Below are 128,221 nucleotides of genomic sequence, written 5' to 3' on the forward strand. Positions count from 1 at the left end.
TATGAAGGCTGCTTTTCTGCTCGCCATTACCTCCGCAAAGAGGGTCGGGGAGTTGCATGCCCTGTCCGTGGCTGATACCTGCCTGCGATGGAACCCTGATGGCTGGGGTGTGGTCCTGTGGCCGAATGTGGCGCTCCTGTCCAAGGTGCTTTCACGTACGCATCTCAACCAGCCTATTCAGCTCGCACGCTTTGGCTCCCTGTCTGAGGAGGGTAGGTCGTAGCTGCTATGCCCAGTCCGGGCGCTAGAAGCTAATGTTGCTGCTACTGCCGGTATACGGCGGTCGGAGCAGCTGTTTGTGTGTCATAGTGGCCCTAACAGAGGTTGTGCACTTTCCAAACAGCGGCTGTCCCACTGGGTTGTCGATGCCATCATGCAAGCCTATAAGGCCAGTGGCTGCCCCCCGCCATCTGGGGTGAGGTGCCACTCCACCAGAAGTGTCTCTACATCATGGGCGGCGCTGAGAGGGGTGCCCTTGGAGTCAATCTGTGCTGCGGCATCATGGACGTCGCCTGGCACATTTGCACGGTTTTATCGTGTCAACGTCGCTGCTCCCCATCCGATGGATGTGATGCTACGTCCGAGCTCTGCTGTCTCTGATGAGTGAGGTGGGTGTTGGATTCTTTGTGACCTTGTTGGTATGAGTCATCCAGTGCTTTAGGCACCGCCTCTGGCGGTCAGTAAGGATGAAATAGAACGAAAGTTACGAATGTAACTACGGTTCTATGAATCCTGGATGACCGCCAGAGCGTCTAGTCACTCAGAATCCTTGTGTTTTCGCAAGAAGATTCTGGGAACTGATCCTCTAACGACACCGGAAGTTATAGCCTTCCCGGTGTTACGGGGAGGGTCACAGGTGACTATGTTGGTATTAGGTACTCGAAATGCACCTGCGCGAGGTGGAGATATCCAGTGCTTTAGGCACCGCCTCTGGCGGTCATCCAGGATTCATAGAACCGTAGTTACATTCGTAACTTTCGTTCTCTGTCTCTGACGCTGTCTCAGTGCTCTCTCTCTCCCTCTCCCTGCACACTCTTTGCACCACCACCCCTGCGCTAGCTGGCATCTATGGCAAAAGGAGGTAAATGACATTGTGAATATTGAACCAGGAATAAAACAGAGAAAACGGTGACAGTGATATGACACGGAGAACAGCGGCAGGACAGCTTGAATGTTAGCGCCGGCGTTTGGCTGACTGCACGCTGCGTGAGCACGTCACGGCTCAGTCCGTGACAACCCATATTATCGTAAAACACAATTCTTTCTTTCTTTATTTCTTTCTTTCTTGGGGTTACATTCAGAACTTAGGCATCTGGTTAAGATGTGTCCCGAGATCCTCCTAGGTGAGGTATGTCCCACGGATAGGAGACCCAGGGGAAGACCCAGGACTCAATGGAGAGATTATGTCTCTAGGCTGGATGGTAAAAAAGGAAAGAAAGTTGATGCAGGAATGCGACAGTGTTTTCAGTTTGGATTCATTTCCTCTGGACAGGGAAGTAACACAGGGAACTTTAGCCACAGTTAGTTAGGACCATTATCACTGCCTTGTTGTCTTCTTTCATCATGTGATAATTCTCCACTGCTGCTCTAAAGCCAAAACACTTTCACTTTCAATCACTCTCTGCTGCTGACTCACCAAAACCAACCAAATAACTCGGTTTTCTCACTTCAACCTCATTTCAAACACTATGACAAATAAGTCACCCTACATGAACACAGACTGACAACTTAGTAAGAGATGCTCAATAAAACAGCTCAACAAATGGAGAATGAGTGAATGAGAGAGTGATAAGGGAAGAGTGTGGGCAAGCTCCATGCTTTGGGCCCAGTGGAAGCTGCTGACTGCTCTAATTATCCTTGATTTTCTTCAAACATGGCTGAGGCATTGTGACTCGGTCGCCCGGGACACAACCCACTCCTCATTTTCTCTGAGATTCAATTCCACTCCACTCTCACGCCCAGTCCTCCCCACCCCGTCTTTTACATATAAAGCACTTTCTTCAATTATTTCTCAGACATTCATATCTGTATTATTTGACGCCTTTGCCTATCCAGAGTAACTACTCATTTCGCCCCACTCTATTGCGACTAGATCAATCCCAGGATCATTCTGTGATAGGCACTGTGTGTGTGTGTGTGTGTGTGTGTGTGTGTGTGTGTGTGTGTGTGTGTGTGTGTGTGTGTGTGTGTGTGTGTGTGTGTGTGTGTGTGTGTACTTGTTTGTCGAGTATGATTGAAGACAAGACACAAAGTGAGATTGGAGAAAAAGGCATTATAATTTAAAAGGAGTGTGCAAATGAGTGTGTGTGCGTAAGTGCAAGAGTAAAGCCAGGGAAGACACGGGGCGGTGTTTGTTGTAATGAAGGTGTCTCCGAGCTTATATTCCACCCTTCTCCCCCTGTGTAGGACAGCACGGTTTATTTGAGATCAAATGAGGCTACAATTACACAGTGGATGCCTTTTTTTCTCTCTCGATCGATTACAAACAAAAGGAGCATTCCATCAGAGGCTTTTAACTAGAAGTGCTGCCACATGCGGCGTCATCAACAGCTCACAGTTGCATTGTTTCTGGGCTTTGGAACTCACGAGGAATGAGCGTTAGATTTAAGCCGTAGTGTGACAGAGAAGATTTTCAAATCCACCCAATCCGATAATTGAGCACTAAAGCATAACTAAACCCTTAAACCACTTTTTTTCAGGTGTAAACCAGTGTATATTATTGTCTAGTAATGTTATCTGCTGATCCAGGTAAAAATTTTGACAGTTCAGTGTTAAGTATTGAAATTATACATGTTATGTTAAGTTAAAATTAATTGAAGTATCTTGCCATGCATTTTTCTTTGATACAGTTCCAGCAATACTCAACTTTTTTTTTAGTACCTGGTGCTTTTTTTGGTACCTACTCTAAGGGCTGGGCGGTATACCGGTTCATACCGAATACCATTTTTTTTCCCGTCACGATATGAATTTTTAATATACCGCCATACCGGTATATTTGATTACACAGCATCCGCGCAGCCGCATCGCTGTGGCGGTGTGGCGGACTTCCGCTACAAGTAAAGAGACGCTTGATTTGTTCTCTCGCGTTTGTCCTTACAGGCTCCGGTAGAAACATGGCGTCTCGCTGCTAACAGTGGCTATGCAACAGCGGCCCGCGACCATGTTACTTTACATGACTTTTTGAAACACTACGAAAATGAAACAAAAACTATTATACAGCGACTAGACAATGCAGGAGCACATAATATGTATAAAAAAGTGGATTTTGGGTTATATAAACCCATAAATACTACATATTGTCCCTTTAAATAATCTATTACAGGTAGTTATGTGTCGTTATATTAGTTTGTCCTGTTATTGACGTCATGCTGTCATCACCTGACAGTCTGGCTGATTGAAAGCCTCCAGATGCAGCGGATGCAACTCACACCAGATTTGCGATGCAAATACTATGAGAATATATTAGAATATCTGTGTTTTTAGAGGGAATATTCGAATATCATTTTTGAGCAATATTGACAGCCCTAGTAAGCATGTCAATGTCTTGGAATATCAAGAATGCATGAAGTTAAGGTCAGCACCCTTCACATCAGCAGGTAACACGGGGATTTTTTATAAAAGATGTTGATTTACACAGTCAAAGTTCTGTAAATTGTCTTTGCATTCTGATTCCTCACTTCATTAGAATCATAGCTCTTCTTTGTAAACAGCATCATTTTCTGGGGCCATGTGAACCTGTACTAGTGTGGAGTTATTCTACAGTATTCATGACTCTCTTGGCACCTCACGATTCGATTCTAAACCGATTATCGATGCATCTCCATGCAACAATTTTTTACTTTAATACTTTGCTACTCATTTAAAAGTAAGATAAAGCAACATAAATATAAAAGTGGTAGTGCCCCCTCATCTGTCATTTTTAATGACTATTTATGTGCATGCACTAACGTGCTTGCATCATATGTAAATTGAGCAAAGAGAGGAAGGGATAACTTCTCTTCACTTCACCTCTCTCGATAAGTTGTTCACCTCTCTGCTCGCGCCGCTCTGAGCGAAGCGAAGCTCACTGTTTTAAAAATACTCAGAGGATTGTGCTCGTTTAATCAGTCCCAGCACTAACTGATAAGTACACGTAGTTTGACCAGTTAGCTTTAGCTGTTTATGGCTCGTAGCAGCGGACAGCAGTCATTTGAAGCTACGTTCGTTAGCTTGTTTGCTATCGCTCAGGGTTTAACTGCAGATTAAACTTCACGCAAATCAGAAAATCGGACTGTTTTGTGTAAGAGAGTATTGTAAGATGGATTTAGCAACACATCTAAAGATCAAATTCTGCACTTTCCTTTACACTTAATGAATAATTTGACTGCACTATCTTGTCATATGTTTGTTGTATGTATCTGGTAAAAGTTGTGAAAGCTCCTGATTCTTGGTCAGTTAATAAATACTTGACTTAATATGCTGCCCCTGTCTTTATGTGGTTGCTGGACACATCTTGTGTCCTGTTTAGCTGTTTTACATCATCCATTAGATTCATGTAAATAATATTTGTTTATCAAGTTGCCATCTAGTGGACACAAGGAGGACTGTTAATCACCCAACAACACATTGATACTGTCTTGCTTTATGCACTTGGGTCACCTTAATCATTATCAGAAAAAAATGCCCCCCTGAAATTTTCTTCAGGAGTCGCCACTGCATTTGATTACATGCCAAATGCACATTCTCAACATATACATACATACATATTCTCAACAAGGAGGACGCCTCCGGGTGAACCCACATGCCCGGATGGGACCAGCTACAACATGGATGGATGGGCAAAGTGGAGAGTCGTGTGCCTTGCTGCACTAGAGGATGTTGAGGATGTATACATGTTCATGTTCACGACAATTGGAATGCTCTCCTTGGGATGTGGAATGTTCATGCAACATCGGAAACTGAGAATGATCGCCGCTGATCAGATCAGTGTGAGGGCGGTCAACAACACAGCTCGGAGTGCTGTGGTTGCGATGCGCTCTGACATCTCCGCAATTCACGAGTATGAGGCAAGAATGCGTGCGGAACTAATCGAGATGACATGGCAAAGCTGAGTGTGGCGAAAGCTGCAGAAGAGATGGATAGTTAAAAAAAGGGCAGAAACGGGCTTTCACACCATCCAAGTTAATAATCAAACTACTGAAATGATCTCTGTTGATTGGACCACTTTGTGACGTTGTGACATCCCAGGAAACTACACAATAAATTGACTTAAATTGCCAGATAATCTGATATAACTTTGTGCCTGTGTGACCTGCAGCTTATCTGTTAATTCCCGCTCTCCTGACTCAGCTCCTCCAGCTTGTTAACTCTACCTAACTGCCTGCTGACTTTACAAAAGATGTATCACTCTAAATATTTACCTCCCCTTTAACTGCTGTCCTTTGTTGAGCTACTCAAAAAAACAGGCATTAAAGGGCAACCTGGATAGGCCATTGAAATACATCCATTTTCTACTGCTTTATCCTCCACTGGAGGGTCACGGGAGGTGCTGTGCCCATCTCAGCTGACATAGGGCGACAGGCAGGGTAAACCCTGGACAGTTTGCCAATCCATCGCAAGGCCACTGATAGAGACAAGCAACCATTCACTCACACTCTCACACCTACAGTCAATTTAGAGTGACCTAATCCCCAAATCATGTATTTGGACTTTTGGAGGAAGCCCAGACATACACAGGGGAGATCATGCAAACTCCATGCAGAAAGGCCCTTGTTCCAACCGGGACTTGAACCTGGGTATTCTGACTGCAAAGGCAAGAGCATTAACCACTACGCCAACCATTTAACAACATATTTCAGTTTGAGTTTCTGCTCATGATCGCCGGCTTTTGGCACTTTGACACTAAATACGCCAGACTCCATTGTTAAATATTGAGATTGTAGACATTTCCATTGTTAAATGTTGGAGATTGGAGATGTCAGAGCTCTTTTTAACCAGTTTGGCATTGTCCATTTTGATTTGGATGTCGCGCTCATGACTTCCAGGTGACTCTTTCTGACCAATCAGTGGCAGGCAATCAGGCAGTCAGTTGTCATCACATTTTAGTATCACCTCAGAACGCAGGTCGCGAGGTACCGAAAAAAGTACCAGGTACTACCACGAAAAGAAAGTAGCGCTAGAACTGTATCATGAAAAAGCGTCATAACTGTGAAGAATCTGGCCCTGAATTGTGCCAAAGATGAGTGATATTACTGGCTGTTAAATCACAAGCAACTAAACATTTAATTTTCATTTTGTGAGGCAAAATTGAGATTTTTGAGTCACTTACTCGCTCAACAAAGACATTAAAGTAAGTTCAAGATGGAACGAGCACAGTGACTCAACACATTTTACACCATATTTGTACTTTCACACATCAAGCAGCTTAGTCATGCTTCTAACATAAGCCTTACATCACACAATGGAGGAGTTAAGTAAACAACACACTTTCAAAAACTATGTGAGCATCATTGTATACTCCTTATAAACTGGAAGAAGCTACAAATTTTAGCTTTAGATTTCATGACTGTGTGTGTGTGTGCTTTTCCAATAATGAGTGGTCTCAGGGATGTTTAATTGTAGGCAGGAATTTTAGATGCATGAAGCAAAGATAAATTATCATTATTCAGATGCTATGACTGGGTAAATCCCTTCTGACAGTAATACAATTTACATTCATACAACTGTGAGAATTGTGTTCTTCACTTCACTCCTCTATGTCTCTTTTTTGTTTTGTACTACCAGGCAAGGAGCTTAATATTAATATTAATTAGGCAGGGCCATTAACACAAGACTCTTATTGCGCGATAAGAAAATTATTGCACGTTAATCTATTCACTATATTGTGCCCGGAAGTTGGGTCTACACAGTAAGCAAGCTATGATTTTCACTTTGTTAATTTAACACGGATGTATACCTGGCCGAATTAGGCGGTGGGGGCGTGCCAGGCAGTTTCTCGATGTCTCAAATCAGTGGGGATAGCAGACAAAACCACCTCTATTGGAACAGACAGCACTCCCAATATGATAGCTGCAGGGAGGATACTGCCCTTTGAGCATTTGCCCTGTATTGCGCATCTTCTACAGAGCGGCGGTGATATTGTTGATGTATTGGCTAACCCTGGATTTCCACCGGACGCGTCACAGATTGCAAATCGCTTCCATTCTAATCAATGAGAGCATTTCCACTGGGCGCACTGCGGAACGTCTCAGCAGCGTCCCAGGAGCGACTCGCAGCGCCGAAGCACTTTCGATAGGTAGCAGTTCTATTTTTGCCGCTGCTGCTGCTGAACCACGTAAATTTCAACATAGCAGAAGTGCGACACAGACGCAAAGTGAAACATTTCCGCCCCCCTTTCAAAAAAAAACACAATACGCAGGTCATACAGCGTGTCACAACTTCACATCAACAATACAAAGAAGCTGTGTTGTTGTTTCCTTTATACACACAGTCTCGCTAACTCGTGTCCGTTCGAGATTATTGCGCGATTTTCCGTGAATACCGCTGCCTCCCAAGGCATCGCGCCGCTGCTGAAACGCGCCCGGTGGGGATTGCCGCTGAGCAGAGGTCGAAGCAGAACCGCGCCGCTGACGTGCCGCGGCTGTAACATGTCCAGTGGAAATGCGGGGTAAGTGTCGCAAAGTGGTGGGACATTTCAAGCACTATCCGGCCAACACAGACGAGCTGAATGCCCAGCAAGCCTCCCTTGGACAAGACCCGGAGTCACTCGTGCAAGACGTACCAACACGCTGGAATTCCACCTCGAGAAGTTTAAGTGTGAGAGACGCAACAGAGACCTACTGCACGCAATGCTGACTCAGTAGAAACACAATGTGACCTTGCCTCAGCACTGTCCCTACTGTCCATGTAAGTATTGCACCTCACAGAGATTCTGGCAATAATGTGTACAAGTATGCGAATAGTTAACAGGAAGTACACAGCATCTCCTCTTTAAACTGTGGGCAAAAGTCAGAGTCATATTGCTGTTGCTATGGAGTCCTCGTCAAGATGTTCAAGTTTATTCTCTTTAAAATGGGTACACCACCTGAACAGCAGGTGGCACTATATACACGGATAATGAGGGAAGTGCTACTCACCTACTTCAGAATATATAAAGTATGTTCCTTTCTTCATTGTTGGCCTACAACAGGTATGCAAATATGTTAAAAACACATCTACTTATCATTCAGCTATGTTATGTCGAGAGTTATGCTAAGAGTTAGCTGGGACAGTTAGCCAAACTAATGCTAATGGCCGAAGCTACATGTTTACTTTGTGCAGCTTTGATATCCAGCTTCTGTAAAGCAACCAGCAGAAGTTTCAAGAAGTACTAAGATTTAAATCTGTTTTCATGATTTATAACACTGTGTTTTAGAGGTGTATATATTTCCATTTGTCCATGTAATGGCGGCCTCTGTTAACAGTCTACCCTGTCGCACATGTTGAATACAGAGTTAAATGCATTTCCATGTAAAGGGTCAGTTTGTATCCTTTTACTGGTTGTAACTGAGTTATAACTGTATCATTGATTTATTACAGTTCATTTATTTTGTGTTAAATTCATTGTAATCATTTGTCATGGTATAAATATTTCTTGTGCCAAGGAAAGTAAAAGGTTTTCTTTATCAATATATGTATTAAAGGTTAAAGTAGTGAAATTTTATGTCCTTCAGAAAAAATCTGTGTACGGAGCTGACAACAGTATTTTTCTGTTCCTTTCTTCAATGTACAACAGTACCACAGCTTGTTTGCTGTTTGCCCAGGCTCCCCTAGGCCTGAGGCCAGTAACACAGACATTTCCCGAACACAGTGGACTTTTAATTTTTTTTTTATCCGCCTCAGCCTTTAGAATCTCAGACATTGGCAGGTGTTTCCATATCCACAGAGGATCCTGCTCTAGTCACACCGGCACGGTCTCACTGCACTCATGCTTTCAGGGGGAGAGGTGGAATGGGTCTCTGCACAGGGGAGATGAATTCTGTATGTGTGTTTGTGGGCACATCTGCATGATCCTGTGCACATGTGTACGTGTTTTCTTGTGTTTATGTGTGAAGGGGCAGGGTCGCAGTTCCCATCTGCCGGCTGATCGACAGTCTCTTGGTTAATGAGCAGCTGTCGGCCATCACTATTCATGAGTCCCGTCACTCACCTTCTCTCTCAAAGCACCAACACCTGAAACCCCAAGTCTCTCATTAGCTCTGCAGCGGCGTCGGCAGACCCACACACACACACACACACACACACACACACAGACACACTGGTTTCCATGACTTCAGAGGGCATTGCATTGACTCACATTAATTTCCTGGAGACTTACTCTATCCATAACCATAATTACTAGTGCCCTAACCCTAACCAAGTTGCACAACAAAGCCATGGTTATTACAATAATTTCACTCGCACCGTTACAGGAAGCCAACAAATCAGCATCTTTGATGTCAGAAAGGGAAAAAGTTGGAAAATAAATATGTTTGGTACTGTTCAAATTTCAAATTTAAAGCTCCCATAGACCGGAAGTTCAAATTAACGCTGTTTTTGGTGTGTATCTGCGCCATTACCTCGTTTTTGAAGCCCTACAGTTTCAAAACAAACAGCCACTACATTGAACCGCAGAAGAAGAAGAACGTCCATTGTGGAGGTGTTTCACTTGCGACAGTGTCTTCTGGCCAGGGGTTAAAACTAACTTTTTTCACCACCGTCCCGGGAACATCCCAAAAACATTTTTGAACCGTCCCGAATCGCCCAGAATCTTCCCGAAAATCTTTTTTACATTTTGAGTTGTTACTTACTGATAATATAATAAAAACACAATACATTATGTTGATAACAAATAATATTATTTCCAGACTGGATTTGTTGTGTTGTTGAAGTTGTACTCTCAGACTCTTTAGCAGGCTTTTTACTAAGATTTTTTTTCAACCCCTCATGAGGAAAATTGCAGGGCATGCAGAGCCTTTTAAAATTTGAGGTAATAATGGGGCAACTAGAATGAACAGGACACATCTTTATTGGCAAGATCAATATAACTAGGGATGCACCAAAATGAAAATTATCGGCTGAAACTGAAAATCAGGAACTTCATTTTTTTCCTATGCACCGCCCCTGTGCTGTTACTGCGCTGTGCACTCCTCCATCTCCAAGTGGGCTCTCCATATCCAACACAGTCTGGTTCAGTTCTCTTAGGCCTGGGTGATATATCGATTTTATCGATTAATTCAAGTTTTTTGTTCTGGATGATAATAAAAACATTGATTATTTTCTCCTCTTACTACGGCGTACCTTTTGCCCTCTGGAGCTTCCGTACGGAACCCCCTACTTGTTTCCCCTCTGGACATGCACACGAATGCACACATACCGACAACATTGCTACTGCAAACGAGTGCAAGAATGTTGTTACCAGTGGTGGAATGTATCGTAGTACACATACTTTGTTACTTTACTTAAGTACATTTTTCACATATCTGTACTTTACTTAAGTTGAATAAATAGTGCATATTTTATACTTTTAGATTTTGCAGCAATTATATATACTCTACTCCACTACATTTTCTACAATACTTTTTGTTACATTTTCTGATAAGTTCTGGACCCCGGATCTGTTCTTTGTTTTTGCTTTTTAAATACTTTTATTGAATTGCAAACAACAACAACATCAGGATACACCACATCACGTGGAAAACAACACGAGCGGAGATGCAAAAACAGTAAACAAAAACAAAACAGTGTATAAAGTGCAAAGACAATTCTTCCACCCACCTCCGCATTTGTATGAATCTTCTGTCCGAGAGCACCGACACAGTCACATAGCTTTATATTCATGGAAGGAGAGTGTTACCACGTTACAAAAAGACGATGGTTTTTGCCATAGGACGCAAAAAAATCAAATTAAAACTCATGCACTGAATCAAATTCAGTTTACAGCCTTATGGCTATATGGTATGATTAACAGTGTTGTTGTTACAATGTTAAAATGGTTAAAGGCGGCATTAGGTAAGATTAGAAAGAGACTAAAAGACGCATCTCTGTGTCAACTGAACTGCCGCCGCAGCCCGCGCCGAGCAGAACCAGCTGCAGCCGCTGACAGAACAGAACTGCCGGTAGTCGGTGCGGCGGGGTTGTGGCTCCGGGTAGCCGCGGACAGAACAACCGGTCGCTGCGATTGGTGGTTCTGCCCGGAGCCACAACCCCCGCTGCATCAAAGCTTCCCCCTTCGGTGCGTCAGTACGGCAGCCTCCAAAACCGAGGGAACGGTTCAAAACTCTCGAGAGTCGAGCTATGATGCTAACGTAGTTAGCCAAGCTGAACTTACCTGTCTAGGAGAAGAGCCCATTCTGCATCCTTTTTGAAATTCCTCTCAGCTTTAAACTCTCTCCACCGTTCAAAAGCATGTCTTACAGTATATAGACCCTTGCTTTGCCGCAAACTTTATCTTGGCGTTTTTGACATTCATACCGAGATCTTTTAGGTTTCGTTTCGTTTCATTTCAATTGTAGCTACGTAACTGGCAACCCATGGCTGCTTAATCGCTGAGACTCTACTGACTGCAATGATTGGTAGACGGTGGTAGATTGCGCCTCATGCCAAAACATAATTTCAAAACATAAACAAACTTTGCGGTGCGAAAAATATTTTTTTTAATGCAAATATTTTTGTTGTACTATTTTTGTTGGTGAGTTCAGTATGTTGTATGAACATTATTCCTCGTCCTCTGTGACATATTAGGAGGATTTTGTGGCCAGTTGCTTTAGATTTATTACATAATGCACCTTTAAGAGAATTAATCATTATGCAAGTACTTTTATTTTAAATGTGCACTTGTTTCCTGGTTTGGAAAAAAAACAGCAGCTAATTTTGATCACATTTAGAGAAATTACCGGGGGAAACGGGGGAGGAAAAAATAGGGCGTCTTCAGGGAGTCCTATTTCTTATTATTTTCTTATTATTTTTCCAGGACGCCCAGACACCCTGCTGGCTAAAAGCCTGCTCTTTAGGCTTCAGCCAATGCAACATCGTATCAAGAGTAAAGCAACACAGCACAGTGACAGCAGGGCTTTGGTGACAGTATCCTCTTCTCGCCTCAGCTGAGCTCAAGCGTCAACAGTATCTCAGCTCGAGCGGCAAGCAGTGCGAGAGCAGCAGGCTGCAACATTGTTGCAGTCTCTACGTCTCACTGAACAACACAAACGCGAGGCAGCCAGCCATTTACCTTTTCACATTCGTATTTTCCACCGACCGTGAAACCGCTCTGGTGTTGAAAACTTTAACAGAAAAATTTAATCAGTCAAAATTCTCTTTCATCCCGAGGTTGACCCGAGAGAGAATATCGATCCTCCCAATGACAATTAATTATGTCCCCGTTAATTTTAATCCCTGCTTCTGACTCTGTGTCCGACTCCGGGTCAAAGTCGTAAAAGGGACTCTGGCGGGGAGTCGTGACAAAGTCATTTTTAAACATTGTTAAAACAATATTGTGATAATGAGTAGCAGTGCATCCACCGTTCCAGAGGGGGGAGCTGCACTTCTGGGAGCTGATGTGCTAATTACATCACTTCCAGGTACCTGGCCAATCACAAGACAGCTGGGAAAGCTCTCGCTGGCTGGCCAATCACAACACAGTCCGTCTTCTGGGGGTGAGCTTCAGTCTGAAACAGCACGACTGACGAGAGCTTCAGTGAGGAGAGATTTCTATCGGCTGATTTGCAGCAACTAGGTGGTTTTTGAGCATAAAAACAAGTTAATGTATGTAAGTAGATCTCCACAACTCACATATACAGTCTGTGCAATAGGACCACTCCATGGGAGCTTTAATGGAAAATCTGGCGTTCATGTACAACCGCAGTGTTTTTTTAACAAAACGTTTCGTTTGTCTTCATTTTAAATTGTTAATACATCATTTTAACATACACAGGGTAACCGCGGGGTCTTAAAATGTCTTAAAAAGTCTTAAATCCAATCATTTGAATTTAAGGCCTTAAATTCTCCAAAAATCTCATAAAAGGTCTTAAATACAATTTTGAAAGGTCTTAATAGTTAATCTATCAACGTTACTCTTATTTAAAACATGCATATACTTCAGTCTCGCTTTGAAATGTGTTCTGAATCTGAATCTGTGTTCCCCGGTGAGAATTTATCGAGTGTGCTAGCATCGGAGAAAACTTAATGAAAGCCCACAGCTAAGCAGAATTTCAACGATTTGTGGCTCCAATTCTCTTTCGTGTCTTTTGTACTTTTTTGCCAGTATGGATTTGAAATGGGTCTTAAACTGTATTAATTATGGTCTTAGAAAAGTCTTAAAAAGTCTTAAATTTGACTTGTTGAAACCTGCAGAGACCCTGCATACAGCAAATTATAAATCACTGCCAGATATTGAAAGTTATTCTGGAAAAATTGGCAAAAGCACTTCTTTACGGGACATTTTCCAGCCCTTTCATGGATAAAATAAGTAACATTTTGAGCTTAGGTGTTTAGGGTTTATCAAACCTAAACTTAACCAGTTCCTCAGTAATGAGGTTTTGCCTGATTAGGACCAGGTTTTGGTGTCCATGAGGACAACTGGTCATGACAATGTCAGTGTTTATGCCAGAAAAGGTCCCAAAAAGGTAACAAATACAAGACACAAACACACAGTCTCTGTAACCTAAGCATACATTCATTCTTCAACATGAACGTGATGATACAGATACACACACAAAATAACGTAATAACAAATAACAGATCATCAGTGGAGCCTGCATTTTCAATCGAATTCACACCGAGTCGTTGTTGTTTTCAGTGGCGAGTGTTAGGATTTATTGAGGCAGTAAAGCAGTCAGTACATCGCTCCACTTTCATCTGACGCTGAAACAGGCATGCAAATGAGACTTGACGAGAAATGGCTGTTTGATGGACCCGAGAGGAAATGGAATGAAGAAGTGGGGGCGTTTGAACTAAAAGACCGTGTGCTGCACAATGTGGGATGGTCAAAGGAAATGGAACAAAGGCACGTTTACTAATCACTGTGGTTTTACGTTAACCTCTGTACTGGCCTAATTGTTCTGTCTCCACAGATTCAAAGAGCCTCTCTGTTGGAGCAATTTTCCATATCATATCAGATAAATATTAATTCCACTAAGTTGAAGTAGTTGAAGATTTTAGTTTTAGAAGTTGGAACAATTAAGCAACTCAGCATTACACCCACTCTCACTGTCCTATAGGAAATCTACCTGTTTGGATCACTTTATGTACGCGTTATTCTGATTTCTTAAGCCTTTTTATGATTTTTGTTGTAATAATGTTTAATGTTTTTTTTTTATGATGTCTTGCAACAGGAGAGCCACACAACAAGCCCTTATGTGTTGTTTTGGTGCCTCCTACTCATTTCCTTTTCCCTCAAATATCTGTAATATGCACATATATTTTGTGTTACTTTTCCAAGTGCGGATACATGAGAAAAAAATGATGCAAACATGCACCTATTGGACATTACTAGCAGTCAATTATACCTTAGCCACGCCCAAAAGAAGCTCTGCTTTATCTACTTGTGCAGTGCGTGTGTGTTTTTTTAACCACTAGCTCTTGCAATTCTCATCCAAACAATTTCAAATTTGGCACAGCACGCACTGGTGCCCTTGGTAAGTCACCTGCCACTTCTGAAGCCTGTGGATTGAATCGTTGGAATTATAACAGATAGATTAATAGAATATTGTTGCTTCTGCATGACACAGATTCGCCGCCCTTAGTAAATGACTTGCCATATACGAAACACCTGAAACTAGTGACTGAGACCATAATATCATCAGGTAATTGTTTACTAAACGTGTCCATAAAAAGTAGGCTTATTTTCTTGCAAACTTAAATACCACTAATAGTGATAGCAGAGAACACATTCGTTAAACTTCCTGAAATCTTCAAACTACATCCATTTTTAATAAAAAAAATTAAAATCAAGCCATTTTGCAAAAGCAGCACAGATTTATTTTCAGAAAGAGTCACAACAACCAATGCACGTTTTATGGAACGAAACTGTGAGTAGTAGTACTGCATTTGTAAGAGATAAAGTGAGTGTTTTCAGCTCCACCGCGTGAACATTATTATATAACGGTATATGAAGAACAACGGGAAACTAGGTCGAAAGAGCAAATCAGTCATTGAAAAAGACGTAGATGCAGGAAAAACTAGTGACTGCAAAAAAAAAGATCCCAATTGCAGATTCAGAATATTGCCTCATGTTTCAGGTTGGTTGTGAATTATTAAAGAGCAGCCGAGCCCAAGCCTGATTGTGCTCATCACTGTGAAACACATGAAAGCGTGTTGCCAGTTTCACTGATAACTGTAGACAGAGGAATGTGCTTTACTCCTCTCAGCAGCCACAGTTATAACAATAGGCCTTATCTAGTTTTGCTGGTGTAAGTACAGAGAGATTTTTTCCGGAATTTGCAATTATGTACAAGTGACAGAAAATGCACGCTTCCTCCAGACTCTTTATGATTTCCAGCACACTCACACTTGAACAAGACCGTTTGCCTGAGCGTCTCCCTTAAAATACCAATTTCTACCTGGTCTGATACACAACAACCTCACAGCTACCGTTGCAGTTCAGCTCTGCCTTGCAAGATTTATGAAAAGCGTCCAGCTGTCCATGAAATGCTGCCACGTCTGATTCTTTGTGATGGAATAACAAGCGTGTCAGGGGCTGATACAGGACAGGGCGCATGGATCATTCAGAGAGTGAGAATTGAGGAAATGGAGAGGGAAGGAGCAGGAGAGTGGAAGGAAGGGAGGAAGGAGAGAGGAGGGGGAGGCGGAGAGAGAGGACGAGGAGTTCTTTGCATTCAGGACACAGACGAGACGAGAGCAGCCAGACTCATCGGGGTGAGTGGAAACGATTAGTTTCCCTTGCTTCTCAACTGAGGTCTGAGCCAGTGAACTACCACGGCTGAATCACTTGCTCTCTGTGTCTAGCACGCTCTCTGCCTCGCTGCCTTGTCTGATTTATGGGGAAAAATCATCTCTATTGAGCGATGGGGTCATACAGCTACCACTATCTCTCCCTCTCACACACTCTCTCCTTCATTTACTCTCACTCGCTTACAAATCAAATCAAATCATACACAACAAACACACACAGACACAGAGCCTGTGCTCTTCTGTGACTGCTTGTCCAGTTTTCCTGACCGGGGTGAAGTTTCTTTATTAACATTGTGGATTTATGAACAGCTGTGCTTGTGATTCATACATTTCAGACGTATCTAATGAATGACTGCCCCCCTCCCACCCACTCTGGTAAGTAAAACACCACTAATGATTTGGACTGCCTCCTTTATTTTTTTTCTTACTGACAATTAAAGTTGCCTTCAGACTTTTGCCAAAGCTTTAGTGTGTAACTTTTAAATATATATAAATACATAAATATATATATAAATATTCATACTGTTGTCGTATCAGTTCACACAATGCTTATTAATACTTATGGAGCAATCCCATCATAAACCAAAATGACGCCATTTTGCCAGGAAGTGGCGCTGTTCACATCTATTGGCATACAGTAATTTCCAGGAAATGATGTCCAGGGTTATTCATAAAAGTGAAGCGATGGATCACTGCCATACAACACATTCAAAGTGAGCATAGAAGACAGCGTGATAGCGACTAGTACAGTGATCATTTCATACCAGGTATTGAATCAGCAGTTAAGGATAAACTTGAGGAAAGTATAACTTACAATGTTTGCCCAGTTTGTACACCTTTTGTGTGAGAGAAATGTGAAATATGAATTTTTTCCACTTGGACAAATAGGAGCAATATCATTAGTAGTTAATTTGTCCATATTTCCCAGTTCACTGCCGGCGCTTTTAACATAAATATCATGTTTATTGTGCATGCTTGTATTGCTTTTATAGTGTAATATTGAAAGATGTTTCCATACTTTGTTTTACTATTGTAAGGATCAAATATATTCAGTCTGTCTGCTTTTCTGATATATTACTAGATCTTTGTGGATTTAAAGTGCAGAATGATCTTTCGTCTTTATCTTCTGTACAAAACACTAGCAAATTGCGATGTTTGCGGTCTTTGGTCCCCACTAACGTGAATAGACCAGTGTGTGTGTGTATGTGTGTGAGTGTGTGTGTGAGAGCGAGTGTTCAGGTCCTTCAGTGGACACACCCCCGTCATCTCAGAGCAGAGAATGATGCTGACATTTGGATAATTTGAAACCTAATTTTTCTTTTTCAATCACTCTCATTTCGTCAGGTGAATAGTAAGACATTTTGCAGTGATGTCAGACGAGCATTTAAATAACCAGCCCCAAAGTTCCATTCTTTGGCACCCTTCATCTGGGGTAGACCAGGTTCACCCAGAAAAATGCCACTCCGTTGCAACCGGTGTTTCTTGAACATCCATTCTCGCACAAAGCTTGATGTCACAAACAGAGCAGGAAAAAAGAGCTGCTGGACGTCCTCTTTGTTGTCTGTTGTGTTGAGTTCTATGTTGTCTAGTATGGTGTGAAGTGTCTGTCTTAGAAGAGCACAATAACACAGCTAATTCTTATTTTTCAATATCCTGTTATGAGGATGGGAAAGACGTGCAGTGCACTGAAAATGCAATCAGGAATCCATCATTCTGACAGGACCAAAAGAGCTTATTTGGAGGGCATGATTTACACATAATAGAATCTAAATAAAACCTAAAAAGTACCAAATGCTGAGATCTGATTCACTGTTTAAAAAAAAAAAAGAAAAAGTTGACTGTTTTCTGCAGAATTTTGACTTGGCACAACTCTAACTTACAAGTTTGTCTAATAAAATAATATTAGTGGATGGAACTTTTTAAAAACTCAAGATCTTTTGTTGGGCTGTAAACTCAAATATAGATTGCAGTAAGTTGCCTTGAAATTTTGAGTTTTCTCAACTTTTTTTGGAGAGAGCCTAGGTGTTTCACGGAGTAACCAACAAATGTGGCGTTGTTGTCAAATGTGTTATCATGCATTGGAAATGGCCGCGTTTCCCAGATTCGATCTTTCTTAAGGACTTAAGAAGGCTCTTAAGAAGGAATGGCTAAGAAGGAGCGCTAAGATATGGGTGTTTCCCAGACGCGTTCTTAACTGCCTTCTTAGGAGAACCGTAAGATCAAGCCAAAGAAGCTTCTTAAAAAGGAACCCCGGCTATAAAACTTGTAGTTCTTAAAAGATAAATGTTAGTATCAGTTATAATAAATTGATATAAAAAACCTTCTTGATGTCTTCGTTTTTATAAAATTTGTAAAAATAGTTTAACTCGTAGGTCGCCATTGTTGTTTACGTCGCAATGCACTCTGGGTAGTGACGTAAAAAGGTTGACTGGGGGCTTCGGGACCCTGTTGTGACTGTTCAGCATAAACATGTCATCTGTTCAGCCTTTTCATTTTGAACCCGAGCGAAACATACAGGAGGAGGAAAGCACTGACAATGTTTCACAAAACGAGCATCAAAATGAAGCGCAAGAAAGACGGGATGCGGCGAGAGTGGGACAAAACCTGTGGTGTACGTGCGGCAACTGCGTCTCCATATATGGATATACAGTGAAGCGGCGACTGCAGACGCGGGTTGTCTGTTCAGGAGAGCATCCAGCGTCTCTCGTCTCTGCCGCTTTTTAACGCGGATTTCACTCGCTTCACGCGGGCGTTTAGGCTCCTTATGTGGGAGAATTGTCGGACAGGCATTTGGTTTACGTCTCCGTTTGTATCCAACCGCTCCAGTGAGGTCTTTTAGCAGCTGTGGGCGACTTTCGATTGGCTTTTATCGAAAGGAAACAAGGGAAGTGCTGCGAGTTTACACAGCTTTCCCACTGACAAGAAGAGGAGAAAGGAGTGGGAAGATGCCTGTGGAAGGACACAACTTCCTAAAGATCCGCGGCTGTGTTCTCGACATTTTTCGCCATAAGCATTTGAGGCTTTTAGTCGACCACAGCTGCTAAAAGACCTCACCGGAGCGGGTGGATACAAACGGAGACGTAAACCAAATGCCTGTCCGACAATTCTCCCACATAAGGAGCCTAAACGCCCGCGTGAAGCGAGTGAAATCCACGTTAAAAAGCGTCAGAGACAAGAGACGCTGGATGCTCTCCTGAGCAGACAACCCGCAGACAACCCTGCAGTCGAGGCTTCACTGTATATCCATATATGGAGACGCAGTTGCCGCACAAACACCACAGGTTTTGTCCCACTCTCGCCTCAGCCCGTCTTTCTTGCGCTTCATTTTGATGCTCGTTTTGTGAAACATTGTCAGTGCTGTATGTTTCGCTCGGGTTCAAAATGAAAAGGCTGAACAGATGACATGTTTATGCTGAACAGTCACAACAGGGTCCCGAAGCCCCCAGTACAACCTTTTTACGTCACTACCCAGAGTGCATTGCGACGTAAACAACAACGGCGACATACGAGTTAAACTATTTTTACAAATTTTATAAAAACGAAGACATCAAGAAGGTTTTTTATATCAATTTATTATAACTGATACTAACATTTATCTTTTAAGAACTACAAGTTTTATAGCTGGGGTTCCTTTTAAGAAGCTCTTAACGAGAGCTGTTCACCACGGTGGTGCTGAAACTGAATCAATCGATGCCAGGCAAATCGATCACCCACCGCTTTATCAGCGCATAAGTCACACACAGCGCCCCGTGGTCCCCCCACACAGGTGCAATTAGGCTCAGGGGCGCCTGCAGGAATTAATGCTATGGTACGACACCCCCATCAACATTACACAGCCCTATAAAGGCTAAGTTACTTTTAGATTTGTTCTAGCGTGCCGTTAACGTATGGTGTTCAGACAAGCACACCAGTTGTCTACCTTGTTATTGCCCATCTGGAATAATTCCTCTGGCTTTACTGCGTCCATCCTCCATCCTTTCTATTGTCGTTGTTTATAATAACTTGCGATATCCATGATGAGTACTGAGTTAGTGGATTAGCTTCACATTATGTGCTGATAACCATATATTTATAAAATAAAAAGAAAAGAAAAGAAAAAATAATAAAAAAGAAAACAACAAGTAGCCTAGTTGCGCGTCTACGCGCGTCTCTCCTGCACAAACAAAGTGTTTGCTCGTGGATATAGCATTAAGTTCATTTTGATAACGTGTGTGTGTGCCATCAGGTGTATCCAAGTAGTAATCAAGCCCATTAGCGCATATATACCCATATAATCGGCAGATGGGTTTTTTTATGTGTAGTACTATAAACTCATAAACGTGTAATTCAATAACAGTTTTTTCTGCTCTACGATTAGTCTATGTTTCTTGCGCCAGTGGTCCACAGCTATGAGCGCATTTCAACATTGAACATTGAACATTCAACATTGTTTTATTATTTAGGATATAAATTTAGGATATAAATTTCCCTGATGCGGCTTGATAACTGTAGCCTAGAAATCTAGACGCCCCTAGCGGCTGTGATCACTGAACATTTGATCGCTAAGAAGGCTGTTAAGAGTGGGTCAGCTCGATCTTACATTTCCTTCTTAGTGAAAGATCTTCTTAAGCTAAGAGCGACTCTGGGAAACACGTTCTTCTTTCACAGCGTTCTTAAGAGCGCTCCAAAGAAGATCTTAATCTGGGAAACACGTTCTTCTTTCACAGCGTTCTTAAGAGCGCTCCAAAGAAGATCTTAGCGTTAAGAGCCTCTTAACGAATCTGGGAAACACAGCCAATGTATGTTCACATGAGAATAAGTATAACTTCATAATAAAGGTATTAAAACGGTGAACTATAATTCTACTCTACTACTGTGTGGAGAAATTTCAAAATAAAAGTCCATATTTTCCAAGTGGCATAATCGGCCACTTTTGAGCTACTGTAAAAATATTTAGCACAAAAAGCCATCATCGTGGTCACCGGGCATAGGCCACAACCCACCGACAAAGTAAAGGTACTGTTCTCAGTCAAAACACAAGCCTGACCCAGGGCTTTACCGTTCCAAACCGAACCGTACCATGATGGAATCACCACAGTTGTGGATGCTGTGGCGTGAGGCGTGAAGTGTGTGAGCCTGTGTGTATGGGTGTTTGAGCGCTTGAATCTTGGCTCTCTTTCTACCAGATTATCATCTGACACTTTCTCAGACACAACGGGGCTTTGAGCTTTGGAACCATCACCAACCTCCACGTCCACCTGCCCGAGGGTTTTCTGTTGCCCTCCCTTGCCTCAAGACATTTCTTCAAACTGCTTTACTAATGTTAGCTTTGTCGATAAGCGCCTCTGATAGAGGAGGCATCTGCGGAAATGACTCCCTCCACCCTTTTCTGAGATAAAGGAGCTGTGGATGGGATTTGGCAGGAGAGGTGCTGGCAAGCACACTAATGTGAGAGATCAACACAACATGCCAACACAACCTGTGTACAGGCCTGTGCATCGTGGAGAATGTACACATGTCGAACCAAATGAGTCCCCACCACCAAACTGTGAGCAAACATCAGTGGTGTAGAAAATAATTTTGTTATCTGCTCCGACACAGCATCCAGATTTGGATAGATGTTACAGAGATCCAGGGACGAAATGTTGATTTTCCTGCTTAATCTCTCTCTCTTTAATCTGAACGTCTGTGTAATTTGTTCATTTCTCACTGTGACTTTGTGATATGCTCGGCTCAGTGTGAGAAGATAGTCCATCTTGCAAAAATGTGCAACTCCGGAATAACGGGACACAGATGTGAGAAGAGTCAGATAAGAGAGGAAAAGAAGGAAAAACCTTTAGCTCAGGATCTTGCTGCCAGTGTCTCATCACTGCCTAACAATCACTGATCTGTTTAAACCTCTGATCAAATAGCAGTAAAAAAGAAATCAATAACATTCTAACTCTGGGCTACATCTGTTCTCTTGGTTTCCCAAAACACTCTGGTGCTGTTGCACCCATATGAATGAATGGGTGAATTTTTATTAAGGTGAATTAATATATAAATAAAAGGCGGTAACAGTCAGATAGAATTGTTCATTTTCGTAAACATGAAATAATGACTTTCGACTAAATATCACGAGTTATCAGTTTTTAAACTGGCCAAGAAATGAACAGTGTCAGTTGAAACAAAGGCAATTTATCATGCTGTCTTTACACTTGTTCTCACGGCAGCAACTGAACTTAAGTTTATAAGTGAATAATCTTTCGAGTTTCTTCAAGTGATGTCTTTAAAGTCAAATGTTGAACAATTAGCGGTACACTTTGGTTGCATTATTCTTAAAAAATATCCTAAAATTAACTAACTAAAGCATGAAGTCTCATTTCAGCGGCTTAATTTAAAAAACATCTAGCAACAGGATGTGATGTGTGGAAACATGCATTACATTTTTCACGTAGTATGAGTGAAATATTCAAAATACTGAAATAAAAAACTGGAATCTTACCAAAAAACTGATAAAGGAATATTTGGATGCATTCTGGGTGAAAATATTTAAACTGTAGCACACGGTTAAAATTTTATTTTTGTCCGTTGTCCCTGTTCACAGCACAACAGCTAAATCGCGTGCCAGTTCTCCCTCCAAACAGGGAAAGTGCTGAATATTGTTTACTATATTTAACTTACTGAATATGCAGAACCACCAACAATATTTTCTCTCCAATAAAACTGTCTTTCTGTTCTCTTAATGATCTCACCTTCAACCTCTTCTGTATCAAATCAAATGGGTTTTTTATCATCATCATAAAATCATAATATATAACAATAAAAGTGAATCTTTGCAGAGAGCAGTTAATGTAAGCCAGGAGTTTCAGCAACATTACAGCAATTTAGGAACACAGCTGACAGCAGCGTGTGTTTTAATTTCTTATCTTGAATTGAATGGAGTTTGATATTCTTCTGTGCTGATTTTTAAACGGGGAAAACAACAACATTTCAAGTCATTTATTTTTTCTCACGGCTTTTTTTCCCACACTCTCTGTCAGCATTGTTGTAGCACAGAATACACAGTTTCCTCTGCTGTTTTGCTGCCATGTCATAGCTCCACAATCACCGTCCGAGTCTGTGACATTATTTCCCTTTTTCTTTTTAATGATTGGCTCGTTTTGGAGACAGAGTGTGTTTTTGTTGTTCTGTGAGACACTGTTTGTCATGTGTCTGTTTAAAGCTCCCCTCTGTAATAGGAGTTTTTTATTGGCAGAATTTTTTCACATTTATATTCATGTGCAATTCTGAAACACTTGGGAAAGGGAATGATGAGCAGAGTCAGCTGTCTCACCATTGGATGTCACTTTAATCCTTAGAACACAGAGCATTTTTCCATTACTATGTCAAAACATAATAACAGAGGCTATAAGAATGACCTTTATCATTTTTTTCAGCACAACCTATAGGCAGTCTGAGAAAATTATTATTGTTTGTTTTTTCGTTTTCATCAAGCAAAAAAGTACTCAGAATTTTTTTTTAATCGGATTGATTGAAATAAAAAATAAAAGTGGTCTCTTTGGTGACTTCCTCACAATCACTACTTTATATCACTTCTAAAAATGCAATAGAAAATTAATCATAGCTGTGACTCAATGCCTTTCCCGCACCTGCAGATTTCTATCTCAGCAATGCAACATATGTTTGATATGAAGAACTTTTCCGGATCATGTAAATCATTGGTTCTCAAAGTGCGGCCCGGGGGCCAATGACGGCCCGCAGAAACATTTCTGACGGCCCGCAATGAACTACAGTTGATAGTTTTAATCCAGGAGCTACTAAGCTTGTTAAATGTTTATTGGACATTACTGGATACAGACCAATAAGTGTAAACAAAAATACTGGGTATTTACCTGGTTTCTATATGGTGAATTTTAGTGTATTATTGTGTTATAAGCTGGTAATAAGCAGGTAGCTACAGCCCCCAATTACTAGCTATTTACCCAGTAAATATATGCAACAGAAATGTGTTACTTGGTATTAAACTGTAATTAGAAGGTAAGAACAATGGCCAAAATACTGGGTAATTACCCAGTAAATTATAAAGTGTTATTATATAAATGCTTAAATTACATTATATTAACGCTTATATTACTTAACGCTAAACTGTAGAACTGCAATCTGGTCATTAAAATTATTACAAATGGGATTTCTTACTGTTTTTTTGTCCTTTTTTTTTTCCTTTGGCAGCCCTCAGTCCAATGTTGGGTTCCTAAATTGGCCCTCAGGTATCAAAACTTTGAGAACCCCTGATGTAAATCAATGAATTTGACCAAGCACTATAGTCTTTAGCACCTCCGTGTCTTGCCTGTGACAGAGATGGTCAATTAAAAGTTCAGTTCAATAGACAGAGAGAGAGGGAGGGAGGGAGGGAGGGAGGGCATCTCCTGTTGTTCTACTTAGCAGCTGCATGTCCACATCCTTTTGGGAAAAAGGTCACTTTTCTATAGCTTTGGGAATGACTGCACTGGTATACTAATGTGCACCGCGCATGCAGACCCAAAACTTGGAGCATCAAAATAATCTTGGAGACATTATTCAAAGGTTGAAATCCTACACTGTGTCACTTTAACAGAGATAATAGTTGTACGTACACAACAGTGCAGACACCATGGCACATTAATGGTGTTCACGAGAGAGTGGAAAAAAGGGTCACAATACTGTGGAAACACCACGTTGACAGTCACACATGGCTTTTCTGCTTTATCATTATCATGAGATAGTGGCGACAGATGACCTTTCCTGGTCAAGAGCTTAGTGTGGTTAAAATTCAAATGGTGGAGGATAGCAGATAGGAAGGGGGTGAAAAAAAACCTAACGTGGTAACCTTCATCTATTGATGCTAACCTTCAACAATCTGGCCCCAGAAGGGATGAGTGCCTTGTACTTCAGTATGTATGAGAGAGTAAGCTTAATAGTGTGTGTGAGTGCGTGTGTGTGGTGAGCGCGCATGACACTGTGAGTAGAGCAGAAAGCAATTACTGTCTGTGTTTGGTAATGACAGAAACGACATAGACACAGAGTGTATATGGGGATATAATGAAATTATCAGACAAAAAGAATTGCCATCGTAGCATTTTGCCATTTCTTTTTGTCCGTCGCGTACAGATGCACCGTGCGGTAAATGAGCACAGCTTGCCAAATGGAGCAGCTGCATCTTCTCTGTCATGCCTCCTCTCTTGTTCTTGCCCTCCATCCATCCTCCCATCCTTCCTTTCCTCCCCACCTTCCCTCTCGAGGACTGAAACGGGACTAATTGAAATAAATGAAGTGTGGAGCAAATCAGGGTTGATAACATCAGCTGCGTGGGGGACGCTGATTGCAGTCTTGTTGAGAGAATGTTACAGGACTAGTTGGTAATGGAAGATCCTTGTTTGCTCATCACACTCTGGACATCGAGGGAAAAGCATGACGGGACAATTCCTTCTTTGTTTTTTTTTTTATTCGCACAAATACATTTGTTTTTTTCATTCTGGCAACAGGTTATTATTATTGCTCGTAAAGTCCTCAGAATAACTGTACACTATATAAAATTAGTACAACAACAACAACAATATACACAGAAGGGCAGCGTAGGACGGGACAGGAGGAGAAAAGCTTGAAATGCTCTGAGACAAATAGAGCGAAGATTGAGAGTGAAGTGCAAAATGCTGGAAACAGAGGAGGTAAACAGAGATTTAAGAACAATTCCATTTGATCAAGAGGAAAATCTGTGATGTTTCACTGCTACACAAAGCTGACTGTGTCCCGGCTGGGCGACAAATCAATGGCAACAATATGTCAAGAGATCAAAGTCATGTCTATGCATCATACAGACATTTAATGCCATCTCTCTGTGTTTTACAACAGCTTTTTCACAGTTTTACTCATTTAAAACCACATTTGAATCTTTGATCTAACTTTCACTTTAGAGCAAAAACGCCCGTCTTTATATCGGACAGTTACTGCGATAATTATCTTTATAAAAAATGTTGTATTTCCCAGCACCAAACCTCATATTTGAGAAATGTTTCACAGTTTGACAGTCGAGTTTGTAATAACGCGTCTCTTTAACTTTCTCTCAGGAGCCACAACATCAATTGTTGTCGGACAATTATTGCAATAAAAATGTTTTGTGTTACCATAATAACCTCTTTTGGGGGTTCATATTGACCAGCACAAGAGTTAAAATTGTATTTAAAATGTTTCAAAGTAATCTTGATATATCAGACATTTATCCTGATAATTATTGATATTAAATGATTGGATAGTTATTATTGTGATAACCCTTTTAACAGCTGTCCTCTTAACTGTCTTTAACCTCTTTTCACAATGAGCCACAGGACACCAAAACACACAGAAGTAAAATGAGGGTCATACTGACATTTTTTTAGGTTTTGATATTTAACTTGTAATATTACAAGAAAAAGGTTAAATAAGTAATACTAGCAGTACAATAAGTAATATTATTTTCAAGCAAAATCTGAGAAGCTGAGCTGCAACATGACACAAGATATGAAATTACACTTTGGCTTAGGTTTCACAAATAAGTAAATATTTAAAGCTCCCATAGAGTGGTCCTGTTGCACATATATGTTAGTTATAGAGGTCTATCTACATACATTAACTTGTTTTTATGGTCAAAAACCTCCTGGTTGCTGTAAATGAGCCGAAAGAAATATCTCCTCACTGAAACTCTCATCAGTCGCGCTGTTTGAGGCTGAAATCTCACCCCCAGAAGACAGACTGTGTTGTGATTGGCCAGCCAGCGTAGAGCTTTCCCAACTGTCTTGTGATTGGACAATACCTGGAAGTGACATAATCAGCACACCAGTTCTCAGAAGCGCAGCTCCCCCCTCTGGAACGGTGGATGCACTGCTCCTCATTATCAAAACATTGTTTTAACAGTGTTTAAAAATAGCTTCTTCAAGACAGTCCCTTTTATGACTTTGACCCGGCGTCAGACGAGAGTCAGAAGACACTGTCGCTCGTGAAACACCTCCACAACGGACATTATTCTTCTTCTGCGGTTCAATGTACGCAACCAGATGTGCCGGACTAGGGCCCGGAGCAGGACGATCTGCTGTTCAGGAGAAACGCTGTTTATTTAACCAGGACGGGTTTTTTCAGAGATCTCGCCGAGCCTGCGATTACAATACAACTCAGCAATCTCAGCAATGGCTGAACTGTTTTTTTTTTCGAACCTTCATGGCTTCATAAACGAGGTAATGGCGCAGATGCACACCAAAAAACAGCGTTAATTGGAACTTCCGTTCTATGGGAGCTTTAATCTTTTGTCACATCAGCATCAACATCACGACTTTGCAAGACTGTAGTAAGCTGTCGCTGGTTACAACGACATCCTGATCAATGAGATTCTATCATTTCTCAAGAAACAATTACGTTAATAATTAACATATTTGAATCAAGAAGGAGTGGAACTAGCTACACAGGGCCTAATGCTTTATAGAATATGGATACTTATGATAAACTGAAGCTGTATGGCATTGCAGTTAAAGGCTGCATCGACAGATTTAGGCCATCGCATCATGTGAACGGAGGCATTTGCCACAAAAAAAGTGGTATTGTTACTTTTTTCCTGATATATTATGACTTAAATATTTTTTTTCTTCAGTATGGCCATAATACTCTTGTCATACAGAAGACTAGTTTGAAGCTCCTGGTTGTTTTTCATGCTGCTGGAGGAGCAATAACCCTTCTCCCTCTCCTCTCCTCTCCTGTCATAATTCTGCCCACAGAGACAAACAAAAACACAGTGACACAAAAATAACACAATCTTCCTTAGCACCACTGAAGAGCAAATCATGTCAACTGAACAGCAACATATTCAACAGAGAGTATGAACAAAACAAAACCAAGACAAAACAGAGACCATTGAGCTGAGCAGGGCAGAAAAGTGAAAAACCAGGATTTGTCAGCAATTATGAAACGCCTATTTTATGTCTCTGTGGAGGAACGACTGCAGTTAAGAAGTAAGTGATGAGCTTGCTGTTAATTCTTGCCCTGAAATGTCCCAAACCTACATGCTGAGGTATGTCACTGCAGGTCCATGCTGCAGTAAAAAAATAATAAACCTGTGAATGTAAAAGTGACACATGGAGAAACTGCAGTGTGTGGAAACACGGAGGGCTCGAAAAAGCTTATTATCAAACCCACGGTGGGAAACTGTCCAATAAAGGAAACAGTCTTATCCATTCAAGTAAGTGTCGGGTTCAGTAACTAGCTACGCCGATTGAATACTAATCAAGCTAATTCAATGAGAAAACTGCAGTTGAAGGGTAAAAAGGACAATTTATCATTCCTGCACACAGGAAATTAATTATGGCGGCTTGTGTGGAATTAATATGCCAGACTAGTGCACAACTACTTATGCGATTGTCATTACGGAGAAATTTGCGCATGCAAATTAGTCGAAGAGGACGTCTCTGATTCATTCAGTCGAAAGTCTTTGTAAAACATTAGGTAGCAACTAGTTCATCCGTGATCTGAGAAGTCCCACTTTTGACCGACTCATACCCGCCAAAAGACGGACCTGTGTTTGGCGATTACACACATCCGTCAACTGTAACGAATACTGAGGTTCAAATGAAGCACATTCAAAAAAAGTGACCAAAAAAAAGAATTAAATATGTTGAACTGGAACTTTTCCCTTTGGTAAATGTGCTTTGTGCCCACTGCTGCATGTCCTCCTTCTCACTACTGTGAAGCCGTTTTCATTGGCTGTTGAAGAGTCTTAAATACCACAAACCCACCACATACATGAACGGAGTGTAATAAATATTGCTTGAGGCGGCAAAAGTGGTCAAAGTCCAGTTTCTTTTTGTTTCTTTTTGCTGAAATCTTGCCGTGCAAGTTTCTTTTGTTTTGGGTTCCCAAAACGTTAACCGTTGAAGCAAACTCGCCCGACCTCGAATCCAAACTTCTGCTGGCTGCTGCCAAAGTCGGCCGCAGCCACATCTATAATGGGGAGCAGTTCTGCCGAGGGAGAGTCGATCTGGAGGACAGTCCTTTCTTGACCTTTGCGGAACTGGAAGGGGGAAAAAAAATGAACGATTCAGTGATAATTTCGTTGAGGAAAACTCTGACGATGTCCGTCATTCCCTTTTTCACTGACGAAGGCGAGACGTTAAGTTAATAAAAATAAAGTTGATGTGACAAAAACTGTGACCAAAATCTACTGACACATTTCATTGGAGGAATAAGAAGACTAATCTCATTGTGAGGTATGGAGGTTAGGTTAATCTACCAGGATGTCAGAACACAAGCGTTAGGAAGAAAGAGAAGAAACAACATACGGTCGAATTACACTTACGATCGTACGGAAGAAAAAAGAAATCACGTGTAGTCAAACTCAAAGTTATTTACTATTTTATCAGCTCAGCTGTCGCTGAATTTAAAATGTAGTTCAAACTGACACAAAAAAAGGTTGTATTTTAAAGACAAATGTTAACAAATTTTGAATACAAATAAAGCTAAAATAACGTTTCATATGAATAATAATGTTTCATATCTGTGTTGTCAATTCTAGTGTAGGGTTAACTAGTCTAACATAACTCTAACCCAGGCCACCATTAGCTGGTTTTAAAAGGGAAACGCAGGAAATGTTCAAAAGTAAATAAATGAATACATTGAAATGTTGCATTAAAAATGTTGAAGTTTGATTGGAAAAGTTAGCAATGGAAGCAGATTAATGAAATAAAGGATGAGGTTTAGAAAATGTGTGATTGAGAAGTCACTTGAGCTTCCACATTTGGAGAAACTATTGTAGTGAGATCTTAGATCTTCTGTTGTCTTTCTGTTGTTTTTAATCTTCGTCCCCGTTCAACATTCATTTTGTAACTTCTTGTCGTTCTGTGGACTTAAGCGCCACCTATTGCTTTTCTTGGTGAACTGACTCCCAAATTTCACTTCACATCAGTAGATTGAAGCATACACGAGTGTACATTTATTTTCTTGGAATTTTCGATTTAGATACAGTTTGCTGTTTTTTTTAATGGAAACCTCGCTAATGACAGACCGAACCTTTATTTTTATTTTTTTAAGTTGAATAACTTAGACCCTTAGACAACAGAATTAACACTATTTAAGTCAATAATTTGATAATCAACCACTACTGAATCAAGTATCACCAAACAAACAAACATGATTTTCAGTATGAAGCTATTTCCTGTGTGACCACCCCTTTTGTCTCCATCCCTGACACTGACCTGACATCCATCATGCACGGCGGTGATGAACGGGCTCTTGGCGTGCGTCAGCTCCTCGTCGTTGCTGCCACGGAAGCGGAGGGCACGCTGATAAGAGCGGGACGTGCTGTCAAACCAACCGGCCGAGTTCTGGCAGGTGTAGGTGAAGCTCTGCGTGGCCGTGGCACTCAGTAGTTTGAGGAAGGTCAGCTGAACTACATGGACAGGGTTTCCATCTCTGTCACTGTAGGAGAACTGGACAGCACACGGAGAATGTTAATGTCCACACAGTGAGGGAGACAATAAACAAATATCTGTCTGTTGAAGAAGAGATGAAACTTGTGATTGAGACATTCACCCTTTAACACCTAAGCCTCAAAATGTCCGTCTGGACTTTTAGAGGCTTTTGTTTATTTTAACCATAAAAGGACCTGAAAATGTCCTGTTTTTGTAGATGAACACCAGATTCATACAGTTAAAGGTGCATTGGGTGAATTCCAATTCCTTGCTTAACCCTCAATCTTAACCCTCAATCTCAAAAATGTGCGCTCCCTCTAGTGCAAGTGCTGTCCCGATTCTCAGAACAATTAAGTTGAGGCCAAGTTTAAGGGCTGTATCGCCCTCAATATTGAGATTTTTTTCGAGACCACCCTTGGGAGCAAGGGCTACCCAGAATGCATTGCGTGTTTTCACATAAGAAAGATGGTGTCGAAAGCAGCGAAGCGAGTGCGATACAAATTAAGTATTTTCTTTGTTAATAGAGATATAAAAATTATGAAAACCATTGTATTATCTTAGTTTAGGCCCATATTATGGATTACTGACGTCATTGTTGCGTAACATTTATTTTTATTTTACGATCTTTTGTCAATAGCCGGCCGGTGCGGACAAGCGATCGTTTGCTATGGTTTACTTTTCAATAAGCCGTGGTGTGTGGTAACTGTCAGCTGAATATGTCTGTGGTATTTGTATGAGTATCATCTTATAACTAACTGACAACCTAATAACTTGACTGAAATTAAATAATAAATAAATAATTGTGACGTAAATTTGTTCTTCTTCTTCTTTTTTGAAGTTGACAGACTGGACGCAGCTTTCGCGTTATTCTGCCCCCTACAGTCTGAAGACGTATCTGCATTTAAGGGGTGTCCCATTTCTAAGTGACAAAATAACTCTCAACACTTGGTTTTGAGGGCCAGTTAAGATTAAGGGTTGAGCTTGAGGGTTAAGATTGAGGGTTAAGATAGGAATTGGAATTGGCCCATTATGTAATAAAGCTAAAGCAACTGGCCATAAAATCCTCCTAATATGTCACAGAGACTCAGGAATAATGTTCATATAACAAACTGAACTCACCAACAACAACAGTACAGACAAAATATTTGCATTAAAAAAATATTTTGCAGACTGCAAATCATGTTTATGTTTTGAAATCATGTTTTGGCATGTGGCGCCACCTACCGTCGTCTACCAATCAGTGCAGTCAGTAGAGTATCAGCTGCTGAGCAACCACGAGTTGCCAGTTATGTCAGAAAACAAAACCTAATAGACCTTGGTATTTTGAATTTGAATGTAATAACCGTTTTTGACCACATTCTTACATATGGCACCATTAAAATAATACAAAAACTAGTTTTTGTCTCAATGTCCAAAAACCCTAACCCAGAAATGGAGATTGTGGAAATGGAAATTATGTACAGGCGTTTTCCCCACTTTTTCCCTTTCGAGTGACACTGCTGATTCACCGGCTTCCTGCAACAGTGTGAGTGAAACTACTGTAATAACCAACTACTCAGCTTTCAGAAACTGTTAGAATGTTTCCGATAGCACAAACGGTTGTGTAATTACGGTAATGCAAAGTGCACTTTAACGCCCAATCCAATGTCCAAAATATCCATCAACTTGTTTTTTTTTGCTTATTTTAACCAAAAAAGGACCAGAAAACTAAACTAAAAAAAACTAAGTGCTTTTGCCCATTTTACCAGAATAACTTTCAATATCTGGCAGTTAATTACAATTCACTGCATGTGAAAATAGTGTATTAAAAATTAAATATTTTGAAAAACAAAAAGGTTTATTTTTAAAAACACGACAGTTGTAAATGAACAACAGATTCTGTGTTAATTTTGAATTTGAACAGTATAACACTTAGTTTAAATAATAATAATAATAATAAAAGAATCAGGCCAAAAAATTTTACTTCCTGCAACAGCCCAAGTGAAATTACCGTAATAACCAAAACGTTGGCAAACTCTCAGCTTAATGCAAAGGTAATGCGCGAACGTGTCGTCTGTGATATGCTCCGTATTAAATGGTTAACTTCTCAGATAAAACATGAAATAATCCAGTTATTCAAACTGAAGTAAGGAAGATAAATGAAACACTGAACAAAATGAATGAACTCACTTACTTAAAGGTGCCATATGTAAGAATTGGTTACTACATTCAAATTCAAAATACAGAGGTCTTTTAGGTTTCGTTTTCTGACGTAACTGACAACCCGTGTTTGCTTGGCAGCTGTCTGCTTTACTGACTGCAATGATTGGTAGATGGCAGTAGGTGGCGCCACATGCCAAAACATGATTTGCAGTCTGCAAAAGATTTGTTATAATGCAAATATTTTGTCTGTACTGTTATTGTTGGTGAGTTCAGTTTGTTATATGAACATTATTCCTGAGTCTCTGTGACATATTAGGAGGATTTTATGGCCAGTTGATTTATTACATAATGCACCTTTAATTGAACAAAATTCATTTAGGTGTTACTGAATGTCAGAATTGTATTCAAACAGTCGCCCCCTAGAGGTTAGATGCTACTTTCGTCCGAGAAGACTCAGTTTGACTTATAGCTGATCATATACTGATATCATTATTTTTGTCTTTGTTTTTATTTTCTATCCAAACCTGAAGAGACATTATATGTTTATTGTTCTAAGCAAACATCCCATCAAAAATCTAGGAAATACACTCATAATAATAATATAATTACTTTTTTAAAGACTTTCAGATCCTTACCTTTCATTATGTCTGAATATTCAGAAATTCAAAAAACTTTTCCAGGATAACATTTATGATTTGGAGCCTTTTTGCCTACTTATTCAAGATCCCTTCTCAGTATAAACATAAGTGTCTGCATCAGCAAGTGTCTAATTTGCCGAGAGGTTAATAACAGCACCTAATAAATCAGCGCATTCTTTGTTTCTAATCATATTTTCCATTAAAATTGCAAATACCAATCTACCAACGAGTGAGTTTATAGGGGAACTATTTTCAGCAGGAATGAAAAAAAAATCAGCAAAATCAGATGGGACAGGGAAAATAAAGTTGAAGGCAAGGATATTAGGGAAAGGAGAAAAGAAAATCGAAAAGATTCTGTGCGAGAAATTCTGTGAATTGTAGTTGTGCTGGCAGCTCTGTGATTATCTGAGAGGGTCGTGAGACCTCTGATCAGGCACAGCGCTCTGAGCATCGCTGCCCTGAATACAAATCGATGCAATGGAGCTGCCAGTGACTTTGTGAGAGTCATTCTGACTCCTGAAAGCAACTGCTGACAATATCAGCTTCTCTAATTGCACAGTGACACATTTTGACGTATTAATGAATTAATACCAAATTACATAGCGAGCAAATCCACATTTAACAATGTTGTCAAGTGCACACACATACACACAGATACACAAATGCCTGCATATTCTTGTCAATCATGCACACAAACAACACACAGGGGCATTTCAAGGGAGTTTGGGGACCCTGGGTGAAAGGGTCCCGGAGAGGGGGCCTGATCCATTAAACAGGACCGAAACCACAATGCATTTAAACATTTAAAACAATAGCTCTTAAAAGTTGATGTCTATCCTTTAATAGTTTATACAGAGGTTGGTTTACCCACACACTGTTAGCATTAATGTAAAGAGGGTAACTCAAAGATTTTTCTTTAAGTGGAATAAAGTGTATATTTTCGACAAGAACTTCAGAAAATGTCACTTTCTGGTGTTGTTGAGAAAAACGCTTTGCAGTTCAAAAAATAAAATTGTCCCTTTAGCTTTTAATCCACATGAAACTGGTGTTTAGGAAGCACTGAAATGCCACATTTCCGGTCCCGGAGTGCTACAAATTCAAATTGTTTTGTATATATAATTATATATATAGAAAAACAATATGCTTGTATTCATAGTCGCTATGTCCGTTTATTTGTTCTTACAAATTTCATTTTCTTTCCTTATTCCTCCTGGATTTGTTTCCTGTTTTTGGTGTATTTCTGTAGCAACATGACAGCACCACCTATAGGCATAGCCAGTGCTTTAAGTGGGCCGGTATGAACCGGTATGGAGTACCGGCACTTCTCAATTTTAGCCACTGAGACTTCTCATGAGCTCATAGTACACTGTCCTGTTCTATTTCTCTTTTTGCGATTCGTGATACTCATACTGGATGGAACTCGTGCAGCAGAATTGTGTGTTCTCCTAGTATTTAGGTTTATGACGAAAAGTTGCTAGATTTGTCACTGTCATTGCACATATCATACTTGGAGTTTATTAAAACCTTATATAAAATCAACAATAATGCTGATAATAATATTAAAGCAAACAGAGCATCAACATCGGAATAGTATCGGTATCAGCAGATATCCAAAATCAGGCATCGGATCAGAAGTGAAAAAAAGTGGATCGGTGCATCCCTAGACGTAAAGGACTTCAAGTGAAGAAGAAGAGATCTCGCAGACGCTTTTTGAAGAAGGCTGAAATATAATCACAATTGTCTTATATACTGATATTCCACTTCTTTTGACACATCTGTACAATATAATGTCATCCAGAACAACAACATTGTCATGAATTCTGCTTCAAAAAAGCTTAGTAGTTTTTACCTTTTTTTTGTCTGGAAATATATATACTGTTAGAAATAGATAGATAGAAATAAATAGATAGAAACACACGGGGGCAGCGTCAGACGCAGCGACAAACGCATCATAAAACCATATCTAACTTTAACAAACACAGACAGAAACTCAGCTAAAAGCTCATATAAACCATTCTTATGTTCACCAAACACTGTTAAAACACAGATGGATCAAACCAGCAGGAGCAAAAAAAAAACGTGACAGCGCACACATTGAAAAGCGGCACCAGAGCGTCAGCGTGATTATGTAAACAAAAAAAACACGTGTCGACTGGACAGCGGAGAATCTACAGATTCCAGTTGTACCATTTTTATCACTCTCCGACCAAGATTCACGGATCCAGCCCCAAAATAAGAGCAAAACAACAACTGACTTTCAAGAAATACAAGCAGAAATGTTGTCTTACCTTTGCTGTTTATCAAAACAAGTTATTTCCACCGGAACAAATCCACTTCTAATGAAGAACTACACTTCCCAGCATGCTTTGGGAACAAATCTGGGTCTGATTGATCATTACAGAGCGACATTAGATCGTTCTGATTAGAGAAAGGCGAATATCCGCACAAATGCATCATACGTATTTATGTCCTTTTGACTCACTAATGAAGTGATTCACACGCATTTGGAGACCAGAGCCCCATTCTATGAGTTTAGAGGTTTATAACGAGCTTTCAATCACCCAAACTGAACTGAAGAAATCTCTCATGTCACAGATGGTGCCAAACTGTGCCAAAAGAGAGAACGCCAAGACATCTCTTTACTAAAACCTCTGTCATTTTACTCTGCTTCACTTCAGCAGCATCAGACCTTGCACAACTAATGTCCACATGTTGTTACATGACCTCCATGTGTTTTTAAGCTCCTACTGCATATTTTAAAGGTGATATTTGCTTTAAAATGCAATGTTTTTTTAGGCGAGAGAAAAAAAAATCCTTCATTTATACTGTGTTCCATGTGCATTTACTCTGACACAGTGGCATCTACAGTGAAACTTAAACCTCTGGTGGAATCTCACAAGTGTTATCTTTATTTTGATACCAAGATAATCCACATAGAGCTTGTGAGACTCCAAAAAGAGGGTCAGACAAGAAGAACAGGTTAAAGCACTGTGCATAGCATTACGTACTCCAGTTGTAGAGTACTTGGGGGGTTTCGTGTGAAGACATTCTTGAAACGATGCACTGTTTGATTTACGGAAAACATTTTAAAAACGACTGATAAAAAGATGGCAAAGGGCCATTTCTGTTTCTGTATGGATAAGGCCGAATGCAACTGGAGAATGTTCAAAATCCAGAAATATGTCTTCTGTGCTGAAAAAGCCCAGAGCAACTTCTTTAAACAATTTTGTGGACATCATATCGTCTTCAGCCCCTCTGGTCAGTTTCAGGGAAAAGTCTAGATTTCAGTGCAGATCAGAAAAGAAACCTAAGGTACTCAGGGGCCCCCGCTTAGTTTGGGGCCCCAGGCATTTGGCAGCTTTGTTTTTGCAATATCTCTGTGAAAATGGACGAGTACTTTAGCTCGAAAAGATTGCCTGGCATAAGGAGACATCTAAAATAATAACAGGAGGTGAGTTGTTTGTTTGTACCTGTTTGCCTTTCCTGTATTCGCTGTACCAGCTTCCTGGCTTCTCTTTGCTCCATGCTGCTAATTTCACCTACAAACACACACACACACACACACACACACACACACACACACACAGAGAGGTGAAATTTTAGGGCTCAAGGGATTAAGGCAGTTCTGAGCTCTGATGTTATATGATGAGGTCGGCTTTGTACAGGTTGACAGTAAGACACCGGAGGACTTACTATCTCAATCCTCTTGTCAGGGTAGAGACAGGTCTCTCCATCAGCGGTGAAGTTACAATAGACCTTGATAGAGTCGCGGTGACAGCCTTGGTTCGGATCTATCCAGTAGTCTCCTACAGAGCATACAAAAGAGAACACCTGTCAATCCAACACTAGATGTTAACGTGGAACAGCCAGAGACTGTTTATAGAGATGGATGACGACAGGACACCTTCTTCTTCAAACGTGAAACCAAAGCATCTCAATGGCCAACTGGTTGGCTGCCTGAAGTGTAGGTCACAAACTCCACCTGCTTTATGTTTGTGGAAGGCGGAATCTACAATTTGAAACACTGAAAATGGAGAGGTTTGAAGATACGTTTGAGTAACTTCAAGCCACTCAAGTCTGAACTGGCAACAAATGAAGACGACAATGCAGTTTGCGATCAAAAGGTTTGATCGCAAACTGTGTCGTCTGCACCTATGTTTCACCAGTGTTGTTTCTTGTGTGAACAACTGCACCAAAAGTGTCACATGACATACGTATAAATGCAAAACGCAAAACAATTGTTTTCCAAAAAATTATTCTGCCATTTTAGCTCATTCTTATATCTCCGATGTATGTTCAAAGGTTTATGTCTATGATAAGCAATTTGTTGCTATATAAACTGGCTAAGACATCATGATTGGCAGCTGGCTTTGACTCCACTGGGAGTGTTGGTAAAACAACTCAACTTTGAAATGGTTTCTCCACAGACACCGATGCACAAAATGGCTGCTGTCATAGCGGGAGTATTTGGGCTTGAAATGTAACGTCTTTCTTTATATACAGTCTGCAGTAACAACACTTTGACCAGACCATGGTTTACATCAGTGATTCCCACAGTCTGCTGGCTCATGATGGTACTGCACATATGCTGAGAGAAATCTTTAATTAAAGTTTTGTAATTAGCTTCAAATAACCATAAAATAAAGTCAGTGGATTTAAATGACGTTATTCTAACTCTAGTCTGATGTTTATAAAGTCTGTGTACCGAATGTAACATCCGTAACTGAAGAGGAATCATTGATTACAGAGCGTGTGTAATAATTATAGTGGTGTATAAAGTTTTTGGAGCAAAGTACGTTTGGGAATGGCTGGTATAAGAATGAGTGACGTTTGACACAGGTCCAGTATTTCCTAGATGAGGATTTTCTTGGACACAGCTTCAATTTCAAGTGAAGTTAGGTGAAGTGTTCACTAACCATCTTTGGAGATGGGCTGAACCATCATGAGCTCCTTGCAGGTGCGAGCGGGGCTCTCAAAGGTCCCCAAAGGCTTCCTCATCAACTCCACTTCATTCTTCATAGAAGAGAGAGAAGCAAAGACTTCTTCCATTCCCTCTGGGTCCTCGAGAGGCTGATCTCCCTGGAGGTACTCTTCCATGTGCGGAACCACCTCCTCTTCCCCAGATGGGGCTGCACCTCCTGCCAGCTCGGAGTGCCGTCTTTTCATTCGCCTGCTGTCCCTGAGAGGCAGAGGCTCAATCATTGTTGCCGGGGGTCCCTGAAAGTAGCACAAAGAGTTGAGTGAGAGGTGATTGAGGAAAGAAGAAGATAAAGTTGGCACTGAGAAGATCACAAGATGTACTCACCGGGAGTCCTGGTGGTCCAGCACGGCCTGGATCTCCTCTAGGACCAACAATACCCTGGAGAACAAAAGAGAACAGAACTTTGTGTCAATCAGCTCTCACCTGGAATCTCCCTCACATCACTTGGTTAAACCCCAGCTTCATCCAGACTGATATGTCTGCTGCTTTATAGGATTATCCAGCTTTGTGCATCAGCACTCTGTGGTCACAGCCTCAAGACAAACTATAGTGACTTTTATTACATCACACACACACACACGCACACCCCCACACACATACACACACACACGCACGCACACACACACTAGAACCACATCCTATTAAAAGGGACAGCATACTTGTAGTTGCAAAGACCAGAGGTGGAAAATGATGATGATGAAATATTACTCAAGTAGAAGTAAAAGTAGTCATCTGAAAATGTACTCAAGTAGAAGTAAAAGTAGTTCATTTGAAATGTACTTTTAGTAAAAGTTACTTAGTTACTTTGCGTGGGGTGTGAGGGTAGTAGAAATACGACAAGGGGTCAGAAATCCAAAACTATTTTGGAGCTCACACTCCCGGCTCGACATAGGATATGACGTCACTATTGGCGCTCGCCCTCTATGTTCACGCGTCAGTGCTCGTGATAATCACATATATCATTTGTCTGGTTCTGCTGTATATTTTCCCCCTGTAGGTCTTCATTGTGCTGAAATGTTATTTTTACTCATTAATGGATAGGATTTATAAAGTTACTAAGTACAATACTTGAGTCAATACGTACTGAAGTAAAATACAAAATCCTGATTTTAAATTGTACTTAAAAAATACAAAATACACAAAAAAATTATTCAATACAGTAACTTGAGTAAATGTATTTCGTTACTTTCCACCTCTGGCAAAGACATGTAGAAAACACAATATAGCATTATATGATTAAGCCAACAAACACACTTTTTTCACTGTTTCATATTATGTGCACCCCCCGCAATCCTTGTGCAGAGGATACAGCGGTAGAAAATGAATGGATGGATATTACTGGACTCACCGTGTCTCCCTTCGATCCTTTCTCACCAACTGCACCCTAAAACAGAAAATACAATATTTAAATTTGTAAAGTTGGGTCATTACACAAGTAAGCAGGTACAAAACGCCACATTAAATGTCCTGTGTCCTCTTAACATTATGTTTTGTTGTAACATCGAATCTTTAATACCAACATTTGCATTCCTGGTATGAGTGACATTCATATCTGCATAAACAAGATGCAGCAGTTAATAAAGTACAATTCAACAAACAAATAATTTTTTTAACAACTCTCTTTCAGTATCTTGTTCCAACCTCACATTGTGAGAAGACGGATGAGTTTCCCTTCCTCTTTTTCCCAGATGGCAATCATTTTTCATAATCCCTTATTGCTCCGAACATCAGTCAGTGAGTATTTCCTCTTGTCAGGTTTATCATAGTACTCATTAAATATTATTGTTTCAATACCACACTGACCCATCATTTACAGTTATGGTAATGAATGAATGTGTCTTTGTACAGGTGCCTTTATAGGACAGCAATGGTATATGAATAGATCAGATCATATATCGTATGTTATGAATGGGCCAATACGATATTTAGTAGCAGTAGCTACATGATACTCACTATCAGAAATAATATAGTTCTCAGAGTCAGTATCGATTTGATACCCATTACTACTATAGATACTATACTCAATATCAGTACTGATACGATACTCAATATCAGAAACTATATTAAATATTGGTATCAGTACAATACTCAGTATCAGAAACGATATTATTGTCAGAATCATCGTTGATACAATACTCAATATTGGTTTACGATACTCAGTATCAGAATCAGAAATGATACTCATTGCTGGTATTGATAAGCTACTCATTATCACATTGTCGATACAATACTCAATTTTGGAATCAGTACAATACTCTGAGTCTGAAATGAAATTCTCAAAACTGATAACAATATGATCATCATCATACATCATCCCATGATCCAGATTGTCCTCTCTCTATCTCTAGTTTGGATATCGCAAAAAGGAAATCATAAAATCCATTTAGGCCAAAAAAAAGCTACTCAGTATCACATTATCATTATTGGTAGACATGAATAAGTACACTCAGCTAATGATTGAAATTGACCATAGAAAGTTGTATTGCTGTGTCACTTACAGACAGTCCAGATGGTCCTGGTGGTCCAGTGGGACCTGCTATTCCTGTCACACCCTACACATGAGAACAAGCAAACCTTATTGGAGAACTATTTTGTTTGTAATTTGATGTATTATATGAACCATGTTGCTACTACAGTGTATATACCACATCTCCTTTGGGTCCATGTCTACCCTCCATCCCTGGCAGGCCTCTGTCTCCCTTCTCTCCATGTTCTCCTGGGGGGCCAATTAGACCAATCAAACCACCATGACCCTGCAGACACAGATGTGATTCATCAGCATTGTTTCCAAAGTTTAAAGTACGGTACAGTATAATTTTTCTCTGGGCTAAAAGCTAACCACTCACTTTATCTCCCTTCACTCCAGAGTCTCCTTTCAGTCCTAGAAGCCCTGGTGGCCCCTGTTACCAAACCCAGATGCGTTAGTAAGATAGTCACAACAACAACAACAACAACAAATCAAATATGGTTTGTTCGTGTATGCGTTTGAAAACAGATTTATCATCAACTCCATTATTATCCAGACATGAGGCTCTTACCATTGGTCCTGGTGGTCCTGATTGTCCTGGTGGCCCATGTAACCCTTGCTCACCCTGAAAATAAACGCAGGAATTGATTAGGTTTGTTTTTCTTGTACTGTAATCACGTTGAGGGTTTCCAGTGTGTACTAACCCCAGGTCCTGGGATGCCTCGTAGCCCTTCTGGACCGTCTCTTCCTGGCTGTCCTTGGGGACCCACTGGGCCTATTTTACCTGGAGGACCCTGGGTTCCCGTTGTCCCCTTTTGACAACAAGGGAGAGTGATAATGATTAGGAAAACTCAGATCAAAATTGTTTTTTTCCTATTCATACACATAACCAATGATTGCCAGTCCTCATTCTTACCTTGGCTCCCTTCATACCTTGCTTCCCTTCTTTTCCCGCAGCACCTACATGACCCTGAGGGTAGGCAAAGACAGTGCTACTATGATGATGATGGACATTTTCATTTATACATGTATAGAGCATACAGGAGCTGCATTTTCCCATTCTCACCAAGCAGTACAAAATGCATTGACTAAAAAAGCTTTGTTTCACTGAATTAGTAAGATCAATTCTAGTAGATTCCAGAGGAGCCAAATGTGTTGTTCTGTTAGAATCTTGTTAATGCAGAAAAACAGACCCAAAACACATTTTCTAAGGAAAAAATATCACATTAATGCAGACAAACTGCTTTATTTTATTTCTTTTAAGTTGAATATGCATGAAATTATGCTTCCAAATAATTCAGATTGCCAGAGTACAGTTTGGAACGCTAATCTCTGACATGTCACGTTTTCACAGTGTTCAGTGACATGAATCGTGTGAAATCATACCAGTGTGACACAGTTGCCCACCAATAAATTCAAACAAACACAATAAATGACACTAAACACGTGTGTGTGCAAAGGAACATAAATGACCTTGAATCCTAACAGACGTTTGTCTGCATCCAACCATTATCTCCAACCTTTAGCTACAACAACAGAAAAGTTCCAAAAAAAGGATGCTGCAGATCGGTTATTTGGTATCCTTCATAAATTCAAACAATTGCACAATATACCAACATGAATGAAATGAATGGTAGAAATGGGGCTCGTAATTCACAAAGCTCACCCTTCGTCCAGGAGGTCCTGAAGGACCTGGCTCTCCAGAGGCTCCGGGGGGTCCCTACGAATAAAAAAAAAATGTCTGAAAGTTAAAACCAAAATACTTCAAATTCAAACTTTCAGAGGATAGCGTTTTCATCTAAACACACAAGAAATAAATATATGCAGTACTGTAAGTGCATTAAAAAAAACACTGCTTACTGCTTTGCCAAGCTCTCCGCTGTCTCCCTTAGGTCCTAGACCACCATCTATCCCCTTAATAAAGAAATGTCATCAGGGAAAAGTTATACAACATAAATGAATAATAATTACTCATAGAATAAACATTACAACAATACTTACATTGATGCCTGGCTCTCCAGAGGGTCCTGGGTCTCCTGGGAATCCAATAGGACCCTACAGGCAAAAACCATCATACAGTATGTGTGACATTAACAAATTCATCTGACAATCAGAGCGAGAAAATGTCAATAAACACAGAGATTGCCTCACGAGATTGCCTTTGGACCCGTCCTCGCCTGGTTCTCCTCTGGATCCCGGAGGGCCACCTGCACCAGGGGGGCCAGAGTCTCCCTTCTCCCCCAAATCACCTTTAGTACCCTGGCATGACAGGAACGGCATTGACAATCATTTATAAAGCAAAGAATGGATGATATTGAGCAGGCTTGGAAAGATGGTTGAAGGTTCTGTGACTCACAAGAGGTCCAGTTACTCCTGCTACTCCAGGATTTCCAGCCTCACCGTCCTCACCCTGTGGTGGAGAGCAGACATTAGCAAAACAAAAACACAGCACGCACACACACACATGCATACACCACCTTTCCACTTTATGTGCGCAAACACACACACACACACGGCATCTGTTAATGATAATACTGACCTTCTCTCCGACAAGTCCAGGCTGACCCACGCCACCAGGTGGCCCGGCTGCACCCTAGGGCAGGGGGAGGGAGAGAGAGCACAGCTTAAATCAAAATCTCATTAAACAAGAGGGAGTTGAAATATTTGATTCTTGAAAACTCAAGTACTCTTTATTTGTTCCTGTGTTTCAGCAGTTCTGCAAAGGCAATATCAAATGGTTTGGGCAGGTGAATGCAATAGAAAATGGTGAATAAAGGATGAGATTTGGAAATCAAGTCACTCCAGCTGAAGCCAGAAGCTGTAACTACTAAAATACATTGCACTTTTTTCACATCCTCAATAAGTGGGTTTCTTCTATTATTATTCCTCTTCTGTGGAACCAGCCACTGCTTGGAAACACATACACATACTACACAACAGAATTTTCACAAATTCTATTAAAATCTTGTCTTGAAATATTGCATATTAATGTTTTTAAGGTTGAAGGAGGTAAAAAACAAATGTTTGAATAAGTGGTTAATGCTATTAAGGGTAATGGAATCAGATTCGTGAACAGCTCTTCCATCACTTTTCAGTCTTGCATGGTGCTCTTTGTTTAGATCATCAAATTGCAGCATCTCATCATTCTGTGGTGACAGAAACTTTCGTGCCAACTACTGATTATGTTGGTGAACTAACCGCTAATATACACTTTACAGCCACAAATGGATTTTTCTTTAATACATTTTAATTGAATCCTAGCTACTACGAGGTATGATATGCCCCTCCTCCACTATTAGTTTTTCTTTGTGCACATGTCCACGGTGTACATTATATGTCAGTATATTGACAAACCCATAAAATATTTTTTTTTTAGTCAAATGCAGAAACACGAGAGCCGAGTACAGTCGCGCACGTCCGCCGAGCCCCAGCTGTCAGCTTCTTTCCTCACATGCCAACCCGTTCCATTTTCACTCTTTTCTTCTCTCCCTCCCCCCCACCCCTACTCGTCTTTTATCAGTCCATTAATGGATCCCACCATCTCTGCACCAATGTATGATGAAGCACTACCGCTTTTGACTCACATGGCTCTCTGCAACACTGCTGAATAATTGACCGGTGTGAGAGGCTGTGGAGAGGCTGCCACTACCAGAGGTAAATATAACTGCAACTCAGGGATGATAGGCTAATACATCTTAATGATTCATGGAGCAGCAAATATAACTCTCTCTCTCTCAGGGATTATATCCTAATACTGTTTAATAATTCAAGTTTCAAACTCAGAGAGAGCAGAGTCTGTGGCAGAGAGCGTTCAAACAAAGACATGGGATTTGTAGAAATGTGGGGCTGTGGTGTCCACAGATAGATATGATATAGATTTGTACGGCTGACACTGCTGTTCGCTCTGAACATCAGGACATTCAATGATTCAATTTCATATTTTCTTCATGTTTCACAAAAAAAAAAAAAAAAAAATGAAGCTCCATTACTGACATTACTGGCAAACAAAGTCATTTTCAAAACATATATATACTATTTTAGTCTCAATAGCACATTTAAAAACTAACAAACTGCAAATCTAGAAAGAAGAATAAGAGCGTAATGAATATGAGGACATGAGGATGAATTCTGGAAGACAGACACTGTGAAAAATGATGCACATTTACTCATTGTGAGTGAGATAATTATAATATTTGGTCATTCTGATTATGCTGATTACTACATGAAATGAACCATGCTGGTGCCGTTATTGTTCAAACTAATTTAACACGTATTATTGCAGCCTGTGTGCCTCATTTAAATGTTTCTACTGGATGTAATATTTCTGTGCAGGTCAGAAAGGAGTATTTACAGCTGCGTAATGAAGACAAATAAATTAAGTGGTGTTTGATGTGAATGAGGAAATTCTCCCCTTTACTCACTAGGCACAAACTGCATCATGTATTTCCTCATCATTCAGGACATTGCTACAGCCATAATATTTCAATGTTATTACAAAATGTTGTTACAAAAACTGGGACATCATGAATATTTAAGATGCAGCAGTTATCCTTAATGTGTACAGTATGTTAGACTGAAAGGACAATAGAAGCACTTTGTAATCTCACGTATTATTACTGCGACAGTTTTGCACGAAATCTGTTTTTCTTTGTCATTCTCAAAAAGGTTTTCCGTGAACATAGCATCATAGCAAGCTCTCTAGAGAGCCCCTAAAGGGACATGGGAAAAAAAAAAAATAAATGTTTCTCTGGACACAAGATACAAGACAATGTATCTCGTGCACACCAGAAAGTATCTTGTGCGCACGAGATACATTCTCTTGTATCTTGTGCGCACCAGAAAGTATTGCATGTGTGCATGATGTCTGGGAGACCATCCACTGCATCTCGGTTTATGTTTCTGTGTGGAAAACTGACTGCGCATGCACAAACAGTCCCATACACGCTGATGAGACAGAAAGGCAGAGGAGGTCTGTGCCTTTGCTCTGTAATAGAACACAATGGCAAACGACTTGTGCAGTCGCTGACTGGCCAGAAAACAGCGCTGTTGAGTCGCTTTTATTAGACTATGAAAATCACCAAATGCGGACACATTCAAAGTTATCTGAAATTCAAAAAATACAACATTTAAAAAAAGAATCAAACCTTACATGAACTCAACCTCAAATTTTCCCTGACAGCCTAGGGTAGGCACTGCCTACCCTGCCCACCCTGACCGCACGTCACTGCAAATATAATTAGCCATTCTCGGGGCCACAGGCGATACCCTACTTTGCAATGACCTTGATTCGTAAAACAAATGTTGCACTGTAGTTTACCTCTGCACCAATGGGCCCTTGAGGGCCTCGTGGACCATGCAGTCCCGGGGGACCCTGTGGAGAAAAAAATGACATGTTTTTATTAGCTTCTCAGCATCACCACAGACAATAAAATCTACTACCTCAATAAAACACACACAGCGAAACAAAGTGAATGTGAGCAAAAGGGTCAGTTGGTGCTTCCTAAATTAAATGAGAGTTAGAAGGCAGTGCACGGTGAATTGCTTATGCAGTGGCCCCAGTATGTATGATCATTATCGCAGGGACATGATGAAGACGTCCAGACAGGTCATTACCCTCGATACGACAGATTCCTCCTCATTTTCCCTCCCGCCCTCCCTCCGTCTCTTGCTCTTTTTTTCCAACTTATTAATAAGAAACCTCTCGCCCGTGATGTACAAGACTATTTTCTCTGAACCACAGTGACGGCATGTGATTTGACTCTTCAGCGCAGCTCAAGAGAGCATTGAGCAATTAATCCTAACTGTGCTCGGCTTGAATTCCAGTTGAGTAGATGTTGAGCTGTGCCCTGAATCACTCTGGAGTCTTTGGAGGAGGCCTCACACTCTAACAACACTGAAAACAGGAAAGACAGACAATCTGCCCAGAGAGAGGGAGAGAAAGAGAGAGAATTTTCTGATCCAAGACGCCCACATATGTATGAAACTTGCCCTCAGAATCCCCTCCTCTCTCTCCCTCCTTCACTCTTCCACCTTTGTTTTGGTTCCATTTTGATGCCTCCCCTCCTCTAATCTAGCTGAGAAGAAGAGGAGCTGTAGAGAATCATGTTGAGCGCGTGTTCATGGTTGACAGCGCGGCGAGATGACTGTCACAAAGGAGGATGCTCATTAGACAGCCATGGCTGAGGCTAATCTGATTAGCAGCTGTCACACTGTCTTCCTGCTCACAATCAGTGCCCCGCCTCTTCCTTCCACACCACTGCTCCACTGCCTCCTTTCTGTCACTCTCTTCTTTTTCTTTTCTCCTCTTCATTCTCGAGCCTCGTCTGTCTCGGGTCTTTTTGTGTTATTGATACTTAGCCTCCAAAGATCTACCACACATTGGAAAGATAATTTAATTTGTTGGCACTTAATGTAGCCGAGGGCAGTCTGTTATCAGGGATAATTGACATTGACTGGCAAAAACAGACATTGCCTTGTGGTCCTAATATTTGGGGCCAATTTGGGAGGGTGTGAAGGTGTATTTTCTTGAATGGCCATTAGGGGCAGCTCTGACAAAGTGCAGCCAACAATGACGTTAAGAATTATCTATCTATCTATCTATCTATCTATCTATCTATCTATCTATCTATCTATCTATCTATCTATCTATCTATCTATCTATCTATCTATCTATCTATCTATCTATCTATCTATCTATCTATCTATCTATAAGCTAGGGTCTCTATCTACAATGCATCACAGAGTCAAAATAAAAAGTATGATGTTGGGCCTCTAAAGTCCCTCAAAATGCCCAAGGCTGTAAACAGAGTCTAAAGCCGTGGTTCTTAAACTGGAATGGCTCAATATATTTTGTCCAAATAAGTCAGGATCTGTGACCATCTCTGTAAATGAACAATAGCTCAGTGGGTTCGATTCCCGACTCTGCTAGTCTACATGCCGATGTGTCCTTGGGCAACATATGTTGCTCCCGACGGCTATGCTGGCAACGTGAGAGTGGGTATGAAAGATGAGTGATAGAAAATGTGCCTCACATAGATGTGATGTGTGAGTGAATGGCAAAACTGTAGTCATTTTACTAAGACTAAACCAGGTCCAGATTAAACTGACCTCACTCAGTGCCACTGCCTGGAGTTTGAAGGTAGTAAGCATTAATGATTATCGGCAGACGGAGAAAAAAGTTTGGCTCATGATTTTGACACAAAGCAGCAGAATCAGCAGACAAACTAAATAGGTGGCACTAATTGAAAATTAATGAGCTGTGCTGGGTCGTCTGTGTACCAGCCCTCGTACATGGGCAGCTGATACTTTGAACCTACACAATAGTGTGATTACAGCAATTTTCGAAAGAACCTTGACAACATCATATGTCCTCCTTGTCACTTTTAATTGCAGTCTTTGGGTCCCATGACAACATATTCAAGGAATTAATGTACTCATCTTAAGAAATTATAATTGTGTCTCTAATAATGACAAAATTATGAGATCTGTTCTAATGGGCTGCATTACCTACACACTAATTATGAAATGACATTATGTTATATATAGTAAGTACACCGGTAGTGACACACGATCTAATCTTTAATGGCATATTTAGTTTAAATTAAAACTCCTTTGACCCTCGCTGTGTTATAATCTAAACCTGTGCTTCCTAAAGTGTGGGCCGTGGCCCACTGGTGGTCCACACAGTTATTACAGGTGGGCCCCATTTACCAAAATGTATCTTCTTTGCTGTAATAAAATAAATTAATCAATCAATTAATTAATTAATGAATTAATTAAACACTGTCTTGTAAAAATTATTAAATTGCAATAATATTCATTGGTGATTGAGCCAAAATAAGTTAAGTTACTTTAAACCAAGATATTTGACATTTGTTATACTTATTTTTGTCTGTTCGCAGATTTAGGGTCATTTTAAAGAATTTGGTGTGGGAGGCTCGTGCTTGAGTTTCTTGAGAGGACACTGTTTAATGACTGATTTGTGTGTGTGTGTGTGCGTTTGTTGAATTGATTTTTTTCATTGTTTTCATAATGGACCTATCAATAACGGGCCATCGCCTAACCTCATCAATCTGACTCTTGATGCTGCTGTCACTGTCAGCAGGCAGTGAGTCACTGCGACTCACCAGTGCAGTAATGGCCGTGATGCAACAAGAACAAACTAATCAGTCACCATTGACGTCCGATTATGATTAATGATCCTGTGCATTGTCTTCTCTTTTCCACATGTTATTTGGGTTTCACTGACACATGGTAATGCATGTTCCTCATCAAACACCAATATCTGAAATGTCTAAATGTAGAATGGAACTATGAAATACTGCCTCAATAGTTTTTATAATATTTGCTTCGGCTCCTTGAACATCTTTTTTAGAATTTATTTTTTTAATCAACTCAACATGCATTTGGTTCAAGGTTACTGAAGCTGCTTTTAAAAATGGGAAGGAATGCCAAAAAGTGAATGAAGCTGAGAAACCTTTTTTTTTTTCAAGTCAATATCCAATATCAGACGAGACAAGACTGTCATAATAATCACAGAGCATAAAGCAGAATGTCAGGAAAATGTCAGACTTGGGACAGTTACCGCGCTACAGCAGTGGATTTGTGTTGAGTGTTGTATGTGCTGAGATTGCTGAACAGTTCTCACCATCGCGCCAACGTGTCCACTCTCTCCTTTCTCCCCCGGCGGTCCTGGCATCCCCTGCATATACAGATGTGGTAAGTAAATTTGAAATCACGAGACGATTCAAAAGGAGAAACATTTTCTCACCTGAAGTCCAGACGGTCCAGATGCCCCCTTGAAGCCTCTCTGTCCTTCATCACCTTTGGGCCCGATCATTCCTTGCTGCCCACGTGGGCCGGGCTCACCGTCTGCACCCTGACACACACAAACAACAGGTCAGCACAGCATAAACCAAATTATCTCGCCATATGATGATATGTTTCAACAACATACTGGCAGTCCTGGCTGGCCCACAGGTCCCAGAAGTCCAACGGGTCCTGGAGGTCCCTGGAAAATTGAAAAGGGCAAGCCAATGTTGGAAAGACATGATTAAAAACAGTTACATTAAAGTGAATGGGGGCCTTGTTTAGAGCTGGCATTAACACCCATCCTGGGTGATCCAATTGGCTCCCAAGTCCTCCAGTTCAGTCACAGAAACACGTGGTGCACAAATGTGACCCGCCGCGGGTAAATCAGAAAGAAGTCAGCCCAGCGCAAACCAAGTAAACAAAAGTAATAGATCTTTTTTTTACAAAATGAGGGACAAGTTGAAGTTTCGAAGAAGCCACTATATGTTTCAAGTCACAGTACTGTGAGTCTTAAAACCATAAACTTTGTATTTGATTTATGGTTGTTTGATCGGTGTGAATCCTAGTTGTAGTGATATCACATTCCAGTGCTTCTGTTGTTTTTTTCGGCCAATCAGCTGCTTGTCATAGAGGAAACATGGCTACTTAATATGCATCCACTGCTGTGGGGGTTCCTCACTGTTACTGCTGCTTCAAGAAGCTGCATGTGTTTTCCCCGTTGAATGAAGATGGAAAAGGTAAAACACATTGCAGAAGAACTAAATTGTGGCTGTTGCAGTGCAAATCTTTGGATGTACTTTTTAATAAAAGACAGAAGCTTCTGGACACTTCTGCTATGCTAGCAGACTTTATCGCTAACGCCTTAGCATTTAACTCGTTACCATTTAAGCTAGCGGACTTCATTGACGCAAACTTTCTCCAGAGCTTATACACAACAAATGGATGGAGTATTTAGCGGCCAAAAGACAGCAGGACATGAGAATAAATGGACACATTGAGGCGAACAGACACATTAGTTACTTCTAAGTTGATGACATGATGCCAGCGAATGAAAAGAAAGCACTCTTATTAACCTTCTATCTTCTTATGGGGTTAGTTTTCATTGGGAGTCACATACAGGGATTAAAAAAAATGTTTCATGCTGGACGCTGTCTTGTAATAAAATGCAAATGATATGCACATTGAAATTTGTGTTCGAGGTGATCGTATTATAAGTTGTAAAGGGAGCATCTGCTATTCATATGACAACAAACCAACCTGATGTGCTTGAATAATGTGTGAATGAAACAGCTTTTTTGAATGAAGTATTGACTGTGATGCAAAAGATTTAGCAACTCTCTGAGCACATTGTCATCATCATTCAGCTCATTCAGTAACAGACTGAACCATCCATACTACAACACAGTGCCACCTAAATGTATTTTATTTTATTTGATATTCAAAATATGTATCTATATTTGATCCTCCTAACTCTTAAATATATTACCTTTCTTGTTTTTCATTTTTATTAAATTTATATTCATATTTAATTTTATTTTTCTCTGGGACCCTTCATAGAACCCTTGGGGTCCCTAGACCTGCTATTGATAACCAGTGTTCAGACTACTACAATAGTTTCTGTCCTGTGGGCTAACAGATATCAGATGTCACTGACAGCTTGACCAGGAGGGTTTGTGCTATGTAAATGTGATGATTCTGTCTCTTGGCTCCCAGAAGGTGTAAATCCTTGAGGCTAAAATTCTCCCTAAAGCTGTTTGAGGAGTGCTTCATTCAAATGACCAAATCTTGTTCAAATATTTTCAGATTTCCATGTGTTACACATTGATGGAAATCTATCTAAGCTGTAATAACTCAAAATGTCCCTCAGCCTACTTGTTCCTGGTTTTTCCATGGTTGGCCACAAATGTAATCTGTCCACAGGATGATATAGAGGACATTTGAAGGAAAAGTATTTTTTTTTTTTTATCTTATTTCAACTCATCTGTGGGCAAAATCTTTAAATAAGTGCAGCCATCTCACTGTACTAGCGCAATATCCATCTTTGACGCGTGAACAAGAGCTAAACCACTATACAAAGGAACACGAAGAGTCATGTGGAGCTAATAAACTTAATGAGCCTTGTGTGAACTTGAATCGGCTTGAACTGCTCGAATCAAATGGACTTTTGTTTTGTTTACATTTAAAAGCTGCACTTTTAAAAGTTACACTTGTAAATGTAAGGTCATGAAGTGTCTTAGATACACACATTAACACAGCAAATATGTTTACGTTGCTTGCATTATAAGTTGGTGTTCGCATATATATTGTAACTAGATACACAATGCCCAATAATTACGTTTACGGAAGTTGTAGGCTTTACCTGAAGCATTGCCTTCTGCATTTTTGGTTGACCATAGTGTATGCATAGGTTAGGCAGTTGTCCTTTGATGTGTTCCCTAAGGGGAAACTAAAGGTCAAATGGCTAAACAAGGACATAAGGTGATGTATAGGAGGAGGAGCATAGCCTTTAAAAAGTGGGGTCTTGCTCAGGGAAAGTTAGAGCTTCTTGGGAATTTGGCTGAAGCTCTTGGAATTGACACTTGACTTGTAACGAAATCGAAAAGATCTCTTTGTTTGGTGAAAAGTCTTGTGTCACGGAGTCTCCTTCTACATCGTCATCTCATCACCTAGTATTCTGAACAAGAAGGAAGCCTGACTAAACGACAGTCACTCAGGAGGGACGTTAATGCCAGGAACTGAACGAGATCATTAAGTCTCCTAGTTGAGCGAAAACAATGATGTTGGGACTCACGCCTTCTCCTTTGTCTCCTTTGCTGCCCTTCTGTCCTGGTCCCCCTATTTCTCCCTTTTGAGACAAATGCACAAGTGAGTCAAAAACCATCAGCACACAGTTAACAGTCACATGCTAGTGGTTCATCTACCTTATCTCCATCCTCTCCTGGAGGCCCAAGAGGTCCTGCAGGTCCTGGTAGTCCTAAAGGTCCAGCATCCCCGTCATGACCAGCTGGTCCAGATGGCCCTTTCTCTCCCTGGGGAACAAATGGGGAAACAGGACTCACACATCTTTGAAACGCTAAATCACTTCAACATGCATGACATGCTGATCACTGTATCGTACCAGGAATGAAAAAATCAAATTTTCTCCCTGTCCCTCCTCTTATTCTTTTTTTTTAACCTCTCCTCTGCTCCCTGTCTCATAATGAAATAATCTGAAGTGAGAGCACATCGTATATCACTCCATGTTGGGAGGTGAAGGTACAGTATGTGTTAGTGGACGTGGATGCCTGGGATATAAAATTAGCAATGTTCCAAATCTTACTGGCTCGCCTTTCTCTCCTGTCGGCCCAGCAGGACCGATGCCACCCGGCCGCCCCGGCTGCCCGATAGCACCGGCTGCCCCAGCGGGGCCCCTCTCTCCAGTGGCACCCTGGGAAACAAGAGCAGACAGCGGAGAAGAAGTGAGGCGAGCATGTCACATGAGTCACTCCTTGATTTAATGTAGTGATCACGATGTTGGTTCACCATGGAAACAGCCTCCCGCTCCTCAGGAACTAGAGTTTCTATATCACACAGAAACGCAGAGGTTGGTACGGGAGGCAGTTTTCATAAAAACAGACTTACAATAATTCCTGCGATACCAGGTAGACCCTCTCCTCCCTTCAGCCCTGCAGGTCCCTGAGGAAGACACAAGCAGTGACAGTGTTCATCCAGAGCCACTGATATTTCAATTTCTTGACAGTTTTCAGACACATCATTAAATAAGGTGGCACTTGCTGATACAAAAACTGATGTTTGTCGAGGTAATGTACTTGAATCAGAGACTTAAATTGATAATGTGTATATGAGTCAAGGTAGTAGTATAGGTTATTTTATTATATTTAAAGCAGATTCAAAGTATAATCAATGCATATTTTTCACAATAATATGCAAAAATATCAGAAATTGCAATCACTGGGAATGAGCAGTTAGCTTAATTTCTTCAGGGTAACTGTCAGGTAGTATTAAAGGTTATTTCATGTATTGGTTAGTCACTTTAAGAGCAGATAGCATAATCAATATATATTTATCAGAAAAATATCAGGAATCACAATAATACCAGTAATTACTATTACATTTCTTTGGTCAGGGTAACCGTCTGTAGTTACTGTCATATCTCTGTACCTGTCAATTTAAGATTGAAGCACATTTGAATTCGACATAAGACCTGATTAGAAACTGCATATTTCAGCCAACACTAACACAGATGGTGAGGAATTGGAGGTGAGAATGCAAAATATATGTGGGATATTGTGTTACCAGGGCACCAGGTGTCCCTCTGCTCCCTCTGAAGCCTTGATGCCCAGCGGGGCCACTTTTCCCAAGGGCTCCTTGTGGACCTGGGTCTCCCTGGAAACCAAACACACACACACACACACTGTGATTAGAAATAAGGCAAGAAGCCACCAGACAGCAGGCCCTCTAAGCAACCATTAATCACATAAACCAGCAAGTCACACCAAAAAGGAACATTTATCTTTTATGAGCCATAATACACTCAACACCGCAAGGTTTCCTGTGTTATTTATTAGCAAATTAGAGGAGAGGATGAGACCCAGGAGATGAGATATCCAGACAGTGCTGAAAGAGTCCTTGGGCTCTATGGAGTATAACAGTAATAAGGTGATGCTGAGAAGTGATTATAATCCTGACATTATGAAAAACAATTGTCACCTTGGTGCCCTCCTTCCCAGCAGGTCCCGGTAAACCGTGCTCACCAGGTGGTCCTGGTGAACCCGGGTGGCCTCTGTCTCCAGTTGGCCCAGTCTCGCCAGATTTGCCCTAAGGTGCACAACAAATCTCACAGTATGTATTGATTTTTAAAACAAACAGACTGTTTGCTTTAGATCCAAAGGAATCTACTGGGGCTGAACTACTTACCTGAGGTCCGACCACTCCTGAGGGGCCGGGGGGCCCGTTCTTGCCTTGGAAACCCTGGAGAACAGGAGGGGAAAATGAGTTGAGGTGAAACAAGGGCATTCGTAGGTAATATCAGAGGAGTGCAGACAGGAGGGGGTGCTTCGCGAGATTTAGTATCAGACTTTACACTTGCACTCTGTCCAGAACTGCTGCAATTCAATGCTGAAGTCAAACATTCTGAAACGGTTGCTATGTTAACAACATTATGCCGAGTTAAGGTTCATGCTGGGATGTGCATCCTAAAGAGTCAAACATGGTGTATGATACAAATGTAGCTGTAAGTAAAGGTGACTCACTGGTTCCCCTCTCTGGCCTGGATGTCCTGGTAATCCATCCTTTCCAGGTGGACCCTATGAAGGACAAAGATGATGAAAACGCTTGAAATTAATGGTATGGTCTGTAACATTTAGAACAGGTTCATTGACAGAAATTAAATACTTAAATAAAAATAATGAATAGTTAGAAAGAAGCCTTTTCTATGTTCTTTAGGTAATGGTCTTGCTTTATGATGGCCGCCATTTTGTGCTGCATTTGTTTCTCCAGCAGCCTGAACTAAGCAGACGCTTAATAATTGAACTAAGAATGGCTCCACCCACATAAACTCAATTCTAATAAACTAATGAAGAAAAGGGAGGAAATGGTACAGAAAGCACCATAGTTCACCATTAGATGTCACTTCCCACACACTGGACCTTTAAATCACAAGGAGCACATTTTTCATTTCAAGCTCAAGACGTTCAAGTTTCCTTTGCTTAATTATGTACTTCCATGCAAAAAGCAGAATTTATTTCCACTGAAATACATGAAAGAAGTCAGATTATAAGATCATCAAAATCTGATATAAGTTGGCCCCAAAACAAAGTCAAAACATTTCAAATCAGGTCATCGTACACTTAATAACACATGAATAACTAATTTTTGACAAATGAAAAGTTCACCTACATTTACACACTGTACCTCTATAATATACACAGTGTGAACAGAATGTTTGCTGACTCACAGTAGGTCCTCGAGGTCCTGGCTCGCCATGTCTTCCCTGTGGTCCTTGAGGACCCTGGTAAACAAACAAACACCAAGTTGTATTTTCTGGTGCCTTACTCACACTGAGCACACAAATTAAGGGCCTTTTCAGGCTTTAAATCTTATATTGGTTTGCTGTAAGGTACCTGTTCTCCAGGGGATCCCGAAGGACCATCTTGCCCAGCAGAACCCTGTTAGGTGGAAAGAAAATATGGTCACTATGTGAAAATATAAAGCTTTTTTCTGCCCCAACAACACATTTTGAGCTGGGAACCAGATGGCCTATCACTGAGAAGTGAACAGCATCGGCTCGGCTGCTGCAGTGGTTAATATTCAATGAGAAATCCAGGTTTGTGAGTGTGTCAGTGTGTGTGTATGTGTGTGTATCAGAGTCTCAGCACACCTTGTCTCCAGGCTTTCCAGTGGGCCCCCTTGCTCCTCTTCCTCCTCGGGATCCCTTATAGTAAAACAAAAATATAACTTTAATGTCCTCACAAAACACCCCTAAAAATATGTCAAATAATTCACAAAAAAATTACAGAATAAAATGATTATTATTATTGATGTCCTGTCCTTTATTACCAGCAAACTAATATGAGAAATGCTGAGCAATCCAAACTCTTGTTTCCCTGTTCCTGCGATTATTTATTTTTTTGACCACTAACTTCCAACAGTTCAAATCAAGAGCAGATGATGGTTCCACTCATTTTAAATGGGGAAAAAATGGCTGGAAAAACCCCCAAAACTTTAAGGTAGACATATTATACCCTTTCTACAAGTTAATCGAGTTCCCTGGTGTCCTAATGAACATGTCTGTGACATGCTTTTGGTCAAAATACCTTAAGGATGAAGCACCACAGCAGTTCAATCAAAAGCCCTGTTCAGAAAGGTCAGTTTTGAGTGCCTGTCTCTTTAAACGCACAAGTCAGTGTCACTAAGGCTCCGGCAGTTAAAGCTATACTTACCTTTCTTGCATGTCTCAGAGCACTTAGTAAAAATTCGAACATGAACAACTCCGCTTCCCTCAAATTCCCCCCCTCCCCGATCGGCAGTGGCTATGCGCATGCACGATTCATTAGCAGCCTGGACACAGAGGTTATCACTGCTCTGACTGGAGGTTTGGACTGCAGAGGTTACTGTGCTTTGGGAGGTGATCCCGACAACACACAATGCTTGTTGAGCACAGTAACTGCAGAGCGATACTTACTTTCATGTGAGAGTCTCCAAATACCACAAAATTCGGCAAATTTAGCGACAAAGTTGCCATGTTGGCAACACTGCTCTTTCAGCGATGCACGCGACTCGCAACAGCGATCAGCCAGGCGTGCAACAGAAGAAAGACTGGTAGCTCTGCCAATTATTTTATTTGGTCCGAATATTTTAATTGGTCATACTCTTATCATAATATTTTGAGAATTAAAGGTGCATTATGTAATAAATCTAAAGCAACTGGCCATAAAATCCTCCTAATATGTCACAGAGACTCAGGAATAATGTTCATATAACAAACTGAACTCACCAACAACAACAGTACAGACAAAATATTTGCATTAAAAATATATATTTTGCAGACTGTAAATCATGTTTATGTTTTGAAATCGTGTGTTGGCATGTGGCGCCACCTAACGCCATCTACCAATCATTGCAGTCAGTAGAGTCTCAGCTGCCGAGCAACCACGGGTTGCCAGTTACGTCAGAAAACTAAACCTAAAAGACCTCGGTATTTTGAATTTGAATGTAGTAACCGTTTTTGGCCACATTCTTACATATGGCACCTTTAAATAATTTTGAGTTTCAAAACCTGATGGGTTTATCTTACGTTCTAGAGCGACAGAATCTGTGTATCATTCGTTCATTCATTTGTCAAAATAAAACCAGAAAAAAACAACGAAAAAACTACTACTCAATATTCGATTTCGTGCAGAAACAAAAAATGGAAAAAACGAATAACAAGCGTGCCCCGTTTAATCCAATTTTGATAAATGCAAGTTGCGTGACCCGGAAGTGACCTGTACTGGAACTCTATGAGAGGGACTACAAAACAAACCAAAGAAGAAGATGTATTAGGGCCAAGTGTTATAAGAGTAGCGTGGCCCTGTTAACGTGGTGGAGCAGTGCGCATATGCGAGCGTGAGGTGTGTGTGTTAGAGAGAGTGAGAGAGTTGTGTGTACGAGTGAGACGGTGAATGAAGCGACAGCGAGAGATTGGTCAGCAGGAGGCGCTATACGAGTTTAGAACACAGTCACAGTGGATGTCACAGCTGTTTTGGGGTGTAATAAAACAGTCGCTTTCTTAAGCACAAAGTGGAGCCTCTGTGTGAGTTGTTGGAGATAAAGTGAAGGGGGTTAGCCCTGAAGTTAGCATCAACTTGCTTCCCGAAACGGGACCGTACCTATGTTCCCCGGGTCCTATGTTCCCCGCTTTGTATGTGACCGGGGAACATAGGACCCTTTCTCTAACCCTAACCCTAACCCTATCCTTTTTCAAAAAAAGGGTCCCATGTTCCCCTGTCACATACAAAGGGGGGAACATAGGACCTTTTTTGGGAAAAACAGGTAACATAGGACCCGGGGAACATAGGTACGACCCCCCCGAAACTCTCCGCTGTGCTTCCCGGTTACAGTCTGAGAGCCGAACAGGAATGGTTAACACAAGTATGAAAAAGAAAGGAATAAAGTAAATGAATCAGTTAAACACTATTCTTTTCTTCCCATGGAGCCCACATTAAAACAATCGTGGTTTAGTAAATTTCTGTCAGTCAGCACTGTGGTTAAGCCAGCTGTCTCTTGATTTCAAGTGCGTCTTTATTGCCAACTTTATATCGAGCTTACTTCTGGTTTTCAAAAATAAAAGTGGGTATTGTGTAAAAAGTTTATTTTAAAAATATGAGTGTTAAGATTTGTTTTGTATTTTTAAAAGAAATAAATAAAGAGGTGTGTCCCATTAAACAAATGTGATCCTGCACTGATTTTGAGCCAGCAGGTGAAATAACCTTGAAGTTATTGAGCTTTAATGATCATATTTACTGTATTTTCAAAATTCATAAAAAAATGTAAAAAAGCGTTAAAATGTGTGTTTCACACAGCAAGTGTAGCTCTACTGTCCTACTGATTTTGACCTACTTGGTAACATGATCTGGAAGCTATTGAGCTTTAAAGCTCATATTTACTGTATTTTGTTTATTAAAAATTCACAGAAAATAAGGAAAACATTAAAATGTGATAAAAAAAAGAGGTGTGTCTCATACAGCAAGTGCAGCTCTACTGTCCTGATTTTTAGACAATAGGAAGCTCATGAGGCAATATTGACATTATAATTTATTAGAAATTAACAAAAGAATTACCTCTAATAAATTATAATGTCAATAGTACACTTGCTTAATGAGACACACCTCTTTATTTCTTTAAAAAAAAACAAAAAACTAATATTTAAATATATTCAATACCCACGTTTTATTTTGAAAACAGGACGTTTCTGTACGTTGCAGTAAGCTAGCCAATGCGCTGACTTTCCCAGTTGTATGGCAAGTATTTGCCATAGTGTTGGCAGTAAGGGCGCAATTGAAATGTTGGAGCGGCTGGCTTGATAACACGAAATCGAGAGACAGCTGTCAAGCTGAGTGACAGCGGCTGAATAACCTGCCTTCACCAGCTGACAGAAATTTACTAAACCAAAATATTTTTAATGTCGGTTCCATGGAAAGAAATAAACAGTGTTTAACGGATTAATTGACTTGATTAATTGAGCGAGTGAGACAGACGGGAGCAGGTGACACAGACTGAACTGATCAGTCAATATACATACGGTTCATATGTTTAAAACACATAAACAGCAGGAGAGTTGATATATTAAATAAAATGGAAATGTTCCTTTAATCTCATAAATCTGCAACTTTATTGTCTTTTTTTCCTGGTACAGGTCACTTCCGGGTCACGCAACTTGCATTTGTCAAAATTGGATTAAAAGGGAAACGTACGTTATCCGTTTTTTCCATGTTTCATCTCTGCACAAAATCGGAAATTGGAAACCCGAGTTGTCCTTTTGATTTTGAAAACAAATATTGAGAAAACAAGTTGTTTTTTCGTCTTTCTGATTTCTGGTTTTATTTTGAAAAACAAATGAAAGAATGTTACCATTTGGAAAAGCCATCATTTGTCGACGCTCGCCGGCACATTGCTGTCATATATAAAATGTATCCACTGGACACCTAAATCCTCTGAAGCTGAAAGTTTGTGTAGAACTCTGTGCTGCACTGTGCAGCCAAGAATAGAACACTTTGCGGACTTCCGCTCTTCCGGATACTATTGCCCTCACCAGCGCTCTCGTGTTTTTTAGGGACAAAGCGGAGCTCCACGAGACAACAATTCCAGGAACAGGAAGTCAACATTGTGTGTCTTATCTCCTGTATTTAGACTGAGGCGGACCACAAAAACATGAATGAGTCATCTTTTTTCACACTTTGCCCAAATATAAATATTTTGCATAATATGTATCCTTTAAATCAGGGGTTCTCAAAGTTTTGATACCTAAGGGCCAATTTAGGAACCCAACATTGGACTGAGGGCCACTAATTTTAATGACCAGATTGCAGTTCTACAGTTTAGCTTTAAGTAATATAAGCGTTAATATAATGTCATTTAAGCATTAATATAATAACGCTTTATAATTTACTGGGTGATTACCCAGTATTTTGGCCATTGTTCTTACCTTCTATTTACAGGTTAATACCAAGTAACACATTTCTGTTACCATATATTTACTGGGTAAATAGCTAGTAATTGGGGGCTGTAGCTACCTGCTTATTACCAGCTTATAACACAATAATACACTAAAATTCACCATATAGAAACCAGGTAAATACCCAGTATTTTTTGTTTACACTTATTGGTCTGTATCCAGTAATGTCCAATAAACATTTAACAAGCTTAGTACCTCCTGGATTAAAACTATCAACTGTTATTCATTGCGGGGCCGTCAGAAATGTTTCTGCGGGCCGCCATTGGCCCCCGGGCCGCACTTTGAGAACCAATGCTTTAAATGAATGCAGGGATGTCCTGAACATGTCCTGAAACTTTAGCATTCCCAAGTACTGAAGCAATTCCTTTGTTGTGTGAATTTACCCTAACAGGTTTCTTTTCTACCTTAAGTTCATGTGGACTTTCAAGGTTCTCCATTCTTTGGACGGGCGGACTGACAACAAGAAAAACTGAATTTCAAGGTCTGACACATTTCATAGCTGTACTTACGTTTGCACCTCTTTGACCCCCTGGTCCTGGCTGACCGGCTGAACCCTGCATTATATCGATAAACAGTTATTTATCACCAAAACAGTGACGTCTGTATACAAAATCTTCATATATTACGAAGACGTCGGAACATGACGTGGATAAAAAATGTCCGTTTCTGTTCTCACCCTTCGTCCCTTTTCTCCCGCGGCTCCCGCCAATCCAGTGAAGCCCACTGATCCCTGCAGAAACATGTAGAGGTTAATCAGCCTCAGCCCCTGTATCCATCTCACATCAGCCCCAAAGTCTCATTAACGTATAATTAACTACTGTATCAAATTAAAGCAAATCTAATGAACAGCCCTACACAGCTTTAAACACACCATTCATCAACACGTGATGAATTGATGTCACAGATGAGCTGTTAATAAAATAGCCCCCTTCGTCTCAAAATAAGACCATTTATCACCTTTTTATTTTTAATCAGACAGGAAACAGCCCAGTCAAAGACACATATCCTGCTGGCAAAAATAACCACAGGATGCGTTGACTCATCATAACAGCTCATCACTGCGAAATCACCTTAGGACCTTGTCTTCCTGGGTATCCTGGTAATCCTGGCACACCAAGTTTCCCCTGCAGAGAGAGAAGCAAAATTAGAGAGGAGGCAGAATCCAACCAGGGGGAAATATTAAAGCATGAAAAACATTTAATTTTTTAATGACATACTGCTGACTGTGCATGCAGAGGTACAGCAGGGTCCAAATGAATGCATACAGTGATGACAGAGAGATTAAATGCTTAAATGTGCACTCTGGTTCAGTGGCTTTTCTGCTTTAGGAGTGAGTCCTATTAAGATGTAATTAATGCGGTTGCCTTCTAATCTATATGTTGAGTGATTTTCATTCCATAAGACAGTTTTTCTACATCCACACGAGTCAGTTTTCACTTTAAAATGCATCAACTCTGCTCCTGATACGCCTGAGGTCTACATTAGCTCAAGAGTTTCCGAGCACCTAAAACTGAGATGTTTAATAACATTGATTGGTCTGTTTTAGGCTAAATTCACGCTGTCCCACTTTCTATCATTGTTGTGGGCCTTGCCATAAACAGAAACTCACCAAACTTGAAAATTGGGATCTGACCGAGTTTTAGTCGTTAACATAGTTTCAGAAAGTAGTGGAAGTTGTTTTTTCAAGAGCAAGGTTTTCTGTTAAGACGCTGACCACAACTCAGATTGATAATTAGGTTTTTCATTACAGCACATAATCAGCGTTATGGCAGATTAGACCCAAATTAGGAAATAAGTAGGAATGAAGGAAACTGTGTTACTGTTTTCCAAAAGAAATCTCTAGTGCATCCAGACTAAAATGCAGCCTGTTTTCAAACAAACACAGACTACTTCTAGCTTGTAAACACAGGGTTAGTGTGGTCGAGTCGTATGTGGAGAATCATTTTTTTTCCCCTTCTTTTTGTAAACAGTTACCCGCATTGACCTCTTTACATGTGTAAGTTTCGTAGTTTAGTGAATAATCAAATAATATATATGTATACACATATAAATATATATATATAAAATATTACACATATGCATCATCACCATTCCAAAATCTCCTTAATAATCACAAGTGAAACACGAGGTGAGGACATTCTAATGGTTATAGCAGGATAATGCAGACGTGGATAAGATTTCCCCTCTAGCTCTCCTCTCTTGTGTCCTTACCTCGTCCTTTAATGTAAATGTAATGTGAAATTTACCTTCTCTCCAGCTATGCCTGGAGCTCCTATATCTCCCAAGAGTCCTGATTGGCCCTTTAGCCCCTCTGGTCCATCCTCTCCAGAAGCACCTAGAACTCCATTATCACCCTAATGTCAACAATGAGAGCAGAAGAGAGGCATTGGTATTTATTCATAACTAATGCAGATTTATACTGAGGTGATTGCTCTTACTCTATCTCCCTGGAGGCCCATGTCACCTTTGGACCCAGGGAAACCGTCTTCTCCCTGAGGAGAAGTGATATCTGGTTATTTCAGTGTAAACTTGTATTTCAGCACCTGTTACGATCCACAGTACCATTCTGCACTCGCCTTCTCTCCTTTGCTGCCCTTCAGACCCCTCACTCCATCAGCTCCCTGTGAAATTTAAAAAGAATCCAACAAACCTATGAAGTGAAGCTTTACCCGCTTTCCTGTGATTCCTGACAAGAAAAAAAAAAAAAGCTACAACACTAAAATGATTTATAAGTGTGTATTGATTTTCTCTTGACCCAACATTGCTCTGCGATTGAGCAGTTATTGACCTCATATTTATGTCGGACTAACAACAAGGTCAGGATGCTGAGGCAGTATGAAGTAGTATGTGACGGAAACCAAACATGACGCAAAAATCAAAACCATTTCACAGCTTTTATTCCTCAGTTTTCACTCAGTGATGAATGGAATATCCCACTTCTGTGCACACAGCGCCACACCATCTGACCGACACATGTTCTTCACGCTGTTGTTAGCAGTCCCCCACCCCCTGCCCCCCCCACAGAGAACCACGTTTGGTTTCACCTGTCAATCATACCCTCCAAAGCAGCTTGTCCATCACAGGTAGACAAAAGTGTAGAACAAAAACACGAGTGAGGGAATAAATGTCTCAGTGAACATTACACCTGGGATTGTGATGTGTTTATGGCTTACCTTGACTCCTCGGGTCCCTGGGTACCCGACAGGCCCCTGAGCACCTGGTAAACCCTGCATGAGAAAATGAGAAAACAGCAGGATTCTTCATCTCCAATGACAAACACTCACACAAGAATGCATCAAAATAAATAACACACTGAGTTTCCGTCACTCATTCTTATGCATATACTGTAGAGTTTGTACATTGTGACTTCAGTCTATGTATAGATTGTGCGTTGACACACAATTGGCGCACGCATATTGTGTGATTATGATTAAATAAAGGCTGAAATAAACAAAAAGTCAGTGACGTTAGTTTCACAGTGATTTCTTTCTAAACTTCACCACAGTCTTAACCCATTGACGCCGGGAAAGCATTGCTGCATTTCTACCATTAAAGCCGGGAGTGTGGCTGCGTAATTCTACCATGGAGAACCGGGAAAGTGGATACGTCAATTTTCGGGCGATTTAAGGGTTCCTTGTGACATTGTTTTGAAATTTCTTTGAACAAACATGGAGGACTTTGACAGCGAGGAGGTTTCTAAAGGCAGTGATTTTGAGGAGTTTCTCGGCTTCAATGACATCATCGCTGATTTTGAACGCGCTGAACCAATCGACCGGGATTTATGGTTAAGACATAATTATGTTTGAAGACGACGAGGTCGGCGATAACGACGATGAGTTTGAAGGTTTTGAAAGTGACGGAAGACGGAGAATTACCACCGTAATAAGTTTTAAATAAGGTTTTAGAGGCATTTTTTCTATGCGTTTCAGGCCTTAATGGGTTAATGTAGAAATAAAGTGTCACATCAGACTTGAAAACACATTTCTACCATCACACATCTTTTTTTTTTCAGATGACAATTGTGACAGAGCTGCTTCCTCAGACCGGTCAGCGACATCTCGTGTTGAGATGTAGCAATAATAATTAACATATTAGTTGGAGCTGGCTCAGGGAAACCTGGACCTCTCACACTAAGGGTATGAATATGACTTTATTATATGTTAATAACCTTTTTCTTTCTCTCCCTAGTTCATGTCTTTTCTTCCTTCTCTCTCTCTCTCTCTGTGTCCTCATCTTCCAGGTTGCAAAATCCCGATCCAGGTTTGAGGCTACGACAACTATAATTATTATTATTATCATACATGTCATCACCATTATTATTATGCGATAATTAAAGTTGATATCAGTATAATTTTTATCAACAATCTCTGCTGCTGCTTTTATAAACGACTGTAGTTATAGAAACATCACTGACTTTAAAGCGGACCTCGACCGGAAGTTCCAATTAACGCTGTTTTTTAGTGTGCATCTGCGTCATTACCTTGTTTAAGAAGCCCTGAAGGTTCTAAACAAACAGTTCAGCCACTGCTGAGAACGCTGTGTTTTATTGTAATCTCAGGCTCAGAGAGATCTCTGAAAAAACCCGGTCCGGTTACGTAAACAGTGGTTCTCCTGAACAGCAGATCCTCCTGCTCCGGGCACTAGTCCGGGCACATCAGGTTGCGTACATTGTACCACAGAAGAAGAATAACGTCCGTTGTGGAGGTTTTTCACGAGCGACAGTGTCTTCTGACTCTGGGTCTGACTCCGGGTCAAAGTCATAAAAGGGACTGCGGCGGGGAGTCGTGAAGAAGCTATTTTTAAACATTGTTAAAACAATGTTTTGATAATGAGTAGCAGTGCATCCACTGTTCCAGAGGGGGGAGCTGCGCTTCTGAGAGCGGGTGTGCTGATTATGTCACTTAACGGGCATTGGCCAATCACAAGACAGTTGGAAGGCTACGCTGGCTGGCCAATCACAACACAGTCTGTCTTCTGGGGGTGAGATTTATGTCTGAAATATCGCGGCTGAGCAGAGCGTCAGAAAAGAGAGATTTCTATCGGCTCGTTTACAGCAACTAGGAGGTATATATATATATATATATATATATATATATATATATATATATATATATATATATATATAATATTCTTACTTCCAAGCAAAAAAAAAAAACAATCCTTTAAATGGGAGATTTAAGATGTGAGGTTTTTTTCCTTCGCATTTATTTAGTGTGTTAAAAACATGATTAGAAAATGAATGAGTGCATGCTGTAAAAAAAAACCAAGATTGCAAGACTGCATTGTGGGTATTAAATACCCACAATCGAATTCCTTGCTTTGACAGAGTCAAGTGTGAGGCATTCAGTTACCCACTTGGATTCCTTTCTCTCCTGCGGGGCCTTCTCTTCCTGGGTGACCCTGAAGCAGAAAAACATCAATCAAAACCGACTTAGTGCTGCTGAAAAGATATAGATCTGGTATCATTCTTTAAGTGAAATAAATGAATGAACCCAAACAAAGAGGAATTCCCTACAGTCTGCTCCTGGCAGACAACAGGAAGTGTCGTACATGGAAATTAGCATCCTTATTATAATCTGGCATGTTTACCTCTTGTATTTAAGATGTCCCTGTCAAATAAACCAATTGCAATTTATTAATTTGGATTAATATATGGATTCAGTGAATTATACAATATATTGATGCAAATATAAAAAACGCTTGATTCCTCACATTTAAATTGCTTTTGTGAGTTAGTATAATGTAAAATGGACAAAAAATATGAATTACAATTGCAATTGAAACAAAGAAACGAATCGTATTGTCATAGATTTTGTGATATTGGCAACTTTTCTTTTTCATTTTTGTGTGTTGGCAAACCCATCCTGAAAATGTTTCTTCGTTCTTTCTTTGGTGTTTTAAGGCATTTGTTACACGTCTTCATGTAACAAAAATGCCAGACATTATTTAAAAAATTGTCCACAAATGAAAGATATTCAGTTTGCTATCACAGAGGAGCAAAGAAACCACAGCCAGTTCACATTTAAGAAGCAGAAATCAATTGTTTAACATCTAAAAGAAACAGAAATTGAAATCATTGATTATCAAATCGAAGAATTTCTGTGATGAACACCATTAAGAAAAATGTTCTTAATGGTGTTCATTAAGTATGTAGACTGACTTTTGCTTATTGGATCATCATATCATATACTGTATATAAATCATCATATATACGCATATATATATACACACACACATATATATATATGTATATATACTGTATATATATATATACTGCTGTAGATATGAGACGTGAAAAAGCTATCAATCCTTTTGTGTGTGTTTGCTCTATTGTGTGCATTTGTGTCGTCTTTGTATGTTTACTTACAGTCGGTCCGTCAATGCCTGGTTGTCCCTGCATGCCTTGTGTCCCTCGAGGACCCTGCATGAAGATGGGACAGAGAAGAGTGTGAACACGACAGGCTACAGAGATGATGGAGGAGATCGAGGCCTCCCAGAGCAACCACATCGCCCATTTTACTGCTGCTTTACCAAACATATTCATGAGTGAGTACACTTTTTATTTTCTTTGAATCGGCGCAGCCTCCTGAAGTGCACAGGCCAACACCCAGTGTCTCTTAAACCTGTGCGTGTGTGTCCCCTGCATCGATTTCCCGTCGAGCCTCGTCTCGTCCCAACAGCAGCCAGAAGTGGCTGCTTTGTACTGTCCCGCTCAAACAACCTCCCCCGTGGGTTAAGCGACGACAGAAGTCACAAGGTCACAGCTTTAATTCTGAAATGAAGTGAGTGACACGCTGGTACCTACCTTCTCTCCCGGCAATCCGATGAGACCCTGAGGACCAGGCAAACCCTGGAGCAGAACAAAAGCATCAATCAGATTAAGTGACACTAAGAATAAGAGAGGGTCGACAGTGAGAGAGGGAGTGTGTATGTACGAGTCATGAGCAGTGTGTGTGTGTGTGTGTGTGTGTGTGTGTGTGTGTGTGTGTGTGTGTGTGGATGTCCTTGTGTGAGCCGGCCTTCTGTATTATTTCATTGGCATGCGAGGAAAGTGAAAACATGATTAAGTACAACGTCAGGACAACATTTTCAAATTGCATTTTGTTGCAGTGGAGTTAAAACCTTGTACCTCAAAAAGAAAATTTTTTCCATGAACTCTAATCGGAAGAGCTTTATGTATCTCGGTTACATTTTGATGTATAGAGAAAGAGAAAGCAGAGACCACAGGTTGTGAAAACCAGATGTGTCTGTCTATAAGTATCTATACATGAAAGAAAATGTAAAAATATCATCAATGAGAGCTGCTTTTATGCATCACAGAGTCAAAAAAAGAAAGTTTGATGTCAGGTCCCCTTTTTGTTGGGGGCCTCCAAGGCTGTAAACAAGAGTCAAGAGCTAGTGCTACCACCAGTGGTACTCACGCTTACTCTGGTGGCACTTGGAGGAAAATGGTCACATACCATAGAAATACTGTTCTACTGCATACCAGGGTATGTGATCGGAGTTAGGCTGAGGAATTTTGTGCGTAGAAAATTAAACAAATAACAAATTTTAGCTCTCGCTCCATCTTAATCTAATGTTATACCAGTGAGTGAAGTGTACAGTATGCGAGGAAGAGGAGGATGATGATGAGAGAGCAAATTATTTTATTGGGAAAACAAAAAGTGTCCAGAGTAGTTATTGCGCACCGCACAGGAAGCATCGATTTACAGCGAGTTATCAAGCTTTTTTTTTTTTTTTTCAAAACAAGTTCTTTTTAGATCTGTAGTGACATATAAATAAAATTAAATGGGTTTTAAATAATTTGGTACCTAAGAAATCTCAAATGGCACAGATGGTGACAAGCTGTGCCAAAAGTGAGAACGCCCTGACATTTCTTTACTAAAACCTCTGTAATTTCACGCTGCTTCATTTCAGCAGCATCAGACTTTGCACAGCTCATGTCCACATGTTGTTACATGACCTCCATGTGTTTTAAGCTCCTACTGCATATTTTAAAGGTGATATTTGCTTTAAAATGCAATATTTTTTAGGCGAGAGAAAAAAATCCTTCAGTTATGCTGTGTTCCATGTACATTTACTCTGACACAGTGGCATCTAAGTGTATGTAACTGCAGAGATTTCCTCTATGGGCATGTCATTTTCGAGCAGGGACTCCAATAGGGGCAGCTACAGAAAAGGCCACACGTTTTAGTCTGGATTTTGGCACATCTAAAAGCAATAATGGTGTTAATTAGAGAGCTCATTCTACTGAAAGGTTTATTAATGGAACAACAAATCAATAATATCAACAGCACATGTCGCATACCCCACCGCCTTTATATTATCATAGTGTTTTCGATGCCGTACCTGATCTCCTGGATTGCCCTGTTGCCCCGGGGCCCCGAACTCTCCAGAGGGGCCCTGAGAAAGTAAAACCACACTTAGTCACATGATCATGATCATAAACTCATTTGTTGCATGACGATGGTGAACAGGTTCATTGTGAGGCCACACTAAGCTGCTGCTGCAGCGACTGTGAGGTTCATCGTGCCGTGATAACATACTCTATATTAGTCACCAGCGTCGTTATATAATGGCATTTATGTGAATGAGATAATGTGTGGATGACTCACCTGATTGCCCTTTGAGCCTTGCACTCCATCAGTCCCAGTAATTCCCTGACAAAGAGGAGAAAATAGGACATTTTAACAACATTTTTTCTGGGGCATTTCTTATTGCCAGGCTTCCGCAAATCAAATTTAAAACCCTTTTAAGAGCTTTATTTTTTAGTTCAACTTTCAATAGAATTTAATGCCAAGTGCACTAGCACAGTAGTTTAACACATTAAGACCTCCTTTAAAAGACTTTTTGTCTTTCAAACCTGAGGGTTTGTCTGAAATTGTCAACAGTGACTGGAAACTTTAATTTCTCAGTTTGGGAAGAATTGAACATGTGATATAAATTAAGCATTTTCTATTGCATAGATTCATAGTACAGGAATTATACAATCATCATTTTGACAGTGTATTAAGATGTTTATACACTCTTATGATGTACATATATATTCCACTTGTATATTGAATTTTTATTTTATCAGAATTATTAACATTAAAGCATCCTAATGCTCATGTGATAAAATAAACATATAACGGGTGATCAGTGTGGATTCTAAGCTAGACAAATTATTATTTACCATGTTATGTTTCATGACAGACGATGTTATTGAGGAAGAGTGCCACAATAAAAAAAAGTTACATTTAGAATTCTTACTGTAATCTTGACTCATTTTTTTTTTCTTCAGAAGTCTGACTTATGCTTAACCCTTAATCTTAACCCTCAATCTCAAAAATGTGCGCTCCCTCTAGTGCAAGTGCTGTTCCGATTCTCAGAAAAATTAGGTTGAGGGGCAAGTTTAAGGGCTGTATCGCCCTCAATATTGAGATTTTCCTAGACCACCCTTGGGAGCAAGGGCTACCCAGAATGCATTGCGTGTTTTCACATAAGAAAGATGGCGCCAAAGGCAGCGAAACGAGTACGCTACAAATTAAGTATTTTCTTTGTTAATAGAGATATAAAAATGATGAAACCCATTGTATTATCTTAGTTTAGGCCCATATTATGGATTACTGACGTCATTGTTGCGTAACATTTATTTTTATTTTACGATCTTTTGTCAATAGTCGGCCGGTGCGGACAAGCGATCGTTTGCTATGGTTTACTTTCCAATAAGCCGTGGTGTGTGGTAACTGTCAGCTGAATATGTCTGTGGTTGTGGTATTTGTATGAGTATCATCTTATAACTAACTGACAACCTAATAACTTGACTGAAATAAAATAATAAATAAATAATCCTGACGTAAATGTATTCTTCTTCTTCTTTTTTGGAGTTGACAGACTGGACGCAGCTTTCGCGTTATTCTGCCCCCTACAGTCTGAAGACGTATCTGCATTTAAGGGGTGTCCCATTTCTAAGTGACAAAATAACCCTCAACACTTGGTTTTGAGGGTCAGTTAAGATTAAGGGTTGAGCTTGAGGGTTAAGATTGAGGGTTAAGATAGGAATTGGAATTGGCCCAAATTCTAATTGTTACAGAATTAAAGATCTAAATAAATAAATTTAGAATTCTCACTTCTCAGAATGGGGAAAGTTCATTTTGAGACTATTCAAGGGCGTTTTGAGATATTTCAGGAGTACTTTGAGATATTTCAAGGCCGTTTTTCCGAACGTCTGCGGTAATTTCCCACCCTGTTTCAGTAGCATCTTTGTTTATCTTCAGTGGTAAATGCTGTGATTTCACCACCGAACGAGAGGCTCTTGTTGAGAACCGCTCTGATCTCCTAATGAAGGCGATGTTGACTTACTGGTTGTCCAGGTTGACCAGGTGGCCCCCTCGGCCCGACAAGACCCCGAGAACCCTGGAGACAAAACACAGCAAATAGTCAGCAGCTCATGTGGCATCCGTGATGAGACGGAGTGAGTGCAATACTAAACCACAGTGTGTAAAAAAAAACAGGGACACACACGTGTGACATGTTACCATGTGTATATGTGCTTCTGTTACAGCCACAGAGACTGTGCTAGTTTGTGCTTGTGCGCTCTGTTTTTGTCAGCCTCTCTCTTTGTAGGCTGGCCAAGCCACCTGTTCCAACGCCACATCTGTGATCTCCTGGGAAGTGATTGATATGGAAATATAATCATTCGGGGCCAGGATTTTTATCTCTTCCATCTCTGAATCTCTCTGTTTCTCCACAACGCTCTTATCTCGCTCGCCACCGACCACATTTCTGTCCCTGTCCCATCGCTTCCCTTCCTCTCGTCAAAAACTGCTCTGTCCTTTCTCTTTTCCCCTTGTTTTTGTCGTCTAACATGTCTTCTCGTTCATGACGTCTTCCTGCGGTGGGTGATGCATTTGCATCCATGCTGAGACAGAGAGACAGAGAGACAGGGTGAGTCATATCTAATCACCCACTGTACGCCATAAAGACACATTGCGAAAAAAAAAAACAGCTGCTTATAAATGATCCAAAAATACACTGTGTCTATGGAAAAAATTTTAATGTATACAATAAACAAACTATGCCAGTGTATATTTTAGTATTCAAGCTGAACCCCTTTTTTTTTCCAGTGCCTTTCTCGCATCATAATAAGGTGAACATCCGGTGAATTACTGCATTTGTAAGGTTATTGAATGTGTATGTATGATGTTGTAATTTTTCCTGTTGAGTGTGTACGATATTATTAGTGGATTTTTGTGTATTTGCAGAGGCTCTTCTGTAAGACGCTGGATAAAACTTGTGCTAGAGCTTTAATTCCATTGATCTCCTACAATCCCCTAAGCATCTGCAGGAAAAAGGGAAAAAAACCCTCATATGTTCCAGTGATTCTGCAGCGAAGAAAGGGCATTTCTCTAAAACCAAAGCAAAGACTTTACACATATTAGTTTTAATTTATAGCTATAGAGCGCACAATTATTGTTTTTTAAGACACTTTTCCTACTTTTTGATTGATTTGCTCGCACATCGTTCACTCACCAATCTGTCGTCCCAAGTAAGTAAGTAAGTGAGTCAAGTTTATTTGCACAACACCATTCACAGAATCACAAATTGCTTTAAATTCAAATACAAGTATAAAGATTGCCTGAAATGCCTGATGGAGTAAATGTGTTATTTTGTTATTTAATAAAATAAATAAATGGAGCATAAGCATAAGAGGAGAGACTTCATAAATTCAAGACAACAGCCTGAAATACTTTGTTTGGTATCTGTGCGATTCATAATTCATAATTGAGATACTTTCAAACAAAGCTATGTTGTCTTCCAGTAAAAGAGGACAATCAGAAACTCAAAAAAATAAATAATGATTAATTATTCTGCTTAACTTAACTCATCACAAACTCCAAGAGTGAACCCTTCTGTGACCATCCTGTCTTCAATGTAAAAAACTATGGTGATCAGTCCAGGGTGTTACCCCCGCCTTTCGCCCTATGTCAGCTGAGATCGGCGCAACACAGCCTGTGCGATCCTCGTGTGGAGGATAAAGCGGTAGAAGATGGATGGATGGATGGATGGATACCAGAAAGCAGAGAAAAAGAGCTTTGCGCCCATATACTTGTCATTACGGTAGCCCCTCAGGACTTACATGGAATGACTGTCCAATCACAGACAAGATTCACCAGCACGTCACACGGTTGTGACGTCAGCTTCTTCATAAACGGTTGATTAACAGCTAGATATCGAAAGTGAAATTTATACTGGAAAAAGCAGCAGAATCACTGACTCAATGAACATTTTTGACAATACTACAGCCATAAAATCAATACAAATCCAAGGCAGCCTCATTATCTTGACAGTAATAAGAGGGTTAAAATTCGTGCTCCTAATCAGATTCATGGTTGTAAGATTTACACCTGCAGTCTATACGACCACAGCATTACAGAGTTTCCCAAAGACTGGGTCGGGATCCACAGGTGGGTCGCAGTCGATTTTTGAGGGGCCTCAAAAACTAATTTGCAGAAGTTTTTATACGATTTCTGGGTATATTTGTTGAGATAACATACATAAAACAAACCAAATCTTATGGTAATGATTTGTTTCGTAATTTCAAATGATATTAGTAGTATAGTACTATCTTACAGAAAAGGATGTAAATTAGTCACTTCTCTCTTGCAATGTGGCTTCACATTCAAAAAGCTTGGGAAACACTGATCTAATGTCTCACAAAATGAATAAAAACACTGTTCACTTCCTGAACAACTCCACTATCAGATGTGGAAAAATATAATTCTTAAATTAAAAGTTGTCATATGGATGTAGCCTGAGGAATTCAGGTCACTGAGCTGTAAGTAATGTAAGTAATGGCTGCCTGAATAACAATATATATATATGTGAGATTTGAATGGAGTGGTGTGTGCCTGTGCTCTCTGAGGGAACATTATATTTCTGCAGTTACTCACAGGTTCGCCAGGCTGTCCTCTCGGCCCCAGGGGTCCATCGGATCCCTGAAATAAGAAAGACGGAAATGCTATCAACATATAAATAAATCTCACGCCTCTTGGTGTAAACCGCGGGTTGGTTAAATTAATATCCCCAAAGACATTATCTGCCAAAATAGCTCATTAAGAAAATTCCCCGTCTGACAGATAAGGCTCAGCTCTCTTCAAGCAAAGACTAATAGCCCGCACTCTCAAACTTCACCCACCCGTCTATGAAGACTGATAACATCTTGATTGAGCGGCTATCTGTCATATTTTCACTGCTGTGTCAGGGATGTAATGCCTGGCTTTCATGTCTTTTTTTTGCAAATGCAACCTAGATACTGGATGAATTCTGGCCAACGTAGTGTAATTAAAAATTCAGCAGTTTATGACTCGGATTCAGCAAAAAAACCTGCTTTGATCTGTGGTGCTTCACCATCAAAACTGTTTGCTGGACTAATTTGTGTTGTTGTGAGGACGGTTTTCTCACGTACCTCTGTGAGATTAAAGGACAATTTAGGAGAAACAAGGCACCAGGGCGTGTGCGCTTGTGTGTGTTTGCAGGTAAAGTTTTCGAAGGTACTGAGCGCTCACCTTTTCTCCTGGCTCTCCAGCAGTCCCATATGGACCAGGCTTCCCTCTGTCCCCCTACAAGACAAACGCATTAGCTGCAAGCCTCCAGATATTTAGAGCTGTTGTGTTTATAGCAGCGCAGCATCAGGCAGATGCTGGCTGTCTGTCATCACAGAAATCCCAGCAATCATTGTGATCATAATATGCAAATAAACATCTGCTTTGTGATGGCTGAGGCAGTCATTCACAGGCACCGTTTTAGCGTGTTAGCGCCAGAATGGCAGTATAAATACAGTGACATGTCACATTATCAAATTTAACTTACTCTATGTCCCTTGTTTCCTGGGAGACCTGGCAGGCCATCAAAACCCCTGTCACCCTGAGAAGTAATAGAGAAGCATTAAACCTTGTAACACACACGCACACACGCACACACACACACACAGTGAGTTAATGTGTAAACATTAGCAGAATTGTCCTGAAATTCTCCCCTGGCAGAGCCTTCCCATCTGCTCTGAGTGAGTCTGCGTTCAGATTAGCTGTAGGTCTGCTAAAATGCTGTTTTGACTGATAAAGACTCGGCTGTTCTGTCAGAGCGGCATCAGGGGAGCCTGATTTATTTACTAAGCTCTTCCTGCAGCTGTGAGGTATCGAGTTGCCTCATTGTCATTACATATAATAAGCTGTGGGGCTGGCGGATGGCCGGAGGCTTACACGTGAGCGGAGACGGTTTGCTATCGCACAAGACCTTGCTGTGTAAACACGAGTGATGTTGCTGTGTTCACGGTTACATCCAGCATCAGTAATACGGTGCGATAACTGGCAAGTAACTTTCACACGAGAAAGTCAAACAAAAGCTTAACACTGGTGTACCGAGTAAAAGCTGAAGCACCTCATCAGAAAATGACTTTGGGAGAAGTGAAAGTGGCTATTTTAGCAAAAGTCTCAAGTTAAATATGGGATTTCTCGGGCTGTAAGTAACAATAATTTTCATAATCGATTATTCTGTCCATTATTTTCTCGATTAATCGAGTCCTTGGTCCATACAATGTCAGAAATTGTTGAAACGGTGTCTCTCAAATGTCCTCTTTTGTCCACAAACCAAAATCTCAGCTGAAAAATGTAGAGAACCTTGTTTTAATTGTTAAATAAAACACTCAAAGCAATTAATCACTGCAGATTTGTTATTTAATGAACTGAAGTATAGAAATGAAATGTTTTAGTTAAACCTGCAGTGCATAACCTTTGGGGATTTTTTGTCAAACTGGTCTTTATGGACAGAAATGATCGTCACATTATTTGTTTGCTGCGTCCTTCAAGTGAAAACAGGCTCTGTCAAGCAAAACTATCAGACCAGACTGAGGGAGTCTTTGTGTCTATGAAGTCTATCCTGTCCCGTTAGTCGTTTTGATTTAGCAGCGCTAATGTTGCCGTTGCTTACATCTGTCTCGACTTAAGGAGAATGCTGGGCCACAAGAGAACTAAAAACAGAATTGAGCTGACCTGGGTTCTCAGCGTGCGCTCCACTACCCCCAGCTATTACCCAGAAATAACAGAAGGTACACTACAAAGAAGGTGGCAAATTGGCAAACATGGACTGATTTTATGCTCTGCCAGCTAAAATAATTCATCGATGCCAGGAAGAATCAGAATAGTGACCATATAATACTAACAAGCTGAAGCACATCACCACCTAGTGTAGCTAATGCTGACATACGTCAATAAATCGAATGACAATAGTTGAATGAGGAAATGTTTTAGCTTTAGCTCACCTTATGGACTCAAGGAAACAAACTGACCAATTCTTAAAAAATGATTCTTTAGTAACAACGTAATGCAGATGCATGTGGAAAATGATCATACATATTTTGGAAAGAGTTGGTAGTAAAAGACTCAGGTAAAGTGCAAATGCTCCCCCAAAAAATATTTAACCCATTAGCACCTAAGCCTCTATTTTTTGCTTATTTTAACCGTAAAAGGGCCAGAAAATGTCCTGTGACTAAGTGCTTTTTCCCATTTTTCCAGAATAACTTTCAATATCTGGCAGTTATTTCCAATTTACTGCATGTTAAAATAGTGTATTAACAATAATTTAAAAAAACAATGATAATAATAATTAAAATTAAGAAAAGTTTTCTTCATAAAAACAACAACACTGTAGTTGTACATGAACACCAGAGTGTGTGTGTTTAATGTGACATTTGAACAGTATAACATGCGTTTTTTCTCAAAAAAGGGCCAAAAAATGGAAACTATGTAGGTGTTTTTCCAACTTTTTCCATTTCTGGCAAAAAAGACGCTGATTCTCCAGCTTCCTGCAACAGCACGAGTAAAATTACCATAATAACCACACGTTGGTCTTGACATGCAACTTCTCAGCTTTCAGAAACTGTTGGAATTGTTCAAATAGCACAAACCGTTGCTTAATATCGGTGATGCAAAGTGCGCTTTCGTCTGCGATACGCTCGGTGTTAAAGGGTTAAGAGCAGTAACGAGTAATTATTTCATCACTGCTGTTTACCTTCGAGCCAGTTTCCCCTGGAGCTCCACGACCTCCATCCACTCCTGCTCGACCCTACGAGAAGTAAAACCCCAGTTAAAAATAAAGCCTCACATCAGCTACATCAGTGTGCTCTCACACAACATGCAGACACAGAGCTTTTACAAACACAGACACCTGCACTACTCAATACATCACTCACCCTTTTTCCTGTTTTCCCATCAAATCCTGCAGAGCCTGGAAAGCCACGTGGTCCCTATGAGGAGGAAGGATAAATGGGAAAACACGAGGACAAAGGGAAAATCAATTGTGTTATAAAAGAGGGGGGGGGGGAACGGGTGTGATAATGTAAGCCAGTGGTGAGGTGGAAGTAATGTGTGGTCTTACAGAAGGACCACTGTCTCCACTGTCTCCTTTGAGCCCAGAGGGACCAGGAAGACCCTGCAAAAATGAAAACATTCAGATTGATTTAGTTTTTGTAAACTTTGGTTAGTGACTTGAACAGTCAATTCCAAATACAGTCATAGAAAATCTTCTTTGCTATACAATTGTCACACTGCATGTTTAAAAAGATTAAAGTGGAGCCCCCTGCCTGTAAACGTTAGAACCTGCACCACTTATACTACTTTTATAAACATTTAAAGCTCCCATAGAACGGATGTTCCAATTAACGCTTGTGGGGGTGTCTCACTTGCGACAGTGGTCAAAGTCGTCAATCGCCATTTTTAAACATTGTTAAAACAATGTTTTGATAATGAGTCGCAGTGCATCCACCGTTCCAGAGGGGGGAGCTGCTCTTCTGAGAGCTGGTGTGCTAATTACGTCACTTCCAGGTATTGGCCAATCACAAGACAGTTGAGAAAGCTCTCGTTGGCTGGCCAATCACAACACACTCTGTCTGAAATTTCAGTCTGAAACAGTGCGGCTGACGAGAGCCTCAGTGAGGAGAGATTTCTATCGGCTCATTTACAGCAACTAGGAGGTTTTTGACCATAAAACCAAGTTAATGTATGTAAGTAGACCTCCATAACTAACATATATGTGCAACAGGACCACTCTAGGGGAGCTTTAACAAAAAAAAAAACATATATATTAATATCACTGTATGATTTATTTATTTAAAGCCAAATATACATATTTGAAGAATGATGGGATTAATGGATTAAATATTCAACATAAAGCACCTTCCATTAATTCTGTAAATACATGTAAATAATAACTCAGTCACATAAACTTACAGCCTTAATTTATTTAATAAGTAGATATTTCTTATATTTTTTTCTATAACTAAGTTTTTCCTCGAAAATATCCAGTAAAAGTAACATTTAATGGCCCTCAAGACTCAAATTTTATAAAAATAACAATAATAATAATAATAATTGACAAGCATACATATATGATGTGCTTTATTTGTTGTATAATAATGATGTGTGTGTCATTGTTATTGTGACATAATCATAATATGGTACAGTGCATCATTATGTTTTAACTGTACAATGAAAAAATATATACAACCTTAGAAATCTCCTACCCTGAAAAAAACCTACAGTGATTTTTATCCAGAAATAAGATTATAATAATAAGATTCCACAACTGAGCAGCATAATGACAAAGTCAGAGCTCGTTTCTGTTCGGCCAGAATGTGAGGCATGAGGTCAAAGCTCACAAGTGCCCTTGAGCTATGCTGCAAATTTGGTCAAGGACAGATGAGTGTCTTACCACTGGGCCCGGTCGTCCTGTGAGACCCAGCGGACCTGGAGGTCCCTTCATGGAAAGCTGGGAAAAAACAAACACATGCAACACTGATCTTAAATATATAATATGTAACATTTATGCATCAACAAATCTAAAAAGGATTTTTGGGTAGTGGTCTTATAGGATCCAAAATGTTGACAACACAAATTCTGTATTTATATTGAAGTTAATGGACCGTTCCATTGATTTTTGTCGCCTTTTAATGGCGCCATCTGCTTTGCAGACCTGCTGCTTTAGTTCCCATAGGATTTGCCTTTGAAAATATCCATAAATCATAAACTTTTAGATGCTCACGGCTCGTCTCTTAATATGAAGTCACAATTTCTGTATGATAAATACGTTTCTGTGTAAACCATATCAGCACAAAGGCTTTTATGCTATAGAAAGATTGATATTCCGATATCATGATGAAAAATCATCACATAAATTTAAGCTCATATTGCTCACCCTTACTGACCCGAACATATGCTTTTTCCCCAAAAAAATTTCATTTTATTTCACTTGACTGACCCCTCTTGTCCAGACAAGATGGCCCCAGGGAGTTTGTGATCCCTGCTCTAAAAGTCAGGGGTGTCAAACTCATTTTGGTCCGGGGGCCGCATCCAACTTAATCCGACCTCAAGGGGCCCGGACCAGTAAACTCATCGCAAAATGACATCGAAGTAATAATAATTCCACTTTTTTCTTTGTATTAATTACTGCAAAGAAGAAGAATTATAAAATTCTATCTATTAAATGAATTATTCTTTTACAAAATATATCATGAACAATCTAAGAATTTTTAAGAAAAGTATGTGCAATTTCAACAACACTATCACTCAGTTCTCGCTCAAAAGCGTCCGTGTGCCCATCTAATGTTCCGTTTAAGGGCGTCATTCTTTTCCGCGCACGGAAATGAATAACGTCAAAGACACGCCAACAGTTCATATAACTATGTTGGACCGGACAACAATGCCGATAAAATAACAGCAACGCACAGAGAACGTCAGACGAACTGAAACTGCTGAATGACGGACGTTAACAAACTACGTCATCACGCTCTTTGCGAGCAGTGCTGCGTTCAAGTCAGCTTAGGAAATCGCCTACTCTTCCACTCGGATAATGTTACAAGGATGCGTTCAAGTACCGATTGCTGGTACCGTTTGATTTCATGCAAATACTCTGTAGTACCGAGCCACTGGCGGGCCAGATCTGGCCCGCGGGCCGTATGTTTAACACCCCTGCAATAAGTCATCATGATGCTTAAGTGTGAACCCTCAGATCTGTTGGTCCTGCACATAATAATTTTTTATAATAAAAGAGATTTTTTTGGGGAAAAACAAACGAAAACAGAGACGGCAGAGCTGTGACTTTGACAAGGGGACAGGACATGTTGTGTTTGTGTCTCATCTTGTGTAGAGGGAAGTCGTTTTGGTCAGTTGTACCATTTAAAAGGCTGAAAAACAGAGCGACTTCGGGAAAAAATGACCATGAGGATCCATCACATAATCATCCCACTTAACTCCCTGATGTCATCAAACTAGATCTTTTGTTATTGTTTTCACTGCAAGAGGGAGAGAGAGACCCCTAGAGGCAGAAATGATACATTCTGTCATTAAAAATGTGGCTTTTATTTAACCTGTCTTTTATTAAATACATATAATTTAACCAGTAATTAGTAGTTTACGTGATTTTAATTTACAGAAAATAATACTATTGCAAATATTTAACAAATAAACACAAAGTGATGTCCATCAGATTGCAATTTCTGATTGTGTTGCTTCGAGGGGCTGCCATGTTTGCACTTCTGCAGTTTAACTACTAATTTTATTAAGGAGTATTTCTTCAAAGGAATAATGTGTAAAAAAAAAAAATTGATGTTACATTTCCTGAGCGACTTGTATACAACCAATACATGGTGATGACAACACAGCGCTGTGTACCTGAGCCTGCTGGAGGATCGCTTGTGCCTGTGCTTCCTGTGGAGACACTACTGGCCCCTTCTGGGAATCACCTCCATACTGGAACTGGAGGCAGTGGAAGAAAAAAAAAATCAGTTCTAATTTTTCCAATGAAGCTCAATCACAGAGCCCCCCCTTGTGGTCATACCGCGACACCACACTGGGGAAAAAAAAGGTATGAGCGTGTGCCCTTGAGTGAGCTTTAAATCTCACCGGCAGCATCAGCAGGGTTCCTGGAGGACCTGGAATCCCATCAGCCCCAGGAAGACCAGAACGTCCTGGAGGACCCTGGAAACAGAAGTAAACATAGCATTGTCCTATAATTGTCTGTTACAGCACATATACTGTATAGAGAGAGTATGTATTTGTTTTTGCACACATCCACACATACTTGCTTTAACACTTTAGTCACTTTTGAAATGTAGTCCAGTAAATAATAGTTATTCTATAGAATAATATTATAGTAATAATAATAATAACATATTTAATGTAATCTGAAATTGGAACAGGCTAAATTATTGCATCCTGTTATTATACATGACTGGGACAGCATTGTTCTACCAGAAGTCCAAAGACACTTCAAGGAATGTCTCTCAGTCTGTCCGTCTGTCTGTCTGTCAGTCTGTCTGTCCATCAGGCTGTCTGTCTCTCAGTCTGTCTGTCTGTCAGTCTGTCTGTCTGTCTGTCAGTCTGTCTGTCCATCAGGCTGTCTGTCTCTCAGTCTGTCTGTCTGTCAGTCTGTCTGTCTGTCTGTCAGTCTGTCTGTCCATCAGGCTGTCTGTCTCTCAGTCTGTCTGTCTGTCTGTCTCTCAGTCTGTTAAATGCACAGCTGTACAGCGGTTCGCTTGACAGGGGACTTACTCAGGACACCAGTGTGTGAAGTGACAACTTTGGCTGTGTTTTAGCAACAAATGCAAGAGATATGACTAGAAACAGCGATTTCTAGATATAGATACTGTATATCACTAAACGAGCCACTACATTCAGTGACGTGAATGTGGAAAAGCTGACTCCCTCATCTTCCTCTGAACAGTGTGGGTTGTGACATTTTTTTTTTCATTGTCCCTTCCTTCCTAAAGCTTTATTTAATGAAAAATATAGGCCCATATAATATACAGTATATATCATTATAATTGTATTAGATGAATCTATAAGCTTGTTACAGACTCCTGAGCAGAAAGGATTATTCAAACTCTCGATAAAGAACTGGACAGAGTAGTGAGGGGAAAAAGGAAACCAGTGCTTTGTGCTACTTCATACTAAACTGAGGAAAGAGGCGGAGTTACAAACCAGTGACCTGCAGACGAAAGGTGTGTCCTGTTACACCTGTTTACATTTCATATGTAGGAACAAATGCATCTGGCAGATTTATTGAGTGGAACTAAAAGTATGATGAGCCTGATTACCACGGGGGCCGACAATCATCCCCAATGGAGTGTGTTCCATTGTGATGAATCACACACACACACACAAACACACACGCACACGCAACACACACACACAGTATGAGAATCAGGTCAAACATGTGTGAGTTAGCTTTGGTCACTGAAGTTCAGCAGGTTCAGTTCAGGGAACCAGGACATTGTGTTCATATCACTTAAGGGACATGGTCAGACTAAGGTCCAACAAACCCAATGGATCAGCCTTTATCCTACACACTCACCACTTCACCATTATCTCCCCTGGGTCCTGGAGGTCCTGTTGGTCCAGCTGGGCCAGCGAGTCCCTGTAAAGGAGAATATTACACAAACATTTCAAAGCTTTGCTGTACCGTAGATTAGTTTTCAAATACATTCTACTTCAATATCAAGTTTTAAATCAGCAGTTTGTACTCGACTGTAGCTTTGGACTTAAATCGTTCTACTTCCTTGGTGTACAATCAGTAATCATTCACTGTAGTTAAAAAAAATGACACAAAAGCAAAGAACCAAAATATAATCGTCCAACACTAAAGCTGTTTCCACAGATACAAACTTCACAAAATGTTGCCAAGAGCGAGTGTGGACATTGTCTGGTTATCAGACCCAGATTAACTAATGTAGCAGGAGTCAGGAAACAAAATGACATCCATTGTGATCTCTCTCTTAGCCTGCTGTGTCTAATATGGGCTCACGTGAACATTGTTCAGAACTTATCCAGAGATTTGGTAGCCAGGGCCTTGCTTTACAGAGGCAGCCATCTTGCACCAACATGCCACAAACAGACAAACCAGCAAGTTGCACCAGAAAGGAAGAACAATATCTTTTCTCGTGTGCTAAGGCCAAAATAGAGTCCTCTACTTGTTGCAATCTTCACTCACAATTAGATGTCACTAATTCTAACACACTGGACCATAAAATGTCATCTTACTACTTGCACTGCAACATCTATAGTGCATGCGTGTAGCTAAAGGCTGGGTCATACTTTCAGAGGCCCACTAGGGTCATGACTAATGAAATGTGAGATAGTGTATGCATGTGGGGGACACTAGACCAGGACATGGACCCTAAACAGCAGGCATGTACACACACGCAGAAATGAGATGCAGCTCTCCACCGACGAGGAGCGCAGTATGACCCAACTTTCTCTGTTTCCTCGTAAGGAAACTCCTCATCATTTCAGAAACTCCTTGACATCTTGTACCACACGTATTCCATTATACTAAATAATGTAAAAATAAGGAGACAACAATCATTGTTTTTCCTTTTCCATCATTGACAGGTAGAGTTGGTTTACCTGTGGCCCTGGTAGACCTGGTGGTCCTTCCACTAACATACCCTAGAGGACAAGCACACACAGAACAGACATTAGAGGAGTATCTGCCTAAGTCAATTCCCACAACAAAAGCTACTAGACTCTTCATGAAATGCCTCCAGCAACTCACGGGTTCAATAATAGCTGCCTCTCCTTTCTGGCCTTTCTCTCCTCTGGGTCTGGCCTGAGGTGGAGAAACAGATGAAAAGAAGTGAGATTGTTACTGATACAAATCAACACAGGCAGCTGAAGACGAGGCCACTTATTTGAGAGCATATGACATCACTAGATTTAATGTACCTCTCCATCCCAAGTGTCTGCTCCCTCTCGTTCTGCAAAGCCAAATCCGTCGACATCCGAGTATGTTTCATACTCCTCGTAGTCTGACTTAGTCTCGTTCTTATAATCATCATATTCAAGAATCTGTGAATTCATTTTAAAGTAAACTCACGTCAGTGACGCAGGTGTAGTGAACATGAAAATAACCACGCAGCATTTTTAATGCTGAGGTGATGACGTTTCTTGTAAAAATGTGTTCACCTCATAATCTGTCACATTAGGACCCACGGTTACCATGGAAACTGAGAGGTCATCATACAGTGGATCATCCGTGTACTCTTCCACCACTGGCTTCTTCACTGGTTTGTCCTCCTGTGAGCCAACACACGAACACAAATAAGTCATGGATGATCTGTAACAGGGGACATTAAGTGCTTCTTGGAACATTTTGTGATAAATGTTAGCAAAAAAAAGGTTGGATTTCATGGAAATGTGCTGGTTATCCAGGTCAACAGGTGTGCAGTTAATTACATTGCTGGAATGTCACTGCTGCCATGTGTCTACACAGGAACAGCACGAACATGAACAATGTTTACTTGGCATATTAGAGAATGACAAACATGAAGGAGAAAACATCCCAGTGTTTGTTGACGTGTGAACTTTAGATTGGATTTTTTTTTCTTTTTTTTTCTTTAACGGGAGTGGAATATTAATTGTTTTATTTAAAGGTTCAGTGTGAAAGTTTTATTGGATGAAATTGAACATTTACTCTTCACAAGTGCATTTGTAGAATGTGTGAAATAATCACCTTTAATTAATATTCATTATTCAATATTCAACTTATGGCCTGTGTCATTCCTTATCAGCGTGTCCACAAAGTTCCACCCAATCTCCACGGAGGTCCCACAAAACTTAGGCAGACATTGGTGAGCAATCCGACAGATTGAGTTCACGCAAACCATTCAACACCTTCTAGATGGTGCACTGTTGATTTCCGGCCAAAAGAGACAACAACTCAGACTATAATCATAAATACTTGCTCGAGGTTATGCAAGGAGGTCTAATACCTACACGTTTAACCTAATCGCTCAACAAATACAAGGACATAATGGAGGTGACATACAAGTGTGGGTGATGTGCAGGCTACAAATTGGATTGAAGATCAAACACTAGACTGATGCAGACCCTCATTGTAATATGAATGGATTTGTGACCACCTATGGGCAGACCGAAACGCATAGCGGGCTGTCGACTACACGGAAACATCAGGGCCTAGAATAAGTATTCGAATAGTGCACTTCTAATACCTCTAATACCTCCACATAAACCTGATGCACAAACCTATGAAGGATGGAGGAAGATATGGCAGCAGTAGAGTGGAGAGAGTTGTGAATAGGGATTTTTTTCCGCCTCCTTTACGCGCTTGGTAAATAATTAAAGGTGAAGATGAGCAATCTACAGTGTCACCATTAGATGTCACTAATTCTTACACACTGAGCCTTTAAATAATGTAGTATACTACCATGTATCCCATGCTGGATGGATGCATGTACTGGTACAGTCTGTGCAAAATTAAACACAAATACAAATTCTGGAGACCTAGGCGTGAATGTATTGATGCATTCTCCATGTTTTCTGGGTGGTGGTGATTAGATTGATGCTGGTTAGTGCTGCTGGTGGAAGTGACTGGTGAGGGAGGAGGTGCTCATTATTGTTAGGAGGTACAAGAGGGAGGGTGATTAGAACTGTGAGGTTTGTAGAGGGTGAGGAGAGGAGAGAGGGCATCTACAGGCAAGCATTTCTACCTCCACAGTTACCACTGATTCGGGCAGCGCACTGAGAACCACAGTGGGGGCCTCGATTGTGGAGTCAGGTTCGTGTGTGGGCATCTCCATGAGGGTCTCTGCAAAGACTTCAGAGGGAAGAGGGAAAGATTCTTGGGTGCTCTCCATTTCTGCTAGTTCCGTGGGGCGGAACGGTTCCTGCGATAGAAACTCGGGCAGTGTCGTGGAAACTCTTAGAAATCCATCCTCGAGAACCTCTTCTTCGTGTTTCTTCTTCCTGGATCCCTTCTTTTTGCCCTTGCCTTTGCGTTTGCCTTTAGACCCCTTGTCTCTCCTCTTTTTACTCTTCTTGCCCTTCCTGTCCTTTTTAGTAACGTCCTTTGCTTCGTCTGACTGGTCGCTTTTCATCAAGGCAGCAGAACCAAGTGGGGACTTCTTTTGAAAGTGAAATGAAAATAAGGAGGGGATCATTTGAAGCCACGGGTAGGGGAGTGGAGAAGAAAACAGACAATGTTGTAAATAAAAGTAAAAATCGAGAAAACAGGAAGGTGAAGCATATACTGTAGATCTCCAGACATAATCTCTGGAAAGATTTCGGAAACATTAGGCTGTCAGGAGTTTGAGAAGCAGGAGATTGCCTGAAAATGTCCCACTCACCTACTGTGAATTATCCAGACCTTTTCCTGATTTATTTTGGAGCTGGATCGTAAACTGTATACGTGCAGTGGATGTAGTCTTCTGATTGCAAAAAAAAACGTGCTCACAGACGTCACCTGAAACCAAGATGCTATTGGACAATACCAGCTGTCAATTATACTAGTGTCTGCTCACACTGTGTGCAGTACCTTTTTCATCCATTTCACTCAAGAATGGAATATTCACAGAATATTTTTAGAAATGCATGTAGAACTTTTTTTTTTCTTTTTTTTTTCAAGAACAAAACAAAACCAAAATAAATTCTTTAATTAATTTATTCTACTGAAGAAAACCTGAAACTAGTAACTTGGGACAATTAACAATGAAAATGTTTACTGACTGTGAATTAGTAGGAGATTTTCCTCATAAACCTCCAGTTATTTTTGCCACCAAAGAGTCGCCCCCTGTTTCTTCTACTGTTTCTTGCAAACCAGAAGACTACATTAACTATTTATAATATATATACGGTCTATTGGCTGAATAGAGAGGTAAAAAAAAACATTCTAACTGTTCATGTATGAAGTAGCACAAATATAGAAGTACTTCCTTTCAGTCAAAGCAGAAAAGGGCATGTTTGCTGATAAGGTAAGGTGGTCAGTCACACAGTCTACGATCCTGCAGAAGTGCAAATTCTTTCAAATTCCCAGTTACATTTTCCCTCAGCCTCCAGAGTGATGACTTTTGTGTCAGAAATGTGAATAGCCTTTACTTCCTCCGTCTGTGAAAAACATCACTGATGTGATTTAGATCCACTTGTAAACAAGGTCATCGAGTAAAGGGAGAATGATGGGAAGTAGGTCAGTGGGGTGACAGATGTTGACATGTTCTGGATACGGAGCTCATCGCTCAGCTGTACTTCCATAAACGCCAGCTGGATGATGATAGAAAATGGCCTCGCACTAACATTAATGGACCGTGCACGGAGCAACAGTAATGTTGCACAAACACACGTCTACAAGTGCACGCACATAGTTTACACTCATGCTATCGGTCATAGAATCACAAAATAATTCATATGTGATTGATTTCTTTGCATACCTCAAGAGTGGAAGGAGCTAATTTATCACGTTTAAGTTATGGGTGTGTGTTTGTGTGCCGTTTGAAAGAAGACATTCATGCACTGACTGCTCTCAGACCTGCTCACAGGTGTAAAGAAATACAAGTTCTTTATTATGTTTAAAGATGATAGGAAATAAGAAAGTGTATAATAATAAAAAATATACTTAAAATAACAACACAAACAACGACTCTGACATAACACATAATTATCTGTCAAAATAGATTTTTTTCCCCCCCTTCTTGTTGGTGGTAGTACTAACCTCCTGCAGATTGAGTGCTTGGCTGTTGTAGGGCAAAGCAGAGTCACAGTCTGGTATGTAGTTTACACAGTAGTTGGCAGCGTCCTCTGCATCCCGTGTGATCAGTAGTTGCTGAATTTCTCCCTGGAATAAACCAGACAGAGGGAGAGAGACAGACTGAGTGTCAGACACGCACACAGGAGACGCTGAATGATCCCAATGAGGAAGTGACACAAAGATTCAGTAGCACTGGTGACGACTAAACCTTAACAGTTCAGGAGGCAGTTTTTTTTTGTTTTTTTTTATCAAAAATGTCATCATAATCTTTCAGCAAAAAGGAAATCAAGTGAAGTGAGCAAGACCATCTCCTCTGTGCTTTGTTTACAGCCTCACAACAGTAGTGGTGCAACAATAAAACTGGAGACCAATTTCGATTTGTGACACAGAAACCTGAAAAAGTAGGAAGTTTCTGAAAGAGAATAAATTTAATAATGTCAGTATCAGCAAGGGGTTTAAGAGATTGCCTCAGGTCAGCTGTCATATATGAAACGACTGTCTCTGTCTGATCATAAAGTGAAAGAGACAGAGAGCCATCTATCTATCTATCTATCTATCTATCTATCTATCTATCTATCTATCTATCTATCTATCTATCTATCTATCTATCTATCTATCTATCTATCTATCTATCTATCTATCTATCTATCTATCTATCTATCTGTAAGCAGCATATTCTAACGTATACTTCAATGTTATGTAATGTAGGCAACTTACAAAAATTAACGTTTGTTTATAATGTAATGGGTTTTTACTTTTGGCTCGCAGCGCAGCTCTACGTTTAAGGACAATTCATTAAGTCTACCTTCATTCGTTCATTCACTTTGTTTTCTTCAGATAGACAGAATCGTTGTATCGCATCGTATCGTGAGGTACCCCTAATACATGCTGTTAACCCAGGTTTTCTCTCTCTGTTGCTGGCCTCAATCAATCCTCTACAGCATTGGTTCTCAAAGTGCGGCCCGGGGGCCAATGGCGGCCCGAGAAACATTTCTGGCGGCCCGCAATGAATTACAGTTGATAGTTTAAATCCAGGAGCTACTAAGCTTGTTAAATGTTTATTGGACATTACTGGATACAGACCAATAAGTGTAAACTGTAGAACTGCAATCTGGTCATTCAAATTATTACAAATGGGATTTATTTCCGTTTTTTTCCTTTTATTTTTTTTTCCTTTGGTGGCCCTCAGTCCAACGTTGGGTTCCTAAATTGGCCCTCAGGTATCAACACTTTGAGAACCCCTGCTCTACAGTTTGACACTGTATTATACAGGTGGTGGGAAGAGATCTCACCAACAACTTATAATAGATTAAACACTGCTCATACATTGTTAACTAATGCTATGTTGTTTGAATTTTGAGGGAGCTCAATGTTCCATCTTTTTCGTCTTTGTCCTGTCGCTGCAACTGCACAGCAGAGAGACATTGCAAGAATATGAACGCACGATACCAGCAACATCGCTATGACAACAAGAAAGGTCTGCTGCATGCAATAGTGTACTGTAGATGTAAAGCAACGTTTCATACAGTGAAACATCAAGATGTCACAGCTTGAACAACTGTTTCTGTCTGAGTTCTTCAGTCGAGGGGAGGTTTGGCTTGGCTGTTTTCACAAAACAGTCAAATAGCTCTTTCTCACATCTATATCAGGACATTTCCCTTCCCACTGTGCCCTGGAGTCATAGCCGGTGTGTACATTATAAGCACACACTCACAAAGACACAGAGAGACAGCAGTGCTGCTGAGCCCACAGTCTCTGATCAGTGGCCCCTTCCTTCTGTCCACATTATATTCTGACAAACTGATCCTTATGTTGCAGAAAATAATTTGTTGTTTAAGAGACAACTGATTAAGTGAGGCAAAAATGTAACAAAAGTATTTTGGTCACTTATAGCAAAACATTTAAATTACCCAAATTGGCTAAAGCCTGATGAGGCTCCATATGATCTTAAATACTATACATGATAAAATATGGATATAATGCAACTATAATATACTGGTGAAAATAGTCACATATGTGTTTATTTGTAAATCTTTTCTAAATTGAAGCACTGCAGTCCATTTTGGACCTGGACTCAGACTCGGTCTCAGTAACTGAATGGGGTCTCGCTTTAACCTTGACCCTGTTTTCGTGCTTTGTGACCCAGACTCAAAAAGTGGGTAAACCAAACACGAGTCAGCCGAAAAAAATGAGACTGAGTCACATCTTCCTGTGGGGCAGGAAGCAAACGGAAGTTTACAACAAATAAGTACAGTTAAACAAAACAGTCCATTGATGTGCTTACAGAGAAACACATGCTCACAACCAAAAACATATGACCACCATCAGACAGAAATCATTACCACAGCAAAATATGACTTCAACAGACCGTGTCAGAGCTGATGTGTTGAAATAAGATATAAGGTGTTTAAGATATGCTTAATTAGTGTGGTTTCAACATACTTATTACATTGTGCCAAAACTTTTTCTCGATTCCAGCACAAACCGAGACAGAAAGATCTGAGTTTCCTAACAAATAAACGCTGGTCTCGATCTTATCTGAGCAGTCTGCATGTTTGAGGAAGGCAGCAGAGTCAGAGCACAATCAGACAACTTGTGGACAGTTTGATGTTTGCTACCAAACTTCTGTAGACATTTACAGACAATCTGGAAGCAATAAAGACATTAGTGGCTTGACCATGGTCCCCATGCTCCCACGCTGAGCTCCCACGCTGGGAGAACTGGGCCGGAACACTGGCCTCCTCCCCGAGAACCAGGGCCTGGGAACAGAGGCCCAGAGGTCAGCCTACATATTCTCTCCTCCCCTGATACCAACCTCACCCATTGTATAACCTACACAACTCATGCTAAAATATGCGCAGCCCGAAATAGAAACTCCTATGAACCAGAGGACCACAACTAATGAATATTTTCATTACTGATTAATCGATGAACACACAACCCAAAATATTCAGTTTACTGTCATTGATACGTGTTTATATTTAAAAATAACAAACCAATTTATCCATCATCATAATAGTTGGCATGGATGTCAGGGGTGACCGACGGATTTGATACACTTTTTCTTTCCTTAGAGCTTCTGCTGTGTTGTGTAAACACTTCAGTGTGTAGTAGTATTTGTATTCTCTGCAGTGTTTTTGTGACAGAATAATTCAGTTCCTTCTTATCATAATGAATGTATTTATTTTTTTATTTAACTAATTTAATATGTACTTGGATGATTTTGTTTTTCCAATCACCATTAAACTGTGTAATCATTTTGAGCATCATAATGACACTTGGTCAGCTTGAAATAAGGAGTCGATTAAGAACTGCGCAACTGTTGCACCCCCTGAAATTCATACAAAAAAAAAAAATTCTAAATGAAACTGCAAATTTGAGTGACTATAAAGAGTACATTGTGGGCTAAATTACCAGTTTTCTTGGTCAACCTACTAGTCATCATAACAACTGCTGAGTCATCATAAGTCTCCGCATGCATGATGGGAATGATTTTGAAGTGTGGCCAAGGAAACCACAAGAAGATGCATTTCTTCTCTTAAGTGGAGTGGATAATAATTTGAAAACTGAAAAGCTGATCAATATTTGAGGGACTGGAAGGCAATGTGGGAGTGGCAACAGATGTTGAATTAAAGTCAGAATTATACTTTTGCTGCTCGATTAAACATAACGAATCCCACGATAATTTCAATTTAATGCCATCTCCACAGTAACTTATCCACAGCCAGCTCTATCTGTATTATCACTTTATCTTCCCTTTGTTAATGGATACATTTGATAATATACTTTAGGACAGGGGTCACCAATATGGTGCCCGCTACCAGCTCCCTGCGGGCTCACTTCACCTCACCTCACGTGCATGTATCCATATGATCACTCAGTAAAATATCATTGATATTGTTGATAAAAACTGATAATCGTTAGGAGTAAGCCCTGGAATGAATGTGTATGCAGTTGAATGCATAATATTAATACTTTAAATGATAAAAAAAAAAACCCAGTAGTCCTTCCTCCTGCTTTAGGAGGAAGGGATTTAGAATGGACTTTGACTGAAGTCTAACAGCTTTTCTGATGTCAGCAACACAGGAAAATTCCGCAGGCGTGCCACATGAGAGGAAAGTGTCAAGCAACACTTTTATCTGTACAAAACACATCATTTCACCTATCACTCACTTGAAACTTTCACTACGACTAATTGTCACTCGACAAAACGTAACAAGTCGAGAAACGTTTTCAATTTATGCTGCAGGCAAAAGTTGCAGACGTCTCTGTGTAACCACGCCCCTCCAGGAGGCTCTTTCAGGGGCCAATTCACAGTGAATTATCCTGAGGCAAAGTGTATTTCTATTGATATCTGTGCTACTATTTGAAGATGTTTCAGAAAAAACAACAACATGATCCATAAACTGTAAATATGATGTAAACGCTTCAAACAGGCAACATGCTGTAAAAGGAGAATTCTACAACCACTGACAAACTGTCGTGTGCCAAGTGGCAAACCCCCAGAAAAAGTACACTACCGGATGTTCCTGCAACCAGACTCCTATTGGTTGATATCAGCTGTCAGTCACACAGGTATCCATATGCCATATGTGCCATACTTTATCCTCCTAATTTTAAAAATAAATGGACAAAAAGTCCTGAAACTAGCATTTAAGTCCATTGGCCTTCTCAGGCAAACGCTTACTGATGTTATAAACCAAGTGAGAAATACACCAATTTCCCCACACACATCCATTCAAACACAATTCTTTTTGCAACCAGTGGAGTTGTCCCCTGGTGGAGATTCAGCATATTATCTCTTTCAAATTAATTTCACTGACAAAACTTTGTATAATCTGTCTATGATTGGCACAAATGCTGTTAAGTTGGTTAATGATGTCAAAGATTGTATCTGACTAGTATACAGTAATTATCGGTAGGCTTTGGAGGTTGTACTATCAGTATTGTATTGGAAATAAAATAAAAAAGTGGCATGCAGTCATCCCTAAATGGCAGAAGAGGGAATGGAGTTGGTCACTGCATTTGTTGGACCAATGTGGATGTATTGCTCCTGTCTGACAGTTGAAGATGAATCATCTACATGGAGACAGTAAAATACTACACTAGTGTGTAAGAAAATAATATTTTCTTACACACTAGTGTAAGACTAGTGTAAGACACTTTCCTCATGTTGAGAATCAGTCAAATTATGACTGATTCTCAACATGAGGAAAGTGCAGCAACACTTTGATCAGTACAAAATACATCATTCCTGAAGTGTCATGTGATGGAGTACAAATCAGGCTTAAAAGGTCATGGGGGAAGAAGTTATTGACTAAAATTAGAAGGTGTACACCTGTGAGGCCCGAGAACATCTGTTTTTCTTCAGGTGAAAGTGGAGAAGGCTGTGGTTTCTGACTATTATGGCAATAGGGAGTGCTGACAATCCTCCCTCTGCAGTTTGTTAAATAATAACTACAGCTCGTTCCTCCATGTTTTTGCAGACTGTAGAATATTCTTCGGACAGTGAGTGAAAGCAGAATTGGAAAGATCATCTTTTTCTTAGACCTCTATCTATATTTCATAGTCTTTCTTTGCTCCAGTGCTGATCAGGCACAGAGCCCCGAGCACAGCACCGGGGACAGGGGCTTGAGCTGATCTCCATTTCATGCTGTGGGCGAGAGATTTAGAGTGGAGCCTCACTGGTAATGACAGTGGAGCAGTGGTTGCATATTGTCATGGGAAGCACACAGAATGACTTATGGCACCAAAAAGGTTTCTACACCAAAGAAAAAAGAGAAGAATTGGAATCCCTCCCAGATTTGAGATGAAATCTTACTCCCCCATGTTTTCCCTGCATATTGATACAAGTGTCAACACATTCTCCAAGGCTTTAAAAGGATCAAAAGATTAAAAGGTTTTCATGTAGATGCAATTTCATACAGCTAAAACAAGAACTTCATCTGTGTCTCCTGCTAAGTACTCTTGTATGAGTTATGACCATCAAAATACATGGACCTGTCTGACATTTCCTCCTTCCATAAGCCCACAAAGAAAAGACAATGTGCCATATATATAGAGACTTAAAGGTAACATGAAAAGCCTGGGCATGTCTGAACATGAAGAAGACCCCTCCCTGTGGCCTTCTCCCTGCATTTGATTGACAGAAGACTCTGGTCATTCTTCAGCCTCTTTAACTGAGGTTACAAGTATGTCCCTGAGGAGCCTTCAAAATTGCAATTAACACACTGACACAAAAGTAAACTCCACAGATCATATCACATCATGTGTGTTGTACACTCAACAAAAATATAAACGCACAAAGAAAAACTTGTCGTTATTGTTATGTGACAAAACAAATTAACTATCCAAAAATAACCGTACAACTTTATCAATAAAGTGGCTTTGATTTGCGAGCATTAGGATAAATTTCAAAACAAAAGTCCTGGAGTAATGGCAGGAAGAACACAATGAGGGTCGATGATCCAATTTCACAAACTTCTATAACGTGTGTGTCCACCATTACCCCGTATTTCCACTGGACGCGTTACAGCCGCGGCGCGGTGCCTTGGGGGCCAGCGGTATTCACGGAAGATCGCGCGATAATCTTAAACGGACGCGAGTTCGCGAGATCCAGCGATAGACTGTGTGTATAAAGGAAACAACAACAACAACAGCTTCTTTTCATTCTCCGACGTGGAAGAACTGTTGATCTGGTGTCAATAATGATTTTAAGTTTCTCCACTTCAACAATCAGTCTCTCGTACATTATGACTCTCTGAGACGCTCTGATTAATTGACTGTTGATCTGGCAGCACCGGTCACGACGTAATGTTGATGTGAAGTTGTGACAGGCTATATGACCTGCGTATTGTGTTTTATTTTGAAAGGGGGGCGGAAATGTTTTACTTTGATTCTGTGTCGCTTTTCCTGTCTGGTGCGAACTGCTCTGTTGGAATTTACGAGGTTCAGCAGCGGCAACGGCAAGAATAGAACTGCTACCTATCGATAGCGCTGCGGCCCTGGGAGCTGCTTCTGGGACGCTGCTGAGACTGGTGGAAATGCTCTCATTAATTAGAATGGAAGCGATTTGCAACAGTGACCGCACTGCTGACGTGCCGCGGCTGTAACGCGTCCAGTGGAAATCCAGGGTTAGCCTCACACAGAGCGGTACACCGGCGATGCATGGACATCACCAGGTTGTCGATCGTGGCCTGGAGGATGTTGTCCCATTCCTCCTGCAGAGCCACTTGAAGTTGGCGGCCGTTCTGGGGAACTGGAACCCTTTAGCAGACACGCCTCCATCCAGAACATCCCAAAGGTGTTCGATAGGTTACATGTCTGGTGAATACGGCGTCATTCAGTTGTGTTGCCACAGCTGTAACGCTCAACCCAGCACTCAGCATGCCAATGGCACGCTACCTTATGATTTGTGACATTTGTGGCATTTTGACAAGTGACAAAAGTCCACATTGTGGTGTGCCCTTTTATTAACCAGACCATAAGGAGTGTCTGTGTACTGGTCACGCATATTTACCACCACTCTGCCATGCTCCATGACTCTCTTGAGTTGAAATACTCAATCTGAGATTGTAGTCAATAGGAATGACCAAGTGACACTGGACTACTGGGTTTGAGCAAAACAAATCATTCCATAAACAAATGCATCAAGATTTTGAGCAAATGTCATGACATTCTATTTTTGTTTACCATTTCAAGTTTGTGCGTTTATATTTTTGTTGCGTTTAGTAAGATTAAAAAAACAAAAAAAATAGATTTGTGAGAATATAATCCAGCAGAGCAGATTATTTAAACCAAGGACATTTAAAGTCAGGACATTAATCGTCTATGGTGCATTTTAGATCAATACAGTGGTCAATGTATGGACGGTTTTTATCTATTAGTTTAAAATCAATCACTGATTTGTATCAGTTAATTTTTACACTCCTATGGGTAACTGAATGGAACAAAAGTGTGTTTCTCAATAAAACCTGATTTGTTCTGGATTTAAATCCCAGTTCAGTGAGGCACATGTTCCTGATGCTCCAGAGTCTGTGTGGGTTTTCTCTGGGTGCTCCAGCTTCCTCCCACAGTCTAAAGACATGAGGATTGGTGTTTGGGTAATTGGAGACTCTGACCTGACCGCAGCTGTGAATGTGTATGCTGGTGCTGTGATGGTCTGCTGAACTGTCCAGACTCGCCTCCTGCTGTAATGTCCACTGGGATCGGCTTCCGATTTCAAGAGGACAAGAGGTATAGGTATAAGGATATAAGGATAGCGTCTTACCTCAAATACATGTTCGTCCAGCAGTCGTGTCCCAAACACAGTGACACCCTGTGTACTGATGACAGTATTGTCCCCTCGCAGCAGATCCAGTGTCTCTACCTTGTGACAGTCCAGGTAAAGGGTCACAGACTTGTTCTGCACATTGTAGGCGATCCTGTGCCATCTGAGAGGTCAAAGACAGAGTCACAACATATTGTTAGCAAAACACAGCAGTGAAAGTATACTGTGTCTTAAGGTTAATCTGCAGCGGGGTAAACAGAGAGGAAACGTAGACCATCTGTGAAACTGGAAGTAAGAGATTTGATGCTGGTGAATGTCCATAGGTATACTAACAAGCCTCTGGCGGCCTCTGTTGGTCATATTGGAGAGTGCAAGTGTGGAAGCACAAACAGACAGCCAAACACACAGAGCAACCAAAAACAACTCAGTGGGTGACGATAGACTTGGGTGGTGGTGGGCAATACTGAACCCACATTAAAATCGACGTAGACTGATTAATCGGTTGGGCTGATTAATCAGGGCCAATATTTTCTATTTTTTATCAATGAGCATTGATAAAGCAAATGTTGCTTCTTTGAAAATAAAGTATATCACAGTGCAGAAGTAAAATGTAGAATGGAGAGACATATCATTCGTCATATCATCGTTTTGTATTGGAAAAAAGAAAACTGGCAAAATATATAAGCAAACATAATGTTCTGATTTCTTAAAATCTAAAGATAGGCAGCAGTCATAGAAACCACATCAGTCGACCTCTACCTTTGCAATGTATTCATGTATTCTCATGAAGGCTGTATGAAAACGTACAAAAAAGTATGTATCCTATGTTTTGTGCATTAGCCTACGAAAATCCAATGACAGGCGCTCCAGTGAAAAAAAATTCAAAGTGCAAGTGTAGCCCGAGTGCGTTTGGTGAACGGATTATCTTCCGTTTCTCAGTTGTTACCGAGGTTTTTCAGGTCTCTATCTCGCGTTACAGTTACTGGTTATGGTTATGGTGACGGGTAGGCTTCGGGAAAGGGACAGGGTCAGGAGATACAGTGCATCGTCACGTGACCACAGCACTCCATGGTGAAAATACGAGAGAAAGCATACAAAACCTCCAAAAAGAGCCTGGTAAGATATTCACAGATTTGACAGATTTTTGCAGGTGATCAAAACACAAACAGTGTCTCACCTATTACTGTAGTAAAATAGAGCTATAACCTTCTCCACAAGCCTCTACATCAGAAGGGCATAGAAAACTTCAAGATTTGCTACTATAGTGCAATGGATTTTACACAACTTTGACCTGGATGAATGACAATCTACACAAAGCTCCAACCTAATGTTTATTGAGTTCTATAATTTTTGTGTTCTGAGCTGGACATATTACAATGGTCTTTATATAATGTTCAGCTGGTTCTATTAGGTCAGTTCTATTACGTACAGTTACTTCCTGTGTTTATGGGGCTGAGCATTGATGAGCGGCCTGACATGAGGGGGATTGTATGCATGTATGTATTGGTTGCATATTCTTTTCAGTTCAAGTGTAGCCTGTTTTTCCACACTTACAGACCCCGAGATTAAATACGAAGTCCTTTCAATCAGGAGAGTCTTTGAAGACAAGCATCATGAACTCTTGCTTAACTCTTAAAGCTCACATAGAGTGGTCCTGTTGCACATATATGTTAGTTATGGAGGTCTACTTACATACATTAACTTGTTTTTATGGTCAAAAACATCCTAGTTGCTGTAAACGAGCCGATAGAAATCCTCTTTTCTGACGGTGTTTCCCAGCTGCGATATTTCAGACTCAACTCTCACACTCAGAAAACAGTCTTGTGATTGGCCAGTACCCGGAAATGACATATTCAGCACACCCGCTCTCAGAAGCACAGCTCCCCCCTCTGGAACGGTGGATGCACTGCTACTCATTATCAAAACATTGTTTTAACAATGTTTAAAAATAGCTTCTTCACGACTCCCCGCAGCAGTCCCTTTTATGACCTTGACCCGGAGTCAGACCCAGAGTCAGAAGACACTGTCGCTCGTGAAACATCTCCACAACGGACGTTATTCTTCTTCTGCGGTTCAATGTACGCAACCGGATGTGCCCAGACTAGTGCCCGGAGCAGGAGGATCTGCTGTTCCGGAGAACCGGTGTTTACGTAACTATAACAGGTTTTTCAGAGATCTCGCTGAGCCCGAGATTACAATAAAACACAGCGTTCTCAGCAGTGGCTGAACTGTTTGTTTCAAAACTTCAGGGCTTCTTAAACAAGGTAATGACGCAAATACACACTAAAAAACAGCGTTAATTGCAACTTCCGGTCTAGGTCCGCTTTAAACCATTATATTCCCGTTAAGGTCAATCAAGTTTGAGCATTCAGAGCGAGTCCTTTGACGTGAAATGCAGAAATGTGAGGCTCAACTTGATTTTTCAAGTTTCAAAAGGCAAACTTTGGTAGGAGTTTCACAGAGCTTCAGAAATGTATCTATTGAATCTATTGATTTTGATTAATTAACACTGAGAAGTTGTGACCCACTTTCCATCCACGAGATCGATCTTCTTGAAGATGGGGTAAGTTTCCGTTGGCAGTTGTCCGTGTTGATCCTCATAAAGGAAGACCGGTGAACGGCCCACCTCCATTCCCAGCTGCTGCACGCCCTGGTCATCATACACTGAGAGCAGGAAAAACTGGGAGCCCTTTTTAGCTCGAAGCGTCGCCATCAATGAGAAAGTCTCAGGAAATGTGGAATCTGGCAGAGGAGAGGAGAGGACAGTTATACTCTTGCAGAACTTGCTAAGTTATACAAGAGAGAACACGGCGAGGGGGCTGACATTTTTATAACATGATTACACCACCTGCTGCCAGGGAGCCCTGAGTGAAGATGATAATGATGAATGAAAAATATTGCCTGTGAGAGCAAAGAATTCTCACAGCTGGATGTGACGGTACCTAGATTTTTATTTAAGTCTGTTGCAAATTCTCTAAAGTGCAGTAAAATGAAATGTGCATTCATTGAGTAAAAATTAAGCACAGCAATAGCAGTTGATAGATGAAGTAATATGTGCATCTAGCGCGAGGTGAAGGACTGCTCTGTGCTGTTGTTTCTGCCGTTACTTCAATACAAATAAAATGTAGAAGCTGTTTCAGTCACACGATTTCTACACATCATCCTTTATACGTTGACTCTGTTTTAATTGCACGGATGTATCTTTTGGCTCACTTTTCTTGAACTGAACAAGGGTAAAAATAAAAATTCTCCTACCAGGGAAGAGCTGCTTGGTGGGAGCACTGAGTTGAATCTTTTTGTCAACCTTATAGGCCAGGTCCATCTCCTCCGTCCCCTTCCTGCTAGTGCAGAAACCGGCCTCCAAGGACACTCCCTCCATGTTCTCTGACAGCTCCAGCACTCGCAGAACATCAATGGGATCACCTGGGGGGGGGGACAGGAGAGCAGAGGAGCAATTTGAAGAATTGAAGGGTTTTATGCCCAAAAGACTCAACTTTTAACAAGATATGGCTTGAATACTTTGAATAAATTCATGTTTCTTGTATTGTATGTGAACAAAACAGGCAGAGACTGTGGCAGCTGGCACTTTGATTCATGTCAGCACTTTGTTGTCTGGCTTGGTTAAGTGCTGGTTGTTAGTGCGCTGAAGAGCAGGGTTTAGTGCGGCTCAAAGCCGGTCTTAAAGTGAAGAGGCTTCTTCTGCTTCCTAGGAGTCGGAAAGAGACGAGCTCCTCGGAGATGTGGCGGCAGGTGGCCAAGCTTCTGTGGCTGTTATTACAGGATGGGGTGGTCCTCAGCCCAACCCCTAATCCGACTGCGGCACACCTGACAGCTGACACCTGCACACTGTTCACCAGTGCTCATTTATCACAGTTTCATTTCTTCACTGTTAATCAAAGATTTGCATGGTCCCACTGAGAATAAGAAACATTCTATCCATAATAATCCAATTTCATACTAAAGCCTCAAAACGTATTTGAAGGTTTGAACAGATAATGCCATTGTATTCGTTTCCCACACAATTTCTTTTGTTCTGGCCATTTTCTAAAAATGCATCTGGAAACATGTCAGAATAAGTCAAAACACGTGCAACAAGTCGAAATACCTGACAATATTCTCAGGCTGGGTGATGTAGATCAAACACAAATCAGTCGAAATGGATAATTATCACAGTAAAGGTGAAATAATTTAAGATTTTTGTTTTGCTTTATGTGGAAATAAATGATGCCAAACAGTCAAGACATTTCATAAATCTGACATTGGGGTTCGACAACATGCTCAAAAAAAGCTATTGCAATAAAAATGTTTAAATCACTCAAGAACCTTTTATTACCATAAAAGTAAGGAGATTGCAGATAGATTTTATTTTCTTTACCAGCAAAATATTTCTGAATTCTGGGGTTGGGACAACATGGACTCAAATGTTATCACAACACATTTAGGACACCATGATCATACGTGTTGTCTGTAAAGGTTCTCAGTCATCCAGGGCAAAGTTATCTTCAGTAGTTACCAGTGTGGCTTTTCCAGCCAACAGAGGCTAAATACCTGGTTTGTTACACCACTTGGATGAGAGGTGAGACATCTCGAAACTCAAATGAAGCAAGTCCAGTTGCCTACAGCTATCCACTGAAGATCTCAACTTACACTCCATACATCTGGCGTGAGCCAGGCCTAACAGTGAAAACAAGACTTGTAGGAGATCAGTATAAACACAGATGTATTTCTGGCTCCACTTCACTTTACGATCACGTTTGAACACTTGAAAAAAAATGTCTCTCTCCACTTTAAATGCAAGATTTAGGTTTATTTGTAATGAGGGCAGTAACTGTTCCCTGAATAGATATGACGGTTCTTTGATTGGTGGGTTTCTCTCACAGCACTGTGCTTGCACTTTATTTGCAGTGAGCTGGTTGTGTTATTAGATAATCCTGTTGATAAAGTGCTGCCATAAGCACTGGGCAGGATCAGAGCTTTGTGAGCGGCCAGTCTCTCACCAGCTGCTGAAGAGAGCCTATTTGGAACAACTACACACTTGGCATTCCAGGAATCTGAAATGGGGATCCTAAACCCAAATTGCCTCCTGTGTTGAGCTCCTACCGCTCATACACAGCTCGCCTTTTATTCTCCTCGTTAATTAAACATGTGGAGAGAGTTTATCCTTGCTCAGACGTTGATTGCAGAAACACCTTGTTACGTTTTATGACCTTATTTATTTGCATAACTGTATTGAAAGCTGCTTTGAGAGCTCGCCCTCTCCGTTCTCCCAGCATCACAACTGGGCTGAAAATAGGTTAATCTGTGAATTAACAGTCAGCCGTTAATAATAGAAAACATCAGGTACAGATTTTAAAGGTATTTAAGACCTCCGGAGTTTAAATGTTAGTCATAAATAAACTGTGTGTGTGAAGTTCTCAGCACTGAACAAATAACAGTAAATGTTCACCCACATACATTTAACAAGCAAAAATGTGCTCTAGTCATCATGTTGATTCATTATCGCTGATGAGTTATAAGTAATAGGTCATTTATTTTTAAAGACATTACTTTTCACATTTTGTCATACCTACATTTACCAGCCGCTTTATTAGGTACGCCAGTTCACCTGCTTGTTTAGGCAAAACACTTTACAGTATACTAACAGGGTAAAAGTATGGTAATAATTCTTTAATATTGATATGGTATTATGGTCATCTATCATCTTTTTCTCGATACTAAGGGTTCATGTGGGCTACCATCAGTTAACCCACTGGCTGTCAGAGAGCCCCACACCGACAAGCGTTTTACAGCATTTTGACTGATTTCCCAAGACCCACAAAACAGTGTGTTCTGTGACTATGTAAACACCTAAACACTACCATAAGAAAGAGCAGACTCTCTTCTTTCATCAGACGTCATTGACAGTGAACGGTTGTATTTGAATTGATGTCTATAGACATCATTGTCAGCCAATGAGTTAAGCTGCATTCATATGAAATATTTGGAATTAATAATTGGTAATTACCATAACATAATTTGTAATGTATCCTCATTCATTCTATAGTCTTATAATTGTTATTACCAAGCTAATACTCCAGAAATAAGATGGTATTACCATTATATTACTTACCTATTGCAAGATTATTACCACACTGTTAACATACTATACTGTATTGTACTGCATTGCTGTACTGTAAACAGAAATAACCAGCCAATCACATGGAATCTCAATGCATTGAGACATGAAGTCATGGTGAATTGACCAGCTGATGTTCAGAATGAGGAAGAAAGATAATTAAAGTGACTGTAGTTTCTGAGTATTTCAAAAACTGCCGACCTACTGGGATTTTCATTCACAACCATCTCTGGTGTTTACCGAAAATAGTCTGGAAAAAGACTGAGCAGCAGCAGTTCTCTGGGAGAAAATGACTTGTTGATCCCAGATGTCACTGGTGACTGGACAGACTCGTTCAAGATGACAGAGAGACAACAGTGATTTCAAATAACCACCTGTTACAATCAAGGTATAGAGGAGGCCATCTGTGAATGCATAACACATGAAGCCTCACAACAGATGGGCCGCAGAAGCAGAAAACTACAACAGGTCACACTCCTGACTCTTTATTGGACAAACAAATAATCTGTAATTATTTGTATCCTCTGCCTGACCAAGGTTTTGGAACATTCTCGATCGAGAGTGTTTTATGTTTCAGTTAGCAGGTGCGTAACTGTCAGAGATGTTGTAGAGCCATATTGGTAATTAATCTGTTTATGTATTAGAATATTGACACCTGGCACGAGCATATCAGTTTTCATATCTCTTGAGTCAGGATACTGATCGTTTGGCGATTTTAGATGTATGTCCCATTCCTTACAACATGAACCAGTCGGGTTGCATACTGGCAAGAATCTGGAGACAATAATTATACTGTATATTGTAATAGATTTTTATCCGCAAAATTAAGTGAAAAGAGGGGAAGAGAGTCAAATGGCCGAAGGTCTGCAGCCAAGTACTGGTCGGAGGGAAAAAGCCACCACAGAACCACTGTCGAGAATATTTCTAAAATATCAATACTATGCCTTAAAGCATCAACACTTTGGGTTATCAATGTTGTCTTACCACTGTTACCACCTGTGCAGAGAACATTTTTGGATAAGAGCCTCAAGTACAGTTCAGTGTTTAAAACTTGACTGCCATTTAGATGCAAAATGCTTTTGTCTGCTGCACATAACCATAAAACAATTACAAACATGAACACAGATAACATCTGCAGTTGCATCTCAACAAGACAAAGACGTCAGTCCCTGTTTGAAACACTTCTTGTAACCATGTTGTGGTTTATCAAGTTAGTTATCTTGGAGAGAGATTTATTCTCAGTCTAACATCACACAACATGATGTGTTGACAGTGCCAGTTAAGTTGGCCAATAATGTTGAATTGGTTGTAACATGCTCGATTAGGATGCCACTTCAGAAGCACAAAACAAACAATACGGTCTCAAAAGCATCGGTTTTTCTGTCAGAGCTCGTCAGTCTTTGCAGAGGAGCTTACACTTGAGTTTCGCATCACGTCTGGGTCTTGCAACGTAAATTCTGCATTAAATTGAACCGGTACTCAGACGTGTGTGAGTGTGTGTCTGCCTTTGTCTCATCCCAAGTGAGCTCTCTGTGGCTTAGCCGTGACCTTGTTTGACTTCTAAATGAAATCGCTGAAATTTAATTTCCGTTGAGATAGCAAAGTTGAAAAGTTTGTGTCCACCAAACTCTGTGAATCATTTTCCGTCTACCTTACTCATTCCCTAGCTCCCACTTGCACACGAGGAGGAAGGGGGGTCATGAGGCAGTTATGTTTGGAACAGTCCGAGTACGATTCTAAATTGAAGCAGCATGGGTCTAATTACATGAGATTCTTGGATTTCTGTCAACCCACCTGACAAAATGCCCTTAAAACAAAATAAAATAATTAACTTCTAAACTGAACTGTTTAATTTCATGTAATCCAAAGATGACATGTCAGTGCACCCAATGAACCACATAAATGAAACCTCTGTCTAATCTACCATGACATTTTAAAGTAAACATATCGCAGCTATGGGCTCACAGGAGACTGTTGAACTCTGACTATCACTCTCACGACAAGTCCAAATATTCAGCAATGAAGATGAAAATCAGAGACGAGCTGCAAATTCCACCAAAAAGACTTTTCACAATGATTTCACAATGATCTGTCAGTTAAATGTGTATCCAACACCCGAGTGTACAACATAAATTGCTGAGGGATAACTATGGCAAGCTCAGTCCAAGAAATGTAGAAAAGGGGGGGAAAAAAAACCGTGGGAAAAAAAACGTGTTGGATTTCAGACAACTCAACCCTGATCACCGCTGCAATGAGAAAACTAGTTGGATATGAGAATGACCCAAATAAAATACCAAACACAAGTTCCTGTGGAATACCCCTTCAGTTCAAAACAACCCTGTTAGTGGCGTCAAGAAGAAATCCCCCTCAGGCTAAAGGCAGACTGCCATGTGAGTTCTGGATCAATGCAACATTCGATCAAAGAAAGTTATCTGTTCCCTGCTTCGATTCATTTATCCCACCTTGAGTTGTGCCAGTTCTCTTCTTTACGTATCCTGCAGCACTGACTGTTTGAGCAGGCTCTGCTTGCATTTCATTAAACTCTGTGGTAACACTGTCCTCAACTCACCTGTCAAATTATGTTACTGCTGATAAAAGTAGGAGTTTATACTGTAAACACCGATAGAGTTTTACCCCTTCCCCTTGGAAATGAGTATAATAGTGCTTTTCCATTACACAGTTCTAGTACTACTCCGCTCTATTCTACGCGGCTTGTTATCAGGCCATGGTTTTCCATGACTATAGTACTTTCCCAAATGGGCGAGTCATAATAGAAACTGCACGAAACTGCCACAACGTTGTTTTAAACACACATAGACACATAAACCAGTGAAAAGCAAGGGAGTGATTATTGGTGTAACTGAGTCATTAGAATCAGTGACTCTTCCAGTGACGACACTCTCTGACCAATCAGTGGCCGACAGTCTGTTGATCAGCTCCGCTCGTTTGGAACCTCACCAGAGCAGGTACTAAAACAACACCAGGTACCAGGTACTCTCACTTATGAGACAAGTAGAGTCAAGCCAAGTCATGCTAGAAGTGCGCCATAAAAGGGTATGGATGGAATGGAAAGAAAAATGGGTCACATCTTCAAGATGGTCATCATATAAGTAAACGACATGTTTTTGCTCAAGATTCAACATGCAATCATCACAAAACATAAACACCACATCTAGCTGCTGCTATAATACACATGATTATGCACTTGTCTAGAGATGTGACAGAAAATGTCCTCAACATCTGGGACGGTGTGTAAGTGTCTTTGATTGATCAAATGTGCTGCTGAAAGGGCCAGTTAGCCCTTACACTCCACTCCTCTGCATCGACAAGAATCAGGGCATGCTATGCCTACAGTTGAATGTGTCAAATGGAGTGGGAGGGCTAATGGGTTCTTAGAAATGTTAACTGATTCGCCCCCTTAAGTCAGATTTCCAACATGGAAAGTCAGAGCAATCTCACAAACCCCAGCATAGGATTCCAAGATAGCTCCTACTCCCATCAGTTTTTAAAATCAATATTTTGCCTTCCATAGTTGTAAGGCTCTAATATGTAAAAGATTGTGACAGATTGTTATAAATAAAAGACTAATCCCTCTGTTCCTCAAACATGTAAGGGATCTATGGTGGCTTTCACAAACCAGAAAGGATGTTATTCTTCGTTGTTTGTGCAAGCTTCAGCTTCAAAATGCACACTGGCTAGTTTGTCTGTTCAGGCTGCTGTAAGACCCTTAACTAAAGTGCATATAAAAAGCTTAATCTAAGGCTATGAAAACTAAACAAAGAATAGTATTTCTGCCAATAAACCCTCTTATATGTTACACGCTGGACCTTTAAAGAAAGGGTTGCTGTAGCATTGTTGAATCTCTAGAGACTGATGACTCAGACATGTTTGACGATCACACCAAAAGGTCAAAGTACAGTGATCTCACAGACATCTGGAAAATTCTGGGAGAACGCTGGTCAGTAACCCACACAGCACATTCACATTCTCCATGTAAGACATTTCCTCCGTTTTCTTTTTCTTGTCCGTGTGGGGTTTTTTTTTTTTCTGTGAGACAACCACTTCTGCCCAGAAACAATGCTGTCCACAGTTCCCCTGCCAAAAAACAGCTGAGCTCTCCACCTCACAGATCATCCTCTATACGATTGGAAATGCCACCACACAGTCTTCATCTGTGCATTTTCTCTGGCTCTGCGACACTTGACGCATCTCGTCCGTGCCCTGCAGTTACACCGCTCAGCACCACTTCAGTCATACATGGACATAAAGTGTTCTTTCCAAACCAAAGATCTGGAAGGACATTGTTGATGACTCACACCACCTACACTCCCAGCTAAGCCTGAAAATACCACTCACACACAATACTACACTGTCAAAAAAGCCTGGGAACTGGGGGATTTTAACTGCAAATGAGGCCAAAAAACTATCTGTGCGATGAGAATTTTCCGTTTATAAGTTGGACCACACCCTGCGATGAGTGGAAAAAAGGCCTGATGCTGACGCTTCAATTTGCTGTTTTGAGATTATAATAACCAGTAATACATGCACACGATGAGTATGCCTTTGTACTATAGATCTATTGTAAAGTAAATAAATATTAAACTTCTGTTTTTTCTTGAACTCTGCCTTATGTCACGGTCTATCGTGACCAGTGTATTTTAGCAAAACATTTATACATGTATGGCTGTTTAAACTAGGGGCTACACAGTGGTGCAGTAACATTGTCGCCTCACAGCAAGAGGGTCATTGGTTCGTATCCTGATTCAACTGTGGGCTTTACTGTGTGGAGTTTCCATGTTCTCGCCACGTGCCAGGTACTCTGCCTTCTTCCCACAGTCCAAAAACATGCACAATTGGGGATTAGGTTAATTGTGACAATGTGAGAAGAGAATTTATGGTTGTTCATCTCCATATGTTGGAGCTGTGGTGGACTAGTGACCTGTCCAGGGTGCACCCTGCTTTTTGCCTTATGTTTTTTTTGTGCTTATTTATTTTACACAATCAAGATATTTTATATCCACATATACTGTATATCTGCTATATATCTGCTGTGACGTGTATGAAAAATATTCGACAACTTTCACTGCAGAATAGGACAAATGACCTCTGCAGTTGGACAAAAGGAAAGACGTATATATCAGTATCGGTTATTGGAGTAATATCGGGCATTGACATAAAGTTTAATATCATGCAGCATCCCTAGATATGACACATTGTTTCTTATGTTCCCCATAACTACTAAGGACAGCCCATGACCAAGAACAAAGGAACTAGCCTTGTAAATAGAGGGTCACCAGTTCAAATCCTGGAACAGGTCAAGGGCTGCGGTGACACTGAGCAAGGCACCCAATCCCCATTGCTCCCCTGGAGCAGAAATGCCGTCCACTGCTCCTGCACCTGGCTTGTGTTTGTTCACTACTGGTGCGTTTAAAAAAGGATGGTTTAAATGCAGAGGTCAAATTTATACTAACTAACTAATTGGTATCTGTGCAAAAAAAAATGCACATTTTAAAGACTTTGATATGTGAGTTGGATGGATCGGCTGGACAAGCATGACATAGTCTGACAAAAGTGTGACGAAGTTGAATAAACCCCTCAAAGTTCAATGGAAGCAATGATCAGCAGTTTGATTTGTTCAGATGCTTTGTGTGGAGGCTGTCGTGAGATGATGTGCTTTAGGAAATGTGCTTTGTAAAATCAGTCAGATTAGACCGGACACTTGAAGAAAGGCTAAGGAAATATACTAAACTAACCCTAACCCTAACCCAGATAATCAGTAGAACACAAAGTTATTACAGGAGTAATAATTTTAAAAAATCCAGTGGCATGAATCCAGACACTTTTTGAAGGATAGCCTGAATCAAATTAGTACTGCAGAGTGCAGTGTGTATTATTATAACCATAACCCTAACCCACATTGCAGCTAAATGTGATTGAAATACTGACTTTATATGCAATCACAACAGAATAAACAAGCAATTTGTCAACACTTTTTATCTGTTGCTAAATCAACATTATGGAAGAATGCCGTTTCATGATTCATCTCTGTATTGTCTCTTTTTCTGTGGAACTCTAAAATATTTTACTTGTAAGGCTGCAATTTTGCAAACTAAGAGGCAGTGATGTGTATTGTCATTCATGTGCTTCATGGTTACGTCTGCTTTCAGTTAACGCTCAGAGGTTTCCAGTGAGTCAAGTCAGCGGTTGTGCAAATGCCTGTGGAGAACTTCAGCTTTTTCTGTATTTTGGTTATGGGTCATTATGAAGTCATGAAGATTATTGGGAGACAATGAGAGTAACGAGGAGAGCAACCAATACGGCGTAGAGCAAGTGTTTGATCATTGTAGCATGTTGCCTTGTAGTAAAGCCAGCTTATTTGTAACACCACATAATTAATATGTATTTTAATATTAATTATAGACACACACACAGATGTAAAGAGTGCTACGATGAAGCATGTCAAATCCAGCCCACTCTATCCCATCCAATAAGTGTGTTGCCAGACTACCAAACAATTACCTACAAAAACAGAGCGCATATCTTAAATTTAATTTAAGTTATTTTAAGTTAATTTAATTTGTTTTCAAATTAAAATGATGACATCCCAACCTTTAGTTTGCAAAAACAAATTGCCAAAGTGCGAGTTCTGTCAAAAAAAAAGGTGTTGATACATCAATGCGCAGTTTTAATCGGTTGGACGGAAATCGATTTTGAAAAAAAATCAAGAGCATTACGGCTCGCATACATGGCTGCTGTCTGCAAATATACACCATGGTCCATCGACGAGATGCAGCCGATTAGTGTTAGAACTGAAACCTTCTACATTTAAACAAAGTTACATAACTATCTGCCAGTCATTCACTCACTATCTATCAGAAGACAGAGGATCAAACAAAGTTTTTTGCAATCAAAATAATCAAGGCATACATAATTTTGAGGAACTTTACGACATAAGGTCATGAATTCATGTTATCATTGAGAGAAACACAACAGTTGCTACTATGAGCAAATACTTGGCGACAGTGGAGTGAGGCAAATCTGGTGGAATGTGGTCACACATTTCCTTCCAGTTCACATCAGCACCACATGCTTCAATCTCTACAGTTTGTTCTGCTCATGTTTGTTCACAGCAGGTTGGGTCGCCGGGCCAAAAGCTTCTTGGCCCATAGAGAAAACACCTGCCCCTCAAGGCCTCTATAACTAAGCAGCCACTACACACACAAACACACGTGTGGTTCTATTCGCTCAGCAGAACTGTAACTGCAAGCCTAACACTGGACGTTAAAGCTCAGCCTGACCCAATTTTTCAGGAGGAGGTTTTAAAGGTTTTGTTTTGTGTCAACTCAGGATGCCACAAACCCTACACAACAAATGCAGTTTCCTAAACACATTTGTTTATGTGGAACCTGAGGCAGAGAGGATTATCTGGCCAGAAACATGCAAGGGTACACATGACCAAGCCCTTGTGTGTTTCAACCCCAAGCCATCACTTAGTCTCACAGACATCACAACTGTGAGGCAGCTATTATGGAAATGTAACACCAGAGCTAATATACATCAAATGCTACTATTTACTGCTCCCACGCACATAAAAACAACACATGTAACACAGGTTGTATGTACAAGCAGAAATAATTGTGGAACCAAGACCAAAAAAACATAACAATAACACCCACTCACATCTGGATCCTCTGTGCAGTGGGAATGGATACAGTCAGTGTTAAATACCAGGTCAAATGACTGTGTAATACCTCTTCCACAGTAAAATATGTGGGTAAATACAGGGTTTTGGACATGATTAAACCTACTTAAAAAGGGCAATTGGCTCATTTCCCATTGCCAGTAAAGGAGCTGTTTTTCCTGCAGTAAGTCATATTTAATGTCACAAACAGGCTGTTATCAGCCATCACTGTGGCGCAAAAGTACAACACAGAGTAGTAATAATAATAAATCAATTGGGGAGAAGAAGCTCAATTTACCATAAGACCTCTATTCAAACTGAGCTTATTTTGCAGCCTGCAGAGTCCCCCCTGGTGTCTTACAGCTACTTGGTTCTTATTTCATGTACATATAAAAAGTGAAGCCTAGGAAGGTTAGCCACCAGTGGGCAACTTTTCTTGTTGCAAACAAGAAGACTATATTCATTCTTTTTTATCGAGGTGTTAAAAAGGTTTAGTCAAGCAGAAATGTGAGCAAGGGGTCAATATGTCATCAAGGTTAGCATTAGTGCCTCCACATTGCATCAGTATTGGAAAGCGATCTACTGTGACCTGCTGCTGAGAGGTGCATGAGACGGATGAGTATGATAATGAGGCCCATAAAACAGGGGATAAAGAGTGAGATGACTTATGAGAGGACACTGCGATGAGGTCGGCCCCTCTGATGTCTGCTCATTACGATTCTACAGGAAGCATCTCCGACTCGTCCCAAAGAAACAGAAAAGCAGCTTGAAGCATCCAGTGATGAGACGCACAGAAGCCTGAGAGGCAGGAAATGACTCCATTTCTTGATACCAGATGTGTGATGGATACTATAGATTGAAGTTAAGGCACAATGAAGTGTTTAAGCACAATTTGGAGCAGAATTTCACATCATCAGAAGTTCCCAATCCCATTTTTACCCCTATCCTTTGCCACTTAGAGCTGAACATTGATAAGGGGTAGGGCTAAAGGCCCTGGTATACTTCCGCGCACATGCCGCGTGCGTTGGGTCGCATATTGTGAACCGTGGTATACTCGCCCCTCAGGGTCCTGTAGTATCCCACTTCACCATTGGGCGGCAGTACAAGTCTGGACACAGGGAAGTCCTACCAAAGAAGAAAACAATGCTAAAGCTCCCTCGGACCAAAATCTGGGCTGCACTTTGCGTGTTGATACCGATATTTGCGTCCGCGTGCACGGAAGTATACCGTGGCCGTGAGTGGTAGCATGGGCGGAGCTATGGGGGGGCAAGGGGGGGGGGGGGTTGGGCTTGCCCACCCAGCTGCCCCCCTAACTTTTGTGTTTTAAAATCTTTACTTGTAAAAACATCCGCGACTATGTCCACAAGCTTTTCAAAGTATTGAAACAAACAATAAATTGACCAAAAGTCAATAGTTTAATATAATCTTAGGCCCCTGACTCACTCACCCTGCATCAAACGTGCAGTGAGCTGTTCACAGTCTGGCTCACACACAGCGAGTCTGCTTGCGGTGACTTTGCATCCCGACACAGAGTGGAGCGACTGAGCTGCCCCTCGACTGAAGGTGAAGTCAGTTTCCCCAGGTGAAGTTTAAACACACCAATTTAACTTGTATAATGAATGTAATCTAAGGATATTCAGCGCCAGCGATAACAGCTCGGCCATTAATTAAATGTGAAATCGCTTGCTCGTGATTTGTAAGAGCGTTTTGCTCTTTGACTAGTTTTGATTTTAGTAAAGACAACAGCTTCATACAATATATTAAAATTGTAAAACTGTCATGTTTTAATCCATAACGTTTACACAGGGTTGCCGCTTTGCGGGCATTACGTCACAACACACTACACAGTTGTAGCTAGATCTTATTGATTTAATTAGCTAAGCAGTAGACCTGCTATAAAACCATTTACTGGGGCGACAGTGGGAGAGAGAGTCGTCTTTCAACTCGATTCCTGGCTCCGCTAGTCGACAAGCCGATGTGTTCTTAAGCCACTTAACCCCACGTTGCTCCTGACGGCTGTGCCGGTATGAAAAATGAGTGATAGAAAAACGTATGAAAGTGTGAGTGAATGGGTGAATAGGAACTGTAGTGCAAAGCAGCTTTGAGTGGTCATCCAGACTGGAAATACAAAATACAAAAAATACAAAACCATTTACTGTCACCAATCACAGCAATGAGTTAAACCAGGTGACATCCTTCACTTTTCTAATTGGGAAAATAACAAATACAATAGCATTAAGTAGTGTAAACATAACTGTTGTGTGTAATAAATATCTTCTGATTTTAGATTTGTTTTACGTATTAGCTACATGGCTCTACAGTGTTGTGATGAAGGATAACCAGAGCTTCTCTTTTTAGTAAGAAAAGTGCACAGCAGAAAGAGAAGTAGAAGGTAGTGAACTGGAGAGACCAGGAGGCTCAAAGCAGAAGAAGACCACAGAAGGAGATGAAGAAATAAGTGAAGGAAAAGAGGATGTGAGGGATGAAGAGGAGGAGGCTGCTTCAGATTCACGAAGTGAGACAGAGGCAGGGAGTGACAGGGAGGAAGAGGCTCCTCTGCCTTTTAAGTGTTTTATTATTTTTGATTATTGCACTTTTTATTTTAGATTTTAACTTTGATTTTAATACGTTTACTTTTTAAGAGATACACTGGGCCTGTTCCTGTTGTTAATGATAAAACAGTAATTAGTTTTAAATTTTTGAATTTTCTAGATCCGCCACTGAGTGGTAGGGGCTAGGATTGGTATGAGACTGAGCCAAAGTCTGAGAGGCAGTTTCAATGCAGCATCATCAGCATCTCTGACAAGTCTTCCATCGGAAAAACACATGTAACAGTGGGAGATACTGGAGCTTCCACTTTCCCTTGTCTCGCTCCCCTGCTAAATTCAGCAGCGCTTTTCATTTTGCCACTAATTTGTTGCTGGATCAAAGACGAACAAGGCATGGCGTCCTCCACTGGGACGTCTGTTGCGGGATTGGCAAGGAAGTCTGATCAAATGGGATGCAGTCGGAGGGCTATATGCACAATTTCCCCTCTGTCATGGAGGCAGTGAAGTATGAAGGTATGAGCAGGCAGAAGGAGATAGAAATAGAACATAATAGAAAAAATAAACAGTTTCTAGTCTCTGACTTTAAATTTGAAAAAAAATATAAAAAAATACAAGACAGAAAAGAAAACTGTGTTGAGGCAAAAGAACAGAGGATTCTAAATGTAACTAACTGTAGACGTGTGCAAGAATGTCTCACTTCCTGTCAGCAAACATGACTACAAAGTGCTCTCTCATCTCTCGAACACACACACACTGAAGGCATATGGGAAAACATTCTTTCACTGTAACACATACACACACATATGCACGCCAAATCTCCTAGACCCAGAGGCACAAAGAGCATTATCAGCCTCATGCACATTATCTGCATGTTTGCCATATCACTGCCACCATGTGTCCCATGCAGTTTGAAATAATCCAAGCCTCTTACACTACACTAGCTGTCATTAGAGTGGAGGACACCGCCACTCTCTGTGCCACTTGAATCCACTCATGTCACTTGGCTCTCTTCACTTTTATTCCAGCCAATGCATTTCAACGACTCCTGCCGGACGTAAAGTTGGCGCATGTCGGGAGCCATGGGTGAGCATGAGATGTTTTCTTAACACACTTTGTTGGTGACCACCGAGTGAACTCCTGCCGTCAAGGCACGCCAGGAAGACTAAACTGCAGCACCTGTGAGGAAACGGTCTCCTGCCAGTGGAAGATACTCACAACATGGCCTCAGGGCACGGATGACAGAGAGCAGTGTGCCAGATGAAATGAAATACAGCACATTACACAACCTGGTGGTAACTGTCTATTGTGGGAATGAGGAAGTTTTTAAAAGGGCTGCAGAACTTGCTGAATGTGGGAAAAATGTGGTGGGTTTTTTTGGGGGGGGAAATCAGATTCTTCACCATTAATCTATGAATTTTCTTGGCAAGTTATTTATTCATAATTGCACATTTGGAAGTAGAAAACCTGTTTTTACTAATAAAGTTGAATCATAGACAAATTTAGTGACGAAAAGAGCAATTAAGACAATTGATGTGTGTATTTTCATGTAACCCCTACACATTTTCTTCTCCGTAAATGTGGACACAAGGCACTGTGATGAAATGCAAAACTGTCCAAATTGTCCAACAATAAGACAGAGAATAGACAGGTTTATCAATGATTGCACTAAAAGGCACTCACAATAAGTCAAGTGGTGATGCATTTCCATTATTGGGATAATTGTGAAGTGTAAAAATCATTCCTATATGATGGTTGCCAACATACAGTCATAGTGAGTTGTTTTGAAGTGCCACTAGGGGAAGACTGCAATCCAGTTCCATTATTGAATTGAAATTCTTATTTGATCCCATGCCTGGCTCACACATGTAAGCCTAATTTTTACAGAAAACATATTTGTCGCCTGGATCTGTATCCTCTCCAGGTCCGGCCCCCTTCAGTTCAATTTCAGTTAAGGAAGTTCTCATTCACAAAAAAGTCCACCCTCTGAGGGACTGTGGGATGAGTCAGACTCGACTGCTGAAAAACAGCTAAGGGGGTTACAACAAGGTAGGCAAAGCAGGCGATTACTTGGGGCCCTGAGCTGAGGTGGGGATTACATTAATCATCAGCAACTACATATTTGTGAGAACAACTTGATTTTTTTCTAGCGAGAGAATACAATGACATCATAGTCGGAAACACCCTAACTAAGCTAAACTAACCTGGGGAACCCAAGGTGTCTTGAAAAGCCGCTGGACACAAATTCAAAAGTGTTTCCACTGTCATTTTATAACGCACAACCTCAGATACACTTGGGTATTTTGTTGGTTTTAAATTGTAGGCAAAGTGGCATTTAATGTTGGAAATGAAAATACAATTTAGCAATTTAGGGGAACAAAAATAAAGCTTTCTGCTACACTGGAACAATTTTTATGTTTCATATGTTATTTCATTTATTGTCGAATCTCTGGATATGAGACAGTTACTCTCACAAACCAAGAGGAAAACAAATAAGCTAAACAAACATAAACCATGGAAACAAAAGCACACATAGGACCTTTGCTTCTTCTATTAGGCACAAAAGAGACCATTATGTGTCTTTTTGCAGGTGGATAATTTGAAAAATGAGCCACTTTTGTCCCAGAAAGGCCCAGTGGTTACAAAAGTCGGTGGAAGCAGTGTGCAAAACAAAGCTTGGCACATACTCAAGTGTGGTGAGAGTCAGAGTCCGAGGGAAACACATTAAACAGATCCATGACAGGAATTTTAATCTACTCAAGTTCCACCAGCGTTCTGCCGTTTCACCTCCTTCTCGAGCCAACGCTAAACCTTTTCACAGTAAACCGACGCCGGTCACAAGCAAACTCTAACCTGACATCATCACAGCTCACTGTTGATAAGCTCTCTCTCACTCTCTCTCTCTCTCTTTCCCTCACTCTCTCTGTCTCTCTCTGTGAATCCCACAGCTCAACCACCTGGCACTAAGTTCCTCACAAGTGCAGATTATTTGCATAGTTAGGAAACTTTTCTAAAAAGTTGTTTTGTGCCTGTTTTTATTTTGTAAAGCAGAATTCAGCATCAAATGCATGTGCACATTTATACAGATTCACACACATGTTTTTTGTGCTGCTATTCTTCCAAGGACTCTGCATTGACCTCTATTCATTTGAACAGCCTAAACAAAGCATTATCCCGAACCTCCGCCTTTTTCAAACCACAATTCAACTCTTAGTCTTAAACTTAGTTTGTTCCTCGGAAATGAGGTTCAGCCACATTGGGACCAGGATTTTATCCCTTTGAGGACTAATTCTGGTGCTGCCAAGGGCCTAAATAGGCATCCTAGAACACACACACACACACACACACATTCTTGTACTTGCTGCATACTGAGGACCGGGTTGCTGACAAAGTGAGGACAAGCGTTTCCACTTAAAAACACAATTACAAATGTCTACTTCATGAATGACATCGACAAAGAACGACTGGTTGCAGTACCATAAAATGTCTGCAGGTAGAGCCCCAGAGCAAAAGGGGCTGGAAAACTTTTTCGATTATTATTATTTTATTTTTTTTTGTCAAAAATTTTACAAAAACGGCATACTATACTATGTCGTCCAAACCCAACATTTATGGTCCAAAATTTGACAAAAATGTATTGTTTTTTTTACAAATTGAGTATAGCATATAGCAACCTAAGGAAGTGATTTCAATGAAAACAGAGGACTGGCCAAAATGTCCTCACTCTGTAAAAATGACCTCACTTTGTTGGTTAAAAACCCTCACTGGTCCTCAGTATGCTGCAAGTACAAGAACACACACACACACACACACACACACACACACACACACACACACACACACACACACCATGACCCAAGATGAACACTGGCAGAGATAACGGATTACATTTTTTTTGAAAGTCATCGGACTGTGCTCTTATTTTGAAAGGCAGGATTCAGCAGCATCACATTCACACAGATTCACACAATTGCCATGATCTAATGTGAACAATGCATGACGTTTATGCAGGCAAAAGATCGAACTTTGTGAAACAAAAACAAAAAAACATCCACCAAAAAGTGAGATGGGTTATTTATGAATTCAGAAATGTATCTGGTTTAAGGTTTGTTTTCAAGGTTATTTTCAAAGTTATGGAACTTTTCTAAACTTGACTGAAGTCGATAACTGTTTGGTGTTTGCTGGAGATTAAAAATCAACGCAGCACTTAATAAAAAAAAGTGTCATCGTTCACCATGAACTTCTCTGTTATTTCACTTCATCTCTCCATGTTCAGATACTTTACCAGCTCGTGTCGCTGCCACCTGGAACAGGATGAAAAGAAGTTGCGCTATTCTCCTGCGCGCTCTGCTCCTCGTAAAATGGTCCATGTTTCCTCGCGCACAAAACTCCGCTGCCTCGTTTTGTTTTACTCTGCGCAACTTTTGATAATGTGCGGGATCTACGCAGCCATACGCGTGGAGAGTCACAGCCTGTAGGTCCACGCGCGTGACTGTTGTTGGAGCTGTTGGTGTTGGTCGGTTGGTGATGGTGGAAGTGGTGGCTCCTCTCTGACCCTCTCATTCAAACTTCTCCCTCTCACCATCACTCCCTCCCTCAGATCTCCACCTCCTCCGCCTCCTCCCCTCCTATAAAGACGGCGACTCCTCCATAAATCACCTTTTATCGTTTGACAGGTCCACCATGGCACGTGCCCTGTTTTGTTTTTCTTTTCCTTCAAATCAACTTTATTCAACAAGCACCTGAGAGCAGAGGCGTTTCAAAAGACTGTGTGGACTCAGAGAAAAAGGGACTATGTTGGTTGGGTGTGATTAGGGTCCTGATCCAGTAATAATTCTCTGGCTTGGGTCGAGTTCAGTCAAGTCACTTAATAATTTGTTAATTAAAATGTATTTTAATGAAACATATTGTACAATAAGCTTAATGTTATTGCTTTATTGAGAATATGGTGTAAACCTTGGTAGATATACAACATAAATAGATGATGAGTTCAAATAAGTTATAATAAGTAGAAACATGAACGTGATTGACCTATTTAAAACTGGAGTTTACCACAACAACTCAAAATAAAGCACCATGTTTGGATTATGTAAATAGCTATCAGCAGTTACAGTTCAACAACAGTTAATAAAGAAGAGCTGGTTGTTGTTAAAGTGACTCTGGTATTTTATTAAACGTGTGTTGACTTGTGTGTATCTGTGTGCTTGCATGCGTTCCTGCATGTGTGTGTGCATGTGTGTCTGGTGTGTGTGTGTGTTCATGGGGATAGAAGTGCTTGCCTCCTGGATGTAACAATAACTTTTGTCATTTGCCATGTACTGAAATATCCTACTCAAGTAAAAAATACCACTATTTTGAGTACAATAAAAGTACTGGTCTAAAATAGTAAAAGTAACTTTTTTAATAAGGTTGGGGTTCAAAATACAATATGTAAATATGTAAATAGAATGCATCAATCAAAATGGGTCAAAGGTCACAAATGTCACTCACTCAGTGACCATAATTAATTTTCACATGTCCTCATCATTCACCTGTCCTCATCGTTCACATGTCCTCATCGTTCAAATGTCCTCATCATTCACCTGTCCTCATCGTTTACATGTCCTCATCGTTTACGTGTCCTCATCGTTCACATGTCCTCATCGTTCAAATGTCCTCATCATTCACATGTCCTCATCGTTCACATGTCCTCATTGTTCAAATGTCCTCATCATTCACATGTCCTCATCGTTCACATGTCCTCATCGTTCACATGTCCTCATCATTTACATGTCCTCATCATTCACCTGTCCTCATCGTTCACATGTCCTCATCGTTCACATGTCCTCATCGTTTACATGTCCTCATCGTTTACGTGTCCTCATCGTTCACATGTCCTCATCATTCAAATGTCCTCATCATTCACATGTCCTCATCGTTCACATGTCCTCATTGTTCAAATGTCCTCATCATTCACATGTCCTCATCGTTCACATGTCCTCATCGTTCACATGTCCTCATCATTTACATGTCCTCATCATTCACCTGTCCTCATCGTTCACATGTCCTCATCGTTCACATGTCCTCATCATTTACATGTCCTCATCATTCACCTGTCCTCCTCGTTCACTTCTCCTCATCATTTACATGTCCTCATCGTTCACATGTCCTCATCATTTACATGTCCTCATCATTTACATGTCCTCATCATTCACATGTCCTCATCGCTTACATGTCCTCATCATTCACCTGTCCTCCTCGTTCACCTGTCCTTATCATTTACATGTCCTCATCGTTCACATGTTCTCATCATTTACATGTCCTCATCATTTACATGTCCTCATCATTTACATGTCCTCATCGTTCACATGTCCTCATCATTCACATGTCCTCATTGTTCACATGTCCTCATCATTCACCTGTCCTCCTCGTTAACCTGTCCTCATCATTAACATGTCCTCATCGTTCACATGTCCTCATGGTTTATATGCCCTCATCATTTACATGTCCTCATCATTTACATGTCCTCATCATTCACCTGTCCTCATCGTTTACATGTCCTCATCGTTTACATGTCCTCATCATTCACCTGTCCTCCTCGTTCACCTGTCCTTATCATTTACATGTCCTCATCGTTCACATGTTCTCATCATTTACATGTCCTCATCATTTACATGTCCTCATCATTTACATGTCCTCATCATTCACCTGTCCTCATCATTTACATGCCCTCATCATTCACATGTCCTCATTGTTCACGTCCTCATCCTTTACATGTCCTCATCACTTACATGTCCTCTTCATTCACATGTCCTCATCATTTACGTGTCCTCATCATTCACATGTCCTCATTGCTCACATGTCCTTGTCATTCACATGTCCTCATCATTAACATGTCCTCATCGTTCACATGTTCTCATCATTTACATGTCCTCATCATTTACATGTCCTCATCATTTACATGTCCTCATCATTCACCTGTCCTCATCATTTACATGCCCTCATCATTCACATGTCCTCATTGTTCACGTCCTCATCATTTACGTGTCCTCATCATTCACATGTCCTCATTGCTCACATGTCCTTGTCATTCACATGTCCTCATCGCTTACATGTCCTCATCATTCACCTGTCCTCCTCGTTCACCTGTCCTTATCATTTACATGTCCTCATCGTTCACATGTTCTCATCATTTACATGTCCTCATCATTTACATGTCCTCATCATTTACATGTCCTCATCGTTCACATGTCCTCATCATTCACATGTCCTCATTGTTCACATGTCCTCATCATTCACCTGTCCTCCTCGTTAACCTGTCCTCATCATTAACATGTCCTCATCGTTCACATGTCCTCATGGTTTATATGCCCTCATCATTTACATGTCCTCATCATTTACATGTCCTCATCATTCACCTGTCCTCATCGTTTACATGTCCTCATCGTTTACATGTCCTCATCATTCACCTGTCCTCCTCGTTCACCTGTCCTTATCATTTACATGTCGTCATCGTTCACATGTTCTCATCATTTACATGTCCTCATCATTTACATGTCCTCATCATTTACATGTCCTCATCATTCACCTGTCCTCATCATTTACATGCCCTCATCATTCACATGTCCTCATTGTTCACGTCCTCATCCTTTACATGTCCTCATCACTTACATGTCCTCTTCATTCACATGTCCTCATCATTTACGTGTCCTCATCATTCACATGTCCTCATTGCTCACATGTCCTTGTCATTCACATGTCCTCATCATTAACATGTCCTCATCGTTCACATGTTCTCATCATTTACATGTCCTCATCATTTACATGTCCTCATCATTTACATGTCCTCATCATTCACCTGTCCTCATCATTTACATGCCCTCATCATTCACATGTCCTCATTGTTCACGTCCTCATCATTTACGTGTCCTCATCATTCACATGTCCTCATTGCTCACATGTCCTTGTCATTCACATGTCCTCATCATTAACATGTCCTCATCGTTCACATGTCCTCATTGTTCACATGTCCTCATCGTTCACATGTCCTCATCATTCACATGTCCTCATCATTCACATGTCCTCATTGTTCACATGTCCTCATCATTCACCTGTCCTCCTCGTTAACCTGTCCTCATCATTAACATGTCCTCATCGTTCACATGTCCTCATGGTTTATATGCCCTCATCATTTACATGTCCTCATCATTTACATGTCCTCATCATTCACCTGTCCTCATCGTTTACATGTCCTCATCGTTTACATGTCCTCATCATTCACCTGTCCTCCTCGTTCACCTGTCCTTATCATTTACATGTCCTCATCGTTCACATGTTCTCATCATTTACATGTCCTCATCATTTACATGTCCTCATCATTTACATGTCCTCATCATTCACCTGTCCTCATCATTTACATGCCCTCATCATTCACATGTCCTCATTGTTCACGTCCTCATCCTTTACATGTCCTCATCACTTACATGTCCTCTTCATTCACATGTCCTCTTCATTTACGTGTCCTCATCATTCACATGTCCTCATTGCTCACATGTCCTTGTCATTCACATGTCCTCATCATTAACATGTCCTCATCGTTCACATGTCCTCATTGTTCACATGTCCTCATCGTTCACATGTCCTCATCATTCACATGTCCTCATCATTAACATGTCCTCATCGTTTTTGTCCTCATCATTTACATGTCCTCATCATTCACCTGTCCTCATAGTTTACATGTCCTCATCATTCACCTGTCCTCCTCGTTCACCTGTCCTCATCATTCACATGTCCTCATTGCTCACATGTCCTCATCATTCACATGTCCTCATCATTCACATGTCCTCATCATTTACATGTCCTCATCATTCACATGTCCTCATCGTTCACATGTCCTCATCATTCACATGTCCTCATCATTCACATGTCCTCATTGTTCACATGTCCTCATCATTCACATGTCCTCATCATTTACATGCCCTCATCATTCACATGTCCTCATTGTTCACGTCCTCATCATTTACATGTCCTCATCACTTACATGTCCTCATTGTTCACGTCCTCATCATTTACATGTCCTCATCATTTACATGTCCTCTTCATTCACAAGTCCTCATCATTTACATGTCCTCATCATTCACATCTCCTCATTGCTCACATGTCCTCATCATTCACATGTCCTCATCATTCACATGTCCTCATCATTTACATGTCCTCATCATTCACATGTCCTTATCGTTCACATGTCCTCATCGTTCTCATTTCCTCATCATTCACATGTCCTCATCATTCACGTCCTCATTGTTCACATGTCCTCATCATTCACATGTCGTCATCATTTACATGCCCTCATCATTCACATGTCCTCATTGTTCACGTCCTCATCATTCACATGTCCTCATCATTCACATGTCCTCATTGTTCACATGTCCTCATCATTCACATGTCCTCATCATTTACATGCCCTCATCATTTTCATGTCCTCATCATTCACATGTCCTCATCATTTACATGTCCTCATCATTCACATGTCCTCATCGTTCACATGTCCTCATCATTCACATGTCCTCATCATTCACATGTCCTCATTGTTCACATGTCCTCATCATTCACATGTCCTCATCATTTACATGCCCTCATCATTCACATGTCCTCCTTGTTCACGTCCTCATCATTTACATGTCCTCATCACTTACATGTCCTCTTCATTCACAAGTCCTCATCATTTACATGTCCTCATCATTCACATCTCCTCATTGCTCACATGTCCTCATCATTCACATGTCCTCATCATTCACATGTCCTCATCATTTACATGTCCTCATCATTCACATGTCCTTATCGTTCACATGTCCTCATCGTTCTCATTTCCTCATCATTCACATGTCCTCATCATTCACATGTCCTCATTGTTCACATGTCCTCATCATTCACATGTCCTCATCATTTACATGCCCTCATCATTCACATGTCCTCATTGTTCACGTCCTCATCATTTACATGTCCTCATCACTTACATGTCCTCTTCATTCACATGTCCTCATCATTTACATGTCCTCATCATTCACATGTCCTCATTGCTCACATGTCCTCATTGCTCACATGTCCTCATCATTCACATGTCCTCATCATTCACATGTCCTCATCATTCACATGTCCTCATCATTTACATGCCCTCATCATTTACATGTCCTCATCATTCACATGTCCTCATTGCTCACATGTCCTCGTCATTCACATGTCCTCATCATTTACATGCCCTCATCATTCACATGTCCTCATCACTTACATGTCCTCTTCATTCACCAGTTCTCATCATTCACTACCAAAGTTTCCTGTGTGTGAATTGTTTTACTATTATTTGAAATTCAGGCCAACAGTATTATTTTTTTTAACTCAGTAATGGATGTGATTTAAAATGTAGTGAATTACAGTACTTCCAAAATAACAACAACAAAACAAAAAACTCAATTACAGTAACGTGAGTAAATGTAATGCATTGCTTTCCACCTCTGTGACCATATGTGTGACAGTCAGAGTGCACAGTGTCTGCCTCTGATGCAGGACGTGTGTTGGGTTCAGTCAGGTTCAGACTACAACTACATCAAACCAAGATTACTCACCACACTCAGGCTGTGGTTAAAAGGTGTATCACAAATCAAATTCTCAAACCATTTAATATCACTATTTATTACCAAAAATGTCTGATAGTGAAAGCAAATTTGAAAGTGATTGAACATAGAAACTAATGTTCACATATATTGATTCAACACAGACTGTTGATTTATTGAATTATTTGTGTTGCTCTTTAAACTTGCAATATCTTGTAGAGCTAGTCATTCACTTCCAGATCATCCAAAGTAGCATTTGTAATTTCAATAATTTTAAGTACAGATCCAAGTTACAGATTTATCTCCCATACACCGTATATAAAAGGTGGCCTATAGTCTTCATGGACATAAAAATATACTGAATAGCCTCAAGAGGGCAACTCCTATGGTTGCAAAAAGAACTCAATTTGTATGAAAGAATGTGCGAATATCACACGTAATTCTAAATTGTTTCATAACATCTTAAACGTTTATGATCTCAATCAGTTAGTCAGCTGTTTTCAGTTCATGTATGATTATTTATACCTGTCAATGAAAGGCATGAGCGAACTGAGGGACTGCTTATGGCAGGGGCCCCCCTAGAGCATTTCCTTATCATTTTTATTTAATTTGATTGTTTGTGCATGACGATAAAAAGATAAAAAGCATTGTTAAAAATCTGTTCTTGCTTACAAGAAAACATTGTCTATTGCTTTTTTTTTTTACTTTTCAGTAGGCTGACACCATATCCACCTCCATTTTGAATACTAAGTGAAACAATGCCAGAGATTGCTACTGTGGCAGTGTGGTTCGAGTGGTGGCTGCTGGAGCAGAGGGAGGAGTGGCTCAGCTGGTGATCAGACAGCTGGACAGAATCAGGTAATCGGTCAGCTATATAGGCATGTTTGTAACCTGGTTTTGTTCTCTTGCAGTAGGCTGGGTCCAGAGAGAGAGGACTGGAGCGGAGTCAGGACAGCAGAGAGACCAACAGTCCAACCATCAGCCACCAGGGTGACGGCAGTGCTTTATGTGGTGGACTTTCTTTTCTTTGAGAAACTTATTTTTTACCTGTGCCCTGAATAAACGGCAGTTTTCCCCACGCAGACACACCCTCGCCTTCCTTCCGAACCAAGCCATTAGCAGTGAAGCTCACAGCTACTATTAAAGATTGAAGCCAAAATAAGGGTAATGAGATGACAGGCTTACATTTGGATGACACAAACACAATGTAATTTAATGCTTTATTGCTGGTGTAGATAAAGGGCCCCAAAAACAAAATTTGCTTAGGGCCTCTTGAAGGACCTGTTGCAACTCCTCTGATTAAAATACAAACATTTCACACATTTCTGTGCTTAATTGTTAAGATTTTGAGCACGGCATACTCGGCTTTAACTCCCAGCTGATGGCAAAGATCACAGGTTTGACCAAATTATCTTTTGGAGCTTTGAACTACACCGTGGCAGGTTGACAGCATTTTGCTCCGTCATCAGCCTCCTGACAAGTTAAATGAGGGGAAGGCGTTTGCAGAGTGGACAGCAGGTTATCTCCATCATCAGTCTGCTGTCGCCCCAGCATTTCTGTAATGCCTGTTCATGCTGAAGCTTGACTACTGAGGCTGGAAGCTGAATCCTCTCAGGTCAGAGGTCACTGACAGGGCAGGAGTTAACGCCAGGTTAAAATGCATCATTCTGATCAATAAGATTGATTATTGCGTGGTTGTAACAACTTGAATTTGCGTGGTCATCCCCCTGGTAAAGTAACCAGGCAAGACAGGATTCCTGTTTTTTTGTGGAAACAAAGCTACCTTAATACTCTATTGCCTCAATGTATCTATCTAATCACAGAAATACTGTGTATTTGTATAATATAGTAAAGAACTGAAGAGGCCTCTTGGGTGAGAGATGAAATGTCTTCAACTCAAGTTGCCAACAGCTGACTACTTCAGATGACTATGACCTGGATGACTAACAACCTTCACCGACATTTAGTAAAGACAGTTTCAATTCTTTGATATTTAAAATAAAATATAAAATCACATAATGAAGGAAGAATCAAGTCCTGCCAGTAGTTAAAATAATTCCGGTATTCGGTTCAAACATGCTCTATTACAGAACTTGTGAAGACCTTGTGTAATTGGAAACTAACCAAATATAAGGTTTGTAGAGTCCTAGTTTTGACAGGCCTTTGTATAAGTGGGAGCTGGAGCCAATTTCTCAAGTGAGAGAAAAAAAACTGACGGAAAAACATCCATTTAAAAGTCACACTGCATTTACTATCAGCATTATGATTAGTTGTATTATCATTCGATCCACAGACGCTGTTCCAATATATTTTGCAATCAAATCGGTCATGTAAACATAATTTACCCACAGAGAGAAATGATGTGAATCCTAAATGTAGCAAAGCTTCGTTAAAGTAAATAAACAGAGACTAAATGTTGTGGTCAAGGCTTAAAGCTTAAAGCTCCAGTGCGTAACTTTTTTTTTTTTTTTTGCTGATCACGTTATTATTCTGCCTTTAGTCTTTGTGAACATAAATGATATAACATTATTGTTTGCTGCTGTCTGGCAGAACTATTAGACCTGACTGAGGGAGCATTTGTGTGTATACAGCAGGAGAGCAGGGGTGGGCGGAGTTAAGAAACATTTATACTTCATACTACTCAATGACCTGTTTTTTTTTTTTTAAGAAGTAAAATTTGTTTTGAAACATTTTGTGGAGGTTTCTCCAACCTGTTTCATTCAATGTTGTTGCTGTTGCTTGAATCTGTGTCGACATAAAATTAATTAATTACTGTGTTCAGTGAGTGTCACCAGGCAACACAAGATCTAAATTGTTATTGTGTTAGTCTCACTAAATTGACTTACACATGAACATGTAAATAATAAAAGAAGCCAGAATATATGGAACATAGCACAACAGCAATGAACACTGCACTGACGAGGAGACTGATTTCATGGATGGTGGTAAGACTTTTTGTGCGGGACATGCTAACAACCAAGAAACAACTTAATATCAACAAGGTAAAAAGAGGCGCACTGCCACCTAGTGTAGTGGAGGCAGATTGAACAAATCAATTCCCTACTACTGTCTCTTATGTGGCCCTGTGATGGACTGGCGACCTGTTCAGCGTGTACCCTGCCTTTCATGTTGTCCAGCTACAACCAAAGCTGGACTTAATTGTGACTGAGAGGTTACAGTGACAGACAGGCTCTTAGAAAGCTAGATAGAAACAGATAAAAACAGAGGGATGCAGATGATTGGACAGTTTGAGGTTGATCTGAAAAGTCAACAAATGGACCCTCTGATCTCCCACCGTCTCCCCACTCGGTCGCAGCTTAACCAGCCTGAGTCACAGCCACATTCCTCACAGCTTTTAGCAGATAGTTGCTAAGAGTCCAGTGGGTAGTCTGAGCTCTGGGTGAGAAATATTTCCACGGCGTGCGCTGTGTACCTTCATCCAACTGCTGGACCTGTGCAGATAATGATTCTTTAAAAATAACACACTCATAGCAATCAAAATGGGAGTGAGGTAGGGATATGTTTTTAAAGTGAATAGTGAGTTGTTTGTGGAATACCCTTTTTTTCCCCACATGAATGATTCATTGGCCGATCCCAGCACCCAACTCATACATTTCCATTATTACACACGGCATGAGTGTGATGTGCAGGCAAATTCCAATTAAAAGACTAAAGTCGATCCATTTGTCTCATGCCAGTAATTTGTCTGCTTCCATTAACCAAGAGAGATTCATAAATTAGGTTGGGGATGATGAATGCTAGGTAAATAAATGATTATATTTTTTAAGGTCACTGCAGACTCATCAGTGCTGCCAAAACAACAATAATACACATGGAGAGTGAAAACTAGGGTAGGAATTGCCAAGTGGCCATTGATTATAACAGGACACAGCGATTCTGAGATAGTCGTTGATTATTCAATCTATCAAACTTTATGTCATATTTCATCATATCTGGTGCAAAAAACAATAGCAGCACGTAACATTCAACTGCGTGTTAAACAAACAGTGACACATAATGATATTTGTCCAAATGACCGATACAAAATGCCACTTTCACCACTGTCCACTATTATCAGCTTCTTCTCTAGCCATCAAACTTCTGTTGACTTTACAGAGTAAGAGGTCATGAAGTAGTCACTATACACCAGCATATGGTTAATCATATTGCGTAAATCATTATGATGCTGCATCGCTGGATCTATATTTCGGACACACTCTTTGTGGTCTCTCTATCTCTATCTCCAGAGCCCAGGAGAGCCATGTTTACTGCACATTATTATTACTCAACATCGAGATCATAAATTATACTCCTCATGTGTTTTTGACATGTTGTCAGTACATAAGCGTATTAAAGGGATACTTCACCGATTTGAATGTGGCTTTGTATTGCTAGAATAGCAGTAGTATTTTTTAGAAAATGTGCTTCCCTCCCTCAGTTTTTCCCTGACTTTGACTGTGATGCAAAATGCGTCATATGACTCACAGTAAGGCACATTTGGATAAGGGAAAACAGATTTTTTTTACAAGTCAGGGAAAAACTGAGGGAGGGAAGCATATTTTCTAAAAAATACTACTGCTATTCTAGCAATACAAAGCCACATTCAAATCCGTGAAGTATCCCTTTAAGTTCAGAACATGAGACATTTATTTATTCATTTTTTTGTGTTATTTTACATTAAAAATGTCAAGGGCAGAGTTGATCACAACAGAGGAGGTGTGTCTCTGCAAAATGTGAGAATAAAGTCAAAGTCACATAGAGGAGTGACTGACAGTGGGGTCGTACCTATGTTCCCCGTTTTTCCCAAAGAAGGTCCTATGTTCCCCACTTTGTGGAAGCCTGGGTGTGGAGCTCCAGGGTAAAGGGTTAGGGTTAGGGTTAGGGTTAGGGCAAGGGTTAGGGTTAGGGTTAGGATAAGGGTAAGGGGTAGGGTCCTATGTTCCCTGGGTCCTTTTGGGTGAAAGCGGGGAACATAGGACCCTTTTTCTAAAAGAGGGTCCTATGTTCCCCGGTCACATACAAAGCATGGAACATAGGACCCTTTGGGTGAGCAGTGGGGAACATAGGACCCTTTTTTAGAGAAAGGGTCCTATGTTCCCCAGTCACATACAAAGCGTGGAACATGGGACCCGGGGAACATAGATATGGTCCCCTGACAGTTATACAAACGTGTTCAGTGCAGTCATCAAGATCCATGGTTTCTTCTTCTGCATCTTCGAAGTCCTGTTACTGATAACTGCGCTGGTTTATACCACTTCATTGACACACAGCATTCACGCTGGTAGTTTGATTTATTATTAAAAGTTTGTCTTTCTTCATTAATACTCAAAACTTTAAACATTCCTCTTCCACTAGAATGTTTTTTTGAAAGCACAAAAGCACAGAGTGTATTTAAAAATGGACGTAGGATGTAAGTTAGCTACCAAGGGGCGACTACAAGTCAGTTCAGCGTTCCAATCGTAACACTACTACTGCTAGTACACATGTAGCCAGGTATTTATAGAAACAAATGATAACATCGTACATCCACACAAAAATCATAATCATAAATATGCCCTCAAGCACTACAATGACCCTGCAAAACCTATAGGTGGCAGTGTAACAGGAAGTATGACTCAGTTCTTCCACAGTAAATACGCAAACACAAATTTGAAGTTTTCAATAGTTAGCGTTTTTGTGTGGATGAAAGGCAAAAACACATTAGTTCTTCCAGATATCACGTGGACATAGCATTAATCTCACATTAATTCCAGCAGCAGTCATTTCTCTTCCAGTTTGACAGGGGAAGCCGAAATATATAAAAATAACCGCCAGGAGGCGACTCCATTGTTTGCAAAGAAAACTCTAGAGCTTCGTTTTCTCACTCGATTTATAAAATCAGTTAACATTTTCCTGAGGAGTAACTGGCCTCAATAGAACATGACATTATGAAATTATGGTTACAAAAACCTTTAAGGCACCAATCAAATCACTGTTTCACAACCTCTGTGCAACCGGAAGCCCGTCCAAACGCACTCCATGATCAAAACGTGTTCATTGGCCTGGAATGGTGAGCTATTCGTTCAAGTGACTGTGACAAAGAAAATGAACTGCAAAAATATTCCCATTGGAAATGAACAGAAAAGCACAGATTACACAGGCAAATAAAACAACGTGTACAAATCAGAACATACATTCAGAATTTCTGCTGAGAAACTTTCCAGTTCAAATTTGGAACTGCAAAATCAACATTTAAACTTTTTACCCCCCTCTGATGACGTTTGGATTTATCCTTAAGAAGAGAAGTGAAAAACAAAAATCTTCCTCTTCTTATGTTTTTAACGACTCACCATAATCCTCTTCTCTAATTCACAGATTAATGGTTTGAAGCA

At 40.5% G+C, this 128,221-nt stretch overlaps 1 protein-coding gene across 1 annotated transcript; it reads right to left on the minus strand.

The window, feature by feature from the left end:
- Positions 1 to 25,396: 25,396 nt before the first annotated feature.
- Positions 25,397 to 115,783, minus strand: col5a3a (collagen, type V, alpha 3a). The gene is made up of 67 exons (XM_083895899.1): positions 115,547 to 115,783; positions 98,175 to 98,342; positions 97,448 to 97,661; positions 94,920 to 95,082; positions 86,615 to 86,737; positions 84,621 to 85,034; positions 83,077 to 83,187; positions 82,837 to 82,959; positions 82,667 to 82,720; positions 82,519 to 82,560; positions 81,467 to 81,529; positions 80,017 to 80,091; positions 79,786 to 79,869; positions 77,828 to 77,884; positions 76,496 to 76,549; positions 76,311 to 76,364; positions 76,130 to 76,183; positions 73,934 to 73,987; positions 73,630 to 73,683; positions 73,015 to 73,059; positions 70,424 to 70,477; positions 68,695 to 68,739; positions 68,429 to 68,482; positions 66,885 to 66,929; positions 66,447 to 66,500; positions 65,435 to 65,479; positions 63,253 to 63,306; positions 62,656 to 62,700; positions 62,518 to 62,571; positions 62,326 to 62,433; positions 61,150 to 61,203; positions 60,756 to 60,809; positions 60,589 to 60,633; positions 55,745 to 55,798; positions 55,488 to 55,532; positions 55,322 to 55,375; positions 54,618 to 54,671; positions 54,283 to 54,336; positions 54,076 to 54,183; positions 53,662 to 53,751; positions 52,987 to 53,040; positions 52,685 to 52,792; positions 52,287 to 52,394; positions 52,157 to 52,210; positions 49,511 to 49,564; positions 49,325 to 49,432; positions 49,202 to 49,255; positions 45,872 to 45,925; positions 43,094 to 43,147; positions 42,911 to 42,964; positions 42,706 to 42,813; positions 42,556 to 42,609; positions 42,415 to 42,468; positions 42,221 to 42,274; positions 41,471 to 41,524; positions 41,259 to 41,366; positions 41,126 to 41,179; positions 40,934 to 40,987; positions 40,733 to 40,840; positions 40,586 to 40,639; positions 39,436 to 39,471; positions 38,412 to 38,465; positions 38,023 to 38,323; positions 36,800 to 36,912; positions 36,577 to 36,645; positions 30,111 to 30,344; positions 25,397 to 28,930 (listed from the first exon to the last, which is right to left on the minus strand). Exons 1-67 carry the CDS (start codon positions 115,629 to 115,631, stop codon positions 28,784 to 28,786), a joined length of 5,619 nt encoding a protein of 1,872 aa, XP_083752025.1. The 5' UTR covers positions 115,632 to 115,783; the 3' UTR covers positions 25,397 to 28,783.
- Between the last annotated feature and the right edge of the window lie 12,438 nt (positions 115,784 to 128,221).

The sequence above is a fragment of the Microchirus variegatus genome (genome assembly GCF_963457635.1).
Source record: "Microchirus variegatus genome assembly, chromosome: 10".
NCBI lineage: Eukaryota > Metazoa > Chordata > Actinopteri > Pleuronectiformes > Soleidae > Microchirus > Microchirus variegatus.

Coding starts and splice junctions, on each gene's coding strand:
- col5a3a (XM_083895899.1), bottom strand. CDS start 115,631: ATGGACCATTTTACGAGGAGCAGAGCGCGCAGGAGAATAGCGCAACTT. Junction 62,434..62,517: donor TGGGCCTCCAGGGAGATAGA/GTAAGAGCAATC, acceptor TGTTGACATTAG/GGTGATAATGGAGTTCTAGG. Junction 52,395..52,684: donor CAGGAGAGAAAGGCGAGCCA/GTAAGATTTGGA, acceptor TTTGTTCCCCAG/GGAGAGAAAGGGCCATCTGG.